The sequence below is a fragment of the Poecilia reticulata genome, chromosome 17 (genome assembly GCF_904066995.2).
Source record: "Poecilia reticulata chromosome 17, P_reticulata-male-v2, whole genome shotgun sequence".
Lineage (NCBI taxonomy): Eukaryota > Metazoa > Chordata > Actinopteri > Cyprinodontiformes > Poeciliidae > Poecilia > Poecilia reticulata.
Genome location: NC_088846.1, coordinates 12,882,410 through 13,002,988, shown reverse-complemented (window position 1 = coordinate 13,002,988; position 120,579 = coordinate 12,882,410). Strand labels below are relative to the sequence as shown.

Here is a 120,579-nt window from a genome sequence, read left to right as displayed (position 1 = left end):
TAATTTCCCTTTGGGATCAAAGTATTTAGTTTTTATTTTTTTAATTGAATTTAAGTGACTAAAGTGGAATGAAAATGACACACAAGTTCAAAGCAAATTAGTAAAAAGCACTCCACCAAGGATGGTTGGAGAACATTAGTGAACTGCTTGATGGAGACCATCTATTTGAAAATACATAATAGGCGCTCAGACTAAGGCTGAGAACTTAGGGTTGGATTAACATCCAGGCGGAGGATGAGTCACCAGATCAACCTGTGAGGAGTTTTGCGTTTTAAATTACCAGGTATAAGTAATTGCATTTTATTGCTGAAGCTTTCAAAGTGCAGCTAGACGAGGCGTTGGCACATTGTTCAGTGGCAAAAAGCTGTTTGGTTGGATTTGGTGACTTGTTTACACGGCCATGACAGAGAGAAGTATTGGGAAGTATTGAGTAGTTAAAGGGAAGTTCAGTGAGTTGTACAACTGCGATTTAAAAACTTTAATGTAGAAGTCTATTCCCTTCTTCTTCTTTGTTTTCGGGACATTTGTGTCACACCAACAAGGTCATCACTTCATCTTCCTTATTTAGGAGAACATACTTCACTATGATCAATGAATGAACCGTATTAGAATGTGTCTCCACCTGTGTACCAAAGCAACATGTTTCTAGGCCAGCAGCTCCACCTGTTTGCTTTATTCTGTCATCGGTCTTTGGCTATCTCTTTCAGTCATTTGTTGTTAACTATGAGAGTTAGTGTAACTTTAGGTAACTAGGCAATACAACAAATCCCAGTGCAGCAACATGCTATTGACTAATTAGGCAAAGAGAAGCAGGAGGTGGGCAAAAACAAATAAACAAACAAACAAAAAAATGAACGGAGATGAAGCTCATAACTTCCCAGCACAGATTAAAAAAATAAATTAAATTAAAAAACTGAAATATGAAGTAGAGAATGCACTTTTGCAAATCTGCTTACTGGCTTTGGCAGTATTTTTTCTTCACGAGTGTTATGTGCCGGTGTTTGTCACCACAACAGGTTTTCTAAAGTCTCTAGAACCAAATCTGGGTCCAAAATTAGAGTGGATCAAAACTAGATCAGAGAAAACAGGCTAAACGCTTTATCTCCACTCTGTGAGACCACTCGATTATCATGGCCTAGATGTGTAAGAACGGTGCACTGTGGTTCCTCATGGCTTTGGCTTTTGGCACACGTGCTTTCAAGATGTGGGAGAGGAGATCCTGCTCATGCTACTGTAAAACCATCTTGATACGTTTTTATAGTGAGGTAAGGAAAGGTTCACTCAACTACTGCTTTTCTAATTTATAACTCACCTGTCACAAGGTAAATCTGTTTTCAGGTAGATCATTTGTAATTGACAACGAGGAGATTCAACATTCGTATGTTTGGAAACTGCTCTGCTGAACTGAAAATGGAAATAAATGCATACAATATTCATTAAATAACTAGAATATTTGAGTTTGTCACAATAAACTCACCAGATGTAATTTATTGGGATTTTATGTGATTGGCCAGCTTTAAGTAGTTGATAACTGTGAAGTGAAAGGTGGCAGCATCAGAGCCAGTGACTAACAAAAAGCTGATAAAGAGAGTTGGGTCTGTTGTGAGGACTGCTGCTCTGCAACCTCTGCAGATCGATGAAGGACTCTTCATAAAATGAAGAACAAGACAGGGAACCCTGAACATCCTCTTCACAATGCTGTGATGCAACAACAGAGTGTCTTCAGTAAAAGGATGCTTACAGATCTGCAGCATTACAGACTCCAACGAATTAGCCCCAACCTCAACCATCACAATCTAAAACGACTCTTTGTAGTTTGACTTGCAGAATCATTTAACTCCCCTTTGGGATTAATAAATCATCATGTTTAGGAACATTCATGCCGTGTTATTGTTCTGTCATATAAAGCATTTTGCATGTAGGTGTTGCTCTGACCCAACATGTCATATGACAAACAGCGGTTTGGGTCTGTTGCGGTTGCTTTCTGCATCAGATTCCTTCTCATCACTCTTCCATAAGGTCAGATTCTGCAGTGTGTAAATAGTAGTTTTTGTCTTGATGATGCTGTCTGTTTGCCGATGTTCTCCAACAAACCTCTGAGACGTTGGCAGAACCGCTGGAGTCAAACAGATGAAATCAGATGGACTCTTATTTACGTGTCAGGTGGCTTTTTGCTTCGCTAGATTTTATTTTGAGGGGGAAAGAGTAAAGTGAGGATGACATGAATGCATACAATACTTTGCAGAATTTCTTTTGGGAAAAAAAAGGAATGTTTCTCCTTCCAATACTTCATGAAATTTTATTTAAAAATATTGGAGTTTGTTGCTGTAACAGGACAAAATGGGGGAAAGACTTTGCAAGGCTATGTAGTTGATAGGGACAAATCTTGTAAGCACCATTTTCAGTAGAGTGTGCCTTAATGCACATTCGGGTGCTCAGCAATTGCCACTGCGACATGTCCCAACTAAAAAAAAGAAAAACCTAATGTGGCTGACAAAAGCCCAGCATTAAGTTCAATGGCTTGATCCGTATCCTGAGTCAACGTCAGTAATGAACTGCAGGAATAATTTACAAATACAGATGCAAGTTTTGCTTTAATTGATCGGATTTCTGGTCAGGATAAACCCTAAATGATTTGACCTTCTCCTTACGCTTCCGCTTGTGACCATCTGCTTTGGGTCAGAATAGATTTTGTGTAGCCGATAGAGGGCGCTAAACACGTGCCTGGGGTACCATTGACCAAAGGAAATAGTCATTGTCAAAAAGGACTGTAAAAAAAAAAAACAACAAAAAAAACGAGTTAATGCGAACGTTTATTAACACGTGGTGATTCAGCGGGTTTTTTGTTAGCTGGTTATACGTTGGAATGTATTCAGGTGATTCTTTCAGGTTTGATCGCGCTCAACCTGAAAGTCGTGACAGGCGTGAGCTGAAAACCTCCTTTAAGTTCGGTGATCTGTGCATGATTTACCCATAGTTCTAATTAGTTTAGATTTCGGTAAACGCCTCGTTTAGAATGGTGCTTTGTGACAGGTGACTGAGGGGAGAAGTGCAATAGTTAAAAAAAAAAAGTCACGTCCACCCCTCCCTCTCTTTGTCCCTTCTTTCGCCCACTGTCCCTTTTCTTCTGCATCCCCCCCCCCCCCCCTCCCCACCCGTCGCTGGCTGGCCTTTCTCAAAGATAATTGGAGGCAAAACTCGATATGCTCAATGTCATGGACAGGAATGAGGTCTCACCGGCGTCCGCTGCCACCATGAAAAAGAAGGCGGTGGGCGGCAGCGGGTGCAGCCACATCAGCGCACCCCAGGCAGCCCCATCCAAATGCTCCAGAAGCCCCAGTGGGCAGAATTTCTTGAACCCCGGCGCAGCCAACGGTAGCCAGCCCGGATTGACCAGCGACGTCGTGATGGATGAGACGGAGGACGGAGAAGAGGAGTCCAGGTTTCAGCATCCGCGGCTGCGCCGAGCCGGGGGGAGCGGCAGCAGCGGAGGTGGAGGAGGAGGAGGAGGAGGCGGCGGCAGTATCAGGATGAAGAACTTTACGCCAGGAGGGGGAGCCGCGTCCTCGGCTTCCAGGAGAAACTCCAACAAGGAGCTCTGCCTTACGCACACAGAGGACGTTCCCTTCGCCTCACGGCCCACTGCTGCCTCCAGAGCGACCGAGACACCCTGTCCGGGCGATGCTGCCCAACGCGGCGAGACCTGCGGAGCGTCTGGGGCGGAGGCGTCGGAATCTGCGGTCGGGGTAGAGGTTTCCAACGCGACAGCGGGTGATGGTCGCAGCGGCGTCGCTCCAGCATCCAGCATGAAATGCAACAAAAACGGAGAATGCAGAAGGGACTCGGGTACCGGGAGCCTGCGCTCAATAATCCCCAAGCAGGAGAAGCAGACAGCGGGATCGGGGAGAGCCGAGGACGGAGGCGCTGCCAAGCGGGGAGCCTGTAACTCGACCACCGCCAGTATGGACGGCTCGATCACGCCGGGCGGGTCTCTAACCGGAGGGCAAGGAGGGGAGAGCGCCAACCCGGGCGCCACCCCCGTGTCCAGCGGTGTGCCTGAGAAAAAGGACTCCAAGGTGTCCTTCTCCAACGCGCCGAGCCGGAAAGCCTCCTCCTCGCTGCACAGCTCGACCCAGACTCAGACCCAGCAGCCGAGGAACTCTGTAACTTTCCAGAAACAGGAGGATGGACCGCCGATTGTGCCCGCCGAGGATGCGGAACCTCGGGGCAGCCAAGCCAGCTTCATGCAGCGGCAGTTCAGTAGCATGCTGCAGCCTGGAGTTAACAAATTCTCCCTGCGCATGTATGGCAGTCAGAAAGCAGTCGAGAAGGAGCAGGAGAGGGTAAAATCAGCTGGAAACTGGATTATCCACCCTTATAGCGATTTCAGGTAAGAGACGGGGCTGCCATTGGTTGAAGTGATTAGAGGCCCGCAAAGGTCCTCATCTCCAACTTACTTTACACCTGAGTGTAGTGGAAGCGCAGGAAACACAAGCATTGTTACCGTCCAGCGCTACCTGCGGCTGATGTGTCATTTCAAACGTATCTGCATACAATTTACCAAAGAGATGCCGTCGACACCCCATCCCCATCCCCATCCCCCCTACCCCGTTCCCCCCATCCCCACCCCACCAAACAACCTGTTGTCAGGCACTTTAACGAAGAGTGTCCTCTCAAGGTTGTAAACAAATCCTGTTGCAGTCGGAACAATAGCTCGTCTGGGGTGCTCTCGCAAGCCAGGCCTGCTATTACATCTCGACTTTTCACAACAGCACGACGCTCACATTCATCAAAGAAGGCAGCGCTCCGACGAGATTTATTGCTCATCACGCAAAAAAAAAAAAAAAAAAAAAAAAAAATGTCTTTATTACAACAAGAAGGCTAATGATCGCGGTAACATCGGCTCTGCGACAGGAGCCGTGCTGACAGGATGTAGGCTAGATGGGAGTGCATGCATGTGTGTACGCGATGCACCCCGTAACGGAATGTCACCTTGAGCCAAGTGTGCGAAAAAAAAAAAAAAAAAAAAAAAACCCAAGCGTGCTCGCTGGAGACAGATCCGCCCGAATGACTCCGGGATCCTGCCATTTATCGATGGATGCGCCCTGTTTGACATGCGGATAAGCCCGTCTAGAGAAACAGCGGCTATTTCGTTATTCAAATATTATTATTAAAAAAAAAAAAAAAAAGGGGTTGGGGGGGGGGGGGGGGGGGGAGATAGAGCGCTCTGTGTGATTAACGTCCTCCCGTGAAAGCGTTTTATTTGATGAAAGGTATTTGGGGGTTAGAAAAGCGGCGGGTTTTTATTAATAATGTGGGCTGAACCCGACTGAGGATCAGCACCACAGGGACTGGACAGCTCCCCTCCTTCTTTCTCTCGGCAACCATTCATGTTTGGCCCACTTGTATCACATAACGCCGAGTCAGATGAGCACTAAAAGCCAAACTTGAAGACAGCTGTCCGGATATAATTCGATGACGAGTCACTTAAGAGATCCCTCACACCCACACAATTAGACGCTTGGGCTGCCTCGCCCCCCACCCCCCCCCCACCCTCTCACTCCGTTTCTTATTCTCATTAAGGCTCAGCGGCAAAGTTGCATCAAATATTATCTTCGTGGCGTGTATTTATTTTGCAGGAAGCGGAGCTTGTTGCATAAGTCGCAGTGTAATGACTCAGCGCTGCACCTGTCCTGCAGAGCTTCCTCTGATGGGCTGAAACCTCACTCCGTTTTCTCCTCCATCCCCATCTCCAGACCCTTACATCACCACTTATTTACGTGATTTGCCTGATAAAATAAACTAAACTCACTCTGGCAACACTTGATTACCAGTTGTGGTTTTTTTTTATTATTAGTTGTGCTACTTTGTTCTAAATTTATGTTTAATTATGGTAAAATGTTGCAAATCACATGGCTCTGTTGACATCAGGCATTGGCATTAGTTTGTGCCTTTGTTATGACTCCAGAGATGCACCAATCAATTGGCTAATCATTGAATCGGGACAGTTTTCACTTAATTAACTCTGACTGTTCACTGGCAGGTCAAATCCAGACAATCACTCCATTAAACGCATCAAAATGGCAGACGGTACAGGATTCGGTCTTTAAACACATACAACTGTGCTTTGATGGACATTTTCTAACTTAGTGAACATCAGCTGAAGGTGTGAGTTGTGCCTTTGTTGCTTAAAATGGTGATAAACTTGCAATTTCTTCCTTTTCTGTTGGAATCAAAAGGACTATCTCTATCAAATGAGCCGAAGGACTTCTTTTTTTTCTCTTTATTTGTGTTATAGACTTTAGGGAAATGCAACTGGTCGAAATTGTAACCAGCAGGTCAGACCTTAGACAGAAAAACACTTAGAAATCCTTATTGACAAGGAAATCTCTCCATCCCTTTACAAACATAAAAATAAAATAAAACCTTGTGCAAGTTTCTGGCAGCAGAGATGGTGAACAATAACAATGTAAAAAGAAAACTATCAAGGTTAGGTGAAGCAGATTAAACTTTCTTTAAAATCATTGGAAATATCAGATTACTTAAAGACTGAAAAAAAATTCCCATTTAAAGTTATTTTATTGCTTAACTACTAAGTATAATGAAATGCATAGCTCAAGCATGGCTTTATGACCAATACAGGCACATTGACTGCAACACGATGTGTATTCCTTCTGTCAGAAGCAGGATTGACCTCCTGAGAATTATTAGCTACAGTAGCTCATCTGTAAAAGTCAGTCTTTGCTTCCCAAGTGCATCAGTGAACCTGTCACTGGTTCACACCTCTTCCTTACTTTGGCCAAAGTTAGTTCGCATTGATAGCAGTAGATTGGGAACACTGTGCAGGAGCTGCAGTTTTGTGGGTGTTCTCACTGAGCTGTAAAGCCGTCACAGTTTGATCATTATGAATGGAACCTGCTCAAAATGATCATACTTTTCAACATCTTTGAGGATAACATGCCAAATAATTCACTAACAAGTGCAACGACAAGTGGAAAATCAATGGTATTTGATCCATTTTTTAAGTGGTCATAATGTTTTGCTTGGTGAGAGTGGCTACTGAGTTAACTTCACTGATCTTAAATATTTGCATTTCCAGACAGGGAACGATGAAACATTGCACTTTGTTCCCGGTTTTCCATCCAGAGTTTAAAGCGCTCGTCCAGCTTTCCTTTTCTTGCCTGATCTGACTCTGTGTTTGTCTCGCTCTTCTCCCCCCCTCGCTGCGGCACGCCTGGACTCAGGTTCTACTGGGATTTTACAATGTTGCTGTTCATGGTGGGCAACCTGATCATCATCCCCGTGGGCATCACTTTTTTCAAGGACGAAACCACGACGCCCTGGATCATCTTCAATGTGGTCTCCGACACCTTCTTCCTCATGGACCTGGTGCTCAACTTTCGCACTGGAATCATCATCGAGGACAACTCAGACATCATTTTGGACCCTGAAACTATCAAGAAGAAGTACCTAAAAACTTGGTTTATTGTAGACTTTATCTCCTCCATCCCGGTGGATTACATATTCCTCATAGTGGAGAAAGGGATCGACTCTGAGGTGTACAAGACGGCTCGGGCCCTGAGGATCGTCCGCTTTACCAAGATCCTAAGTCTTCTGAGGCTGCTGAGGCTCTCCAGATTGATACGCTACATTCACCAGTGGGAAGAGGTAAGGACACGTTTGTAGAGTTGCACTTATTGATTATAACGCCGACAGACACAGAGGACAGCGTGTCCCTTCCAGTTTAGGATAAGAGGTCTCTGATTCGTCTCCAATATGCTGGTTCTGGCTCACGACCAAGTGGACAATCTGCCTCTCAATCTGCTCCAAGTAGCCCGCGCTCCTTCACCTGAAGGCGGCTTTATCGACGCTGTCACTTGCCAACCTGAGAAAAACAAGGTTGGCATTTATGCAAGAATAAAAGGAATTTGGAGCACTGTCAAAAAAAAATACAGGGTCCATTGCACATCTGCCTCGGTGACCTTACAGTCCTGCCCGTGGCAACAGGCAGTCTAATAAGCAGCCTATTATCAGGGCAAACATAGTTAATCAATTAAGGCACCACAGGTGGAGCAGCAGAGGTGGAGGATAATGATAATATTCAGCACTGCAGGGGCCATTGGCTGTGATTAGACATGTCACAAATTAATTACAAACTGCACCGTCGCTCAACTGACCAGGCAATTTATAGACCCAAATATGAAAAACTACATTATGGGAACATGTGTAAATAAATAAATAAATAAATAAATAAATAAATAAATAAATGCTGTAAGGGAACGAATGTGACGTACACAGGGCTACTCTAGCTAGCAATTGTTTAGCAGAACAAATTCCTTGTTGGAGTTTTCCGTTAAAGATAAGCATATCAAGCAACACAACTAAAAATACGACTCATCTATACACTTTGAAAACTGTTTGGAAGATTTTACAGACTATGATTTAAAAATCAAAGAATAATTTCTGCTTCTAGAAAGACACAAAATGCACAAAAGTTTTTTCTACAAAAACTGTTTTGTTTTTGTCCTGACATGATTTCTCTATTACAAACTCTCATTGTGTATTTGTAATGGACCCTCACCTCCAAGAATCTTGAATGTTCAAATATAAAGAGACTCCACAGATTTATATTATTTATATTAATAGGTCCTAAACATGGATTATTGGGAGGCTGGATGGCTGCTTTGAGATCAGACATTCAGATCAAATATGAAAAATAACATTACATTTAAAATTAATATTTCAAATGTTAATTTTTTTAGCATCATAATGGAGTTATGGATTATCTTTATAAAAACACACACATTTAAAACACTTATACAACTTAAGAATCCAATATTCCAAAAATATTTATTTTTTGTATTCATTCAATAACTTCAGTCTAAATTCTTAACTTATTACTATATTACACTTTTTTAGAGAAAAAAAGGAAATTATTACTGTTGTTTAGAGATAAATCTGATTTATTAAACTTGCTAAGTTCATTAGTAGTTGAATCACAGATTTCATCGACCTCATAGACAACTGAGTCATCAGCGTACAGACGAGGGACAGGATCACGACACACACCTGGAGATTTATTAAAGTACAAACTAAAGAAGAAAACTATTACTTGTGAGATTTCTGTTTAATAGAGATATGCAATTATAAGTACAACACACTGTTAAGAATCGCTTAGTGAGACTTCTCTCACAGATTATATTTAGAGTTTTGAGACGAGGATATTGAGATTTCTGTAATATTTCCATTAGCAAACAAATATTCGATAGCTTCTAGTAGAAGACATGAGGGAAATTCTGCTGAGTGGCAATGATTAAAATCAGACTTTATAATATATAAATGGTTATGTGTTTCCACTGGTAAATGCTCTTAAACAACATTTTCCAGCACTGTCAGCAGGTCTGGTGAATGCAAACCAATTAAAATATCAATTCAATTCATTTCAATACAGTTCGGTTTATTTGTTTATTTTTTTAAAGAAGCAAATGTTATTTCAAGGCACAAGTTATTTCAATTTAGTCACACATCCATTCTAATTGATCTTACTCATCAAACAGTGCATAAAGCTCAGGTCTGTGGCGTATTCCCCCGGTTTTCAGATGAGATTTTTAAAAAGGCATTCTTCCATGTAGGAGATGTTTAACTGGTCGGTGACTGTATTTCCTCATGAATTCAGAATCTCAGGTTTACTGCAAGAACACAAACGGCAACTTCTAAAATTGTCAACACAGCTGGTTTATTTTCTTTCTGGGCCTTACATTAAGGAGATTGTCTTCACCAGGAAGCTCCACAGCCAGGTCTTTCATGAAAAGCCATTACATTTTAGGTTGTACTGTGAGTGACGGGCAGGATGGTGTTCTTCCTTGGAGTACGTCCTTCTTTGAAGGAGAGCCTCAGTCTGGGCCGCAAGCGGTCAGGTGGAGTCATGAGATCACTCCGCTCTTCGTCTGTGGCACGGTCGGCAGGCCGGCGTTGGCATTTTGCAGCAGTGAACGGCACAGTGGGGCTCGGCTGCTCTCTTGACCTTTGGATAATTGGATTTCTGAAGATACGATGTGATAGCACGCACACTGATACACACATGGCCTTGCATGACGGGAACCGAAACAAGGCATGCGTGGAAAATGAGGGACGATTAGACGTCGAGTGAGTTGCTGAGATGGTGCAGGAGGCGGTCAGTTCATGTTTCTGGTTTTTGAGCTCATCTTCTCTGTGCAACACGGAGGATTTGGGCAATTGGGCTTGAAGCAGTTTTTAGTCTTTCGAGCATTTTAGAGCTGTCCGTGGCGCTGAGCGTCTTCAGCTTCAGCTGCGTGCGCCACAGTGTCACCTCGCGCGTCCTGATGAAACGCGACCACGCGCTCCGTTTTTTCAGTTCCTGACTGATAGGAGCCGACAGTGAAAACCTCATAAAGGTTAAAGCTGCATTTAGAAAGATCAGTGCATGTGATTCACGTCCAGTTCCGCTCTCCTTCCCTCCTATCACCAAGTATCACTTCTCGGTGCGCCACTGAGTAAGAAGTGACCCACTTCCTTCGGAGTTGACTCCGTCAGACAGTCACACGTGTTTTCCTGCGAACCGGGGCTGTCAGCGTCACACGTTTACACCTCTCTCGCTAAATTATTTTTGCATCCGGGCGAACGAAGCGGCGTCACGCCGAGGTTTCTTCGGGTCATTTGGGGATGATTAGATGATTGACCTAACGGGGTTTCTCAGAGGGTGATTGATGCTTGAGGCGACCCAGACTATCAGTTCCTCGGGATCACGATGGTCCCTGTCCATCACTCTGCGGATGAGTGCAGGTCCATGTGCTGACATATCTGTCTCTGCCGTTAGTTGGATCGTTGTGCTGGCAGGCTTGCGTGAGTGCAACATGGCTGTGACTGGAGCCTGTGCGTGATGGAGAGTCTGACTGATGTAACGCGTCTCTGTGTGAAAGGTGTCTTGCCCGCTCCTGCTGCGTTTGAGCTATAGGACTGATGGTCCGCCACTTCATCTGGTCATTAATCAAACCTGACGTGACCCAGGATAGCTGAATGTGATGGCAGTTTGTTAAAACGGCGATCGAAGGCTCTCGGTTTTATTTACTCTGACTTTCTTTTCCTTACACTTCAAATATGCTTTCACTCCTATTCGCGTTTTATGGTCACACTCCAGATCTTCCATATGACCTACGACCTGGCCAGCGCGGTGATGCGGATCATCAACCTGATCGGCATGATGCTGCTGTTGTGCCACTGGGACGGCTGCCTGCAGTTCCTGGTCCCCATGCTGCAGGACTTCCCTTCAGACTGCTGGGTCTCCCTTAACAAGATGGAGGTATGTGTGTGTGTGTGTGTGTGTGTGTGTGAGAGAGAATCAGGTCTGTGCGAAAAGTGTCAAAGTTATTTTGCTGACAATAAGTGGAATAACTCATTTAAACTGCAAGAGGAGAAAACTGCACAAAACCAGGATGTCTGATTCTTCTACATCTGCTGAAGGGTGGAAAAAAAAACATGTTCTATTATGCAAAAGTGGTCACACCTCTTGAACTATTTCAAGGTTTTATTGAAGTTTCTTTTGTGACGAACCAACAAAAAGCAGTTTGTCATTGTGCAGTGAGAGATGGCTTTCAAAACCTTTTACAGGAAAAATTTAGAGGAAGTGGCTTGTTTTTACTTCAATGTGTGAGAGTCGCCCCCAAATAAAACCTTGATAACAAAAACCAATTACCTTTAGAAGTCAATATATTATCAAATACTTTACATTTATGCAACTTGTCATTTCATTATTCTTACTAAAAATGAGTGTACAAACAAAATATTTTTTCAGATGTTTAAAAAAGTGTCTCAGTCCTACAAAGGAGTGAGAGAGACATTATGTACATATTTAAGCCTACATGTACTTCTGAACTTGCACAGATGAGAGAAAACTCACAATAAATTCAGATTTAATTGAAGTACTTTGTTCTATTTGCACATCGTTGAGAAATATGGGTTCAAAAGCATCAATAAAAACCCAGAATTAATATGATATTCATGTCAATGGCAGTAAAAATTTAAAGGTAGAGCCTGGTCAATTTAAAAATCAGCTTTATGGACCTCCATGTAATAAAGACTGATATTCAGTTTCTTCAATTTGAGACAAAAAGCTCAGAACTGGATGTACAAGCTCAGATTACAGGTTAAACCGTGTCTGCTTGAAACTGGAAGTGGGAGTACTCTGCCTTTTTCAGTGCAAATTTCTTATACAGAGAGCATTACAATGCACGCAGCAGGACCCCTGAAGCACATTTAACCTGGTGTCACTGCCTGAAAATTCAGGATCTTAATTATTAAAAATGAATCGCATAATGAACACCGTTAAAAGGGACAGAAATCTCTGCCATATGCACCTGCTTAGCGTTACATTGCTTGGTAGCATACATTATCATATGCTCCCTCTTCTCAGACGGAGAAAATCCCTCATAACACCATGTTTTGCGGCGCCGTTAAGCCCGTGTGACAGAGAACAGTCAAAGTTTGCCAGTGAAGAAGCACAGAAAAGGAAGCTAGAGATTTAAGCGCACCTCTCGGTCCCCCCAGCGCCTCCACTTCAGCGCCGTGGGGTGATGACAGGAAAGATAAAAGGGGGAAACAGAGGGATGTGGGGAATATGGCCCGGCAGCTGGGCTCTTTGTTGCCATGTCTCTCTCTTGGAGATAAAAGCCGGTTGTTTATAGGCCTGTCTGTCATGGCTGCCTTTTACTGTGCAAGGGAAGACCACACCAACCCGGACGTGAGGCGGTTGTCCAAATTGTTTTGTAAACAGATTGAGTCCCGATCCAAGACCACTCTGAGTCGGGCACGACTCCTCGTAAATTTCCGTGTGGAAGTTTTTCTGGCTGAGGTTTCTGACTCTCAGTTTTAGGCTCTACAGATGTAACTCCTGGAGGAGACGTAATCTGATAGCAGATGCTGCATAACTGCTTGTAATGTATGCAGTATTGACATATAGATATTATATTTTCACTGAAATTGATTTAGTATGATGTTTTCATTCATGGGTTGTGTGATTAGTCTGTCAATCTGCACAAAAACTGCACCAGCAAAGGACTCAGAGGGTGGAAAGATGTCATGATTTGTAGTTTTTCTGAGATTATTTAGGAGAGTCGAAACGTCATTTTTGGCGAATAAGATTATAAATTGGGAGGTTACAACAAGGAGTTATTCAGTGCAAATCCCAGGTGGTGCCTTTTGCACACTTAATTTCTTCACATCCACAAACTTTGACATAATTGTCAAGTGGAAGTAAAAGATTACATATTTGTTTTCTTTTTTATTCGCAAAAATGTCTTAAACATGTGTCTCACATTTGAATTCAGCCTATACCTAGTTAATACTTTCAGGAATTGCCTTTGATTGTAATTAGAGCAATAAGCTCAGTTAGACTGGATAGATAGCACATCTAAACACAAATGATCAATGCTTACATTTCTCAAATGGAAATACATCTGGACTTTGATTGGTCCGTTCTGATACAGGCTTTGATTTAAAGCCTCCAGTTGTAGCTTTGACTGCATGTTCAGGGTTGTGGTCCTTTATCATACTGTTTGAAGTTTTTTTCCCAGCCTCTAACAGGCTTTCTTGTAGGATTGCCCCGTGTTTAGCTCCTTTCATCGTCTCATCTCATCTGCTGACAAACAACAAAAAAGCATTCCTGCAGCTCAAAGGCCTCTGTAGAACATCTGGATTTATGCTGAAATTAAATCATTTACTAAGTAAAGGATTTCTGAAGGCAAGCAGATGAACCTTGGATTTTTTTTGCCTGGGTATCAGTAATAAGGGATTCTAGATGAAAATGCACTGTTTATATTTTTCTTGTATACAGCTTTGGCAAAAATTAAGAGAGGACTTAAAATGATCAGTTTCTCCAATTTAACATTTTATAGGTACATGTTTGAGTAAAATGAAGATTGTTCTTTAAGTCTATGAACTACTGACAACATGTCTGAAATCTCAAGCAAAACTTTAGCATCTATTTGCAGAAAATGAGAAATGGTCAAAATAATGAACAAGATGCAGTGCGTTCAGGTCTCAAATAATGCAAAGAAAACAAGTTCATAATCATTTAGAAAAAACAAAACTAATGTTTTAACTCAGGAAGAGTTCAGAGATCAGTCTTTGGTGGAATAACCACGACGTTTTCAATGGAGTTTCAATGGAATGGTCTCTTAATTTTCTCCAAACTTGTATTATTTGGACATTTTTCTTTGCACACACTTTCTCTGAACATATTTTTTCACTTCTCACATATGAAAAAAAAAAAAAAAAATAGAACCTAACTGTAAACAATTAGTAATTTGAAAGAGAAAATGATCAGGTGAATAGCAGCTGTGTCACACCGTCATGGCATTTTTATTCTACTTCAATTATATATCATTGAAAGCTGTTTCTCATGCTTGACTTGCACATCTGTGTTGTCTCTTTGCCATCATTCTGGAAATGACCTTGTGCTGTGAGAGTTTAAAGAAGTGGATGCTGAAGTTTGCCGTGGACAGGTCACTGACTCCTTTAGCTCTCTCTTCGCTTTATAATCAGAGAGAGTCTCCAGAGAGCCATCGCTCTCAAACGAAAGAGACGCCGTGGCACGGTGCAGGCTGCATAGAGCCACCAGAGACCACCCTCCTATTGAGTGCCTGACAACTTGTGACATTAGCTATTGTGCTGGTTGCCGGCCCTCCATCCAGCCCCGTGGCGGCTCGGGAAGTGTCAAGCTGACACAACCAGGAGCCATGGAGGACTTTTAGACCAACCTGTCCTCAAGTGACGTCCACCAACCAGTTAATGAAATCTGTTAAGCTTCTCCTGGCCAAGGCAGCAAAGGTTGTTTCCAAGCTGCACCCTATAGGCAGCACCGTGAAAGAGTGGCTGCCTCGGCATGCAAAGATAACCTGAATAAATACAACATGCAATTTAAAAATTCTCATTTTGTTTATTAAGGAACGTTTTTCAAACTAGCTCGGTGCTATGTGAGAAAGTAATTGCCTCTAAACCTAATAATTTGTTTTGCAACTGTTGGCATTGTGCAAAACTTCAAGCATTCATGATAACTGGCAAGAAATCTTTTACACCAGGAACTTAGACTCACTCTTCTTTATTATTATGTATTTTCAAGGTTCCTGGTGGCATTTTATGCCATAAACAGATAACTATGGCTGCCTTCAGTTTTTTTAAAAATGTGGTGTATATCAAAAACAATTTAGACTTCACAGCATAGTTGTGTAACATGTTGAAATTGGCCCCTGTCTCTTTAGGAACATCCTACCCTTTCTGGTACTCCCCATTCAGCTCTGCATTACAGCAACGTCCATTGGTACCATTTAAAACTAGTAGGAGAGTTGTAGTTTCTTATTGTTGACTCATAAACGGTGATCTTGAGTGAGGAAAGTGCAACCTGCAGTACGTCAGATGTTGTTCTGGGTTCATCAATGCACCTTTGGGGTAAAACTGGTTGAAAAGCCACTCTTTGAACAGTTCACCAATATTCCATGTTTTCTCCTTTTTTAGTTAATGGCTCTCACTGTAATTTTCTGCAGTCCCAAAATCTTAAAAATGTCTTTAAAATCTTTAAAATTGAAAACATGTCAGTAACTATGTTCTTCTTCTGTTCTTGAATTGGTTTAAATTGTAGCCTGGTGTTGCTCTTTGAGGTTGTGAGGTACCTTTTTTTTTTTTTTTGTCAGATATGTTTAAATTATTCCTTCAGGGGTCATAGTTAATTCATGTAGCAAGCCGAGACAATACATTCTCACATAAGATCAAAGTAATTTGGATATATTTTACTAAAATGATCATTTGAGAATTACATTTTGCATTTACTCAGATTTTCTTCTTATGATATGAACATTTCTTTTATAGAGTAGAAACAAGAATAGTAGGTTAATTGGTCTCTCCAAGTTGCCTGTGGGGTTGCTGGTGTTTCTGTTGCCCAACCTGTTCAGTTTTCAATGGCAACTGGAAATAAGCAGCTCACCGTCAAGCCCTGCAAAAATAAGTGAGCATAGACAACCAAAGAATATATTTGAAACATTACAGGGTGATGGCAAAAACAGAAGAAATATATAAAATTTGAAATGCTTTTCCACCTTGTATCTAAAATTTTACCTTAAATATCATTGCCATGATAAAGTGAGGTAGTGAGTTTTACTTCCCCACAGAGACAACACAGAAATAATTTTGACAGCAGCGCTAACTGACAGACACTGACAGGGCGTCGAGTTTCAGCTGTGTAATTACAACTCTGTGCACCCATCCTCCGATGTATCTTCATCACAGAGACATCTCTTCCCTGTTACTCCCTTCAACACAACACAGGGTGGTCTGCAGATCAAGAAACAATCACTACGTGTGTCGGTAAATCACTTTATTTACGTGCAGCTATTATTTTGGACCAGACAGCAGCACTGCAGGTCTGCTGTGCATTGCAGATCTGATCTAACACTCACTGGTGTCGGTAACAACGTGTAGACAAGAGAAATGCAATTTGACGTTTGACCTAAACAAACAAATACGAGGTAAGGGAGCCTATTTGCTTCCTGGTTGGAGGGGAAAAAAACAAACAAACTCACAGCTAGGATTTTAATTGTCGAATCTTCACTGTTTGATTGTAGGAAAGCTGAAAAACAAGGAACCCTGGTTGCTTCACTCTGGAAGTTTAAAAAAATTATAACATTAGTTATTTTTCTGAAGAAGCTCCTCATGTCTAAAAGAAGCGTTGCCACGCCATCGTTTGCAGCGCAGGTCAGAAGTTAGCACAGAAATTAGCATAAATGCCATCAGTCAGGGGCTTTTAATGATGCACACGAACCATTCACGGTAAGTGAGTCAATGATTGTACCGAGCCCCACTTCGATTCACTTTAAAAACCAGAAATAGGTGCAGAAATTTGAATTTATTGTGGGTTTATTTCTAAAATTATAAATACAGGTCACAGTATTTAGACTTTTTTAAACAGCTTCTTCCTCAACCGTCAGCCGTCACGCTGCTTAACTGTCTGTGACTCTTTTTCTTGTGCTATTTTGTGCATTCGTACAGACTGTTTTGCTTCTAAAATATTTTCCCGTTTCAACACTTTTACATCCAGTGTTTTATATTTACTGCAGTGTTTCCAATTTTGTGAAGCCACTTAAACGAGTGTGCACTGTACCGTGTTAAAAATGAATGACGACAAGGTGTCTGTCCATAGCAAGTTAAACCTCAACCATGGTGTATTGTAGAGTAGAAGTCAACAAGCTCCTGGAAGGATTATCGATGGACATTTGACCGAACGTCTTATAAGAAATGGCAGATTTAATTCAGTTTGGTTTGCCTCTTGTCACAAATGTGCCTTTGAAAAAATGTCCAACCTTGTAATTGTGGACAATCTGAGTTTCATTCACCTGGCACGATTGTTTGTCTCAGGTGAGTGGGAAATTGTTCATGATACTTAGTAACAACCCAGCAGCCACAAAAGGATGAAGGTCAAAATAAACTGTGAGATACTGGGCACCAGTGCCTTCAAGCGTGGCTCAAAGTGGCTCCGGCTAGTCAGACTCATCTAATGCGTGCTATTGGAGTGCGTCGTGGTTGGAGGACACATGATTGAGCTGTCAAAAGCCTGGTGGTGGCTGCAATATGCTGAGGTTCTTCTATGCTTCTGCAAGCATTAAACAAAGATGGTTGAAACTGCAATGAAGGATAACTAGACGGCCAAAACCTGGACACTGTTGGGTCTCGTGGACCTTACTGAACTTTATAGACAATGTTTAAAGCTGGAAACCAGCCAGTTTAAGTGATCTCTACCATTTCTGCTAAGAAGAGTGGATAAATATTCAGTCTGAATTATGCAGGGACTACATCAGCTACAAGAAGTGTGCGGTCTAAGTTACGTCTGGTCAAACATTAGTGGGGGAGTTTCTTTCTTTCTCAGTCTTTTTGTGAAGTTTGTATGTAGTGTCTATGTTTGAACCTTTAAAAAAAGACAGTGACCTTTTTTGCTCTGAAACCATTCCACCCTGGGAAAAGAATGATTCTAGTAAATTATTAAAAGCTCCTGACAGTCATGCCCAAGATTACTGTTTGCCAACTTCTTACTGGAACAGTAGGTCAAGTGGCTTCTGACGGCTTTGCTGTCACTTCATATGAAGGCTGCAGGGCCATACTTTGTTTTCAATCCTTTTTATGAAGTTTGACATTTTCCCAAAATTTTTAGCACGGTGGTAGTGTTGGAATTTCTTATATAACATTAAATTATCCTGTTTTTTAAAACACATCAGGACCAGACGATTTAGTATGTGTTAAGTTTTAAAACAATGGGCATTACTATGGTGGCAACCTGCTGGTTCCCTTTACAGATAACATGGTCTGTCCTCTCTATCCTCTCCTGATGTGTCTGTGTTTCCCATAAATCACAGGAAAATACCTGTTTCAGAATAATCTGCTGCAGAGGATGCACAAACAGTGAACTTTCACCACAAGGATTCAGTATAAGAACATTTCTCCGCCCACACTGTAAAGATCCCACACACATTGAGACAGGCGAGTGAAAAAGAGTCTGGAGACAGTGCTGACTTTTCAATAAACTGAGATAAGCCTGAGTAAACTAAATTATTGGCTTATGGCCTCATGGCTGGGAGAGAGGCTTTGTTACATGTGTAGGTATCTGTTCAGCTAATCAGCCTCCGAGCTCAGACATAATTATACATAATTTCATCCGTTTTTTGCTTTTTTTTACATAGAAAAGAATATGAACCTTATAGTTTTATATTTTTATACCAATTGTTGCATTGTGGGCTTGCAGCAGTTTAGGATAAAGAGGATTTGTGGCAACGAGGTGAAAATAGTGGATGATAGAGGATTTGGTAGAAGCAGTATCCATCCAAGTTTGATTTGAAGAGGAAACAGAGAGGGTGAGTGTACAAATAAACGTGTTTTCTAATTTCAGTAGCATAATTTCACACAAAAAGTTTTAGAACTATTCAAGCCGTCTTTATCATAGCAGATGCTAAAAAGTCCACATCTCAAAAAGAAGCAGAAAAACTCCAGTAAAAAAAAAAAAAGGTGAGAAAAATCAAATTGTTTGAGATTTTTTTTTTGTTTGACATTCTTTTCCTTTCACGTTTAAAAACACCGTTAAAACATTAATGTGCAAAAGACTAAAGCTGCAAGCTGAAGTTGGACTCATCTGATGTTATTCTGAACCTGCAGAGAACAACAATTAACTCAATAAAGGTTTCTTAATCAGTAGATAACAGAGCAACATGCTGGAATTAAAAAAACAAACTTCATGTTGATTTCATCTTACGGTGGGATCTCAGGGTTCAAACCCTTCACTGGAACAAACTGAGACAAGCTCAGAAGAAATCCTCAGAGATGTTGTATCGATGACCTTGATAAAAGTAACTAACTCCTCTTTGAATTTATGCAGATCAGAACAAAGTTTTAGCACGACAAGCATCTTTTCCAGAGATGTCTATTGATTTTCGACCAGACAATGGGCGCTGTCTCCTGCATACATTACAGACTCTGACCTGTCACGAGCAGGTAATGCTTGGACAATTTTAAGCAAAAACCCCGTATTCAATTTATAAGAAAAGGGAAACAAAATAGCTTCAGAATGTTTCATTTCCTCACATCTTTAAAAACAAAAGACATTTTTTGTTTTTTGCACAGAGAACAACATTGTCGAGACGTGAAAGCTTCCCTGCTGGGAAGCCATAGAAAAGATGACAGTGCCTTTTTTTTCCTAATGGAAATGTGAGGAGATGTACATTGAAAAGCAAATAATTGTTCGGTCTGAGCAAATAGGCCAACCAACCATGACTTTTGTGGAAAAAAGCTTAAATACTTTTTCCTGCACTGAATAAAGCCATGAATAGACAACTTTATTGGCCGACATCTTTGCTTGCTTTTCTATAAATCCTGAGATTAGATCAGATTAGATTAATACTGTTTCTGTGGTGTGATTAATTGTGAAAATTATTGACTGCAATAAAAATCCTCTGCAGACATTTACTGTTAAAATACAACTTTTTAAAAATAATTTATGGATGTGTAAAACCAGACTGTCCACTTTGAAACTTTAAAGTTTCCCTGTTGCTCCAGTTTCTTTCTGATTTATCTTGCATCCATGTCCACCAACAGTCTACGCTTAGAGCGAGAGCTGATGACTGTTTACCGCATCAGTCTATTTTACTGATCGTCCCTAAATGCCTAGGAGGCTAAAAGCTTTTAAATTTGTTGATTTGTGAAATTTTGCTTCCTCTGCTGTTGCTATCATGCTGCTGGACATTCCTAAACATCCAAAACAAAATCAAATCTGTCAGCATTGGCAGCATGTCGTATAAAATCCTGTTATTATCTGATTTGACGGGATATGGATAAGTTTTACAATATCACAGTGATAATGAAGATGAGCAGCTCGTGCAGAGTCTGAGGTAAATGTGCACATTAACTGAGTCACGCATATAATATTTAAAGGCAACAGATTCCAGCAAGGTTAAAACTTGATGAAAATACAAACTGAAATCCACAAAACAATATTTTATTAGCAATAGATAAACTATTAGGAGTCGAATCCAAGTCCTTCCCCTCTATACTTCTTTAATATTCAGTATATCGAGTCCAAAACAAACACCGATGTCGCATAAGAAGCCCGAAAAATGAAAGCATTTTTTGCGCCACAGTGATGCTGCAGCCCACACAAAGGCGCTCTTTAGAGCTCGGCGAGATGAATGCAGGGACCCCTCTGTTATCTGGTGGGTTCAAACAGCCTCTGTGCCGCTAATGGAGATGTTGATTACCGGCAAAGCAAAGGATAGCTCCCAAACTGAGATCCCAGAGGAGAACTGTTGAGACTTAGGTGGATATGGAGTCTCTCCTGCTCTCAATGCTGTGCTATTTCAGAATCAAAGTGCTCACCATTCATATATTATTCAACACGGTTCACTCCACTGTTTCTCTTACTGTTTCTCAAACTCACCGTTTACTCCCAGCCCACTTGGTGGAGCTGTATGTATTGTTGGAGTTCCCAGTCTCCTTTACTGGTATGTAGTGGCCCCTTTATCGCTCGGTGGGACTTTTGGCGTTGCTTTGGCTCAAACCTTTATGTTCAACATCATCCTCACTTGAAACTTGTGCGTTTTTCTTTTTTTGTTGTTTTCTTTCACTGATCTCTGGGAAAATCTGTAATTTTTAATTCATCTATTATTGGTTGACTGGGAAAAGTTAGGGAGAAAATTAATTAATACCTGTCACAGGAGCACCATGACTGACACACACAGCTGGCTTTTTATTTCAGGTTTTACTTCTTCAAAATTCACGAAAATGTAAATATTGATGATAAATCTCCCCTTTGTAATTATTTAGCCACCAGAAGCCTAATTACAGCCAGACCTCTTGAATTAAAAAGAATCCCCTAAAGGAAACATGTCTGACACAAACAAACAAACTTCATGACTCCAGTGAAAATGGTCAGCCTATAGGGAACCGACTAAAATGTCTTTCAAGTGCATATTGATGAGGTCAAAGGTCAGTTTCTGTGTATTTCTTAAAACTGCTGATCAGAAACAACATAAAGCCAAATGAAAGCTTTCTCTCAGCTTTGTACTTGGTTTGGTTTTCATGTGTGCCAGTATTTGTGACATAAACTGTTATTTTGTGAAGACAAGTGAACAAAACAACAACAACAACAACGAAGAAACCATAAATAAATAAAATGTAATTCGATTTGCGTCGAATGGGTTCAAGCAACAGTGTCGTGGGGGGGGGAACAAAGCTGGAGAAGTTTTATTTGCGTTGTATTAGATGTTGCGTTCACCGCTTGTTCTCGTCGAACAACCTCGTTAACGCCTCTTTGTAAATCACAATCGGAAGTTTGTTTTCCGAGCCCTGACTCTCGGCGCGGCGCGGCCCGGTGGCCGCCGCTCGCCCGTCTCTGCCTCCAGCAGATTCCTTCTCACAAAGCTATGAAAGGGCATATTTAATGACCTCTCATTATCATCTCTCTGAGGAAATCATTTCCAAACCGCCTCTACTTCGCTGATTAGGCCTCGAAGGATTTTGCTGATGTTGTTTCCACTTCCTCCGTCTTCCCTTCTAATGCAACAGAGTCCCGCAAGTTCTCATTTGTGCGGACGCTCTTCCACGACCCGACTGTCCCCAGAGAGTGACTTAAGCTGTCCTCTCTCCACAGTCGCTCCCTCTTCAAACATGTCATTTCGCTTTATTGAGCTGCTTGTTTGTCCTGTTTCTCTTCTCTTTCCACAGAACGACACTTGGTCAGAACTCTACTCCTTTGCAGTTTTCAAGGCAATGAGCCACATGCTGTGCATCGGCTACGGCCGGCAGGCCCCGGAGAGCCTGTCGGATATCTGGCTGACGATGCTGAGTATGATTGTGGGAGCGACCTGCTATGCTGTCTTTATTGGCCATGCAACAGCTCTGATCCAGTCCCTGGACTCGTCCAGACGACAGTATCAAGAAAAGGTGAGGGAGCGACCGCGCCCCATGTCCTCAACACTACGTCTGCTGTTTTTTTTTTTTTTATGTATAGGAAGAAACACTTCAAAACCTGTTTACACTTTGACTTGCATCAATTTATGGAGCTGATTAAATATGATGCATATCAGGCTACCTGAAAACCTCTCATCTTTCTACAGAATAACAGAAAATAAGTTGTTTTATTTTGCTTTTTGTCAAATGCACAGCAGTCATCCGTGTTACTCAGACTTTTCATGGATTTATTGCCTTTGGCTTAGTAAGTTATTAGTTTTCGGATGAGAGAAACTCTGGAAAGAGAGAGAAGTGAACACATAACCACCAGATATCTTTTTTTTTTTTTGCTTGATGTGCACAGAAAATTAAGTACAATAACAATAATTTCTCAGGAAGAAAACACTGTGGCCTGGTAATGTTTGATTTTTATGCTTCATTGTCAGGTTTTATGTTTTTGTGTGGCAGAGAGAAAATTTTGGATATTTCACAACTTAAAATGTCGCTAAATTTAACGTCAATAATAGAAATTGAATATTTATCTGAAACACAGTCCAATCGCTGCTTTACCGGTGTAGCACGTAACTTTTCTTCTCCTAACGATAGAGAAGGAATGAAACTACAAGTTTTAATTGAATGTTATTTACTTTCATTTTTTTTAATTCTCTTCTCTCTGATTGGTGATCTAAGTATTTTATTATTATTATTATTATTATTATTATTATTATTATTATTATTATTATTATTATTATTATTATTATTATTATTTTTTTTTTTACAAATGAGTGATTAGTAACACTAATACAAGCCAAACCCACCATAGTTATTCCAGACTTTAAATTCAACAGAAAAAAATGCAACGCCGACTAACCAGAGCAATTTGTTAGGCTGTGACCCCAGACCCACGTTTATCTCATTCTCGCTGTGAGGTAGCGTTTATCATGCACAGCTGTTTCTGTCTTTGGAAACCCAGCCATGCTGCTGGGTGTTGCAGCAGTGGCCTGTGGTGCTCGCAGCTCAGCCTCTCTGTTTCCAAGCAGAGTCTGGTTCGCTGGTGAGCAGGGGCCGCGCTGCTGGCTGTCAGCAGCCAATCAGAGGCTGCGGGTGTGTTTGGCCAGGTAGAGCCATGCTGCCAGGGGCTGAGCGTATAAAAGCTGTGTGAGTGTGAGTGCGCGTGCGTGCGTGTGTGTTTGTGTGTGCGCGCTTGCGCCCACGCTATGATGTCCCCTTGGGCAGCAGTAGAACTGATGAGGCAGCAGACCCTCGTGTCCTGCCAATGTCATCCTGAAGGTGACGTAAGCAAGCATGGCTGCCTTCCTTTCAGTCTCTTCCTGATAACTCCCAACCCACGCCACACACCGACTTTAGCTTTTCTACTTCACGGGATATATCATCCACCTCGATGTCTCCACCTGGTTTCCTGCTTTCCTCCATCGCGCTCCCTTCTCACCTCCTGATCTGAATTTCTCTCTGTTTCCTCGTCGTCTGCATCTTCTGTCCTCTCTGCCGGTGGTGTCCTTGAAAGGTGCGGAGCTGCTGCTGTAGGGCTGCTACAGGGAGCGAAGCAAGGGGGAGGGGAAACCTGTAGGAGAAGGAGTCCTGGATATTTGAGGGCTGTGTCTTTTACATTTTAGTCGAGGGGTTGTTTTATATCCAGCTACTGTTGTTAGAGACAACTCTGGTACAATAAATCGGTCAATAAATTAGTTTGTAGAGAGAAATTATGAAATAAACCAACTCAGGATGGTGAATAATTGTGAAGTGGAAGGAAAATAAAATGTTATTTTAATTTTTTTGTGATCACAAATCTGTAAAATGTAGTTCCTGTAGCTCGTCTGAGTCAATACTTTTGAAAACCAAGTGTTGTTGCAATTGCAGCTGCAACTCTTGCATGTCTCCACCAGGTTTGGGAAGGTTTGGCTTCTACTTTGCCCAAAATCTCAAGCTGGATGTAAAATGTCTGCTAGCAGCAGCTTTCAGGTTGACAGATTCTCAATCGTATCTCCCTCTGGACTTGGACTAGGCCACTCCAACACAACAATATTAAGCATTTTTCTAAAAGCGATTTCATCGTTTAGCACCAGTGCCCTGCTGGAAGATAAGCCTCCATCTTGCAGCCTGCACCAGGTTTCCTTCCAGTGCTGCTGTCCGTCCCTCTTTGAGTCATCTCGGTCAGATCAGGTGGACGGTTTCTTCTTGGTGGGTTTTGCACTTGTGCTACACTCCCTGAATTTTAGGTGATGGATGGAAAAACGCTTCCTGAGATGTTTAAAGCTTGAGATTTTCTTTTATTATTTGACCTGCTTCTAAAGTCCCTCCAGCTACTTTGACATTTTTAAGTTTTTAGTAAAAATATTTGAGAGATTTTAAAGTCTGATCAGGGACATAACATAGAGGACCAGCTTTGTATCATGAATTTGTATCAATTTTTAAAGGATAAGCTGCTGAATCAGTCCTCATTTCTTCCAATTTTGCTTTTAAACCACTAAACCTTTGTCCAATTTATTCTGCAATGACCTTGTTTATGACTTCTTTTCTTCCTTTTTGGCTGCTATAAGTTAATTCCCACAGATACAACCTATTAGTCATTCAACCATAAAAAGACTCTTGAATTTCAGTTTAGCAAAGATACAGGTTTGAACTGCATTTTCAGGCATTTCGTTAAGAACAACCTAAAGCCATGAAGACAGTTTATCTTTATTTTTATACTGATTCTACAAAAATACAAAAGATAAAGAAACAGAACGTAATTGGTAGCACCAACATTATAACCACAGAGCTTTTCCCCTCATGATTCTATATATAATTAAGAATACGGTTCTCAGATTTCATTTCAGGTCTCTGCTGTATTTTCTTCTTGTTTTTAAGACACTACTCTCAGAAACTGTTTATCTGTTGACACCTCTTCTTTCCCTTCTGCTTTAGAGAGCCTGAACAATATGCCGTCATGGTCAGGGACGAAGACCGAACTGAAAATGCCAAAGAAAATCTTTCAGACACCTTTGAAACAGCTGATGAAGACCTTTTCTAAAAGGCCATGAAACTCTTAATTCTTTGGAAAAGTTATATTTTAAAGACACAAAAGGTGGTTTGAAACTTTCACATTGTTCTACACATGCAATTAAGTCGGAGTTGGGCTCAGGGAGGTGCTTTTTACGTGTATCTACATGCTTTTAAACATTTTCTTGTATAACTTCCTCCCATCACAGCTCTGGGGTTTTTTATTTTCTCCTTCCGAGGGCAAAAAAGTGCATTTCTTAGAGCTCTTTTTCCTGACCAGTTGTCAGATTTTCTTCTTTTGGGGAGGATTAGTATTTTAGCTGAAGATGTTTGTATTACAAAAAATATAAATAAATAAAAAAAATGCAGAGAAGTGCAGGCTGTGCCACTGCGGCTGATGCTGCCGGGTGGATTTGCCGTGCCGACAGACAGGACTAAAAGTGACATTATAATCATTTTGAGGGTGTTAGCAAAAATAAGACTGCTGGCAGTGTGTAACAGCCCATAGTGTGAAGGTTTCAGTTTCAACCCAGAGGTTATGTCAGGCTGTATTAATAGAGAATTTAGCTACAGTTGCTCTGGTGAAGATATTATGTCTTATTTGAAAGTTGCAGCGTAACAAAGTGGGGACAGCCCGAACGAGGCTGCACAATGTATTGAACATGTAGAATAATCATGATACCGCAGAAGTATTTTTATACTGAGGTAGATATCTCATAATATCTGAGAAAGATAAATCTGTGTCTTAATAAGCTGTTTAAGCATGAATGAATCTGAAACCTGAGAAGAAAGGCAAAGAGAGGTCTGTGGAAATTAATGACAAATTTTAGATCAGCAGATGAGTCGCTGGTGATGAGATTAGACATGTTGAGCGAAAAAAATGTATTTTTCTTTCCAATAAAGCACACATGCTTGCTAAAAACTCTTCCAGTTCTATAAAATGTTTATAAACAGGCTGGTGTAAGTTGGAGATAGTTTTTAAGGAAGACCGAATCGCATTGTCCACAGTGAGACGTTTATCTCATTTTTCAATTCAGTTTGATTAAGTGACGCTTGTTGTCTCAAGGCACTTCACAAAAAAGTAAACTGATTCCAATCAAACAGACTCAAAGTAAAGTAAACGCATTCCAGCTGATTGTGGTTAACAATCGAGTTTAGTTTATTATTCAAATTAGTTAAAAAAAAGCCATCTCTAAGGAAATCTGTCTGATTGCACCGAGTCTCTAACCTGCAGAGCTCACTTCTCCTGAGTGGAAACGTAGCATCAGAAGGAAATTGTTGACTTTGCAGTAAACCCTCATGCCGAGCAAGCATGAGGTGACAGTGGAAAGAAAAACTCTCCGTCGACAGGATGATTCCTCCAGCAGAGCCCGACTCAGTGTGAACAGATGAGCAGCCAAACTCTGAACCAGATTACAAGTCTGTAGGAGGAAAGAGCTCACGTCCAGTCAGTCGCAGCAAATGATCAGAAAGTGGCTCCACAGAGAGAGACGAGGTTTAAAGAAAGGATCATGTTCATTATCTGTGAGGAGAAAGCTCAGTTTTTTTTGGCAGCTGTGATTCATATCCCCTCCAGAAACAACCATGTGAAGCCTCTACAAAGAGCAAATGAATGAATGTTAATGAAAAAATGATTAAATATCTTTCAATAATTAATTAATTGCATAGTCATTTTAAAGTACCGGGTAATTAAGTATGAATAATTAATTATGACTTCAGTATTTTTCAGTTGTTGAGTCAAAATATACTATCAGAGAAGCCCACAAAAACTCAAAACTGAAAAAAAACAAAAAACAAACATTGCATCTGTGAAGACATGAAGTACTGCTTTTCTTCTGGGATATAATAATTTGATTTAGAAGGCTTTAAAAAATGCTGTGCTATTTGATTTAATCAACACACAAATTACACAAAAGGATTAAAACTGAATTCAGTCCTGAGGGAAAGTTCCCCACAAGTCGTCCACGTTGCATTTCCCTCTAAGACCTTCTGCTGCTGGTTGACTTGCACCTCGGATCATGTGTGTGTGCCAACCTGATTTTTCTCTTGCTCGTTTCTTTAAAGCAGTGTTAGGATTGGCTGCACCCCCGGCAGAAAAGTCCAGGGAGATCAGTGCTGATGTGAGAAAACAGATGGTAGAGTGACTTCAGACAGAAATGTCTCTTCTGGAGTCATTTCTAAGCAACCAAAAACTCAAAGATGACCAGTTTAAAAACAAACAAAAACAAAAAAAACTGCATGAAAACAACTTTTTACAAGTGTGGCCATTTTATCTGGGTCTGGAAAGAGACTGAAGCTCACCATCAGGTCAGAGGAAACTGGTTCACATGATTGGAAACAGGAGTCCAACAGCACTGGTTTCCTGCAAACTGGAGTGACTGGAGCACCGGTGTGGCTCAGCACCGAAACTCTGGCTGGTGACAAATCCTTTCTGAGAGACGTCCCAGCGTTTGCGCCAGTTTGATCTTTTCTTTCTCTGATGAAAACCGAGTCGCGTTGTAACTCCACAGGTCCATCTGTTGCACTGATAAGCCCCATCTAAAAGGTCTAACACTGAATCGGCTCTCTGTGGATGTTAAAGATCAGATGTTGGGAGGCCGAGCTCAGTCAGCAAAAACAGAGGAACAGACGGACGTCGGAGCGCTTCTGTAAGGATCTGCAGGATGTTTTTTGTTCCCTCGGCACCTTAAACAACAGCCTCTTCTTTTTTTCTCCTCCGTGTGCTCGTCATTGATCCCTCTAGTTACCCAGAAGCAGGCTGACGGTGCAGATAGCGGCCGACGAAAACCGCCTTTTCCGGTGCATTGGATCATATTCACATCACTGCTAAAAGGAAGAAGAAGAAAAATAAATAAATAAAAGCGGCTCATGAACCGACTCTTATCAGGCGGCATCTTCTGGTCCCTTTGAATGCACGTCGGGATTTTAAGCGTTTTCTAAGAAGCTCCATTTCATTTAATGAGACTTTTGTTCTGTGTGAGGCCTCACTCACAGTGTGCTGCCGCTGCTGCCTCTGTGCGCATCTCCGAATTAAAGGCAGACAAGACGAGCGCTGACTTGCGGCTTATCTGATCCTCCTGTCTTTCTTTCGGTGAATGTGCTTCATATTGTAATGAGCCGGTTACAATATGACTGTTCGGGGGTAAACCTAAATTAGAATAGTACGATTCGTGTAATGAAAGAGAGGAGAGTAAAAACAGATGGCCTAATTGGGTTAATGGGGATAATACTTGAGAGGAGGAAAATGCGCAATTCAGTAGGATTTGTCCATGAATGTTTCCTGTGAATGTCCCAAATAGTAAATCAGACTGAGAAAAACCGTGGCAAAAATGAAGCAGCAAATGCACATTGTGCTATTAACAATGCTGCTCGGAGCTTTGGGCTCAAAGAAAAGTCAAGTCACCAGTGTGTCACTATCTGCCGCAGTTCGTTTTTTTTAATCTGCCTCATTAGTCCAGAATTAGCTGAGTCAGCAGCTGCAGAATCAGCTGTGCGGTCGGTCGGTCGGTCTACCTGTTTTGATATTTCCCCACAATGACAGGCTCACCCAGAGACACACTTTTCCTTACAATCAGCGCTCGTATTTACTGCAGGGCTTCAGCGTTCGCGTCAGCATGTCGGGTAGTTGTGACACGGGGTCGTTTCTGCAGGCTGATATCCATCTGCAGATATCAGGATGCGGAGTCACTCATGCAGGTGAGAGTTTGTGTCGGGCAACTCAAACACGCTCTGCTGTGTGAAGAAGACGTTTTCCTCACACAGAGGCTTAGTTTAAGGCTGTGAACCACAGGGGGATGTTTAATGCTTGTTTTTAGGAGTCTCTCTTTGACGTCATCAGTAAAAAGGCTTTTTTTAATAACATGGTGATATATATTTTCCCCCTCATACCAAGCAAACCAATCTGCATAACGTGGTTTTCCGGTTTTATATGTGTGAAGTTGGTTTTATTATTGGTCTTTTTAATCCATCTGAATGGAAAAATAAGGACTATGAATTCATTTTTTCCCTCTATGCAAGTATAATCTGCTGCTTGATCAAATAGTAGCATTTTCTTTAATTACAGTAGCTTACAGTATTGATTTTTGTCATGTTTTTGTGTTACATCGACTTGTTGCATTTTATTAAGATTTTATGTGACAAAGAAAATGTAGTCTGCAATTGTGAACTGAAAAGAAAAGGAAATGTGGATTTTAATCATATTTACTCGCAAATATCTGAAAAGTGTGGCTCAGCCCACCACTACTCTGCCATTGTGAAGCACTGTGGAAATCATCAAGTAAATATTGAAATAGAGCAACTTGGATGGCTGTGTCTGCTCTATTGTGTTCCTGTCATGATCTGAGGGAATATGGAAGGTGAAGGTTTTCATTATCCTGAGCAGAGAGGAGCTGAAACGTTCAGTCTGTGTACACATATATTCAGCAGAGCACAGCTCAAATGTTTATTTGTCAATTGTTCTTTCTTTTAGAAGCGGAGAGGCAAGGCCGCCTGTTTCTGATAATAAACAGTTTCCTCTACAGGAGTTTAGACGTTGCTCTCAAGGACTCGGAGCTCCTTGTTTTGCTTGGGGCCTCTGGCAGGACATAATAGTCGTCTGCAGAAGAAACGAGCCTAAGACCTTGCATTTATAGGCGAACCTATCCAAGGTGACGTCAGAGGACGCTGAAACCTTCAGGTTGTGCGTTAGGAACTCCGCAATAGGCGGCGTATTAACAGTGTTTTCCTTTGTCCCTGAAAGTTGTGAGTGCTCCCAGTGTCTCCCAGGCTGTTAACTTCTCTAAATTTTTGGACAGCTTTATAGCTTCTGGGTTGAGCTGTGGTCTTGTGAGGCTTTACGTTTGAGCTGTGCTGAAGTGTACACAGTCTGACAGCAAAGTACAAGGAGAAATCTCCACCAGCAGCTAACTGTTCTGTCACTCTCCCCTCTGCAGTTTTGGCTCCTGGTTTATTTTATTTATTTTTTCTCATTTTGTCAGCCACTTCTCTTGGATTGTCATTAGCATAGTCCAACAATAGAAGCTGATTGTTTGTGCTTCTGCCATGCTGAACACCTTGTGTTGATCTAGCAGTGAAGCTGGCTCTTTTTAAAGGTTAGGAGTGTATTTTTCTTCACTGCGTACATTAATGCACTAGGAGTTTGTAAAGGACTTCAGCGGGAGTGAGGCACGTGTTCATATAAAAGCTGGATGCAGTGATTTGACTCACGAGGCGTCTCAGTGACGAGATTGCATGTTTCTGCAAAGTGTCCCTGTTATGATCAGATGTTGTAAGTCTCCAGGCAAGGATAGTCCTGAAAACACACATGACATACTTGTCCCTGAGAGTAATGTTTAGAGACAAACGTGCACTACCGGGACTGCGAAATGTATTGCACTGACAAAGTCTCCTAGTAACAATTAGGCCTGTTCTACCACTAGAGCACAAACACTAACAAGATCAGTTTCAGTAGCAGAGGAGGTTTTTATTTTGCCTTCCACCTAAAGCACCACCTGCAGTCTGCTGGGTTTGGCAGCAGTTTGCAGTGGCCTCTCAGTAAACAAGCAGGAAAGCCTCACACATTAATGTTCATACTGATGGCTCCCAACGCAGAGCAAAACCAAACAATGTTAAGCTTCTTCGGTTCCCGCAAATCTCATTTAAAAACGTTTAACAGTAAGACTCATTCAGATCTCATGAAATACACGATTAACACAATTTACAAGTGGAGAACAAGTCTTTTAAAAATAAATTATTTGACATTTGACATCTTATAAGGGATAAGGTTTTCACCACTATTTTTTATTTATTTAAAATAAATTATTAAAATTATTAAAATCATATATAAGGTGGCTTGAATTATTTTCTATTCAGTATTAGAGATCACTGAGTTTCTACCATATAAACAGGGAATGTGAAAGGTGAAGATTTCATTGCCCTGAGCAGCAAAGTTTTGAAGCCGTTATTCTGCGTCCACATCTTTTCAACAGAAATGTTTGTTTGCCAAATGTTCTTGGTTAGAAGCAAAGGTATAGGCTGTCTGTTTCTGACAATAAACAATTTGCCCTGGAGGAGTTTATGTGTTGCTCTTGAGGACTCTGAGCTTGTAAAACTGTCTGAGCAATCGGACTCGTTTTGCTTGGGGCATCTGGCAGGATGTACAGTGTATTCTGCTGCAGAAAGGAACTGTGCATGTTTGGTTTGTGCTGTTACAGTGAGATAAACTCATTGAAGCAGACGTCATAGGACGGTTCTTGATACATTTAGAGTGTGTTCATTGTTGTATTAATAATAACTTCAAAAGCTCTTGGCAGGCATGTCTGGGCCTTCTGCCTTCTTGTGACTGAGGGCATGATTAAATGAAAAACAAAAATAAGCAGATTATGTTTTTTCACTTTTTTATTCTGGGGGTCCAGTTGGACTCTGAATATCATGATGGCCAAAATGATTCATCGCTGATACATGCAGTTCTGTTTATTTTTTTTGTAAGCTTAATGTTTAAACTACCATCAGGTTTGAGGCTCAATAATAGTCAAATTTGCTCAACACCACATATATGTTGGACCCATTAGCTAGAAGTGCCAGTGTTTCTGTTTGCATTGTGTTTGCCTTTTTTTTTTGTATTTTGGTCCGCTCTGTAAGCCTCTGAACTAAGTTGAACTATCAAATACAATCTTGTTTTTCTGATTAACAATACTTGACTTTTCTTATTAAGACCTAGAGATTTAATTAAGGTGACTTCTCTTTGTTAGAATCTATTCATCTCTACATTATTCAGAGACAGAATCAACTTAATGTTTTTTTCTTACTTTGCTTCTCGCTGTCATGCCTGCATACCTTTACTTAGACCAGCTGCCTGTTTGGGGCCAGGCTCCCTGAGGATGGCAACAGAACTGGACTTCCAAACACAAGTCAGCACAATTACAAGATTAGAGCATAATCTCTCAGTTTACGTAGTTGGGTTTAAGGTGAGTCGGAAAGGCATTTGTCCAAGTTTGGGTTGTCCTTAAACCAAGGTTGTTCTTTGTGGGTGAATACTCTTTGCTTCTTTAACTGTGTGCAAATCAATTTGTCGCTTCCTTTGGTCTTTTTCTAGGACGGTATACTTTATCATTCCATTTACCCTTGGACAGAAATAAGTAAATTAAACCATGGCGCACTGAAAAACAATGCAAGAGAGGCCGTGTGCGTGCAACATCTCCGTCCTCGCTAATGTGCAGCCTCTATTGCGTATTATGTTCTTTAATACTGTGGCTGAAAGGGTAGCAATAAAAACTGTTCTTACGCAGTGCATTAACAGCACATCATGTCTGTGTTTCCCACTCTCTCTCTTAGTACAAACAAGTGGAGCAGTACATGTCCTTCCACAAGCTGCCTGCCGACTTCCGACAGAAAATCCATGACTATTATGAGCACAGGTACCAGGGCAAGATGTTTGACGAGGAAAGCATCCTGGGGGAACTCAGTGAACCTCTCAGAGAGGTAAGATCTATCAACTTGGCCTAATTTCCATAAATAAGCTCAGAGTTTTGATTTTTCATCTGTTAGTTAAACTGAAGTTGATGGTTTCATTCGTAGAGCAGACTTTGTTTTAGCTAAATGTGTGTTTGTCTAGCTTACAGCGCTCCTCCTGTGACAGGTTTTATGCAGAAAGACGACACACTCTGTATATATGTTTGTGCTTGATTGCGCCTTATTTCTCTTTAGGAAATAGTGAACTTCAACTGCCGAAAACTGGTGGCGTCCATGCCGCTGTTTGCCAACGCCGAGCCAAACTTTGTTACAGCAATGCTGACTAAGCTACGTTTTGAGGTGTTCCAACCTCAAGACTATATTATAAGAGAGGGCACCATTGGCAAAAAAATGTACTTCATCCAGCACGGCGTATGCAGTGTCATCACCAAAGGCACACTTGCTATGAAGCTGTCTGATGGCTCTTATTTTGGAGGTGGGATGTCGTCGTTGTCCTGGATTTGATGCTTTTCCTAGGTGCCGCTGCTCTTACATTTATTCTCAAGCTCTGCCTTGCTGTTTCAGAGATTTGCTTATTGACGAGGGGTCGACGAACAGCCAGCGTGCGAGCAGAGACGTACTGTCGGCTCTACTCATTGTCTGTTGACAACTTCAACGAGGTTTTAGAAGAGTATCCGATGATGAGAAGAGCCTTCGAAACCGTCGCCATTGATCGTCTAGATCGTATAGGTACAACAAATATCCAAAGATTTACATCAAAGCATCACTGGGATGATTATGCAAGGATCTGGTAAAGATTCATCTTGGCTAGGCTGAGGGTTAAACCAAGGCAGAAAATATGTTGTCCTAGCTCTAATGCTGTCACCATTAACAAATTATTGCATATAAACTTGATTTACAGAAATCTAATGTTTTCAGGCAGTAAATGTAGATGGGGCAGTAAAATTATATGCTTTGTTCTCTGAAAATGACACAGGACACTGTAACAATATATGAAGGTACAAAGTGACTCCATTACTTCCCCTAGGGCTTATTTGAACAGAGGATGTACCTGGTGTGAAGGACATCACATCCTGTATCAAGCTACTGTTTTCTCTTTGCAAATTCTAATTTGCTTGTTTTTATGCATTGTTCAGCTTTTTTATTCCTTCTGTACTGTCCTTGCTTTTTATATTCTCTAAAGTTTTTTTTTTTTTTTTTTGCTCCTTCCTGCAGGTAAAAAGAACTCTATCCTGATGCACAAGGTTCAGCATGATCTCAACTCTGGCGTTTTCAATAACAGGGAGAACGAAATGATCCAGGAAATCGTCAAATATGACCGTGAGATGGTGAAACTGGTGGATCTGCAGCGGCCAAGGGCCATGTCTATGACTCCCTCTATAGGTGGGATCTTTGCCCCACCGGGTCAGCCTCAGTCTGGCTCTGCAATTGCCACCCTCCAGCAAGCTGTGGCCATGAGCTTTTGCCCTCAAATGGCCAGCCCCTTGGTGGGCCCGGGGACTTTGCAGTCCCCGCGCATGGTGCGACGGTTCCAGGTGATGCAGAACTTGTCCAGTCCGATCTCAATGTCTCCTCTTCAGTCTCAACCTCCCCAAACACTCGGAGGGGCATTTGGATCTGCTATTTCTAGCCCCCCGGTCCAAAGCCCGCTCACAGCCACAGGACGGACTTTTCAGTACATGGCGAGTGTGGGACCGTCGGGGTCCCAGTTGTCCCTTGTCCAGCACCATGCACCCAGCCCCACACAGACCACCCAGCAGAGGCCCGCCTCACACAAAAGCACCCACTCTCTCCATATGGGTAGTTTGAGCCAGGACACCCGGGCCTTGTCTGCATCTCAGCCTTCACTCCCCCAGGAAGGAACACCACAGGCTTCCTCTGCAGCCCCCAGCCCCCCGCCCTCCACCCGCACTTCCAACTCCTCCATTGGCCCCCAACAACCTCCCCACCACAACTTACCCGGACCGTCGGGCGTGGGGAGACCGGCTGGAGCCCAGCAGAGGGTGGCCTTTGCCTCCACTCCTCCTCCAGGCGGACCTACTGGGATGGGGGCAGTAGCAGCAGCTGCTGGGCCGGGACCTCCAGACTCCGGAGTTCCCAAGAAAGATTCGATTGTCAGCCTTCCGGAGCTAGACTCTGCCAGATCCCGGCTGTCTTCCAACTTGTGACCCTAGTGGAGTTCAGTAGAGAGGCCTTTTTTTTTGTAGGAGAATCAGTGCGGTTAAGGTCAGTCCAGCTGATCATTCAGCTTGCTAAATGACCAATCAGCTACTGCCAGCGCCACCAGTCTTTCAGCCTGGGTGCACTGTGTGCTGGTGTCAGCAGGAAGAAAGGAGCTGCTCGAAGTATTGAAGTACTTTGACTACGGGGAGTCAAATACGATTATATTAGTATATAAAATTAAGGTTGAACTGGTCTGGTCCGCTGTGCCAGCACCTTTAGTCTTAGTATCACCCCTTTCACTCTGCTTCCAAACACCTACTGCATATCGCTGACTTTACTGTAAAGATATGACGAAAAGTATGATTAATGTACCAATTACATACTGTGTAGAATCCATGCAATGCAATCTAGCAGGAGCTGGACTTAAAAATGAAAATCAGGGACTTGAGGTCAAATGACAATGACATTTTAAACGTTCAAAAGTGTTTTAAATGTACTTTTTTTTTCTCTCTCTGTATAAGCTGTCGTAGCAAAAGAACACACATCTTCATATCGTTCAAACTAGTAGTGGAGTTAGTGTTTTAGACCGCTGGTCGATCTTACATCAACGTGTAAATAGTCGATGAAAAAAGTAAGGAAGGACATTATATTCATTGTATCTACCCAAAAACCAAAGTTGAGCTTGAACACCAAGTCTGGTTGTGTCTGTATCAACTAAAAAAGAAACATCGAAGAAAATGCCATTTATTTAACTGCCTTGATTCAACGTTAGAAGCCATATATTTGGTTTGTGTGTATGCATATATGTGAGCGTTGCTGTGCGCGCGCGCGCGCGTGTGTGTGTGTGTGTCAGAGAGTTTTTGTTGATACGTTTTGGTTCCATTTTCAGAGAAGGGACTCATGCACTCTACGACGCATCGTCAAGTATGACTGGTTGGAAATGCTGACGGTGGCACTGCCCTGTTTTCATGAATCATCCGGAAAGAGGTCAGCTGTTTGCTCAACATACTGATTGTAACCCTAAAGGCAAGGATGGTTTAATAATCTGAGCTTTACTGAAAGGAAACATTTGTGAACAACCCATACTGTATACTTGCTTGTTTCTGTCTAGGTTCATCGATTAACACATGCAATATAATTCTGCAATACTCTACCCCGCCTATATATATAAATATATATATAAATATGAATATCTATACTTATGCTGTACAGGAAAGTGGACTTGTTTCTTTATGTATTTTTTTGTTTGTTTTTTATTATGTGAAATTTTAAAGAATCCAGCAGCTATTGTGGCTTCACTTGAGGTATTGTAATCCAGTGACCATGTTGTTACCTTAACCAAAAATGTGTGAGGGAATGAAAGGGTATGTTGCTGTGTTATTTTTGTGCTAGAAGAAGAAGAAGAAGAAAAACACTAGACTAACTGCTTACAACTGGTTTAAAGACACAGGATGAATCCACGTTTGAGCTCAGCAAGTCAGATCCTCAAAAATGTCACCTGAAAGGCATTTTCAAGTGTTTAAATTGATAGTTTGGCCAACATGGGGTTCGGACGCCTCAGTTGGGAAAAAAAAAAAAAAATCACCTAAAACTTCGGTGAATGTCTCCACTTTTAGGTGCACATAAATCATTTGGTTCGAAGTGCGAGAGTGGGTCGAGGCTTTGGTTATTTTTATTTGAAACATTCTGATCCCGTTGAATCTAAAAACTCCTTCTCCTGCTGAATGTATGCCATATGAGGAGGACGACAGCTAATCAGTTTTAAACTGCCATGTAAATAAAGGGACAGAGGATTTTATGATGCAAGGGGGGACTGGGCATTGCTGTATGAGTTGCTGAGTGTCTGTGTGATCTTTTTTTATAGTCTATTGATGCTTATTTGGGTTGAAGATTGCTGTATTTACCATTTATACTACAACCCAATACCCCCGAATCTGAATATTACAGAAAAGTTAAAAAAAACAAAAAACAATGTACTGAAAAGCGACACGAATCAGAGCGTGCTGTAAACCACTTTGAACCTCTCTGTCCAAAGTGAGAAGTGAGGACGTCCACTCAAGCACCTTGTGTTGCACTACAACCTTGTAATCAAAAAGAAAAAAAAAGAAAAAAAAAAATTCAATGTTCTGTTTTCTCAAAACTGTCGTCGCACTTCTTCTGGACCCGATATGTGGTTAAACTGTAAAGACGAGTAAAAGGGAAGTCAACTGGGGCAGCTGGTTCATTGTGTTAAGCATGGTGGCCAAACTTTTTCAGCTCTGAACATCGATTTGGAGCCTCACTGTAAAATCACTGGACATTTCACTCAGGTTTGCTACCTTCTCACAGCGACGTATTGACTGCCACAATGTGGCTTTCCATTGATTTATGTAGACGTGTCTATTCCCATATTTTGAGCTCGTTTACTTAATCGTCTTGAGTAATTCGAATTGGCACAAAAAAAAATAAATAAATGAAGTAGAGCCTATGATTGTTGAGTGCTTGATCTCTCGTTGTGAGACCTTAAAAACTGGTGACTGTCTTTGTCCCAGGGCTTCGCTGTGTGGCTTGTGAACCTTTGGTCATTTTTATACAGCTGGAACTAAAATTCAAAGGTGATTAAAATGTTTATTTATTTTAGTGATTCAAATTAAAAACTGAAATATTTTAAGCACGTATGTATTTCTGTTTGTTTTGATGATTATGGCTGTCCATGTACTGCACTTTATGAGCACTCAATATTTGACTTTTGCATGAATTACTGCGTCAGTGCAACACAACAAGGAAGTGTTCGCCACGAGGTTCTGCTGAGATGTCAAGGAAGCCCAAGATTAGTTTAACTGCGGCCTTCAGGTTGTCTTCATTGTTGAGTCTTGAGTCTTTCACCTCCCTCTTGAAAACACTGACAGGTCAGATAAGCTTTTTGGTCTGTATAACTCAGTGACACCGTGGACGTTGTTAGTGTGGGTTTTCATGTTAGAAAGTTAAATCAGTATTTCTGTAAAGCTTGTCACGTGAAGTTTCCTGGTGTAAGGCTGCACTGATTTTTAGTCACAGTGGAAATTGTTCCCAAAATCACCACTTAACTGTGGAAACCTCAGCCTGGACTGTGGTTAGTTTGGATTATGTGTCTCTCCACTTATCCTCCATATCCTGGGATCTTTATTTTTATTTTCTCCCATCTTGAAAAACGTATTGTGGGCCACTTGGCAATCGTCCAGTCCTTTTTCTCCTTAGTCAGGATAAAACATCTTTGACATCTCTGGTTCAGGACTGGCTTTAAACAAATAATGCAACGTCTGTCCTAGATAGATGTGTGTGGTGGCTCTTAAAGCACTGAAATGGATGCATAAATGTCCCCATTGGGGATGAATGGAGCATCGATCATCATCATTATGATGATCACTGAGTCCAGACCCAGTCCACGACTTGTTGAAACTCCCCAGAATCTTGAATGAAGTATTTTTTTCTTCTGAATAATTTCATTCTCATCTCTGTTGCTGTGCACCTTTTATTTTTTTAACAACTGTCAGATGCTCATTAATATGAATTAATATGCTTGAATATTATGCTATAAACAGCCAGCTTCTTTTTTTGTGGTGTGTTCTCCTTGTGGAGGGTGTTAGAGCTTTCTGACTTATGGGTCTTGTGTCAAATAACTTTCTGAGTTGTAAGCCATAATCAACAAAATTAATGGAAACAAAAGTTTGAATCTATAATGCGAGTTTAACTTTTTTAAGCTGAATTACTGAAGTAAATCTACGTTTCAAAAAATTTCTAACTAGCTGAGGCACTCTTGCAATAAAACAAGCAAAATTCAATTTTCTGTTTCAGAAAAAAAGTAAATAAACTTCTTTTAGTCTTTCCTGAGTCACAGTTCCGCCTCCCCAACCTTTCAGTGATACATTGATTCATGAATTGTTTTCTCTTTTTTTTTGTTAATTTCCTGTGGGAAAAGTGAACACCAAAACACCAACACCATTCTGAATGAAATCTGTCTGAGTTGTGTTTTTCCTGTGCGCTTCAGTACTGTTCTGTCTTGATTAATTGGTCCTTCTCTTGAGTTCCTTTTTTTTTGCTAATACCAGAGTTTGCCCTGTTAAGCTGCTATCAAGACTGTGCAGATCTCTGAATGAGTCCACAGTCGGCGAGAGCAAGATGAATGGAGAATTAAAGAGCTAATGTTTCAGGCAATATCAGGCACCGTCTCTGTTTCATTGCATCTACATGTACCAGTGTGTAATTCCCTCCCACTCAAAGGAGACACTCTGATCGGCACCGCTCCGTTTGAACCGTCAGCCACAGGCCTGATACAGCCCCGGCCAAGCGCACACTGCCAGTTTATCTGTTTTTGTGTTTGTCTCACGGGTCGCTCAGTGTGTCGGCTTCAAGCTGCCATTGAGACGCGTTTGTGCTGCACTAGCCTGATGGCAGGCCGGTTCAAAGTGTGATTGTGTTTAGTAATTATTCTTCTGGACTTTGCTGTGAAGTGGGAACGAATTCCTTCAAGCGCGTTTGGCACTGACTGACAGTGATTGAGAATCTCAAAGTTTCAAGCCTCTCACTCTTGCTGTTCCAGATGTTGAGGGTACTGAATGCCTTGGTGTTGATTTGTTAGCAAATCAGGGTCTTATGTTTGTCTGCTCTCGCTGAGTTATCAGTCAGTTTTATTTGGTTGTAGATTTATGATTTATATTTGCAATGTGCCCTCTGCACTTGGACTGTATATACCTTGTGCCTAGTACATCTAGTTTCCACATAGTCTCCTTTGTGGTATGTATGTGCCTGTAAAAATGCAAATATGTGTTTTTTTTTTCCAACTTGCAATATATGTACAAACCATTAGATGACTAGTATTGCTAAATTACAATGACAATGTCAGTATATATAATTTTCCCTGATAGGGGAAACACAAAATTGCACATTTTACGTTGGGTTGAACCTTCCAACACCATGCGCGCTGTACTCGGTACGTTCATGTTCTGTACATATGGTATACGCAGAGATGTGGGGCGCCTTCTCGGGTTTTCGCCACAAACTGGTGTTTAAGCATCATTTTTACAAAGAGAGGGTGAGCTCTGGCTAGCTCCTGGTGGATATCAGCAGTCTAGACATTAACTTAGGAAAGCTGCTTGAGCCAAAAACAGCAGAAGTTAACTAGCAAAACTGTGGAAATGCTTGCACAAAATCAAAATACATAGTATACAAAATGATTTTTAAAAAAAACAAGGCTGTTCATATGCTGGATTATCGTCAGCCTGTGCTGGTGCACAGCTTTTCACACTGATGCTGGTTGTACACTGATCTGGTGTTTGGCCACTAAAGGGAAAAATAATTCTGTCCAAGACTGAATCCAAATCTTGAGAACACAGTAAGTCTTAAACATGACTCCCAGATGAGTTAGCTGACAGATAAAAGCAGAGTGCATGCTCGTATTTTTCTCATTTAAGCAGAGTTCTGTGTGTGATTGTTGTGGGACCTTCAAATCTAGAAACTGTTGTGTACCAACTACTGTACAATGATTTTATTTAGTCTTACGGTTTAACTTTTGTGTCGTAGCTACTGTAGCCTGCTTAACTTACCTAAGCCTTCTCTCTGCTTCAGGACTCTGTGTGCTTGAGTTTGTGTGTGTGTGTGTGTGTGTTCCTGTGCCTTTCCTTCTATAATGTTGGTCCCACTTGAGAATATGATGCCATTTAGGGGGCTGAAACCCACACAAAGCTGAGAGATGCCAGCACAAATAAAATAATAATAATGATAATAATAAAAAAAAAAACACCAATAAAAGGTCACAACCACAGTTGTTTTCAAACTACTAAACAATATTGAAATGCTTTCTAGAATTGACTCTAGCACATCCTAGACTTACTGTAGTAGCATTCCACAGCCTGCACGAACGGCTCAGTGTGGGCATCCAGACACACTTTACCAGCACCATGAAGATGACAGCACAGATCTCTGAATCACGCCTCCTCTCTCGATGAAAACCAGTCTGCAAACATCTCAGGCTGTGCTCGGCTTCTGCTCGTACAAAAACAGGCTTAGGTATTACTCAACTTCAACACTGTCTTAAGTTGATGTTTATATTCCAGTGACAACTCAGCTCCCACCCCCAGCCACAGTGCTTACCAAATTGGTCTAAAATGATGGTGGTGGTGGTGGTGGGGAAAATGGGGCTGGTTTGGGGGATCTTTGTCGTCGTCTTGTTTCTCCAGACTGGGATACGCAGCCGGTGGCTGGGGTGAGGGGCTGATTTGCTCCTGTGTCCAAAAGGCTGTCTTGTCCACCACCTTTGTTGGTCAACAACACAGAGCCACACCCTGGTTTATCTCAATAAGCTGGTCTGTCAGTCAGTGGCAATGTTGTTTCAGCATCCATAAACAGACATAAAATACCTTGTTGTGCAATAAAAAAAATTGAGCGCATTGGCATACTTATCCCTGTGTGTTGACCTTTTTTTGTCAGCCTGTATTTGTTGGTATTTTGAGTAATCAGTAGTTTTAGCATGTGAGTGTTGGACATTTAACTAATGCCTCGTTTTCATTGAGTGGGTATGGCATGGGTTAATGCAGTTTGGTATGCTGTTATGTCCGTTTCTTTTGTTGAAGCGGGAACAAAATCGCACCGCATCATTCCCGGATACCCTGGACGATGAGCCTGAACCGCACTGACCCGTGCCACTCAGTGGAAACAGGGTAATGGAGAGCCTTGCAAAAGTATTGATGCATCATTTCCACATTTTCTTGCAGCAGAACCACCAAATGCACTGTTTGTTTATTTCAATTTTATATGATGGCTCAACACCCTGGATAAAGCTGTGAAATGAAAGGAAAATGAAACCAATCAAAACCTGAAAGGTTTGGAATGCATTTTTACTCAGCCCATGATATATATATACTGCTCAAAAAAATAAAGGGAACACTTAAGTGTTCACTTAAGTGCTTAAGGGTTCCCTTTATTTTTTTGAGCAGCATCTATATATATATATATATATATATATATATATATATATATATATATATATATATATATATATCTCCATCCATCCATTTTCTTAACACCCTTGTCCCTTAGTGGGGTCGGGAGGGTTGCTGGGGTTGCTGGTGCCCATCTCCAGCTAACGTTCCAGGCGAGAGGCGGGGTACACCCTGGACAAGTCGTCAGTCTGTTGCAGGGCATATATATATATATATTTTTTTAAATTTATTTTATTTTTTTTATTATATATAAATAAAATGTGTGTGTGTAACCTTAAGAGGTCATCTAAATTCAGAGTCCACCTGTGTATAATTTAATCTGAATATAAATACAGTTGTTCTGTGAAGGTCTCAGAGGTTTCTTGGATAACCTTAGTCAGCAAATAGTAACATTAAGACAAAGGAAAACATCAGGCAAGTCAGGGATAAAGAGAAAGCAAAGAGAGAGTCTTAACTAGGGGAGCTGCCAAGAGTAGCATGGTACGGCTGGTAGAGCTGCAGAAATTCACAGGTGGTAGGTGGTAGAAACTGTGGAAAGTACATCTATTAGTTGTTTAGTCTCAAAACCAGGCCATTAAGGAGAATTAGCAAAATGAATGCCATTGTTTAAAGGAAGCCAGATGAAGTTGTGTCTGCAGTTTGCCACAAGCTATTTAGATAACACAGCAAAAAACTTTACTGTTTTGTCTCACACAGCGAGGAATTTCCAGTGCAACGGCAGCAAAGTGACTGTTAATCAAAGCATGAAGTTTCACACAAAGATAAAAATAGAAACTATACAAAAGCAGAACTGCAGCATGTACTGTACAGCAAGGGCATAATTACAACATAAAATACTGTTCAAACATTAAAAATGTAGCTCTGGTCAGATCTGGTCTCTTAAACCGAATTTCCCAGGCTGACTGCAGAATACTACGCGGCCCGGAAAACACTTCACATCATCTTGACGTACAGCCAGGTGCAACTGAACAGTTGGAGCATTGATGTGAGGTAATAAATGTCCACACCTAAATACAGCTGAGGATCCACGGTCCATTCGTCCACCCACCGTCTTTACCAGCTTGTTCTTGTTGGGTTGCGGACGGGCTGGGGTTTATTTCCGGGGGTCAACTTGCGACTTGTACGGAGTAAACCCCGGACCTGTCGACACTCCGTCACAAGGCATCACAGAGACATGCAGGACAAACAGCCACACACACTCTCATACCAAACCTAACAGTTTGTTTCTGGAGTGAGGGAGGAAGTTGGAGTACATGGAGAACCCATGCAGAAAGACCCAGGTCGGGATTTGAACCCAGGATCATCTTGCTGCCAGGCAACACTGCTGCTCAACTTGTCTGATGAAGCTTGACATGCAGCTTAAATGAGCTTGAGGTGTTTTACAACCCTTAAGAACTGGAGTGAGATGTTGTGCAAAGTATTAGCTAGTGGAGGAGCGAGTATGATGCAACACTTTTCACAAATTTATTTAGAAAGAACATGAATTATTTCCTCCCACTTCACAATGACCCTTTTTTTGTGTTGGTTTATACATCAAACATGTGAACACACACTCACTCCTCCTAGCTGGCCAGCCGCTACACCCTCCTTGTACCCCACATCAGATGAGATCTTTTTCTCTGTTGCTCTGCAGACAGGGGCTCTGCTGCATCCCTGATGAGATGTCTGAGCACAGACTAACAGCTTTCCGTTTTGTGCTCATGTGCACGTCAACTCACAGCACCGCCCAGGAGTACGCAAGCGACATTTCTTGTTTGTCCCTAAGTGGGGGTTTGCATGCACATGGAAAGTCCTAGTTCTGGTATTAGTCTGAAACGGAGAGGGTACGTGAACTGGTTGTGTTTGTGCACGCATCAGAGATGAGGGCAGCCCAAGGACAAAGTCCGGAGCAGCCTGGGAGCAACACCCGCCCATTTGCTCTCTGTCTGCATCCGTTCCTCTAAACGTGCACGCACACATGTGCACGCGTGCACACAAGGTGAGAAATACTAAAACACATATACACACAGCTGTCTGGATCCTCACTGATTAAGTATGGTGCACTGAGATAGAAAGATTAAAATTACATGCAAGGTGAGGTTTTGACACTGAGCTTTTACACCGTTTGTGTTGCCTCCTCAGATCTACACACAGCTTTGTACAAATGTGGGTGAGGCCATCCGCAGTGCGTGTCCGTAGTTTTACCTTGACGTGACATAATGTCCTCTTTCCACAGCTCTATTGCCACACACATGCACCCACACACACACACATTCTCTCTTTCATTGTAATTCAATGAGGAAGCGAGCAATGTACTGATAGTGGCTGCAGGCGGATACTACACTGGGTTGTGTTGTGTAGCTATACGAGTCTGAGCATATAGTTTCATCCTTTATATAAGGCCAAGGATTGTCCTCTACCTCGATTTCTCTGCAGTGCTGGTCCTCTACTTTGTCCCTGGCTGTCCTACTTCAATTAATCATATCAGCATCAAGTGCGCTACCTCCCAGTCTGTGTTCCTCCAGAGGGCAATTTGCTTATTTAGCTCCTTACCGGTATCCTCGTCCCTTTGCATCCATCTCCTTATGCTTTACCCGTGCTGTCCGACACACTTACTCCTCATCAGCTTCTCGGCCTTCTATTCTGGTCCCAAGTAACAAAATCTGCTGTTTCAGCTTTAGAGACTCTACCAGGTGCAGATTATTATCCATTTCCCAGCGTAAAACGTTTGAGTTTTTCACGTCTGTAATTCATGGATATGCAGGCTGACATATAAAGTCCAAAGGGAAGGTGGAGGGACAGCGATGTGGCTTAGTTGTTTGTACCAGCAAGAATATTGCAAATCTATGCTCTGCAGAGTCTTTCTTTGTTGAATAGGTATGGGCCAGTGTAAAATGATGATGTCCTTGAGCAAAAATGCTACAATTTTGTTGTATTACAGTGTTTGGAATATAAACATCGGTGATTACTTTGAAATATGACAATCAAATAAGAATTAAATGTTGCACCAACAAAATTGCAAGTAATGGATCAAGGATTCCTATCCAAAACTTTTCATGAAATTTGGTTTGAAACTCACTGACTAAACTTTTATGTCAGCCACAGCAGCAGAAAAAGTAAGGTGATTTGTGTTTGTTCAATGACACCATATTGTCGGAAAGCTACTTTATTTCTGTCTAATTGGGGCCACATCAGTAAGAAAAATTCACGTAGGAGTTGAGCAGCAGAGGTAAGTACTGTATGTGGGTTGTAGCCATAAAAATGTACCAAATCCTTAGAAAGAGAGATTGGAAATGCTGCAGTTTATTAATTTAAACAGAGCTTCAGTAGTTTGACTCGTCCATTTAGCAGTCGATTTGTTGAAGCAGGTGTGATGGTGTCTTCATCTTCAACTACAGTCCACAGAGGTCAAGATGTTTGCTTGTTCGCTCACTCACATGACAGTAGTCTTTCTTGAATCTTCAAAACATGACAGATCAGTCATTGAGGACAAGGTGGGATGTCTTCCACAGCACTGAAAACTGCTTCTTGATTAGGCTGAAGAGATGCTGCAGAACTCCTCAATCCTTCAAGGCTCTGGGGCACACGCCATCCGGACCAGCAGACCTTCTCAGGTCTCTCTAGCCATCTCTTCACCTGACTTCTGACAAACATGAGAGACAAGCTGAGCACCCACTTCTCCTGATTTGACTGAGGTCAGTGACCTGTGACTGAGGTGGATGATGAAGCAGCTGAGGAGTGACAAAGTTACCAATTGACAAAGGATTGGGGGGGAGAGAAGAAGATGTTGAGTTTGTTCCTTGACTTTATTCATACTCCTCAGATATTCCTGGTCTCTCTCTCTCTTCAAACTTTGTTTCTTGTTTCAGTGGTGATCCAGGGTTTGTTACTGGGGAGGTAACCCAACTTTTCTGGTTGGGATGTTGTTGTCCTGAATGTCTCATTGAGTGACTAAAGTGGGACTCAACCATGCAGTGCTAATAACACTGATAAAATGCAGTGCGTTATTTTACTTGCTGCTGAGCTTGGAAGCAAATAAGTGGGGTTGAAATTGATTTGTTTAATTTGGCATCAGTATCAGAACTGAAGTTCTTAAATGGCTTAAATCAGTGCTTGAGGCATTTTAAATAGGACACATAATAACTGTAATTTGGTTCTCATTTGCACACAATAACTCTTCATCAGGACATGTGAAAATGTGCTGAAAGCTAGCCGTTCAAAACTGAAAAGAATGCAGAAATTTTAACCTCGCACGCCCCATCGTTTCCGCTGCTCCGGCCACGTCTTTCTGCTCCAGGAATCATCTGGGGAACGCGGCTCAGTTCTGAATACCAGGATTAGCATTTGGTCCAAGCTCTGTCCATGAATGAGTCAGCGAGCGTGACGGCAAATAGATACAGAAAATCATCTTACAGCCGCAGGCAGCCTCTGTCACATCACAGTTTGCCGGACAGTGGGCCGGGGAGGAAGTGAGAAGTGCACCGATCTGAAATGATCAAGAGAAAGGCACACAGCCAAAGACAGGGGGCAAGGGTTGCACAGTCCCTTACAAGCTGTGTCAATTAGATTAAAAAAAAGATGATGAATTTATGCAAATAGTTGCTGAAGCAGTTACTAGTGTTCTTATTTGAACATCTTATGACAGACAGTAATGGATTAGTCAACTACTGTTTTCTGTAAAACATTTAAATCTAAACTGGATTCTCCTCATACATGTGACATGTTTAAGACTTTATTTTAGAATGAAAATGAACATTTTTCTTTAAGCTTATTCTGTCAGATAGCAAGTATTTCCCAGCAGCTCCTATCATGTGCTGCACATTTGCTTACAACATCAAATTATGCAACGGTCATATGCCTCTCGGCTACAAGAAGGAAGAGGAGGGCATTAACTAACAAGAGCTCAGCTGCTACATGTATACACTGTTTTATGTAAATTTTTTTTACATAACCTTTTATGTAAACAATCAAGCTACTTAAAAGTAGCTTTCGGAGAAAATAAATCTCTTTCATAATTGGTTTAAAAGTCAAGTCCTCCTTTAACGTTTAGATGCGTCTCTATTCAACTCACTTGGGTCAAATAAGCACCTCATTTCCAATTCCTGCATAGGCTTCATTTTATTTGCTTACGTTTAACTTAAACAAATAAACACAACATAAGTCAAACCAGACTATAGGAACCTTCTCTGCTCTTGTTCTTGAGATTTAATTTGGTCACCTATGTTAATTTATACCTACTTTATTTACTTCTTCTTGCAGTAACAACCTCCACACCGAATAGAGTTGTCACAAACAACAACATCAACAACAACAACAAAAAAAAAACTGCTTACTTTCCTATTTTTAGATAACCATGTCATAACTAGTCATACTAAAACTTGGCTGATTACCAATTACTTTCTCGGAGCGTGTCTAATAATGAACAAGGACACATCAGAAAAAGAATGAGGCGAAACGGCGTCTGTCAGCCGAGCCCTCTGGCTAAGTATCTGTGCTGAGCAGCGCTCGCTGTGACCTGCTAAACACCTGCCATTACAGGTGACCCAGAAAACATCCGCTTTGTCCAAAAGAGTGAGGAGATTTACCCAGGATGAGACAAAACCGTGGCAGCCTTTGAGATATTAGTGATATTCTAGAAACACTAGCAACAGGAAGTGCGATAGAGGGATCAAGGAGAAAACCTCGAGGCAGATAATATTACCCTTTTTCTCTCACCAAGCACTTTGTTTCGTTAACAAAACATTTAATCTCCTCAAGTCTGCAGTCTCTTTCAGCTGTGATTGTTTTGCAGCAGGAAGCAGAAGCCCCCACACTGTAATTTTTCTCCATCATCCACTTCCAGTGATAATATTTTCTCCGGGCTGCCAACTGGAGTGATGAGAGCCAGGACAATGCTTTGCTTCTGAATCATCTCATCTGTTCTGCTCTGTCAAGGTCTGCACTCAGTGACACTGTGGCTATTCATCCGAGCAGACACGCTCACACATTCGCACATTGTCATGCGCTCGCAGTGAAGGACAAAAATATCCACCATCCCGTCTCAAAGCTCTCATTAACTAATCAGCGTAAAGTTTCCACCCAATCTCTCCGTGGCAGCATGTCATTGCATACAATTTAGTTGTTCGAAGTGAAGGTACCCTGTGGTGTTTTACAAGATTTTTTTACAAGTTACTGTTTGGTTTTTATGTGAACTCTGGTTTCAGGTAAATTTTGACAACTTTTTAAGCACTTTGATTTTTGACGGATCTGTGGAAATGGCTTCCAGGTGGGTTTTGTGTGTGTGTGTGTGTGTGTGTGTGTGTGTGTGTGTGTGTGTGTGTGTGTGTGTGTGTGTGTGTGTGTGTGTGTGTGTGCGTGTGTGTGTGTGTGTGTGTGTGTGTGTGTGTGTGTGTGTGTGTGTGTGCGTGTGTGTGTGTGTGTTCATTTTTGGTTCCAGATCCTACCACCCATTTGAAAAAATAAAAAATAAAAAAATAATAATAATCTTTGGTGCTGATCTTAAGCAAAAATCTGTTGGTCAGCTAAACAAGTTGCAATTGAGTAAAAATAATTACTTAAACAAAAATGTTCCTCTTAAAAGATTCAAAGTCAATTGGTTTAATGTCATCGTTGAAGTTCGGATTATTTGGTGCAGCTTTCTCAAACAGTAGATTAAAATGGATTAAAACTTTTTTCACAGAAGTCAGAGGCAAAACAACCTTCTGTTTAAGTCTACAGCATAGATATTATGAGTCAGATTTGTGTCTTAATTTTGTTTAATCTTTTCTGCTGTTTTCTAGCCCAGACGTCCTCAGTCGCCCTCATCTTGTCTCTGGATTGCCATGTCACCTCCCGTTTCCTCTGTCTCATTTAATCCTCACTTCCACTTGGCCAGTTTCTCTCCTTCCAATTTTAAGGCTCCTTGATTTTAGCTGCTCAGCTCCAGATCCGTAGCCGATATACTGTTGTTTTCCCTCAACAGTCTTTTGTTTGTTTGGTGATTTGTTCTTGGATTTACTGCTTTGGCGGCGTCCTTTTGTTGGTGCATCTGCTCTCTCAAGTTCTGAGAGATTTTTATTTTTTTTTAAAGAATCCTGTTGATGTCTGTTTATGCTTTGTGAATTAATTGTGTTTGTAATATGGAGAAGGATTTGCATGTCATGGTTTTTCACTCTGTGTGAAGAACCAGCACAGATTTACTAAATTAGAGGAAAGCGACAGAAATAAAACAAAAAAAACAAAAAAAACATGACCGTTTCGTTTGCCATAAATCTTTAAGTGAAAATTGCAACTGTGGTTGTGTAGATGCTTCTGCTCTCGTTGCTGAGCATTAGCAAATGTAACTGGTTTGTTCTGCTCTGTCACTGTGATTATGTGACCATAATCACAATCGCATATCCTGCTGTGGGGTCTTGCATTTTGAATTCGGGACTCTTTGCTGAAACATAATTTCTGGTAGTGACTTTAAATGGCCTTAGACAAGATTGATGTCTGTGTGCTGAGGCATCTTAAGCAGGGCGCTGTTTCCGGGTGAGGGAGAGAACAGCAGTGACAGCCTAATTGTCAGGAGGATAGAGGAAGGCCTTTCAGCATCCATCATCTTCACACAGAGCACCCTTGGGTCCAACCAGCACCCTCGTCTCTCCATCTCCTCTCGGAGCAAACAGACCTTGTAAAAGTCCCGCTCAAACAAACAAATACAATAAACACACCCAAGGTTCTGCGCTCGGCTCCAGTGAGGCAGCGCTGCGCCCTCCGCCATGCGGTCGTTCACTCATGCGTATGTCTTCATTTATTTCAAGAAGGCCGAACAGATGTAGTCTCTCCATAAACAGCATCCCATACTCGTAGCTTTAAACGTGTGAGCCCGCTGCCACAGGTTACCACAGCTTTTAAGGATCTGGAACACTTTACTTAACCCAGCCTGTTTTATTTTCTGTAGATCCATAATCACACTACTTACATTCCCTTGCAAAAACATTCATTCTTAGAATAATTTTTAGTAGATTGGTGGTTGTGCTGCACTCTTTCCCTTTTCGGATGACAGAGTGAGATGTGGTTTGTGAGACATCCAGAACTTGGGAGTTTTGTATTTTTGCCTTAAACCTCTGCACAGCTTTATCTCAGAATGGACGGGAGTTCTGTTTTTCGGTTTGTAGTTGAGCTCCTGAAAATAAATCTCATCAGTTATTTTTACCATTCCTTTGAACTTCTGTTTGAATTGAAACAGATTGTATCTTAGAAACTGGATTGATAATTTTAAGCTATATTTTGATAATCATCAGACAGAAATTCAGATATTTTCAAATTCGTAGGGAACAGAAGTGTTATCATCGCAGTTAAAAGAAAAACAAAAAAACTGCATCTGCACACTGACGAGAGATGGATGGAAAGATACAAGGATAGCAGTAAGAAGCTAAATAAAAAATTTGCCCACAGGAAGTAAACAGCCAGCAGGGATCGTTCACTTGAAGCTCATATGATTAATGAACTCAAGACAGAGAGAGACAACGGAGCAGTCCAGTACAAAGCATTGCATTTGTGTTTTTGGGTTGTTTTTTTTTACCTCTCACCAGATTCGACAACTGAAAGGAAATTGCTCACTTGCCCAAACACAGGCATTAATTGCCTGAGGCAAGTAGGGGCTAGTAAATTCAGATCATGATCTTTTTTTGGTCCTCAGTAATAATCTTGGCAGTTTTAGAACAAAGGCTGTAAAATTGTTTTATTGTCTGAGCTCTGCAGGTTTTGTTCACTGCTTCCAGTGACCATGTGCATTTAGATCTCAGATGTGCTTATAGCGCCACAAAAGCACAACTACTGACCTGCTGTGTTGGGTATTCAACAGATCTAATACTCTTAAAACAAATGTCTCAAATCAACACATGATGTGTTACATTTTAGCACATTTTAGCTCAGGCACAACACATATGTTGTGTTTGTCATTTTAACAGAACAATTTTGTCTGTCAAATCAGCACAAATGTGTGCCAAAATGTGTTATTTTGACATAAACGTACATATAAAATGTGTTTTAATAGGTAAGATGAACTTAAAATTGACATTTCAGTTGAGGATATAAGAGACACTTTTATTAAAATTAAGCACTTGCATTCATAAATCTGGGGCAGCTACTTCATGGCTCAAATATTTTAAAAGAAATACGAATCACCAAGTCAAGCTTTTTAAGGATATTTAGTGTCACACCTTTTTAATAGTCCAATACCACCTTTGTAATAAAATATTTTTGTAACATTCAGGGAACATTTCTGAGAACCATGACAATAAATTTAATAAATAAGATCATCAACGCCCCTTCCAACATTTATCTGTGTTTCAATTGTACTCAAATGGCAGCGTGTGCATAAGTAATCAACCTGATCCATGAGGGAACAGATGTTTTATTTTACTTTATTTTATAAAGTGCAGAAAATATCCTTCATCTTAAAAGTGCTGTGTGCGAGGAATACTTTAACAATAATATGACTCAGCATCAAACGCACAAAGCATAAAGTGGCAATAAATAAGTAGTTATTTCAAACTCACAAGTTTGCTCTCTAAGAGACGTAGCAACGCATATTTTCCCTCTGGTGCATATTCATGTTGCGTCTGCTGGACTATGTGACTTGGCCACATCAGTTTATGTTATTCATCAATGCGATCTCTGCACAGAACAGTTTGATCTCGAGCATCGTGTCTCACCTTCGTCTGATAAGCTGCAGCATTAGAAATGAGGTGAGTAAGGAAGTGAGTGGGAGTTAAATCTGCGTGCGCTCGCTGAGCTTTTTGGGAAAAATAAAGAGCCGTCACGATGAACCTGGGATTCAGGGAGACGTGGCTGAATAAGACAGGGAGGAATACAAAGAAGTGTGGCTGCCGAAGAAAGTCCAAGTGAAGGTCATCAGGACTCTGAAGAATGTTGAACTGGGTTCTCATGATAAATAATTTACAAACTTTTTTAATATTCTGAAAGTTTTGTGATGGTATTCTGAATTCATACGTCGTCAGTAGTGGGAGTAATGACTTTAGCAGTGGCCAACCTGAAGCAGCTCCCCAGAATACCTAAATTAGCTCTTAAGTTTTTTAGGCATGGGCAGGTCTTGGGTTCAGATCCCAGCCTAATGTCTTTCTGCTTGTTCTCCCAGTGCATTGTGGGTTTTCCTCCAACGACCCAAAAACAAATCTCTCTAATTCATTTTTAAGTGTGTGGATGGTTGTTTGTCTTGTGTGGCTCTGTGATGGGCAGGGAGCCTGTCCAAGATGAATCCAGATGACTGCTGGAGATACGCACCCCCTTCTCCTGACCTGCAAGAATAAGGCGTACAGTTATCTACTGTTTATCCACCTACTTACTTAAATAATTTCTGGTTTTTGTCTTGTCATTTATTGGTTCGCGCTTATTCTCCAAGTTACTCTCTCAAAGTATGACTTCAATGTCTATATCTGGTGTTCATTGTCGTGTTAAAAATCAGAAATAAATCACAATTAGGAGAACAAGGTGTATAGATAATGGTTGGATGGGGGTTTAATACCCCTGGTCAGCTGATGGTATCCTGTTTTTGACACCATCAGCTGAAATAAGTGATTTCTTATTTTTTGATTTTCCCTTCACTCTTTTTTTGTCCAAGTTTTGATTATCCTCGTCATTAGTAAAGACTTTATTTTTCCACTTCCCTGCCTCATGTCTCCTCCCTGTATCTGACTTCATGACAGATCTGAACTCATCATTATAGTTCAACGATTAATTTCAGTAACTTTCTTTCAGCCAGCTGACTGGCAGGAAACAGCAATTAGGGTTAAGGATGCACCACTCTCCATGCTCTCAGAAACAACTGGTCACTTTCCCCATCCATTATGACGGCTAAGCTGCATGAATCCTATAAGATAAAGTCGTAGTGGATTTTAGACAATTGTTCAAAAATATGCTCTACTTTCTCTAAAGAGTAAAGTACTGAAGCACAGATCCACTACTATCGATTTATGGAAGTGTTTAACAAGATAACCTCCTTCCTTAACTACAAAACCATTCCGAACAACTGTAACTGGAAAAAAGATAAGGATGAAAATCTCTCTTCAAACTCTTCAAAATGTCCTGCAGCTCAGCTGAGAAACACGATCATGTATTTCACAGTCATGATGCTGTGGTTCTCTCACGTTACAGATGTTCTCCTCTGCTAGGAGGCTCCGTTTCTAAAGCAGTAAGGTTGACACAAAGGCTCCTTCATTCGCCGTGATCAACCTATGACTCAGACACACACACACACACACACACACACACCAGCATGACCGCAGCACATTCATGCTCGCCTCTGCTGGTGTTCATCCTCCACCCCAAACAGGCTGGAGAGTCTGTATTATCTAGGATGGCAGAATACCCAGGGCGTCTCCCTTCTCCTCCTCAGATATCCCAGTATGATCTATTTCTGTCCTTGCATCTCTGCTCTCAGCGAAGTGCCTCTGACGTCTCTGTCTGCTCTAAACAGATGAACGCTGTCAGATCGCAGCACACAGCAAAAGAATTCAATTAAATCCTCAACATTTTTAATTTTCTTCTTCTTTTTTTTAATTTTTTTTACTAGATTATGTTTACCATCGCAGTCGCTTTCCTGGAACAGGAGTGATAATAGGACCGCGGGTTTGTGTGATTTAAATCAGCTGTCCCTCTTTGCTATAACTGAGTCATTATCGCGATGAGTTGTTATTTTTGCACACAGAAGCAATTTAGTAATGAGACATGCAGGGTTATTGGAAGCAAGCAGGAAAAGAGGGGGAAATTGAGTGTGAAAAGGGCACAAAGGGAGTGAAGGGGGGTGGAGAGAGGAGAAATGAGAGGAGATTATTTACACATACAAAAAAAAAAGAAAGATTTGTGTTTTAAATTGCTGACTCATAGAAAGCTACGGACCCTCTTTCTTTCTTTCTTTCTTTCTTTTTTTCTCCTTCTGGTGTTTGTTTTCTCACCCAGAGGCCCCACAACAAGTCACACAGCTTGTCCTCCCTCCGCCCCTGAGAAAAAAAGGCGCGCTTACGCACAACACTGGCAGCCCGAGAGGAGAGGGGATGAAGAATGTTGTTCCTACAAAGCTGCGCTGTTGTATTGACTTTGCTGCCGTCATGTGGATTTATTCTGCCTAAAATAGAAAGCAAAAAAAAAAAAAATATATATATATATATATATATATATATATATATATATATATATATATATATACGTATGCAGAACTAAATCAACAGATCAAAGGCCTCTCGGATGTGGCTGGCTGGCTGGTAGGAAGTGTGCATGCTTGGGATGGATTCTGCTTACGTTGCTAATCCCGCTATCAGCACCACATTAAATCAATTCAGTTCAGTTTATTTGTATGGAGTCAATTTGCTGCACATCATCTCAGTTTTCTCAAATTCATATTGTAATCTAGAAATCCAATTAGAACCTAATTCAGCTCGCATCAGTCCAATTTAATCCTGATTAAAAACAATGATGTCAAAGTCAGTTTATCATTAAACTAGTAAACAAAATGGAAGAAAACTCGATTCAGCCTTGGCTTTTGTGGTTTAGTTTGTCTGTGTTTTAAATTATTCCTGTTTTTTCTCTGTTTTCTTGCATTGCCAATCGAGTTGTTTCCCAATTAGTGAGTTTCCTTTCTGTCATAAAGCCATTGGTCCTTCATTTATGTGCTTTATTTCCCCGTTTGCTTCTTTTTTACACCAGAAGCAGTTTAAGGACAACAAACATTAATGTTTCTAGTGAACATCATAAAATCTTGATCTCAGTTCCATGAAAAAGTTTTGTTAAAAAGGTGAGTTCAAGCAAGGCAGCCAACAAACCTGATCCAGTTACTTCTGTCAGGAGAAATCGTCCAGCTATTGTTACACAAACATGGAAAAATGCCCAAAACATTTGATCCTTTTAAAGAGCCAATACTAACCAAATACTAAATAAATGTTGGTAAAGTTGTGAATTGAAATGTTTTTTTTTCTAATTATTTTCCTCATTCAAAATGTTTGAAAATTACCAAAAATATTTGCTGGTAATTTGAATTGACCTAAAACAGAGTATCTGGTTTTGACAATATAGATGCTGATACTGAGATACTTTAGTCATTATGTTTCATTTTAAGTTAACGAAACATTTCTAAGAATTCATGAAATTTTGCCGTGACTCTATAGAGACTTTTGGGAACTGAGGAGACTGACTGATGTACTTTATAGAGAAAAATGTTTCAATGTTGTGACTGACAATGTATCTTTAGTGTTTCTTTTCCTCACGGTCTTGTAAATTATGCTTAGTGAACTTTTTGAATGGCCACCTAACCCAAATTTGCCCACACCGCTTCTTGGTTGACTAATGTCATCTTAAGCTACAGATTTTTTTATTAGAGGTTAGATAAATGTTGCAAACACACACACCTACACACCTGAGCACACACACAAGCGTCAGCAGAGCTCCCATGGCATCAGCAAGCAACATCAGAAAGCGACTGAAGGCGCAGCACCCTCTGCTGTCTGCGTAACGGGAAAAGAAACCATTCAGGAGAGAAGAGTTGGATGTGATACAGTATGACTCAGGGCTATGAAGTCAGAGCCGGGTTTATGTGGAGATTAAGGGATTGAGCCAGGGAGACAAAATGTGGGCAGGAAGACAGACAGCGAGTCTATAAGAGCCACAAAGGCCACTGGAGAGACTGCAAAAAGTAAAGCAAAGAGTTTTTCTTCCAAATTTATTCTAATCAGTTTCAAACAACGTCTGTGCAAAACACGATGTTTATTATCTCAGGGTAAAAGTGCAATTCTTCTGGGTCAAATCTCACAGATAACTGAGACAAGCTGCTGCATATTTTGACTTTTCCAATGCAAATTAAACGTTTTCGCTCAATCTCTTATTGTCATGAATGCCTTTTGGAGGGCTTTGGAAAGAAAGGGCCCGATTTTCTGTTCCGTTTTTCCTAATAAAAATACTTTCGTTGCAAAGTAATCTCCAAGTATCTGTGGTTTGCTTAAAGGACAAACAAGAACAGAGGAGGCGTCGTGTCTGTCCTAAAGCAGCAGGTACAACCAGTATTTTAAATTAAAACCTTAACGTAGCGCTCATCTTCAAAGGAAGTCTCTAATAGTGAGGAGTAAACAGATCATTATCTGCCCTCCGAGTTGAGCTCGGCCGGTTTTTGGAGCATCTTTTCTGTCGCTGGCTCACAGCTTCTCTCCTGCAGCTCTCATCAGGCTCATAAACTCCACAAGCTGTTTGAAGCACGATTAAGTTTAAAGAGTTACTACTACTATGCTCCACTTTTCCGTCGTCAAGCAGCCTCTGAAGGTAGCCCGATGTTTAACATTTAACCAACAACCTGAGGGAGCAATTTGAACGATGTTTAATTTGAGTTCAATAAAACGAGAAGAAAGACATTTCAGGAGCAGGATTTTAACAAAAATTAAACAGCGGGTGCAGGACAGTCATTTTCAATTGTTGTACCTTTTTTGGCAGGGTGGCATGAAATCCAGGACCTCCATTGACTTATTAACTGGAATCGTACGTTTTTTTTTCTCTCAAATGAATTTCTTAATGTAAAAATGATTATCTATATGGATCACAGTGTTGGTAAATACAGCAGCTCCAGCTCCTGCTAACCCTTACTCTAACTTTGCTTTGTAAGAAGCAATTTTGCTGTCTTTGCATTTGCCCTTTTTTTGTAGCGTTTTCTTTTGTTTTTGATGGAAACAAAATTGTGCTGCTCTGTGCATGTGTGTAGCCTCTAGTTGACCCCCCTCGCCTGCTGCTGGTGGTCAGAGGTAAATCCCACATTGTGTTATTTTTGTTCGTTTGGTGTGCTTGGCTTGATTGGGGTCAAAAGCCCCTATGTCACATGCTCAGACACAGAAGAGTGTGTTCATGTTGAAGAGGTGGTGTTAATTAGAGGTGTGTGCAAACGGAGCCAGATGTACCTCGACCCTTTCTTAGGGTCAATTCGCTCTGACAGTAAGAGCTTCACAATCCTAAGACCCAATTAATATGAGGATTTGCTTATTATCACACTGAGTGAATGTAATTAGACCGAATCCTTCAGTGCTACGGTTAAGTGCAGGATAGCAGATGCTACCCTTAGCTGCTGGAAAGAACAATTAGTAATCATGCAATTATTTCTGCAGCACTTAATTCATACTTTGCAAAAGCCGTCATTATTTAATTGCCCACTTCTGTCCTGGATATATCCCAGCATTTCAGTCTGAAACAGCAGAGACGCATCATGATCCGAGACTCGGACCGGAGCAGTTTCAGAGAGGCGTTTGTCCAGGGTGTATATGTATATATATGTTGTGGGCTCAAATTAACTGCGGATGACACCCCAGAGAGACCCAAACTGTCAAGCTGTCACATGTCCTAAGAAACTAAATTACACACTTGAAATGTAATAATAATTAACTCTCCCAATAGAGAAAGTAGCTCAATCTTCTGTTAATATTGAAATAAATGTTTGGCAGATGCTAGTCCTACCAATTCCCTGTTGCCGGTTGTGAGAAAACAGCTGGGCGTAAAAGGAAGGAACCAGCAAGGAGTGAGTGAAGGAGAGGAGGTTAAATATTGAGAGTGAATGCTGGAGCAATAGACCAGGCTGATTGGCTAGCAGGTTGCAGGTGTGAAAAGAGAGAGAGAGAGAGAGAGAGAGAGAGAGGTTGGCACAAGGGGGCGAACAAGAAACAGGAGAATAAGAAAAATGACTAACTGTAACAAAGACAAACTAGACACATAATCCCTTCCTCTCTTTCTTCCTTCCTCCCTTCCACCTTTCCTTCCTTCCTTCCTTTGCTGAGCAGCTCCCAGCATAATAAAACCTCCATGTCGTGACAGTATTGTGGAGATTACCACTTTTCCCACTCTTGGTTCCACGAGAGCTTCAATAAATATATGATTAATGCAATTACAGTGTGTGGTTTTGGGATAACAATCACACGACTTTATGCAACTACTATCCCAAAAAGTATATTTCAAAATTGGTGTGTTTTTTTTAAGAGTATTATTTGCGTGGTGTTACGTCCACCAGGCTCGTTTGATGGGGCAACATTAATGGAGACCACACAAGGATTTAATGTGTAAATGAAAGTAGAATTTATTAAGTTATATGAAAGAAATAACCCTGAAAAAAAGAAATGTCTGAAATAAGAAACCAAAATAGATTAGAGCAAAACCTATAAATAACCAGAAATGAGCAAATGCAAAACCTAACAAAACTCAACCAAAAGATACAAACCAAACCAAGTGGGGATCTGAGGAGAGGGAAGGGAAAAGCCTCCCCTCTGCTGTACGCCTAGCAGCTTTAAAGCTGCAGGACGCCAATCAGAGGAACACCCAACACCTGCAGGGCCTGACTGCAGAACCCTACAAGGAAAAAGAGGGCAGGGCCCACTGATGCCGTAACACCTTCCCCCTTATGTTACGGCATCAGTGGGCCCTGCCCTCTTTTTTCTTGTTCCTGTGCTAGCTGCTTTTCCTGTAAAGCTAGTTTTTTCTCAAGCTCATATGCTAGCCGCTTTTCCTGTAACTCTAATTTTCTCTCCTCAAGCTCATGTGCTAGTCGTAATTTTTCTAACTCCAACTGCATTTCCATCTCAGTTTTATTCGACTGAAACTTTAATTGAGAAGCTTGAGACACTGTTGAGCTCGACAATTCATTTGGAGCACCAGTTAAAGAAACTGAACCGAGGGAAGTTTCATCTGTCACATCAGCATCTGAAAGAGAGACAGGAAAGACATTCAGTTTTATAAGTTCGTCTTTTAAAAAACTTCTTAGCGGAGGTAACCTTAATCCTTTTACATCTTCAAGATCAACTTTAAAGTGTTCAGCTACTTGACGAATCTGCTCCTTTGTAAGCTTTTCCAAGAGTTCTAATGTTGGAGAAGACAAGAAAGAACTCACAACGTCCATCCTCAAACCAAACTAACCCAACAATCCCACTTTAAAAAAAACAACAACAATACAGGTCAAAATATACCCAATTGTTTAAACAACCACAAGGAAGTGCATGACTGGTACAAACAAATGGCAAACCTCCATTTTCCTACCACTAACTAAGTGCCAAAAACCCTGACTAACCTTAGCCTAGTCTTCAGGCCTTCCTCCAAGAGCCAAGTCACTTTAAGCACCAAGATACCGCTGGCAGCAAATCCCTCCAGGCCAAGACCTCTCAGGCAGCAAACCACGGCGGTGCCCTCAGCCCAGAGTCCAACCCAAAAATAACAAACCAAAACAACAAACAGGGTAATCTAAAATGAAGTTGCCACAAACAAATACCAGACAGCACTTACCTTTTTTCAAAACACAACCCTCTCTCCCCTACCAACAAAAATCCTCATGGACCTCCAGCAACAAACATGAAACATCAAAAATGTCCAAAATCTAGTAAGGTAAAATTCCTTAAACTAGCCAAATAACCTGCAGTACAGGAAAACCAAAGTCAGGGGCATGTAACTGCAACCTGAACTCACCAATGAGGCCAATCAAGCATAATTAGCTCCCACAATGGCAACCATGAAGGGACGAGCCCCCACAATGTTACGTCCACCAGGCTCGTTTGATGGGGCAACATTAATGGAGACCACACAAGGATTTAATGTGTAAATGAAAGTAGAATTTATTAAGTTATATGAAAGAAATAACCCTGAAGAAAAAAGAAATGCCTGAAATAAGAAACCAAAATAGATTAGAGCAAAACCTATAAATAACCAGAAATGAGCAAATGCAAAACCTAACAAAACTCAACCAAAAGATACAAACCAAACCAAGTGGGGATCTGAGGAGAGGGAAGGGAAAAGCCTCCCCTCTGCTGTACGCCTAGCAGCTTTAAAGCTGCAGGACGCCAATCAGAGGAACACCCAACACCTGCAGGGCCTGACTGCAGAACCCTACAAGGAAAAAGAGGGCAGGGCCCACTGATGCCGTAACAGTGGTGTGGGGATACACGGTTAGCTGAAAAATACTGAAAACGAGTTGTAATACTTGAATAATTACTTTCCCTGTTATTCCAATACGCACAACAAAATGTTGTGATTTATTTTAGGCTCAAATTGTCCCATATTTTAAATTATACATTCCCTGGAACAATAACCCACAGCTATTATGTTTAAAAATTGTGTATTCTGCTAACATTGCACCTGCTGTTTAATTGGTGATTGTTTCTTAGAAACAATCAGAAATCATCCTCACACACAGTTCCAGTTAAACTTGGAGCTAATTACATGCTTTGTTTAAAGTGTTTCCAATAGCTAAACCAACCTTCTCTAATGTTAGTCATTTAGTCTTTTGTTTTAATCGCACTGTAGTCTTTCAACATTGGCATTTTTTGACCAATTCTCACCACTATTTACAGCGTTTGGCAGCCAGACGCCTGTTCTTTCTGCTGAATGAAGAAGTTTCCAGTAGACGGGGAAACAGCCCGCTCTGTAAGAGAGAATCAACTTTGATCTGAAGAAAAACAAAGCACAAACAAGGCTTTTTCAGCTCATTACAAATATGAACACGGGTAGTTTAGCACACACAGATCTTGCAGTCTGTCATAATTCATTATCTATGGAGAATCGTGGTGATTTGGCTCAAGATGGTGTGTTTTTCTTTCTCTAAGAGGAAAGGCACATTTGCCACACACACAGGGAAAAAAAAAACAAAAACCCAAATACGGTACACAATCTGCAGCACCTCTCGTTCAACATCTGCAGGATTTCTTAAACATACAAATCGGCGTGATTGCAGTTCAGCTGTGGAGACATTTCAATACAGCATCCGCTTATAATTTTCCCTCTTTTGGAATAATTGCTAGCAATATTGGTTCCTAAGAGTCAATCTTAGTTTGTGCTCTTTAATCTCCCAGCAATACATGTTTAGTCTCAATGAATGAGTGGGCCGACGATCTCTGTGTCCTTCATCCCGTGAAGCAATGCATAGATATTGTACACACAAATGAACAGCGGCGACTGAAGGGAGAGGAAGAGGGTTCCTCTATTTTTGGAGTCAGTGTTCTCATGGGTTTCCAGGAGAGAGGCCCGCTGAGGGCTCCCCCCTCCTCTGATGGCAGAGCAACACAGAAACCTGCAAGCTCCAGAAAATGTCAGTCATCCCAACAGGTAAACACGGAGCTTCGCATTTTTTGGGGGAGGGGGGCTGCATGTAAAAGTAGAACATCCGTTATGACTTCAAGAAGTAAAAGGCAGAGCGCTACTGTGAGCAAATAAAATTTTGATAGCAGATGAATATCCTCTGTTTAAACAGATACTGTAATGAGGGGCAATAGAGCAAAAAAAAAAAAATTGAAAGAAGACGGCCCAATTTCCCAGCATCCAGGTTTTTCTGTTGCTGTGACAACAGGAAGGACAAGAGGAGGCAACCTTGGACAACCAGACAGCTTTGTGTCAATGCAACACTGGTTTCTTCACCAGTGTTGAGCTTTTCAGTGCTCCAACGCTGACGCGTCTCTGAAATGACTCTGAAACTGGTGCAGCCACCCAGTTCAAACCCAGATCTCTAATTTCATTACTCTAATGCAGGCCTGGTGCGTAACCTGCAGTGTCACAGATGATAAAAAGAAAGAAACAGGAGCTTGGAGTTCAAGTATTCAGAGTACTTTATTTGTTTATTTAAGGATCCCCATTAGTCTCTAGCAGAGTAGAAATTATACTTCCTGGGGTCCACACATAAAATAAAATTAAATCATTCTTTACAGGGTGTAAAGGTCCAGTGTCTGTAAATTAGTAAAGAGGTCCCAAAACTCAATGAACTCGTTTAGAGAAGCCATCTCCAGGTCAAATCATGGTCCAAAGAGGAAATTACATTAGTTCTGTTGACATCATGGCAAGAATAACTCCCATCCTTGCATCCTTGATTTACATCAGGAAAAATCTTTCTGACACTTACAAAATATGGCAAAAAACCCCACATCTATATCTTCAAGCATAATCATGTTTTTGATTGTTGGACTCAAATAAGTGATCAAGTATTTCTAATTTCCATGCTCCTCTTGTTTCTCATTATTGTTGTGAACCTTAATATTTAGAAACATGAACAGTTTTTCATTAGTCCAGATATTCAAAGTGAAACCAAATAAACTGACAGAAACAAGTTGCAAACGTATTAGTTAAATAAACTAATAAACAATAAACAATGCATAAGAAATAAGAAAGCAAACATAACCTGTGGATATTATATACTGAGTTGCAATAAGAGTAAAAAGAAAAGATTGATGGTCTGTTGGTGTTTCGCTGTTCGCATGACAGACCCCAAAACCTTTTATTCTAAAATAGCCTGTCAGGTGGATCCCAGGGTGTTTGATCATTTACTGTCTGCCTGCTCAGTTCATAATCAGTCTGTTAGCAGAGGCAGGGAAAGAGATTCTGTGTTTAGTGTGACATCTTGTGGATGAAGTCTATATTTCAGTAGCCAAAAGACCATTTACGACTCATGAAAGCAGCTCATCTGAAAAAAAAACATTGGTGTTCATTCATTCAAAATTCTGGTACAGCAGCTTTGATTAAATAATGTAATTTCTCAGTATGTATGAAAAAATATAATTACAATTGTTTTGCTTTTTTGGTCAAAAAAGGATGTAACACATAAATCATACAATACTTCTCATTTTTGGTCAATTTATAATTTAAAACAATAAAGAGAATTTTGTTTGGTTTTAGATTTTCAAAAAGTTTGTCTTCACTGAAGTTTATTTACTAAATAACCACATTACCACAAATAAAAAATTGGTTAAAGCTTGGATGATGATGATGATGATGATGATGATGATGATATTATGATATTTGTAAAGTTCTGAAAGGTTCATTTACACCACAGAGTTAATTAGATGTATTCCAAGACAACACCTCAAACACAATGCTGCATGACACTCAGACTGAAAACCACAGCATCTTGGTACAAGAATGATTTGCTACCAGATTTTTCGCAAACTGAAAAATCTGTTTCAAAGTAGAGTTGAAACATATTTCAGAGCAGCCATCATAAAGCCCTGATCTCAGTAGAAAATGTGAGGAGGATTGTGAGAAGGAATTCTGACTTTAATCTCAGAATTCTGACTTTTTTTTCTCAGAATTCGGACTTTTTTTCTCAGAATTCTGAGATTAATCTCAGAATTCTGAGATTAAAGTCAGAACTGTTTTATTTTTTTTCAGGTGGCCCCAATCCTCTTCCGTAATCAGCAGAGTTTGTGGCTATGATATGAACAAAAATGGCTATTTTTATGCAGCGTGCAAACAGAGAGGGTGCTGAAGATGAAGGCCGGACAAAAGAGGCTTAACCAGCCTGTAAAAAATGTGACCTTTGTAAAACATAAATTATTAAATATAAGTGGAGACTTAATATGGACGCTACAGATGATAAAAAGGATGTCTAATTTCGCCTAACTAGCATTCCCAGAGGGCTTTGCGAGCTGCGGGAGCCTCCTGGTAGTTGTAGTTCCTAAAACAGTGTCGCTTCCGTGTAGCCTACGTTAGGTGGAGGAATCCGCTCAGCAAACACAAATCACATGTGAAATTATTGATCGGGCAGGACAAACGACTTCTCCTGACGGCTCTTGAGCATTTGACCCGTCGTCCTGGTAAAGGCTGTCAGCTCATTTATTTTTGTCTGGTTCTTGTTTCCATGTTGTTGTGGTCGCTGTCGCAGTGGTGCAAAATCAGCGAGTACATGGCGATGCATTTCCTTTTGTTCGGCTAGCTTATGTGCAGAAATGTAGAAACCCACTTTCTGTGAAATATTTTGTATTTTACAGGAAGTGGCGACGTAAATGCTCTCTGGGCTTTAGTCGTCTGACTTGTTAAATGTTGAACATGCTGTGGGTTTATATTTTGAATGACCACGGCTGTGTTTGTTTAGCAGCTCTGTGCTAAGTTATTTATTAGCCATATGGTTAGCTGCATAAATATGTAACCTGTAGTTAGCTTCAAACCAAGGTAGTTAGCGCTGTGGTTCGCCACGGCTGGCTTGTTTACATCCGGTTCTCTGGTTCCTCTGATATTTTGCATATCTTCGGGTGATTAAGCTTGAACTGCTGGCCTAAACTTGATCACTTTAACTACTTTGAATGCGGTTTTCTCCTCAGTGACTTTACGAGATTTAATTATTTTCCGAACTTATTTTTGAACTAACCTAGTTATTGTTTTACAGGGCCGTGTGAATTTATGGAAACATGTCAAAGAAACGCGGCAGGTAGGCTAAACTCAAGCAATATAATACAAATATGTCTTTTCAAATGACTGACTATATTTGACAGCTTAGTTAGGATGTTATCCAAATGTGCAAGACTTGTCTGCCAAAACAAATGATTCATTTCCGTAAGGGCAATATGAGAAAATGTAAATAACCCAAGGTAAGGTGGGCTGCTGTGTGGAACAGTCGGTAGCATTGTGATTTTCGGCGAGCTGGTTTTAGGTTCAAATCTCAGCCAGAGGTCTTTCTGCATGGGGTTTTCATGTTGTCCTAATATCCATGGCGTCTCTCTGGGTACTCCCTCCCAAAGTCCAAAAGCATGACTGCCAGGATAATTGGTGTAATAAATTGGGCTTAGGTGTGTGCATGGTTGTTTGTCCTGTGTGGGTGGTAATTTCTGAATTACCACCCACTATAACTTGAATTTCAAGTTATAGTGGAAACTGTTAAGAAAACACAATAGCAGAAATCACAAAAAATACTATTGTAAAATGTTAAAAAAAAAAAAAAAAAAAAACCATCTTTGATTAATGTTTTCTCAGTAGTTTTTCAGTAGGGAGAAGAAATTTGAGTAAAAGGTAACAGTGTTTCAGCAAGAAAAGGTCACGTTCTTTAATTTATCTTTTCATTTTGTCATTAAAAATAGCTGCAGTTAATATTTTGCCTTAAAATAAAACTTTTTTTTCCATGAATAAATTCTATTATCAAAGCAAAAATGACAGTTAAATTTAAAATCAAAATTATTTCCAATTTTGTACAGAATCAGGATCGTGTGCTGGATGCTTTATACTCGATGCATGAAATCGATAAATTTTTAGCATATGTTGTTTTTCCTTCAGGAGCTGTATAGACAATTTATTTTCTTGAGTATATGTTTTCTACTAATCCATATAGATTATTTTGTGAAATGGACATGTTCAAGGACAAAAAAAAAAGAATAAATTGACCTTAGTCAAGAAAATTAAAATAAACTTGATCTGTATTACTCTTTAAAAAAAAAAAGACAAACCGTGAGCCCTTATTCCAAATTCAATGCGGATTCAATATGTGCCTTTAATGTGATTGGATGCATAAAAACATTGGATCTGCAATAACAGTCAATTAAAAGTCAGACTTTCTTTAAATTGGCCTCTTAAAACAAAGACATGTTCTGTTGCGATTAAAGGAAGCGTAGCAGTGGAGAGCTGAATGAAAGCTCGGCGTCGACCTCGAGCCCGGACCCGGATAACCTGTTGGGCCGCAGGATCCAGCACACTTGGAGGGAAAAGGGCAACGTGACCAAATGGAAAGGCACGGTCCTGGAGCGCCTCACCGTTAACAACTCCCTCTACATGGTCAAATACGACGGCTTTGACTGCGTTTACGGCATCGAGCTCTTCAAAGACAACCGGGTGTCCAACTTGCAGGTTTTGGCAGAGAAAGTCGGTGAGCATGTTGTAGTTCATTTATTTTTATACTGCAAGTGTTGATGTAACTGTAAACCTATCTACCTGTTTGTTTGTTGTTGGTTTTTTTACTTCTGTTTACAAAAATGTATAATTTGATGCTGACTGACGCAGAAAACCCCTGTCGTCTTTGTCAAACAAGTAAACTGTGTAGAGAATGTTAATTTAGCTTCTGACTTTTCTAAGATTGGAGGCAATTTCAACACGACTTTTTTTTACATTTTAAAATCTGATATTGGCTAATATGAAGCGATTTTCAATATATTAAACCAATGTTGGTGTTTTTATGCACCGATTATTTATTTTGGATCTGCAAAGCTTCCGGGCTCATTGAAGCGACTTCTCTCCGTCGCAGTAAACAATAAGATCAAGGTGCCTCCGGGGGCCGAGGAGCTCGTGGGTCGAGCGGTGGAGCATCTGTTCGAGAAGGAGGACGGGGAGAAAAACGAGTGGCGGGGCATGGTCCTGTCCCGAGCCCCCATCATGACCCACTGGTATTACATCACCTACGAGAAGGACCCAGTGCTGTACATGTACCAGCTGTGGGACGACTACAAGGACGGAGATCTCCGTGTCCTGCCGGAGTCAGGTACAGTAAGAAGCGCTCCGGTAGCGCACTGAACGTTTTAGGACATTTTGTAACAATTTAGAGTTCAGGGAGAAGGTTCTATTTAAATACTCTCAGTCCAAAAAATATGACTTTACTGTTTTGTTTTGTTTTCATCATGAATCATGGTTGGCACATTTTTTTGCTTAGAAGTTGTAGAACTTTTCCTTATTATGTTCTTTTTCATATTTTTTTTTCATTTTAGGATTTAATGTGTTACAGCAACACAAAGTTATAAGTATGTGATTTGGAAGGAAAATTGCTTTCTGCAGTTTTTTTCTTTTACAAAGCTAAGCAAGGAAAGTATTAAATTAAAAAAACAGCCAAGAGGTCTGTGGTAATTCTAGCTTGATTGGTGAATGACTGACTAGTATTAAGTGCTTTGGAGTCCTCTGGACTTGATATAAGCACTATACAAGAACAGGCCATTTACTAATAAAAAATATCTAAAAGAAAGAAAGTTTGCCTGAAACCAGGTAGAGATCAGGCGGTGACATGTAAGAAGGTGCTTCAGTCAGATGAGACTAAAATCAAACTTTAAACTCTCAATAAAAAATAATTTTGCGTTGACTGAAACGAACCCTGAACACAACATCCTCACAGTGAAACATGGTGGTGGCAGCATCATGCTGTGCTCTTCTTTAGCAGAGACGTGTTGAGAGTTGATAGGAAGACACACATTGGGCAATTCTGGAAGGAAACCAGTAAGGGGCAGCAAAAGATTTTTAAAAAATCAGGCTAAACACACAGATGGATAATAAAATGGTTTAGATCAAAGCATATTTATGTCAGAATTTCCAAGTCAAAGTCCAAAACTTAAGGAATTTAGGGCAAAAGTTAAACATTTGTTTGTGCAGATACTCATTCATTCAGCTGAGTTTGAGCTACTTTGCAAATAGCTGGGTGGAAAGTTTCAGTCTTGATATGCAAAGCTGGCTATGCAAAGGACGTGGAGTTATGTATGCAGCAAAATGTGTCTTTTTTTTTTCAAATACATTTTAGATCCAAATGCAAGTTAGAACTGTCAGGTTTTTATTTTATATTTAATAAAAACAATGTATCACTTTGCAATTTTATGCTATTTTGTATTGATCACATAAAATCCGACTGCTATAAACCGCGTATTTCAGTTGTAACCGGTCTGATGTTTTTTGTTTTGTTTTTTGTTTTTTTCCATCTGCTTATGTTTGGTCTTCCAGAGAACAAACACCTGCTGCCGGCAGACAGGAAGCCAGGTGAGGAGCCAGAGAGCCTTGTGGGTAAACAGGTGGAGTACGTGACAGACAACGGCCTGAAGAGGACGGGGCTGGTCATCTACCAGGTCCCGGCGAAGCCCACCGTTTATTACATCAAATACGACGACGACGTTCACATTCACGTCTACGACCTGGTGAAGACCACCTAAAAACTGTGCCCCCGTTTCGGCCTGCGCTCACGGCTTTCGCTCGCTCTCGCCCGTCGTTACCTGTTCAAGTGTTAAAGATGGACGTTTTATTTTTTTTTATTATTTTTTTTTTTCCTGCGTCGGGAGGAAAAATGTCCAACTTCAAAAGACCTGAGACTTTTCTTCTCCTTCGCCTACTTGCTTTACTCTTGCTTTACAACATTGCTTGCTTATTTTTTTAATTATTATTATTATTACTATTAATTTTCAAGTTTAACTTAATATATTACTTGCATATTTTTTCAATGTAAATAAGTCATGTCTGGGACTCGTGGAGTTAGACATGCGTTTTAGTTAAATCAAACTTCTTTGTTTCAACTCCAAAACTCCCGGTTTCAATCAGACGAAGAGAAGTTTTTTTTTTTTGTTTTTTTTCCTGCTTGTCCGTCTCTGGATTTCATTTCACTTATTTATTTTTCACTTGGTGCATCTTTGCCTTGCTGCTGGTACCAAAATGAGAACTCGGCCGTGCTTTACGTCGCTGAGTCAGCCTCAGTTTGTTCAATATTGGAGTAATATTCATTTAACTACTGTGCTTGTTTTTCTCCTTCCCGGTGAACTCCATTTTTCTTTTTTTTTTTTTTTTTTGTTGAAGTGTGACGGCACTCGTGAGACTGTGTCTCACATTGTGAATAGGAAACGGTGTGATCTTTAAAAAAGAAAAGTAAAAATTATGTATCATATTTCTGTTTAGTTTCATCATTATGTTGAAACTAGTGTTTTCTACACTATGATCTTGTATCAAAATGACTGGTGTTCGTGTGGGGCTGTTTCAAACTGTTTGTGCTGCACACTATCTAGTTGGATTTGGCTACTTTACATTGCTTAGTATTTTTAACTCGCGTCTTTATTATTTGCCAAAAAAAAAAAAAAAGAAGAAATACTACTCAATGTGATCCTGACTATGTTTTTGTTCTGTAAATATAATTAAACATTTTTAAGAACATAAACAAATCTATTGTGTTTATTGATAAATATTCCTGGTATGGTTGGATGTTTAGTTATTTCATGTGGGTGTTTAATTGTACAACAATGAGTGAATACCTGTAAAAGTACACTTAAAATATACAGTTAAAGTTAAAATACATATTTATTTTCTTGCTTTCTAACATTGAATCACACCTCATTTAGGTTAGCTAGGAGTACCTACTTTTTATTAAAGTTTTATAATTTCTTTCTGCAACTCTGGGCTTGCTGAGACTTTCACTCAGGTGACGATTACATGAAGTTCCTCAGACTGCAGAATAATCTGCACGATTGTTTTAATGACGTAAAATTCACCTGTGATGTCAAACACTAAGTAGAAATTTGTATTGGTAGGATGATGTTTTAAACAGACTTCATAGTGTGTGTTTGCATCCAATTCAGCTGTACGTCACTGTGTGCGCAAAGAGTCCACATAGCACACAATATTCATGTTTTGAATGAAATTACAGAAATAGGTACACTTTTTGACTAGGGGTGAGCATTTATAGGGCCACTTATTATTTATCGTTAAACATTTCTTATAAGAATTTAAATTTTTTTGTTATAAATTCCAGTAATTGATAGTAAATTTAAAAATAAACAGTATAATCAGAAATTTTGCTTTTGATCTTTTCTCAACAGTTTGTTTCATGAGAAACAGTTTAAGTAAATTCGATTGTGATTAAATGTGGCTGATGTGAGTAGTTTACTGAAAAAAAACAACTCAATTTTATGTAAAGTATCATCCCAAAGAAACCTATTTTAAATGGAATATTTCTCAACAATATTTGTGTTTGCGGTGCCATAAATTTTGTGTCATGCAGTCACAGCCATACGGTTACCTAAAATAAGCAATGAATAATATTTTGTCATAATCTTCATTGTTGTCACAATAATCCCACAACATTTTGCAATAAACTTTTAAGTCCATGCCGCTTACTCCTGTTTTTGGTATTGGATGCACCAATACCAATAAACTGTATTCTGAGATTTTCAAGTCCTCAAATGATTACTGTGTAAACTGTATTTCATAAATTGAAAATTTTTTTCCAAAACTAACGTCGAACCATTGTTTATGTTGTCCAACATAAAGTGATAAAGCTTCCTTTTATACAGAGATGAAGAGAAGTCTCTCCTTGGCCTTTGTATTTTATTTCGTTGCTGAAATTATGATAAATGAGTTCAGACTCTCAGCATTTTTCATCAGAAATGTTGCTTCAGTTCGTTTTTACCAAAACACTCAACTTTTGCCTCTGCTGGACTTGATACATTCCTTGTCTTATATTTTTATTTAAAAAAAAAAAAAAAAAGCATTTTAGGAGTTCATCAGATATTGACTCGAGTCTCCTGAAAATGATTATTTTTTTCAAGGCACTTGGAGCGGAGTTTCAATCAGCGATTCAACCTTACTGCAGCTCGCTCCGTCAGAGTAAAAAGAACATTGAAGGACGGATTTATTGGAGGTGACTGGGTTTAAAAATGCATTCATAATTTCTGAGGAACAGTTCAGCCTGAACTTTTAGTATAAATAGATCTCAACTGGTTGTTTAATAAAAAAAAAAAAGACTAGTGTTCAGTAAATGAGGAAACCGTTATGAGCTCTTCTCTCTCCCATCTCTGACTTTTAATTGTGTTTCACTGGTAAACTGGTCTGGCTCAATTGACTGATTGACTGACTGATTTAATTGATTGGCCTTTTTCTTTTGGTATTTAAGACACAGCTTGAGTAAACCACGAGGCAACAGCTCATGTTGTTCAATAACAGAAGATCATTTGGTCAGAAGTCGCACACGTCAATCATTACATCAAAATACTATAGAATCGGTGAGAAATAACGAGGCATCTTTTCAATAAAGGTGATAAAAATATGTAATAGTTACTTACCTCAAGAAAAACACCTTTAACGTGGAGTTTACGTTAAAGCCTCCCATTAATATTCTGCTTTTCTCTACGTTAGAGAATCAACAATACACGTAAATCTGACGCATGCATTTTATGAATGGAGGGCCTGCACAGGAGTAGTTTAATTTTCACCTATCGCCTTCTTGTTAAGAATGGAAATGATAACAAACAACCTCTTGTTCTTGCATACATTTCGAAGCTGTACACTTTCCTCAAAAATATCTCATTTTCCTCCACTGCACTTAGGGCACTTTAATTAGTTTTGAAGGTATTTTTCTCCTAAATCACAGTCTATGATTAAGTGACATTTAATCATGGCACTTGATGAAAAATTACAGGTCATTCTGATATCCTGACGTAAGATGTTAAATTATAGCCAACTCTTTGGTTGTCAGTAGTAGCAGATTCAGCTTAAGACCCGCATAATAACAGTGGAAGACCGTCAACTATCGTCGATTAAAGTAAACAATCGTCACTTTCGAACCGAGTAAGAAAGGACACCTTATACACGTAGTGAATGCTAATTTTGTCTGCTCAATCAAGCCTTTTGTTTTCTATAACACCTATAGATCAAATATAGAAAAAAGTTTTACCAGGTCCATCCTTATATCTCATATTTTTTGTTTTATATCCCCAATTTTTAAAAAATCTTTTCTTCTAGAAAACTAGCAGATGTTACCAACAGCTTGTGATCTGCACGCTTTAGACAAAGCAAAAATCAAAACCAATGTCTTGTCATGCCCACCTGAGCAAGAGAGAGAGAACAATTAACCCAGTTCCTGGGTGCAATTAGTGTTTGAAATTAATATTATTAGTATTGTGTTTTTATTATATTTTAAGTGTATAGCTAGCAAAACCTCTTAGCCGGGCTGCCAAACAATAAAATAAAATCCTGTCTGTGCTTTTAAAGTCTAGTATATACGAGTCAAAGTTATCCTGGCGTCTGCTACAAAACGCTTTTGATGCTCATTTTAATCAAATTCCTAATTAGCTTCAGCTTTTAAAGGCCAATGAAATTAACACAGAGAAACAGCCCTAAATCACACCGTAACACAGAATCAGCTCTTTTAGCAGGGCTTAATTACTCTACATTGATGCCTTGCACAGGGAACTCTGCTTTTTGAAATGCTTTTAGACCTGTTTGGTGTTGTGGATCTGCGACAGACTGGCGACCTGACCAGGGTGACCCCGCCTCTCGCCCGGTACGTTAGCTGGAGATAGGCACCAGCAACCCTCCCAACCCCACCAAGGGACAAGGGTGAATAGAAAATGGATGGATGGATGGATGGTGTAGTGGATCATTATAACCAGATTCACAATTGGTAAACCAGGTTGATGAAGCTTTGTTCCTTTTGTTCCACACTGGAACATCTGGTTGGAAACAAAAATGCTGATTCCCGACAGATCCAAGTTTATCTGTTCTCTACCTGTTCTGTGTCACAATCCTTTAGTGTTTGGGTTTTGATTTTTATTTGTGTTCTTTGTTATCTCTTAAAAGATCTTGCCACAGTTAGTTCATTATTATAAGGTTTTGCCTTATGGGTTCTTCTCTAGGTGTTCAGTTTCTCAGGCTATGCTTGTGTCCTGTTTCTTGTATATTTCTATTTATTTGTAGTCAGCCTTTGTCAGCCTTCTGGATCTGTTGAGTCCCTGTTCAGCTTCTTTTGGTTTATTTTTCATCTTCTCTCAGTCTACCTGTTTGTCTTCTCTCCCAGATGCCCCTTCTGTGATTAACCACCTGAACCTTGTCAGCAAACGCATTCGTCAGTATTTATACCTGTCTTTTTCAGTCGTTCCCTGATGGATTCTTTTGTCTTGTCTGTTTTCCTCCCTCGTTGCCTCTCATGGTTTATGAACTAATCTTAATGCATTTCTCCTAAATATTCTTTTGCTTTATTAAAGTACTCTGTTTTCAACCCATTCTCAACCCCTACTCTGTATTTTGGTCCTTTTTCAAAAGAAAAAAAAAGGAAATTCTGTTGCCGCTTTCAGTTTTGGGGTACCTCAGGGATCCCATTTGGGTCATTTGTTCTTTGTTCTGTATCTCCTCTTGTGATTATGTCTTTGAGAAGCTAATTTCTGTCCAATTGTTTTACTGTAAAACATTGAAACCAATAAATAAAATTAAGATATTCAAAAAGGTAAACTTTCTCAGTCTTAATGAACAAGACGGGGCCAATAATTTGACTTGAGAAATTATTGTAGTCTTTTTGTTGTCATTTGTTCTGCTGTTATGAATTTGGGTGTGACACCTGACATCTCTTGTAACTTGGATAAAAAGATAAAAGGCATGTTGTAAAATTAAGATATTTTTGCTTTCTCTGACCTTGACCAGATTTATTTGTGCTTTTATTGCCTCAGGTCTTTAGCTCTGTTGTGCTTTGTGTGTCGGCGCGGCTCGGTCGTCGATGCGGCACTTTGAAACTCTTCACAACGCAGCAGGTTATAAACTGATATAAATGTCCAGTTTTTGCCTGGACTTTCTTTTCTACATTGATTTTCAATGTTTCTTACTTAATTTCATGATTTATGGTTTATCCTACTTTTCTTTATGTGATCTTCTCTGTAGGACCGGGCGACTTCTCTTTTTCCGAGATCCATATTAGGTTGCAGGGCTGATCGAGTTTTTCCAGCAGCTGCTTCAACTCTATGGATAAATATTCCTCCCTCGTTTGCACTGCTTTGAGTATAAATCCATTTAAATCTCTGAGAAAGATTCTTCTCTTTTCTCTGGCCTTCAGCTTGAATACATTGTGGGACCTTGAAAAGATTTTATGTACTTGGAGTACATATAAATCCTCTTTGTCATTTCACTTCTGCACTTGATATATGTTATACTTTTTACTGTTTAAATGTCTTGCTTTGTTAAATTGTACACATTTTCTTTAGCTTTTATTGTTTTTATTTGTACTCAGAGTGGCGACATTAAGGTAGATTAAATCACATAAATGTTCATAGACCAGTCAGTTCTATTCAAAATCAGGGGGAGATATAAATGTTTTTCCATTTATCACATACAAAGAAGAATTTGGACATTTGCTGTATAATATAAACTAATAATAGTTATCCTTTCAGCAAAATCAAAAAGATAATTGGATACTGATCAATAAATTGCAGGAACAAAATGTAAGAATCAAACAAAAGAAACGTGCACAAGACAAATATACGACTGACTAATTTTTCCACAGACTACCTGTTAACCAAAAGTTTATTAATGAAGAAAGAAGCACTCGGAACAAAACCAAAAGTGATTAAATAATAAAAAAAAGTCACCTTTTTGTTTATTTTATTAGATTTTAATCCCTAGTTGTAAGTTCTTATTCGTACATGTTTATGCAAAACAAGGGTATGAAACCAAGGGAAATGACACAAAGTTTCAGAATCAGCGTAACTCTGTCCACTTTCAGCACCAGACAAGCTGCGATGGTGCTGAACAAAGAGCTTTATTGGATCAAATATGGGCTGTCTGCTCTCAGGGAGCCAGTTTGCATATTTACTGTTCCCACTCAATCTCTATTGGACTGGGAGATAGTGAGGTCTGTACTCCAAATGCAAAGGTTGTGGGTCGACAGTCATAAATGTTCAACCACGTCGATGTGAACCAAAATCTCAGAGGGATGTTATCCTGGTCCTGTTGAATTCATACCACAGAAGATACAGTTTGAAAGGGAAAAAGGGTCCAATCTGGTACTGGTGTACCATCTGTAGTAGATCAGAACCACTTCTGCATGGATCTGAGAGCCAAACGTAGGGAACTCCAAAGTCTTGGAGTAAAGGGTTCACTGACGTGGGTCAAAGCTGTAGTCGTCCAGAGATGTTGATCTCGAAATGCTCTCTGTTGCCCACCAGGAGCCAATGAAGTTGCTTTAGCAATGGAGTCACGTGAAAACATTTTTGAAAATCAGCAGCATTTTGTCCTGACTGCTGCTCATGTTTCGGTCAGGAAAGCTCGACCGTTATTAGTTTAAACTCCTGTGGCTAACGGAGCGTTACTGGAAATGACCTAACTCAGATATTTGTCCTGATTTAACATCGCACGCAATCTGCCATTTCAGAGGAGCTCCCCGTTTGATAACAGCGTTGTTCTGCCGATCAAATGTCAGCCCCGCTTTAATGTCGACATGTTCTCGCCTGATTCCTGATCTCCCTGATCTCACATGTAGCCACATGCTGACTGCCTCTTCCCACCCCCGGAGTTTCTACTGGGTGCCAGGGGCTTTGGCGACGGGCACCGGTGCAGACATCGGGGAACAGTTGGCATACCATCACACCAGGCTGTACGCCCAGCTAGTAATGAAAACAAGCAGGGAGCACATGGGTTGCCTAAGGTCCACGCTCTTGAGAATGCGCATGATGTAATTTTGTCACCTGTTGTGCACTTCCCTTTACACGTCCATCACTAGTTACTAGTGTTGCCTTTTCTCATGAAGCCATCTGCCAGAGCTCTTAGCAACAGCTTTTATTGTTTAGACATCATAATTACAAGCATATCTTCGACTGTGGCTCTGTCTTTTGTGTTTGAGTCTCACAACACTGGGTTGTATTTGAGACGAAACAAAACAGAAGAAGAAGAAGAATTTGTGCTGTACTGTGAAACAGTACTGTCTAACAGATTTCTTCTTTTCTTGGTTTTGGTCACGATGGACTGTGAAAATGCAAAATATGCCTTTGAAGCAATTTCATTTTTTACAGAGAGAAGGTATCCAAACTAAAAAGCCCCACTGTCAGCATATAATTGACCCCCATGGTAAATGAACTAAAATTATGTAGCACCTATTTCAGTCTTTACACTATAAATGCATTCATACTCACAAACATGAACACATTTATAGGCAGGCAGCATGCGGTTACGTGGCTTGTCCAGGGGAACATCAACATCTGACAGGAGGAAGCTGGAACTGAACCTACAACCTTCCAATTGTAAGACACTGACTCGACCACTGAGCTGCAGTCAATCTAGTTTGGACTAACTGTGATTACCCAAACTTTTAGGGGTCCAGTCTTACTAGCCACACAGGTTTGATTACTACGACATCTACGGAATAAAGAAATTGATTAAACAGGACCTGTCTGACAACATGAAGTAGGCTAAAAGATCTCAAAAGCCTACATATGATGCTGTGATATAAAGAAATTCGAGAACAGGAAAGAAACAAATGAATCTTTTTGGGATTCGTTTCCCAAAGAGATTCCAGTGAACCATTCTGAACTTATTATCCAAAACCTTCTCGTTGATGGCAGGTATACAAAAACTGTCCCGGCAGGAACACATTGAAGATTCATCCAGGAGGTCGTAAATGAACCCAGAACAACATGCAAGCACCGCAAGCCTCAAGAGAGATTGGGCAAAAAACGGGATTCCTGGAGCTTTTCAAGGTGGAAATCACATTTTAGTCACATTTACAAAAATATGTAAAAAAAAAAAAAAAAGAAATGTTGATCATCTCAGAGACATTCAGGGAAATATTGCGTAGACGTGTCAGAATAAAGTGGAACATTTTAGCCGGTGATGGAAGAGTGAACACACTATTTAAGAAAAAGTCCACTGTATTGACTGTCCAACATGGGGGTGGTACCGTGATGGTTTGTGGATAAATTGCTGTAGCCATAAAACTCTGGCAAATCCTACTGGGAAATCCTTAAGGAGAAAGTGAAGGTTTGGGAGTGGCCAAGTCAGAATTAGGACCGACCGACCGACCGACCGACCGACCGACCGACCGACCGACCGTCCGTCCGTCCGTCCATCCATCCATCCATCCATCCACCCACCCACCCACCCACACACGTACGTATGTACGTATGTATGTATGTATGAGCTGGTGCCTATCTCCAGCAAACGTTACGGGCGAGAGGTGAGGTTCACCCTGGACAGGTTGCCAGTCTGACGGAGGCATTACTGACCTTTCTCCCCTTTTCATTTTTCAATTCTTCAAAAACGTAGCAAATCTTATCAATCGTCAGAGGGACACATAAATATTAGAGGTAAATCTGCCTTTCTTAAATGACATCATGCAACAAATTTTGCTGCACATTTGCTACTTTGCAAAAGTCAATTCCTGCAATAAAAATAGCATATTTAAAAAGGATAGATGGTGTTAATGCATTATTCTTAGTGATACATATGTATATGTATGTACACGCACCTATACATTCCCAGGCTGGGTATGAAAGCTATCTATGGAACAGTCCTCCTCCTCTTTTTCATGTTATTATTACAGGGCCTTCCTCAAAAACCTTGAAACTATACTCGCGTTCTTATTGGCCGATAAACAAATGCACTTGACTCTTTTGTGTTGCTTAGCAACGGAAGCCAGTCCCTATTTTTTTATTTTATTTTTTTTAATATATGAAAAACCAGGATGCTGCCAATCTGGAGACTTACAGGGTGCAGTGTGCAGGAGACGCTGCTGAGATGCATTTTTAATTCTATCACTGCGAGCTTTTATTAGAGAAAAGAGCTGAAGGCGCTGACAGGGGTCGACCTCAGAGAGAGGCTGACTTTAGCCTTCAGTGTCACTGGAGATGATGCCCTTTCACTGCTCAAATGTTGCTTGTATTTGGCTCCTCTTAGCTTTAGATTTCAATAAATCAACCCCAGATTTTTAGGATTTGTTAGGTTGTAGTAGAAGAAGTGCACGTCTCCTGGTCAGCAAAGGCAGGTTTGGTATCGTGTTCATTAGGAGTAACAAAGACTGGGATACTGTCAGCTCAGTCATGCAGGTTTCCTGGTAACGAGCAAAGGTAAGTGTATGTGGTATGTTTTCAAATTAATCTCTATAGCCTCAAGCCCCAGCTCATACAGGAATGAGGATTTTGTGTATTTAGGCTGCCCTTTTGTTCCCTTTTCATCCCTGGTAGCTTTACGACAGACAAGTACACAATGTATTTTTGCAAAGTGGGATGAGACTTCTTTAAACATCCTTCTGCCACCTAATATATGTTTTTTTTCTGTTCACTGGGTGTCATTTCTTTACCATTTTTAACATTAAGTGAAGTTAAAAGGCGACTATGTTCAATAGAGTAGCTGTCGCAGCGTGTGTGCTCTGCTTCTTATCTTCAGCAGATATCTGATGTTTGCTCAAGTCTGTTTACAGATATTAATGTAGCCTTACTGCAGGCCTCATATGCAGACTGAATACTGGCTGCGTGGAACAAAAAAAGACAACAAAAATAAGACTTGTTCTGTATTTTCATCGCTTTTTACTTTCTCTGGCTAACATGTTACGTCCATGCCTTAGCTCATGTGTGTATATTCACACATTCTAGTGTCTTATTCTGCTGGTTGTACATCTTCTCACCAAATCTGTGAATTTTAGTTTTACAGCTTGATCATTTCCAGCTTTGAAGCACAGGAAAGGTTGTTTCCTCAGTTCACAGTGGGCCCTCCTATTGATCTATTGCATTACTATAAGTGATGCTTAAAGTGAACCCATGACTACAGCCCAGGTCTCCTTTAGATAAAATGCCTGATTGCGTGTTTAAATGCACATAAAACCTTCCTGTTGGGTTTCCTCTGATAATCCTGTCGCGACAGTGTTGGTGCTGAAGTGAAAAAAAAACACATCTGGAGCACACATAAAACTTTTAAGGGTTTATTTTACTTTATAACGAACTGAAAACACACGTTTCATCCAAGGTTGTTGAATAAATGATCTATAAACATTTTCAGGAACAATGTGCCATAAAGACAAACAGTCTGGAAATGGGAGTAATACAATAGAACAAAGCTGCTTCCCTGTATCTTTTTTTTTTTTTTTTTTTACAAGGCACTTTATGACATAATTACAGTTTTTCCCTGAGCAGCTTTCACCGCACGATTCAGTACCATGCCTAAATTATCCTTTTTGATTGCAATTTTGCCGGTAATTAACATTACTGAATGCTGGTTCGCGCAGGGACTGAATCAGAGCGTTTTAGGGGGGGATTTTAAAGGGCAGCTTGCTGGTGAAAAAAAAAAAAAAAACTGGAAATCTTGTCATTAACGTCAGCGCCGACTGTGCGTGCAGGGGTGCAAAGGTGGTGCATACTGAAGGGCACTTGCTTGTGCTGAGAGGTAGACTGGGACTTGTTGTTCTTTGATGAGCGTCACAACAAAATCACTAGTCTTCCACTCAGCATCACCAATACTTCATCCCAGGCTTGACTGCGTCCTCATCCTCGTGCTTCAGTCTGCGCTGAAAGAAAGAAGAAGAAGAAGAAGAAGAAGAAGAGGAGGGAAAAAACCCCCAAAAAACAAGGAGATTGGAAATTTGAGTCTCTCTCTCTCTCTCTCTCTCTCTCTCTCTCTCTCTCTCTCTCTCTCTCTCTCTCTCTCTCTCTCTCTCTGTCTCTCTCATTAAGGAACCGGTGCTTCATGTGTGCCACAGAGTGGATTCAAGAATTAGAGGCATTTGCCGCACACAGCGCGTGTCGGCGGTGCTGCGGAGCACGAGCTCCCAGCGTGTCAGGTTGTGAACTTTAGTCGCAGATGGAAACGGTACATGCAATCTCCATCTCTGCGCTTCCCTCAACCCATTTCTCTCTGAAGCCTGTTGACATTCCATCCTTCCTTTGTTGTTTTAATGCCAACCTTTCAGCTCCTCTCAAAAAGAGCGAGACAGGCGGGGTGCTGGGGGTTGCGAGGAGGGGTGGTGGGACACGGAAACAGAGAAAGCGGATCACAGCACAGAAATCTTAACACGGTGCACAGCTGAAAGCTCGTGGAAGGGGCTTTTTTGTGTGTGTGTGTGTGTGTGTGTGTGTGTGTGTGTGTGTGTGTGTGTGTGTGTGTGTGTGTGTGTGTGTGTGTGTGTGTGTGTGTGTGTGTGTGTGTGTGTGTGCGTGTGTGTGTGCTCCTCTGTCTACCAGGACACATTTGGACCGAAAGAGAGAGAACAGACGTGGAGAACGTCCTGCATCCCCAGTATGTGTTTGAGCCGGTAGCTATGCAACAAGACTGGGAGTGAGTGGGAGTGGGGGGATGGGAAGATAGGGGCCAGTTTAGAAAGAGGAAGGAAGTGAGGCAAGAGGGTAAAGGGGGAGAGGAGGAGGGGGGTCCTTGAGTGCAAACTAGGGGAAAAAAAGAGACAATTTGTACAAAAAGGAAAAACCTGCTTAGAGATAATCTATAAGACTAACCAACTTATTTTATTTTTTGGTGTCGATTTAAAGTAAATTAGGCAACTTCCCTGGAAGAAGAAAAACATCTGCTCAAAAAAAAAAAAATCAATTTGATTTTTAAGCTATAGGTCATGAAATCAATGGACGCGCTACGGTGACCAGCAATAAGTCCGAACATTGCGGGAAAATAACTCCCAGATGAAGCTGTTGTTCCCACCGGATCGGCAGCTTGGAGGGAGGGGAACGATCGGCCACAGACGTGGGAGCTGTCCAGTGTCTCGGTGCTGAATGACGCCCTACTATTCCTCCATCTCCTCAGCTCCTCGCCTCGGCCCGGGAAGAAAAGAGACAACATGCCACCTGTTGCTGCACCCAACTTTTCTCTCAGGAGGCTCAAAAAACGGGCCAACACATCTCTCCTGTCTGGGATTATAAAATGTGCCGCGGTTTGGAAGTGTTTATATGTTTGTTTGCCTATTTTTTTCCTCTTTTTTCCCCCCTCCTCCGTCTCAAATCACACATGACGACATGATAAACACTTTTTTCTTCACGCGAGGCAGGAAGGAGAGGAAATACGAGCTGTCATGTATCGATATAAGACGCTTTCAGCGTTTTCACTCTCCCTCCCTCCCTTTTTTTTTTTTTTGGTAAATTGATTTTAATCGCGTTTGGTCGAAAATACATATATATGTACATTTAAAAAGACGACAGTTGTAGCGGCTAAAAGAAGCAAACCGGACTGTTTCAGTGGAATAAATCACAATAAAAACAATCATATGCTCACCGTTCAATTATTCCGACGAACCTCTGAGCATCCGAGGCCTGAGCTGTTTTACTGTTTGCGCTTTTTTTCTCTCTCTCTTTCTCTCTCTCCCCGAGCTTCTCTTTCTTACAGAAATCAGCCACAATCTGAGCCCTCCCATCTGAGCTCCACGTAATGGTTATCGTGATGTTACTGGGTAAGCTGGAGGAAGATGGATCAGCCGTGTTTATATACGTCTGCTGCCCGGAGGAGACAAGAAGGAGGTGGGACGATGCGGAGTGACGACGGCGCGAGGAGACCAATTGACGTGATTTTTAGTTTTTTTTTTATTTATTTTTTTATTTATTTATTTTTCAGACAGCGTTAAGGGTGTGGCCCGAACCGGTAGCCAAATTACATTATATGAAGGTTAAAACTATGAATAAAACATATGGTGAGTGAGGCTGGATCTCTCTGTAGGATGTTGATATTGCCAATATACTGTTTCTATTTCAAGATGTATTTTTTTCTCTCCCCTGTATGGCTGAGGTATTATTATTATTATTATTATTATTATTATTATTATTATTATTATTATTATTATTATTATTATTACTAAAATTTTGGTCTGTAATTGAATTTGGTGAAGAAATAAACAATAATTAAAAAAAATAATAATACAGTAATATGAAGTGAATTATGCCCAACTCAGTGCAGAATAAACAGTTTGGGAACATAAATGAACAAACAGCATAATGGAGACCAAGGAAGACAGAAGGGATGAACAGTAAAGGATGAAGTTGTGTAGAAGACGAAAGCCGAGCTAAGTGACGAACAAATATTGAACATCTCAGAGTACAATCCTAAAAATGTGAAAAAGCACGCCAAAACCACAAGCCAACAAAGATGTGGCTTGTCATTTAGCAGGCAGGCCACATAAGGAGACAAGCAGCCAAGAGGAGAGCCACGGTCCGCTGGAGGATCCGTCAGCAGGTCAACTATTGGTTGTTTGCTTCACCGTTTGACCTTTCAGGGAGATTAGAACTGATGCAATTGCTTAAAATCACAAGAGGACAGATCCAAAGTTTGCCACAGAATCTGCAGGTGACACTGGAAAGGTGCTCTGGCCAGATGAGACTATAGTTAGAAACGTTTTGCTCAGACGTTGAATGCTTTGTGTTCTTAAAAGGCTACAACTGCCCACAAAACAATGCTGAAACATGGAGGTGGCAGCATAAGTGGTGGGAGGACGATTATCTTCAGTGTGAACGGAGAATGGTAAGTGTTTATGAGGAAAAAGTGGCTAAAAACAGGACAAATTCTGGTAGAGAAGCCTGCTTGTGCCTCAAACGATTTGAAACTGAAATATGTGTTCATTTTACAGCAAGAAAGCAACACTAAAAACACAGTCGTAGTTCCTTTTTTGAACTATCATTATTATTTTCTATAATCTTCATGTATTAAAATGGTCAAGTTAAAGTCCAGAGCCAAGCCAAGCCAAAAATATGTGGCAACACTTGACAGATGTATGTTTTCAGTATTTAACTGAGCAGTCTGACTGAACTGGAGCAAATCTGCAAGACGAATCAGCAAAAAATGTAATTCTTTAAATGCGCCATCCCCCCAAAAATATAGAAGTGCACCGCTACTTGTGAAATATTTAGAAGACCACGCATCATTTCCTTCCCCTGATGCTTAATAGCGCACTGTTTTGGGGTCAGTCTTTCACAGTAAGATCAAAATAAAACACAACTAATTTTGTGGTTTTAACGTGACAAAATGTGAAAACGCCAAAGAGGCATTAATAGCTGAGGTACACCGAATCTAATTTAATAAAAGTTTGACTCTGAGATCAAGATTGCAGTTTAAATTTATTTTTAATTAAAAGAAAAGCCTACCTGTTGCCTGAAGAAGCTGAACAGACGCAACGGCAACACACTGTAATCTGGTTAGGATAGCATCAGAGCTCAATATCATTTTAATTTGCTGCATAGCAGATAAAGATGTTGCCTTTGGATCAAGTCAAACAAAAACAGCAACTACTCTGTGCTATCATGAAGGCAGTAAAAGATACAACTAGTGAGTAATAGAACCAACATGCAATAAGCAGAGTTGTTCAATGAAATAATCAAATCAAAAATTTGTTAACACTGTCAATCATTTAAAACAAACAAAAAATGTCGATTGCAATAATTTACGTTACTATTTATAGGGGGAATATTTGAGAGAAACTCGGATGCAAAATTGAAAGTAAAATGAAAAGAAAAAACAAAAAGACACAAGTTGTTTCATGTTTATTTTAAAATTCTGCATGTTATTCTGAGAAGATACGGGGAAAGCAGCCATGTCCACACACACACACAAAAAAAAAAAAAACTGTAAAAACCATCAGGAAGCCTGAAGAAATATTTATAATTAACACTTTTTAAGGACTATATGAAAGTTGAGGTTTCTGAAATCTCACTGCGATGGAGTGGAAGATGTTCTTCTGCGACGCAAACAGGTCCAATTTTCTCAGTGAGAAAGTTCAAACTGGAGAAGTTTCTCTGGGAAGTAATGACATTAAATTCGTCCTCACAAGTGCTGGACTCCTGAGAGCTGCTGCTCACAAACAGCCTCTCGTCTCTCAGAACGTCTCAGCCTGAAGCTGCTGGACCAGAAAACCTCCTCCTCTAGTTTTGTCCATATAATCTTTACACCTCCATTTGAGTTGTTCATTTCTCATCGGATCACTCAGGCTACATTCTTCGAGTCCTCATCATGTCTTTCTTGGCACGAGCTTGGCATTTTCTAACTAGTTTTCCAACTAATGGGCAGACAGACCGGGGCCAAGGCGAACGCAGAACCTCTGCCATCTTGCAGCTTCAAAAACAGCACAGCGGTTCATCTGGACAAACATTTTTTTTTCAAGCTATAGCTAAAAAAGAAAAAGAAAAAGTTGTCATGGCTGAACACAAACATGCTTGTTAAACCTTTTACACATTAAGCACTTTTGGACCAGCAGTTATTTACTTGCTGTTTTCAATTTGCTTCCTTTCAATGTGATTAATAAATCAGTTAAAAAATGGGACGAATAATGGGCTAGAGTAAATGGAAAGCTGTGTGTTCAATTCCAGATCCTCTTGTCACTTGTTGATTGTTCCTGGACTCAACAGTGAACCTTGTGGTGTGCACATGATTGGCTGCTAGAAAAGATCAAATTATGTTAACTTACCATCCATACAGTTTAATATTGAGGGCTGGTAGGTCACCTGACTGTCAGAGGTCAACACAGAGAATGCACACGCTCACACTAAGAGAAATTTAAACAGGTGGCATATCTGTGGAAAGAGAAAACACTGAGAACTCACACATGAAGGGGCAGAGCAGAAGGAACTTAGTCAGAGATTTGAACCCCTAAAAGTTATTTATTTTTGCAAAACAGCAGCGCTCCAACACCTGCACCACAATGCAACACTCAGTTCTGAAGAAGAAAAAGAAGAATCTAAAAAATTACAGTGAAGTCCAAAACTAGCCGTACCCTTGGCAGGTTTAGGTTTGTAATTCAGTTAAACAAAGAAAAGAAAAAAGAATAAAAAATGATGTCGTCACTTGGTTATATTTATAAATAGAAATGATTTGATGTTCATTAAGATAAGGGTGAGTAGAAATTTCTGTACGTAACAGTTAAGGTAGATAATGCACTATTATAATCACTTCATCCACACACACATTTAAAAACTAACACACGCAACACATTTTACCGCGTTCCCCATTGCAACACGTCAAGCTCAGAGGTAATCATTCCTCCAAAGTACCTTTTTTCACTTTGTCTGGGATGTCTTAAATAGAAATCAATTCTTCTCTGTTTCTCTTTCACATCCTGCATGAGCGTGGCTCAGTTTCCTTTTTTCCCCACCTAATGAACATGTTGACGCATCATTAGAATACCGAGCTATTTAAATCAGAGCAGCAGAAGTCACTTGACAGCTCATTGCAGTTTCCAGGGTGTGGAAAAACACCCAACCCCCCCCCCCCCCGTTTTAATAGAAGGTAAAAAAAAAAAAGGCAGAACAGAGGTGAGCGACTTTTCTCTACGTGTAAACAGGGCATTCACTGGCAAAATGGGCAAAAGGCAAAAAAAATAAAGAAATAAAGAAGAAGGAGTCTGGTTGTTGTAGCTAACAGTGATCACAGAAGCTTTGTTCCTTTGATATCACTCTCGCCTAGTTATCAAGAACACACAAGAGTCGGGCTTAGGGAGGAACCTGGGGAAAGATCCTGTTCTCCGTGTCGAAGGGCTTTGGTGGAATAATGTGCATCACACTCTGAGTCTCTTGATGGGAACATCAGGAGGTAGGATTATGCATATTAGAGTTCCCCTTTCCCCACTGCTTTCAGGGGGCTTAATGTTAACATCTGCCCACCGTGATGAGCAGGAAGACTGTGCTGAAAGTCCTCCATTCTGATGATTTATCTGATCACTATAATGGAGCAGGCATGTTATTCCGATGACATTATAATGGAGTCCGAAAGGGAAGAAAGGCTCGGGCTCTTTGGTGTTGATAGAAGCTGAGTCACCTGGGCCCACAGAACCTGGCACAAAAAAAAAGAACACCTTTTTTTTTTGTTATTTCAGAGTAACTCAGTTAGTTGTGATTGTGCTTTTTCTTATTAAATCCAACTTTTTCTGCTTAAATGCTGAAATCTATTTGTGATGTGTAAATTAAAACAAGAGCCAAAAAAAAAAAAAAGAGTGTAATTATTCACCCATCATTTCTGCATGTATTTGGGCCCTTCAGCTGTTGTTCATAACATCCATTTGCTGCTTTAATGGGTGACAGTGAATTTGGATAAGCTGCGGGGCACCTGCAGAGGTGTGGGAGCGTTTTAAGGCTGAGAACATTTATTATGCTCCATCCTCTGGGTCAAAACTAAGCTTCTGTGTGTGGGCTGCTCCAGGAATATGATGGAAATTTACAGAGTCCCAGGAAACAAGGTGATGGAGAAAATGCTTTTCACGGCTAGAAACTCTCATACTAACAAATGCGGGTTTTAATCTGAACTCTCGCTAAAAATTAAACTGGATGTTCTGCGAGAGTCAAAGATCACGGTTCCTGACAGTTTTTTTTTTTTTAAAACCAAGTCTGAATCACAGGGAGTAGCTGAACTTTACCTTCAATGTAATTTGTTTAAGGTTGAATGCAGGGGTGTGGAAGCAGATGTGGATTTGAGTGGCTCCCTCTGGTGTTTGGATTTAGCGCAGAAAAGGAAACGGCAGCTAGAAAGTGTTCAGATTGGTGATGGATGATGGGAAATAAATGATAAATGAATGAAACTCAAAAACAGCACAACATCCTCATCAGTATGTCAATCACTGAATATCGGAGTTGAGGGCCTAGACCAGAGTCAAGACATTTCATTTTTGCCACAGGGGGCCAAAATAGTCAAGCAGAGTGAGCTTGAAAATAAAAAGTATATATATATATATATATATATATATAATTTTATGAAGTTACAATATTTTAATGAATTTAAAAAAATCTGAGAAAAGGACTCTGTAAATCAAAAAGCACAACATTAAAAGAAACGCATACAGGAACGTTATACGGACGTTTAAGACTGCAGCTGGCTGAATCTGACTAGAAAGTTTCTATAAAAGTTCAGTCCATTCACCGAAAACTGGGGTTTGAAACAAAACAGCCGTGGCCGACTTGACAAGATATGGGCATTTATTTGCTGATCAGATCTTGGTACAGAAAGTTTTCCCACTTAAACAATCTTTCCATAATTTAAATTGGCAGGATAAGTTTGAAGTGGCATCAAATGAGATGTTTGCAGCAAATCTGCTAATCTTTTCCTCAAACATGCTTCACTGTATAGAAAAATGAAAGTCGCTCATTTAAACCTGGCACCTCGGCTCGACATTCCAGGGAGAAAATGAAAGCAGGTGATATGATACGGTAAAATATGTTTATCCAAAAAGCACGGCTGAAGTGCGTTGGGCTCGAGCGTCTCAGCAGACAACGCAAAAGTTCTGCAAACATAATTTGTTTTCGGATTATTCGTTTTCTTTTCTTTTTTAAACTGTAAAGTTCAGTCGTGGTTACAAAGTACACCGATGAATCGAAATGACTTCTTTTTTTTTTTTTTAAATGTTCCTTGTTCAATAATCCACAAATGAACTAAAGGATAAGATTAAAAAAAAAAAAGAATCCCATACAAGTCAGACTAAAAACAATATAGCTTCACAGGAATTACTCCTGTAACATTGTCCTTATGTACAGTTTTCCATTAGTCCTTTTCTTCTTTAACTTGATATTGAGAAATAATGCCTGAACATTTATTATTCTAAAATGAGCTGTGTTAAAAAAAAGAAAAAGGCATTTTTTTTTATGAAATTGACTTGTCTTGAGATTTCAAAGCAAAACCGGATGATGTTATTTGTAGTCTTTATCCGTGACGCATCAGAACCTCTTCAAAAACCGAACAACCCCCTGCCCCCCCCAAAAAAAAAAACAATTTCCTTTTAACAAATCTGAACAAATCCAGACATTAGACTGAAAGCTACGGACATAAATCCACCAGAATTATAAGGATATACCTTAAAAAAAAAAAAAAGTGTTAAAAATAAATAAACAATCAAAAGGACAAACGTAATATATTTTGGCAGGTATGCACAGAGTCAGTTTGTAAACAAAACAATCGCACAGACGGCTCCGGAACGTTCCCCGTGGTCGGGGACCACAGGTCTGTTTGCAGAGGCAGTGGTTCACTCTGTGTGCGCTGTGCTCCTCCCCTCGGCTCTCCACAACCTGACTGTGCATCTCTGCAGCACCTCCCAACCTCGGCTACAACACGGCTAAATTATTCAAGAGAAGCGGAGGGGAAGGGAGCCCCCGCCCGCCGCCTCCCCTCCTGAAGATGGTCCGTTCACAACGTGATGCGTGCAGAGATGACTCCCCCCCTTCCCGCCGCTGCTCCCTTGCAGAACAGACTACCGGATCCTGGTGAAGAGGTTCAGCACCGACACAGATTCCTGAGGGGGACGAATCACAAAAATACTGTTTTCAAACAGGAGAGAAACATACCACCAACATGCCACATTGTGTGTCTTAGGGGAATGGAGAGAAAAAAATAAAATAAAATAAGGAGTTGGGTCGCTACCTTAGTGGATCTCATTTTACTGAAGACGTTCCAGAACCGAAGCGTTTCGTCTCCCGCCCCGGTCACGATGGCTTCTCCATCGGGTGACATGGCCTGCACAGAGCGCCTCATTACACATCCGGTGCACAGCATGAACATCGGGGTTATACTGTCATTATTCTAGCTACATTTCAGAAAAGCTGACTGTCAGTTATTTTCCAGCAAAGCAGCTCCATCGCCCAACCAGGCGCTGGAATGAGAACCAGATTTTAACGGGTTCTGTAAAAGAAACGGCTCGGCTTCCCACAGCAACATGGTGCCATCACATTACATCACTGCAAATGTCTCCACCAGTAAAATGTTTGACCCTCTCTCTCGGCTCTGTTCTGGATTTTTTGTTTTTTTGTAGAGGACCGTAGATGGTTTGACTTCACAGGTAATATTTATTAAAGCGGCTCTGAAGCCAGAAAACCACCAGAGCAGTTTATCTAGGATCAAAACCACGATCAGCTGTTCTCTGCCTGGAGCCAGAATACTGCAAAGAGCATCAACGATCATGTGGGGAAAAAAACATTAGGACACCCTAATTTGGATACTTTAATGAATTTTAACAACATTAAAAATTTAAATATAAAATTAAAACAAGAAAATTAATTTTGAGGGTGAATTTGATAGAAAGATTAAGCTGCTTGAACCCTCCGCAAAGGATACCGTAGCAGATTTTGGGTCTAGTGACAAATTTAAAGAGGCCAAAAGAACTTAAAATTAGCTAATTTACTGTCCTCTCAAATTTAAAATATGTACACATTAGAGAATATTAAAGCAAAGAGTCCCCTATACTTGTTAGGATCCTTCACTAACTTCTTATAATAATTTTCTTCTATGGTTCTAATCAGACACTTTTCTTGTTTATGGTGGTTAAATCTAAATAAATTGCTTACCAGGTAGAGTACTCTGTAGGAATGCCCGGTGAGTTTTGCCACTTGGGTTAAAGAGGGATACTTCCAAACCAGGATCTGGTTTTGGGAATAACCGTGTGTGCTAACCTGGAGAGAACAAACAAAAGAAAAGCAAACAAATGAGGAGGGAATGTGGCTCAGAAGCAGACAGGAGCGTACAGTACGTATTGAATAAAAGTAGTAAAAAACAAACAAACAAAAAAGCTAAAGGCAGGGTCACAACGTTCAAAGAAACACCTTTTACCCTGGCAAAAGTCAAATACTTAACGAATAGCAACAATTCCTACTGTTTTAGTGAAAAGTGAAAGATTCACAAAAAAAAAGAAGCCTGATTTAAAATCCTTTATTCATTTCCAAGCTGAGCTTTGAGTCACCAACACATCTGGAACCAACTTTACCTTTTTCCCCCTCCCCTTTTACAACTATTTCTTTTCACATCAACGGCCTCAGAAGCGTCAGAGGACTCACCAGTTCATTGGTGTGCTTGGACCAGGCCAGGTTGCAGACCTGAGAGCCGGTGTCGGTGCACTGCAGCGGCTGGCCGGTCAGAGTGTTCCAGAAGCGGATGCAGCGGTCAGCCGTGCCGCCACCCGAGGCCAGCAGGCCGTGCTGGTGGGGCGACCAGGCGATGGCCTTCACTGCAGCCAAGTGCTCTGTGTATTGCTGCACGGGCAGCACGCTCGAGTGGTTCCACACGAGTAGCTATGGAAACGGGGGAAATGCAGGATATCAGGTTGCTCTCCAGATGTGCGGCCGTCGGAGGAACAGATAAGATCCCCTTCTTCTTGCCTACCTTGTTATCGTTTCCGCCTGAAGCCAGCAGCTGGTGGTCCGTGCTCCACTTGAGCCCGCAGACTTCCTGCCTGTGGCCCTGGAGACGGCGCTCCGACTGCAGAGGTGGCGCTCTGATGTCCCGCTGCAGGATCACACGATCGCGGCTTCCAGACGACAGCTGGTCGGCGTTCCACGCCAAAGCACCTGGCAGCAAAAAAAGAAAAGAAGAAGAAAAAAATCGAAAGGCAGGTCGAAGGGGAGATGATTCACTGGGTGAGAACGAGAGACACTGATAACAACTGCTAGGAAATATTCAAAGATTCTAATAAATTCGTCTTCGCACCGTCTCCTCCTCCATCTGTCTGACTGTCAACTCACCCACTCTGGCCGTGTGTCCCTCCAACACAGAGAGCTTCTTCCCTGCTGCCGCGTCCCAAATCTGGACGTAGCCCTTGTGCGTGCCCACCGCTACCAGGTTACCCTAAAAACAACACAGTCAAAACACAGATATGTGATCGTGGAGTCAGATGACGCATTTAAACGTTAAATGTTTCATTTAATTGTTGAAAAAAGAGGAATAGAAATTTTGTGCTCGGCTCAACAATGTATAATGGATCCGTTTCTATTTCAGCAACCTTTTTCTGTAAATCCTGGGTAGCTTTAATACGACTCCCATCGACCAGAATAGAAACTTGATTTTTAAATAGTGAGCTATTTAGACCACGACTTTTTAATCACGGCCTACATTTAGACCCAATGTAGAGTGGAGTTTACATTGGGTCTAAAAAAAAAATAAAAAATCCAACTACTGATTAACTTTAATTATAGACCAGAGCCAGAAGAAACCCGACATATTTTAATTAAGATTTTACTGCTTTTTTTTTTTTTAGGCCATCATTTAAGTAAGAAGTAAACCTTCTCCTGTTTTTAGCTTTTGTTCAATGTCTTCCGGCTCCATATCCTGCCGCTTTGGTTAGGTAAAATAAGTCTGTGACTTATTTTAGAGCTCCGTCTTTTTGTGTTAAGAAAGGTTCATTAAATTTTTTTGAAAAAAGGATAGAGACCTACCCTCTCTGACCAGCCGACTGACGTAACCGAATCTCCTTCTACAGAGAGGTCGCAAAGACGCGTCACCTAGGAAACAGAAAAAAAAGAGGAAAAAAATAAATTCTCGATTCACGCAACACAAGGATCGGAAAACTTTCAAAGCCAGACTCAAAAGAGGCGTCGCACACCTGGCTGGTGCAGGCGCTCCACAGGTAGACACAGGTACCCAGCCCCACGCTGAGCACGTTCAGAGACGACCAGTCCACCAGGTTGAGGTAGAAGTCATCCTGAAGCTCTGGAGCATCTAAAACTTTAAAGGGAATTTTGGAAATCTTGCGTGTAGGCTTTCTTGGTGACCGTAGCAATTTTTGGCTGCAGAGTGAAGAAAAAAAATTAAAAATCATAGCAACAACAGCAACAAAAAGAAAAAAAACAAAACAAACAAAAAAAAGAAACTCCTTGATTCTGGAATAAAAATGTTTACCTGTTGCTGCTGACAGGTGATAGAGAATACGGGGAAACAGTGTTGCCGTCTTCTTCCGGTAGAGCCCTCTTCGTACTTACAGAATACTACGAAACACAAACGGCAAATAACTTGGAGGAAGTCCCCCACTTCAAATGAACAAATACGAGTTACAGCCGTTTTCTTTGCTTACGCTAAAAAGGCTCCTCTTGGCAGGAGTAGACGGCTGCAATCGACGGTCTTCAGACTGAGGGTCTTGAACCTTCTCAATTCCCGCTCCCAGCAGCTCGTTCTTCAGCAGAGCGGAGTAAGCCAGACCGTCCACTGACGACAGAGACGAGAGGTGAAAAATCTAACCGGGCTGTCAAAATTAAACATGAATTCACCGCGCTCCCTCTGCAATTTCACTGCTTTAGCGAGGATATTTGCCTGAGCTGTGTTTAATACCGGTTTCCTTATTCTATATTCCTTCTCACGCTTTGTAAATAAAAAGAGAGGTCAAGTCATCAAAACTGGCTTAAGAAGGAGAAGCTTGAGGAAACAGTCCAAAAATATTAGATGATAAAAAATATATATACACATCTCAGCTCTAAATGCACATCTAAAACCAATTAATAAAATCTGTTATGGTGCAAAGACTCGCTGTCTTCTCTGATGCATGTTGTTTAATATAAACAATTAATAATTTGTCATTAATTAAACTTCACTATATGATATTTAAACTCGACTGGGGGAAAAAAAATAAATACTGATTTTATTCTTCAGAAAAACACGACTAAAGGCTTCATAGCGACACCTTTGTTGCCAAGCACGGCTCAGAGATTTTGTTCGGCTGGTCATCGGGTTGGCAAACCTCTCAGGAAGGATTTTGGTTCCCTCCTCTGTTCAGAAATACTCTAAATCATTTAGGTTTAGTGGCTGCTGCTAAGCAACACAAAGCTATGGCTCACTCAGTACATTTTTGGAGGACTGAGGTGCGGAGACCCACTAGGAGCCTCAACGGCATTAACGTGGATCTCCCTTAGCCTCCTCCTTGTTGCCCTGGCGATGCGTCCTGGGTCACCACTGACCAATCAGTGCCTCCGCTATGGGAGGAATGTTCACACATGACATTTTATGACTCATGTGCCCCATCTATTAGTCCGTAAATGCATTGAAATCATGTCGTAACAGGAAAGACTCCCTGATTTTTCATCATTATATGCTTTCCCAACATTTCTGAATAAAAACAAAAACACACAGGTAGTTGCAAGCTTTACACCCCACTCAGATCTCCCATCTTACACCTTTGACAACTCCTGTCTTTCCACGGTGATAGCCGATATGAAAGGATTTGCTCTGCGTTTGACCTCTGTGCCAAACAGACGCATGAAACCTGGCAGGGTCGCAGGGGATCGACACCTCATTTCACTAAAACCCTTCCTTTCTTTCCAGGTGAGCAAGCTCACAAAACTCCTGCGATCAGATAAATATTTCCTCCACTTCGTGTTCATTCAACAGAAAATGGCCAAACAGAAAAGTTACCGTTTCACGAGAGCTTTCAGTAAGGATGTTTTAGTACAAGCTCTAACACGCTCCAGTCAGGTCAGGCGCCTCAAATTCATACGCAGAGGCTGTAATGTTCATATTCCAGGAGTTCCCGTTCAGGCAGAGCTGAACCGGAGAGGCTCCCCAGCCAAACCGAGCCCCCTTTCATAACGCATGATGCTTTTAAAATGATTTTTATTTTGAATTTAACACTTTTGGTAGAGTGAAGGTGCAGGATCTCTTTACAAACAAATCTTTTCTACACTTGCATGCAAGCAGCAGATCAGCAATGTGAAAAAGTGTTTGCCTCCACTTTTTTGTATGCTTCTCACACTTCAGTGTTTAAAAATATCAAACCAATTGAAATGTTGGTCAAAGTCAACACAAGTGAACACGAAATGTAATTTTTAATTGGTGTTCATTATTAAAGGATAAAAACAAAAAAAAAAACTGGCCATTAGGTCTCCAAACCCAGAAGAACAATACTTTGTAGTTAAACAGTAAATAGTTAATAAAGTTCAACATCAATGTTTAGCTAAATAATCATTTTTGCTTGAAGAGGAAAAAAAGAAAAAAAAAAGTTACATTTATCAAACTACAACTTAAGATGATTATGTGACAGATGAAATGCTGACATAATAAAACAGCTCTAACTGACCGATTATGATAAACATAGGTTTTTAAGATTAGAAGAGCATAGCTCACGTTTTACAAAAAGTAAACAAGGGTAGAATGATGAAATTTATGCAAGAGTTGCATCTTCATTTACAGCGTTTTCTGCCTTGACTGACTCAGAGTCCTTTAAGAGAAAAATTAGTGACTGATATCCATCTCTGATATTGCCTGCTTTGAGATGTCAGGAGAAATGGATGCCGCTATGGATTTGTGCCAAAAATATCCCAGGTTGAGAGAAAACAATAAAAAAAATCAAGACATATAGTACCTTTATTGCTGTCGGTTGTCCCATCTTTGGTTTTTCTATTTTGACTGTGCGACTTTTCAATTTCCTGGATCAGAAAATGGAAAGAAAAAAAAAAAAAAACACAAACAAGACAAAGTTGGACATTAAACAGAAGATCGAACAAAACGAGTAGCGTGAAATATGTTTCCCCAAGCGCACAAACTGAACACTTTGCTTCTGGAAGCGCTGTGCGTTTGCTAGGACAGACAGCGAAGCCGCTGGTGCCGAGCGGCAGACTCACATTAATGCGGTGGAAGTTGACACTCCAGTTGGCTCCCGCCCGGGAGGGAATGAAGCGATCGCCGTGCTTGCTGGGCGAGGACAGGGGGGAGCTGGTGGGTGTCAGAGATCGCACCGCTCCCACAGCTTTCTACACGAGGGAAGAGAGAGAACGGCATTTTCTGACTGGAGGCCAAACAGAAACGGCTCTTGGACACAGACTTGAAATCTTAATAACAAAACAGGAGGATAATTTATGTGGCAGATGGTGCATTCATTTGAGGTGTTAACAACAGGAGGCAACATTTACAAAGGCCAATCATTTGGCCAATGAGGTCCTGTTTTAGCTCAACCCCGGAGCCACGGTCAAATAACTCGTCTGACTATTTTACTTTTACACAGATGGACAGTAACAAGCTCTTCCATTCTTAGTCTCGCGCCAGTTTACAACTACTCTTTTGTGAGAATTGTCAATATTGTTCAATGATAATGAATTAAACATACAAGTTAAGACAGATGGCACAACTTTCTGCGCCCAGTGCTGCTGTCTTCTTGACTGTCGCCTGAAGCCCTTTACATTCTCAGAGCTGAGGATTGGACCAAAAAAAAACCCTGCCGATTTGATGCAATCGGTTGGCTTCTTTTCATCAAACAGGCACTTTATAGATGCTAATATATTGAATATGAGTCGATAATCTGGTTATCTTTACAATAAAGGATTACAAAATTTTGAGGTTTTTGCTGAAGATGCTTTATTTGAACAAGCAACTCTAAAAACTGAATGCACACTTACGTTGTATACAGGCAACAGACCAACAAACTTCAGAACAAAAAGCTTCTATATTGCATTTGCTAACATGAAGCTAAAGAGTAAAGTCTGGCTCAATCAACATTGAGCCGTTTTATCTTGCAAACCAATTAAACATAAATTACAATTGCATGTTGTTACCTTTATACCATAATTGCCTAGATTGCATTTTGGCCAAATTATGGTAAGATATCTGCATAATATTAATCTCCTTAAACTCCTACATCACCCTATTTGCCTTTCAACTCAGTCTATCAGAACCCAAAATCCATACATTGTGAACATTTTGTTCTCTTGTTTTAGAAAAACGTTAAAATATGACTTGGGCAGTTATACTACGAGGCTAACGATGTTACACTCAGCAGCCACTTTAGATGCTGACTCCACAAATAGGGAATCAGCCAATCACATGACAGCATCTAGACGTGTTGGATATCTTGCTGAAGATCAAAACAAGCATCAGGATGAAGTACAAAGTGAATTTGAGTTGCTTTGAAAGAGGAATGGTGGCCGGTGCCAGACAGGCTTGACCGAGCGTTTCAGAAACTGATGTCCAAAATTTTCTCAAGTTTATAAAGAAGGGTATGAAAAACAAAATCTCCAGTGAGAGGTAGTTGTGCAGACGAAAGTGCTTTGTTGATACCAAAAGAGAAAGCTCAACTGTTCATTGAAACCCTTAAACGCAGAGCACAGTCTGTGAATGCACAATATGCTGACACCGAGTAGTGGAAGACTGCACTGGGTGTCACTCCTGTCAGCTGACAACAGGAAACTGAGGCTTCAGTTATTACAGGCTCACCAAGACGGAACAATAACAGCCTGGAAAACTGTTGCCTGGTCTGATGAGTCTTGATTTCAGCTGTTGCATTCAGATGGCAGTGTCAGACTCTGGTGAAAAACAACGTGAAACCACAGATCCGAACAGCTTTATATCACTCTTTCAGGCTGGCGGTGATGTAATGGCAGAGAGGATACTTTTTTTTGCACACTTTGAGCCCATTAGTGCCATTTGTTGTTCAAATTTAAATAAAAACAGGAAGAAATCATTTTTTTTAACCCTATTACCTTGTGTGAGATATTGGTTTTGTTTCCTGTCAGAAACAAGACTTTTGGTTTAATGAAAATAAATTCAATCCAAATCGTTCCAACTATTATTGTTGACCAATCTCAATATCTTCATTTACAGTTTACAAATCTTCAGATGGCTATTTCCAGCAGAATTATGCACCGTGTCTCAAAGCTCACTACATCGCAAACTGGTTTCTTGAACATAACGAGAGAAATTTACTCTAATGGCTCCCAATGTCCCCAGATCTCAATCCAGTAAAGTACATTTGGGAGGTGGTGAAACAAATCCACAATCGTGTAATGCCATTATATATTTATGGAACAAAATCGCTCCGCATAAAAACTAAGTCTCATAGGAAGGTCATTTTGTGTAATATTAAAAACACAAAAGATTGTCTTTGGGTGGAGTTTCTCTTCAGTATGTTGTGCATCAGATGCCAAATGTCACCGAGGGAGTTGGAAACACAATGACAGATCAGACAAAGAGCAACACAGAAAATCTGGGACCATCGCAAATGGTCTCCTTATTACAACTTTTAGCAGTGATATGGTTCAAAACTATGCAGTAAAAGTGTTTTGAAATATTCAGAAAGTTAAATACTTATGTAAAAATACTATAACTTTAATAAAGGAATAGTACAGAGAATAGAATGTATTACCATACATTGGAATTCTTGTGCATTTATTCAACTCAAGAATAGTAGACTTTTTAAAAAACAGAATAAAATGGACACATAAAAACGACAGAGCATGTAAATATCATAAAGTGAATGTTTGCCTTCACATTTTTATGACAGATCAATGAACAAGCAGAGTCCTGAATCTTGCATTTTGTGGGGAAAGAAAATGAGCAAAGAAGGAAATGTAAGTTTCTTGCATACTTACTACGGGGCTTGCATTCTCGTTTTGGATATTTATTTGTCTGAGCAGCCGGCATTCATAGTCCTGATCCATCATTCCTTAACAAAACAAGCAAAGACAACACAATAAGTTGCAGCAAAGATTAGAAATGTAAATAACTGATTAATTGTAATTTTTATCATTCAGAAGACCCTTTAGTCCACATGTGTCAAAGCACAGTCCTCAAGGGCCGCTGTCCTGATGTTCTTAGCTGTGCCACAGGAACAAAACACTGGAATGAAATGGCTTAATTACCTCCTCATTGTGTAGATAAGTTCTCCAGAGCTTTGCTAACGGTCCAATTATTTTATTCAGGTGTGGCGCAGCAGAGGCACGTCTAAAAGTCGCAGGACACCGGCCCTTGAGGACTGGAGTCCGACACCCCTGCTTTAGTCTAACAGTACTTAAATTAACGTTATAATGACGCTGCACAAAATTATAGGTTACATGTTCTGTCTTTAGATCGCATGTCATTTTGTTGATTGCCATAAAAGGTTAATTTGTTACTATTCATCAAGAGGCAGAAAATAATCCAGTGCGGTCATAAATTGGTCAAATCAAGTGAAATCCGCCCCTGACCCCCCAAAAAAACGAGTGAGGAAATGACAACTCATAAAAGGTTTACTTCGTCCCGAATCCAACTCATGTTAAGTTTGGATTTAAAGTGACATTATTCATTTATTTTATGTGGGATTGAGTTCATTCTAAATAGATGCTAATAAGAGCACCACTATAATCTACTTGCCACTACAAAACTATTTACTTAGATCTGAAATTGCATCTTAACCACACGGATTTACTTGTATTTAGCATTACATGTTAATTATCATCAACAGATAGTCACAGTACTAAAAAAAAACTAAACAAAAACAATCCAATCACCTAGCGCACAGAGTTAAGCTAAGCTAACGATAGCTGTCAAGCTAATGCTTTGTCAACACTATTTGTGAACAATCTCCACTCGCGATAAGTCCTACCTTTATCCGATGCACTCTCCACTTTGGGTGCTGGTGAGCTCCTTCTGACCAGGCGTGTCAAACTCAGATCTATTCTTATGCCTTTAAAACGGGAATTAACAGAATACAAATGTATTCCTTAACCGAGCATTCAATTTGGGTTTGCAAAGCACCACGGGAAGGGCGTGACGTCACTGATTTTAAATCGCACACTTCCCGTTGCTAAGGAAACGTGTGCCACTCGTCGGCTCTGGTCTTTGCCATGCATATAATAAATTCATGTTTGCTTTTATAGCAGCCTGTTGAGCTTTCATTAAGATAAGACATTTTAAAACAAAACAAGGAGGCTTAGTCTGAAAGGAACTGGGCTGCTGTCACAGAAAGTATAATTAATAAAAATTACGTTTTCTTTTTTATTTTTAACCACTGACTTTGTGAGAGAAAATTAAATGGAAAACGTGTGCACCTTGTTCAAATCAGGACAGCGACTAACATTTCTTAGCGGCTGCGACATTACTGTATTTTTCGGACTATAAGCCGCTACTTTTTCTCCACGCTTTGAACCTTGCGGTTTGTAGCCCGTTGCGGTTTTTCTGTGGATTTTTCTTCAACCGCCAGGGGGCTCTTTAGCAGGAAGCGAATCATTAGCTGTGTCCGAATTCAGAGTCTGCATCCTTCGAAGGACGGATTTGTAAGCCGATTACGTCAAAGCGTGGCGACAAGGCCTGTCCGAATTCAAAGACTCCTTCAAATGCGTCCTTCAAATGAGTCCTTCTTTTCCCCAGATTTGAAGGATGGATGCGGCGTATCCTTTACGGCCCACGATATTCCATAATTCATTGCGGGTTCCAACTGGGCGTTCAGGCAGAGCGTCAATGGCGGTGAATAGCACAAATTATTTAGCTTTAAAACACTTTAAATGACACAACGTGATTTGGTACAACGTTTTGTAAGTGTGTAAATCTCAAATATCTGCTCTGTTTATCAATACATCACCTAATTGCAATATTGCTCTGACATTTTTGGACCTGTCTGCTACTGCTGCGTTATAATAATATTTACAAAAAAAAAAAAATATATATATATATATATATATAAAATTCCCTTCTCACCCTCCGCGGGTGGACTCTTTCATCCTCTGAGCTCGGGTCCTCTACCAGAGGCCTGGGAGCTTCAGGGTTCTGCGCAGTATCTTGGCTTTGCCTAGAACTGCACATTTCTGGACTGAGATGTCTGATGTTGTTCCTGGGATCTGTTTTAGCCACTGCTCCAGAGGCCCTGGTATTTCTCCAGTTTCTCCTGCTCCTTTTTCCTGATGTTGTAATCACTTGGTATTGCTACATCCACCACAACGGCTTTCCTCTGTTGTTTATCCACCACCACAATGTCCGGTTGGTTCGCCATTACCATTTTGTATTTCTGGATCTGGAAGTCCCACAGGATCTTAGCTCGGTCATTCTCCACCACCTTCGGGGGTGTTCCCCACTTTGATCTCGGGGCTTCCAGTCCATATTCTGCACAAATGTTTCTGTACACTATGCCCGCCACTTGGTTATGTCGTTCCATGTACGCTTTCCCTGCCAGCATCTTGCACCCTGCTGTTATGTGCTGGACTGTCTCAGGGGCCTCCTTGCTCCTGAGATAGTTATATATATGGCTTCTACAGAATACAAAGAAGAGTAGGTCATCATACTCATGAATACAGTCAAATTTATTAACAATAACAATCTTTATTGTCATTATAGAACCATGCAATAAGTTACATGGATTATAACGAAATTGGGTGAAAATAGTATTCCAGGGTATTTAATGCCCTGATGGCAACTGGGTATAAACTGTTCTTCAGTCTGTTTGTCTTTGCTTTAATGCTTCTGTATCTGCAGCCAAATGGCAGCAGTTGGAACAAATTGTGACCGGGGTGTGAGGAGTCTTTTAAAATATTCTTGGCTTTCCTCAGGCAGCGGGACCTGTGGAGATCTTCGAGAGATGGTCTTCTGAGCAGATTTTATGATTCTCTGGAGAGTCTTCCTCTGTGCTGCTGTGCAGCTGGGGAACCACACATAGAGACAATAGCAGATGATGGTTTCAATAGAACATTGATAGAAGGACACCAACACCTGGAAGATTTAGGTGCTTAGTTGCACTTTGAGTCGAGACAGTTCCCATTGGAGGCTCCGAGTTGAAATGTGCGAAGATGTGGTTCAACTTCTCCGCTAGTGAGATGTCACCTTTGGCTGCTCCATGGTTGGTTCTGTAGTTGGTGATGTGCTGGATTCCCAACCAAACCTGCCTGTTGTTGTCGTCGTCCAAATGCTCTTCAATCCTCTCCTTGTAGCTTTTCTGATTCCTCTTTTAAGGTTGCTCTGTGCCAAGCTGTAGAGGTCTTTGTCCCAAGACTTGAAAGCAGCGTTCCTTTCTTTAAGCAGCCGCTGGACTTCTCTGGTCATCCAGTTTAAGAGTTTAACCATGTCTCCACTTGCAGTAAGTAGGTTGACTGATGGCACAAAAATGATATCCATGCTTAATCATTCAGTTTGAGAATATTTTCTTTTAAAGAAGACTGCATGAATCTCTTTCAAACTGCTTTATTGGTATAAAAAGAAATGCCAGTGAAACAAGTGTACTGAAAATAAGTACTAAAAGAAACAATATGTGCAAAAGATTAAAAATAACATACATTCAATGACAAGTCCTGGAACTCTTGACAAACAGCATTATAATTTGTGTGATACTGCAAAACCCAGTGGAAAATTATAACCAGACAGCAAAATTCCCAACTATAATTTGCTCTGACTTTGTAAATTGTGACATTATATTTCAGGATTAATGTCAAGAGTGCTGTTTTCTAAATAGTCCAATAGCTTAGCTAAATTAATCTGATTCACAGTTGTGGAAAAACCTAGATTAGGTTAAACCTAAACTAGGTTTAACCTAGATTAGGTTTAAACCTAAATGAAATACAGTCATTTAGTAGAAATGACTGTATTTCTACTAAAAAAAAAACAAAAAAAAAAAACATTTCCAGTGATATGTGCAAAAACAAATTTTAAATGTGATATAAACTGAAGAAACACTCAAAACAGCTAAAATGAAAAATGGGGGTGGTGTTTAGCTCTGTAGATTGAGAGCCTAAAGAAAGTCAAGCCAGAACAGTTATCTAGCAAAGTTTTTACAATTATAATGAGAGTTAATTGTGGGCTACTTCTAAATTTGGTTGGGTTTATATCACATGTTAAGGTATCCTGAATTAGGCTCTATTTGAAATGATTGCACACAAAATGAATGCAGGAATCCCATCTCAGAAACAGTCCTTCTCTTAGCATCACATTCTCTGAAAAGTACAATATTTCATAAAATATATATATATATATACAGAAAAATGATTAAAAACAAGGAGTCTGACAATCCAACAGAACAGACCAATGCAGATTGAGAAAACTGGAGGACAGAATCTCTGTTTTGAAGAAAAGCGAATGATGGAATGGCAAACTAAACAAAATAATCCGAGCACAGCCTCCTGGTCTACAGGGAGGAGGTATCTCTGGCCATGAAATGCGAGCCACTGTTGACCTGGAAGCGGGTTTCATCAGATATACCGTACTGCTCCAATGGATCCTGCGCAGAAAGCAGACAGTGAATATAGAATTATTAAATGAAACAACATGAGGCGAGAATACCTTAAAGGCAAAGTGTTGTCCCACTATTCTTCGCTGTAGTTTGTTTTTACAGTAAGCACTTCTAGCGGTTTGTAGTCAAACTAGTGGCTGTTAAAATCTCTATGTGTGAATATGTTCCTTATGTCTCTGAATCCATAAAAGAATGAAGAAAAACAGTGCACTGCTTGGCATTTATTGCTAATAGCAGTCATCACCAAACAAATGGTAAATATCCATGTTTTTCAACTAGCAATCAGAATGCTCTAAAGGTAGGGCTAAGTTACCCCATGCTTCAACTTCAGAGACAAATCAAACACAAGTAAATGAGAAGGACTTTAGCTACAGCATGTACTGCTCTAAAGAGGTTTGTCATCACTGCCTTTAAAGTTTCAAGGAACTTTTCTTTTTTAAAAAAAGTCTGTAAAGGCCTGTGGATTATTCTACTATAACAGGAAATGTATGGGTTCGTAGTGCCAACATAACAAAGCAGAACAAGAAGAAAAGATCAAGAAAAAAAGAACAAAAAGACAAATGAGGGTAAAGGGAAGAATGAGGAGAAGAATGGAGAAAGAGAATGTGATTAAGAAAAAAAAGAAGGAAAGGAAGCAAAAAGTACAAGATCAGCTCAAAAGAACGGAAAAATGAAAGGAAAGGAAAAATAAAAGGAAGAAAAATACAAGCTGACAGTAGAAAACTGAGCAGAATCAATTTCCTTGTTATTTCAGTACCGATACTTATGTTTAAAATACTTCAGTGACAGTATTTTACAGTGTTCAAAGTCATTGGCACTTTCAACAGCGCCAATCACTGTTCAAAGGTCGCCACCAGGAAAGAGGCTTAATCCGTGTTGCTGCAAATCTCACCTTTCCAGTGAGCCTGTGGATTTCCATTCGATAGAATATAAGATTCTTCCTCATGAATTCGTAGCTGCAAGAAATGACAAAAAATTAATTGAGCATTTTAGGCCTGTAGTTAATTTTATAACAGTCAACTAGTCATGGGATTGTCGCTGGTAAAAACTTTATAGCTTTAAACGGAAATCTCATAGGGTCACGGTATTTTTTACACTGCAGTTGGAAAGCTACAAGAATCACATCTCTTAAGTAGGAGACTATATTCTTTCTAGTTAAGCAGGTAACAACTAATAAACCAGGTAATGTTGGGAAATTAACCTTTTATGAAGTCTATAAAAAATGTTTCGGAAAGTCCAGGATAAACAAAACATAAAAAAAGTGTAAATAATAATTAAAGCCACGCAGCATGGGATGCAAACTAAGCAAACAAGACTATCCTTTTCCCTCTGCAGAAATATTTCTCGTGTAATTACAAAATTGTAGCACTCTAAAACAGCAACGCATGGCTGACCAAGCAGGGATATACCTCAGTAACTATAACATATTTTAAAATCACAAAAGTAAACAAGACAAAGAAACTGACAAAGTAAGATTAAAACAACTACTTTTCCCACTGAACAAATGGAACACTGCCTTCAAGCAGTTGCAAAAGGAGACGCACTTCCAAAGAGATGCCATTAAAAATAATATGGCTGACATTAATGCCACCGTTTCTCACAGCGATAAGAAATTAAAAATATGCAAGACGGTGATGCACAAATCAATTTGTCATTGATTTTGTGATTACTGTAGAGGTTAATTGAGGTTATGGTAAGATCACCCCATATTTATGTAAAGCACCGTTTGTGTTAAAAGAAAGAAAGCCGGGCGGTCTTACCTGGCTTTGATAATAGAGTCTATCCACTCCTTACATTGCTCCTCAGAGTCGCACTCAAACAGATATTTCCTCTCCGCTTCATCTAGAAATGCTGGGAGAGAAACATACATCAAGTTAGTAAAACACTCGAAACTGTAAAACAGTCACGATCGTTGGCACTTTGCTCCTACATGGATGCACAGTTTAGCAGAAATAGGAATGAGACTGTTACTGGTATCAAAACACCAAAGCTTTTCTCACTAGGAAGAAAGTTGATGAAAGAAAAAAAGGCTCTGTCCAATTCAATGGCAGGCGGTGAGAATAAAAATGCGATTTATTTGAATGTGGTGTACATAAATAGCTGTTACTGAGGGTCAGTGCAGTGGCTCACCAATAGAGAAAGTCTGACTGTCCTCTCTCTCTACACGACACTGCTCCAACAGCAGAGCCCCGATTGGCTGTAAAGTAAAACATTTACATGGAAATGAGCCAACTCATCTACTAAAACAGATGTAATCATTGTTGTGTATAGCAAAAGAGGAAGCAGATACTCAAACCGACCTCCTCTTCATCAGTCCGGAAGTAAAACAGAAAGTTAACTACCAGTTTCACCAGCCTCCTCTTGACAACTGTACGTGAAAGATACACAGATAACACCCTTCTGAACTGTACACTCACGGATGTTAGCACAGTCAATAAATAAATGACGTAAACATTAGTTGCTGTAACAGAATACTCTATAGAGTTGAACGAATATTGTAGTCAGAAGGAAATGGGTCGTATTTTACCGTCTCCTTTCTTGGGACCTCGCATTCCCAGCTCTGCTGCCATCTCTGAGGGTTGGCGGCTCAAACATACCAGCTCCTTCTCGTTGAAACGCATCTCGGTCACTGAAGAAGGCGGAGGGGTTTTCTTTGGCTACGAGTGGCTCGCTTTACGCAATAAAAACATTTCAAAGAAGTTCTCAAACGATAAATATGCCGGAGCGATGTTGGTGTTTCTCAAGTCGAGTTCGCTTCTTCTTTATCTGATGTCCTCGCACTGTGACCGAGGCAGTCCACTCATCTCTGCGGTGAGGTTGTTGAACATCCGTGTCCACACTTCTCCTTCTGCTACACACCGGATAAACTCACTACTCTGTGCCTCTATGATAAGATTTGCGAAGGTTGTCAAGCATCCAGAACGGCCGTTACCGCCATCTAGTGGGCTGGAATGTCAGGTGACGTGCCCGTCTATCCAGAGCCGCATGTGGCACTTTTCCCTCTCCACGGTGGCTCTAAAAAAATCTAATTACACAATAAAGAGGTTTTAAAAGTAATTTAATGTTGTTGTTTTTTCTTAGCTTCAAACTATGACATATTTTGAAATTAACTATATCTATTTTTCTCCAGTTCCCATATTTAGGGAAAGAATTCACTCAACTAGTATAATTCCACTAAAAATACTTTTTTTCAGTTGTAAAAATTTAATAATTTTTTTCTATTTTCTGAAAATAGAACAAAAGAGTTAAATGTTATTAGTTTTCAAGATAAAACATTGTATTTTTGTTTATAAAATTTAAAATTTTTGAGGCTCTAGACAAATTGTATTTTATAGCAGTCAGGGGGAAAGCAGCTCTTTCTATTGAAAAGTTTGCTGACCCCAGATCTATCGAATATCAAAATGTTATCAATAAATAAGCTTTCAAATACGTTGTTTTGCCAAAGTTAAAGTAAATTGGAAGTAAAAATGAATGAAAATGAATGAATTAATCATTTAAATGTAACAAAGCACATATTCATAACTAAAACAAAAAAACATGTGAAAACAATTAGAAAATTAACTCATTGAATTTCGTATTCAATGTGTTAATTGACTAAAGACAAATGCAAAACAGCAGATACAGTTTTTATGTGTTTATGTAAAACTTACCCCAACAAAGAGTAACTAGCTAAAGACACTCATAGATGGATAAAATAAAATCATTTTGAGGAAATTGAATTGACATGGACCACAGAACACCAGCATTATTTTCAGAAATGTGCTGCAAGCTTAAATAGATTTAGAGAATAGAAGAGAAGAGATACGTTCACTTTAGGCCTGGACTCCCAGTCAGTAGGTGGCAGTATTCAGTTCACAAATTGCTAAAAAAAAAAAAAAAACTGTAGAGAGAACGCTAACTACTTCTGCGTTCTTCTTTCGTTTGAGTCGGTAAGTGCTTTGGAAAACGTAGTTTCATTGTTACATATCGACAATATTTTACTCTGTGCGTATCTGTAAATAATTATCTATAAATGTATGCTTTGTTTTATGATTAGTGAGGGAAACTGGGAGAAATCTGCTTCTATATGCTAACATCGCTAGCTTGTATTAGCATGCTTACAATGTAATCTAAGCTAACATAGAGCTAAGGGCGTTTTAAATGGATTGTTTGATTTAGAAACTTTTGGTCCTTTGTGGAGTAGCAAATTATGAACCATGTGTTATAAATTATGTTGGTCAAATTGGATAAAAGAAAATATTGTTTATGAAGCACGTGAACGGGAACCCTGTCACATTAATACATTAGTTTGTAGCGAACCTACTTAAAGTATTTATTTTATTTGTTGTGTTTTACTTAAGATGATTTTTAGCAGAAAGGTGATTAAAACAAATAGATTGGTTAAATTAAAAAAAGGGAAAATGCATACTTGCAAGGTAAATCAAGCACAGTTCTGTTGGGTCAAAACTTCAACAATAATCTCTGGTTAAAGTGAGCTGCAGACTCGCTGGTAGTATAACACACCTTCTTCGCTTGTATATTGGAAATGTTACAGATTCAACAATAACATACACTTTGTGAAATAAAATTATAATTCCTCAAAAACAGCGAAATGTTTCAGGGTAAATAATTTTCAGTGATACTGGTGTTTCACTGAAAAGCTACAAATGCAATAAAATTCGTTTTATGAATGTGACAGAGGTATTTTTTTTCTTAATTTACCCACGCTAAAAGAATTACAACACTTCTGATTTTCTCTCCAGGTAGAGTAATGGTCCCAAACCAAAATGTAATGTGCACCTTAAAACAAGATTATTTTTTTTTCTCCTAAAATATTGTTTTAAAAAATCTGAAAAAAGCTCTGATTTGTTTTTAGTTGTTAGATGCTTTCATTTAGACTCTTTTGATGGATAAAACAGTTAATCACAGTAAAAAATGACCAGATTCTGGTTTCCAGATAATAGTTTTTTTCTGCATTTCTATTGATTGTTCTATAAGTAAAATGGTCTGTCATACGCTTTTTATTATCACGCTTTCAAACAGGAATTTGCTCTAAGTCTAGTTTTAACTGGACGGATTCTGCTGAAGTGGTTGAGTCCGTCCACTCGGAAACATGGATTTCCAGCATCGAGCCGGAGGGAAAACCGGCAGCGGCGGGGTGGCCTCTGCCTCCGAGAGTAACCGTGACAGACGCGAGCGCTTACGCCAGCTGGCTCTGGAGACCATCGACATCAACAAAGACCCCTACTTTATGAAGAATCATTTAGGCTCATACGAGTGCAAACTTTGTCTGACGCTTCACAACAATGAGGTGAGAATGCAAGTGATCAACTGGCTTTAGATTTACGGTTATGCTTCCATATGCTTGTGCACTTTTTTATTTATTTATTTATTTTTAAGACAACTTAAAAGTTTCTCCGGTGTGTTACAGGGCAGCTACTTGGCTCACACACAAGGAAAGAAGCATCAGACTAACTTGTAAGTGCATCTCACTCATCATTATTTTTCTTGTTTAGAAATATATATGTTTATATTTCACATTTACTTGTTTATAACTGTAACTATGTTTATAATTATGTTTGTGCTGCGGTGGCACCTGCTTTATTATTTCTGTGGCTCAAGGCAGCAGTACGCTGCTGTGTCACATGTTGCCCTCACCCTTCTGACGGTTTGATACTTTGTGTCTCAGAGCACGGAGAGCAGCCAAAGAGGCAAAAGAAGCTCCTGCTCAACCAGCTCCAGCCAAAGTAAAGGTTGAGGTCAAGAAGTTTGTCAAAATTGGTCGACCAGGATACAAGGGTAGGCTGGCTGTGCATTAATCAAATCAGGTTTATTGTGGTTCTCTCATATTTTTGCTAATGTAGTGGTTTCTAAGTGTCTAAGTGTTCTTGTGTCTTTATTCTTCTTCTTAGTGACCAAGCAGAGGGATCCAGAGACCGGTCAGCAGTCGTTATTGTTCCAGGTTAGAACCTGATATGAAAACCAAAATCAGTTTGTTTTGTGGAAAACTCCTCCAGGAAGATATAGGATTTAAATATTTTTGGTTTCACAATAATAATAATAATAATAATAATACAAGTGTTCTTCTAATAAGATGCCAGAGGAAGTATTAGATTATTTCCTACTACCGTATTTCCCGCACTATAAGGCGCACCTAAAAACCTTAAATTTCCTCAAAAGCCGACAGTGCGCCTTATAATCTGGTGCGCCTTATATATGGACCAATATTGAGCCACAACAGGTCTAGCAACTACGGTAAGCAGCCACCCCGACTTCATTAATAAAGTTTGATAATACATTTAAAGCCTGGGGGGGGCAGAGCATAGACATAATATAAGAGTAGACACCGCATTGGCTGCTCCGGCGCAGGAAATTGTTGTTCGGATCTATGGATTATTGATGTGAGGGCTCCACAAACAACATTTCACAAGTAAGATGGACATTTTATTGTGTATATATTGTGATTGAAATATTACTTTACTGTATTTATGTCCACTGGCGAGATACCAGCTAATGTTAGCTACAGTGCTTGGTATAATACGGGTTCAGCCCCGCTATGAAGGCTAACTGAGATTCCGTAAATCTAAAAAGATTAATTATTCTCTAACATTGACTTAGATTATCTGACACAAGAGCCTACATTAGAAATGAAACAATGTACACCAGCAAAGTTTACACAGATGGTAAAGACTATTATTTATATGTAATTCTTTCACTAGTAAGATACATCCTAAATCTTCCGTTTTTGTTTGGAAAGTTTCATAAAGACACGATGTGAGGAAGAAGAGGGAGATATCTATAGAGAGATGGATTCACTGCAGCACGGATGAATCTCGCATCGGATTTTGGATTCGATCTCAGCTGCTGAATCTCTGAAGCTAGAACTCGTTGGCTGAAAAACATATACATATAAACATAAACATGTATCAATATATATTATTCAGTATTAATCATTATTTGTGCCATTATTAATCATTTTTTAAGTGTTTGTATAGTTATATAAATATGTATTGATATTACTAAATAATTAATTAAATGTGCTTTGTAATATGCTCATCATACATCAATATCAGAATATTCCATTCCTATTCTATTGTTATAGTCACTAAGCATATTTAAATATGCTGCACTATGTATTAAAAACATACTTAAATAATACAATTGTTTATAAATGTACCTTTGATAGATGTTTGAATATGGTTTCCAGTAACAAAAAAGCGTATTTTGATTGATTAAATGCGCTGATACGTCATTTTGCCTGCTATACACAACACTGAGTGGAGTGGTGGACCGCTCCAAGATGGCAGCCCTAAATCTCGTCAGCGACAATAGGCGAGAGCGGTCCATGAGGCATTTACTCTTATATTATGTCTATGGAGCGGAGGGGCGGGGGAAGAGAGACAGAGACTGCGGCGGTAGCGTGTCGGTTGGTCTGTGTTACCCAGAAAGCAGTTGGGCACAATATCGCAACACCAACACCGTGAGTGAAACAATGACTGGGGCAGCCTACTATATAAAGTACTTGGATCACTTCTTTACAAACGTGGATGTGTAATAATAGAGTACGGAACAAATTGTCAATCCAAACTGAAGCGTCTATTCTATGCGCCTTATAATCCGGTGCGGAAAATACTGTATATGGGGTATAAAATAATAAGGGATTTTCTTCTTCCCCACCTTGTTCTGTGCTCTGCCATTCAGCTGGCTGGAAGAAGGCTATTTACAGGTTTGACCTTTCTTTCAAAAAAGATAAGTTTGACTGGAGATATTTCCAGCCTTTAAAAGAAATCAGTCATGCAAAGCTAAAGCAGTGTCACTTATCACAATTGTTGTTTTTACATCTCTGTAAAATTAGCGCATTTTCTTAACAGAGAAAATGAAATGTTAAGTGTGTCTCTGTTATAGCTCCTTTTTTATGTGTATGTTTAAAAAAAAAAAAAAAAAACCTCTTCCCTTATTTTTATTTTTTATACAATTATTGGGACTCATCTGCTACTAATTAAATTTAAAAAGCTGCTTTCTGCTCCAGATGTCAGCTAATGTTTCGTATCCGTCTCGATCAGATCGACTATCCTGAGATTGCGGAAGGAATCGGACCAAGGCACCGTTTCATGTCTGCCTATGAGCAGCGCATCGAGCCCCCCGATCGCCGCTGGCAGTACCTGCTGTTCGCTGCCGAACCTTATGAAACCATCGCCTTCAAGGTGAGCTGCTCATTCACTTTGTGTAATCGTTGCAGTGTTTCTGCAAGTACGTAATTGGCTACACCTTCCTTCATTCAGCAGACAAGTTCTTCCTTCATTTATTCTGACATTCTGTATTAAAAGCTGCACCTCGACAGAAATGTTCCAGTTATGTTTATGGTGAAGTTTTGTATTTATACTTTGAGGAAATGTGCAAAAAGTGGAACGCAAACTGTGAAAAATTGGATTTTCAAAGTATGGAAGTCGGTTATGAATAGATGTGCAGGAATTATGTCAATGTGCTGAAGGCACCAACGTAACATGTTTGCTCTTTCAGGTTCCCAGCAGGGAAATAGATAAAGCAGAAAATCGCTTCTGGACCCACTGGAACAAAGAAACTAAACAGGTACTAATACGCATCCAAACATGGGACTATACATAAACCGAAGGAACTAAAAAATAAATTGGAATATTATTGAACATTATTTCAGGAACTTTATCACTAAGAAAAAACGCATTCTATAAATTAATTACACTCAGATGGACGTTCGAAAGCCTTTATTTCTGTTAATTATGATCATTTTCCACTTGCAGCAAATGAACACAGGGCATTTCAAAATACAACATCCAAGCAAACCAATAAAAAAAAAAAACCTGTTTTCAAAAACAAAAATTAAATGTTGACTTGGTGAAAAGTATGTTAAATGCCTGCTGTCAGGTTATTGTCAAAAGGTATTTTCAATCTGACAAACAAGACTCATTGGGACGTAAATTTTAATTTATTGAATATGACTGTATGTTTTGACACCATGTTTTTGTTTTTTTCGTGTGCAGTTTTTCCTGCAGTTCCACTTCAAAATGGAGAAAGCTATTTCCCAGCCCGGCGGTCCAGTTCCTCCTCCCGGCATGAAGCACCCACCTCCACTCATGAGCGGGCCAGGATCTCGGCTGCCCAGTGATTCGCTGCCCCCTCCTCCTCCAGGAGGGATGTCGATCCCTCCTCTCCCACCCGGGGCTCCTGGCGCCCCACACATGCCCCCACAGATGCCCATGCCCCCCATGCCCATGAGGCCGCCGCCTCCGGAAGGCCTCGGAATGAATTAATTTACAATAATTGGTTTCATCATTGTTGTTTTTTTTTTAATTATCATTCCTGGACTTATAATTTCCAGGATAAAATATGTTCGGTCACATCTCCAACATCGTTTTTTTTCCCCCCCTACCATAATCAGTACATAATGTGAGCTGAAAACCTTTTTTGACAAACAGTTTTTCTAAATAAATACCAAGAAAAAAATAATTTTGTCTGTGTCTGTTGTGACGGTGAAGATGTTACTGTTCTGACCTGTTTGAAGTCAAATTTATCTACAAGGATAAAGCTTCAGATTGAATCTTCACACATAATTTTCAGGTTTGCTTCAATACGTCAAACCTTAGGATTCCCCCGCCCCCTCGCTTCTTAAACTACTTTTAAATTCAAATCAAAAAGTAATTTATTTCACAGTGATACATTTTGACTGTTTATGTTCTGAACCTTAAAAATGACGCAAAACCATTAAGGTTTTTTTTTCCTACAGAACTGTTATTGAGAACTGTGTGCTCATATTGTATTTGCTGTCAGTTTTTGGTTTGGGTTCCTTTTGCTCGAGTTTCTGCATCAATGCAGTTTGACATGGAGGTCAGCCTGTGGTTCTGCAGAGGTGTTAAGGAAGCTCGCGTGTCTTTACGAGCGGCCTCTGTATGTTCCCTTTCCCCCTCTATATATACTCCATATATTCTCAGGAAAGCAGGTATTGTTTGTTTTGGACATGTGGACGGTTACTCTTGTCCTGTTGGCAAATGTAATCGGCTTTACTTTAAAACTTGACAGCAAACTCGAGCATGAAATGCTGTAAAATTTCATACTAGAAAGCTTCACTGACGTTTAACTTGATAAAAGGATAACGTCAGGTGTTACTTGGACATCTGTTCAAACCCACTTTTTTCTTCCACTAAACTATCCATGATCAGTCTTGTATGTGACCTGAACAGACTGCTTCTTCAAAAGTTCCCTTTCTTGACTTCTCAGTTACAGCTGGACGTCAGTTCCAGTAGTTATGCTTTTCATAAGGTGGGTTTAACATCTGGCGTAAAAAATCCCTTATTTTAATGGTCTTCTGTAATCAAATTTTCTGAGACTGAATTTTGGGTTTTCAGTAGCTGTGGATTGTCAACAGTAACGGATAAACTATTACATCACAAAGTCTGGTGTGTTTTATCTGCATGAGTTTCAGCTTGTTAAGGTAGTAAAATAAATGAACCTTTTGAAGTTTCACCTTAAATGTATAGATATCAACTAAGCAGTCGATTCAGAGCAGAATATTTTAAATGTTTTCCCCAATAAGGAAGCATGGAGCACATTGTGCTTTCATTTTTAGCTTGACACGTTAAAGCAACTTTCCATGGAAGCACCACTGAGCTTTAAAACCTTTCTGCCACTTGATTAGGCAAACATTTGAGACTCCATTTGATGTGTAGTAAGAGCAGAAAAAAAAATTCTGTTTTTTTTGTGTGTGTTTTATTTCCCATCTTGCAGCTTATTCTTTTTTGCATTTGTCTCCTCGTCTCTCTCATCCTCTTCATCTGCTGCCTCTTCAGGGTCCTCTTTCCTGGCTCTCCCTCTCTTGTCTTTGATTTCGTTAGCCTTGGCTTTCCTGGCCCTCCTGTCCTTTAATTTCCCGTCTCTTTGCTTTAAGAGTTTTTTCTCCGGCAGCGGCCTGTTCCTGAGACCTCTCGATGTTCGCCTCGTTACTCCCCTCTTTGATTTTCTTCTTTTGATCTCTTTGTCGTCCTCCTCGTCTTCGTCTTCATCGTCGAGGTCTGGCAGCCACCAAAACATGACTTCCCATAGAGACGTCTCTGGCTTTAAGGAAATGAAATGTGTCTCGCTTAGATGGGCTTATCGAAGTCATGGTGATGAAACAGTCGATGTTTAATTGTAAAACCTGCAACAGGAGACCAGCTTTACCTCCGGCAGACGGCCTCTGTGACGTAACAACTGTGATCGTCTCATTGTTAGTCCAGCTTCCTCTTCTTCCTCTATTGTTCCTTGGCCACGTAAAGTTTCTGTGGGATTTTGAAATACTTTATTTTACAACAACTCAGTCATCTCTGTACACTTCTGCTCAACGTCTCGAAACCAGGGATCATTTTCCATCCTGCTGCAACAGGCGGAGTCGGCAAATTACTGAAAACATTTAAGCTGCCCATCAGCTAATCAAAATTCAAGAACAAAAGATTAGAAAGTCCAAACCTGATTGCTCAATATGGCTTTCGTGTTATTTTCTGTCATGCATTCACACTCTCATGATGCCAAACGCCAAAAAAAAGTCTCTCTGTCTTTGAAAGTGCAATGATTGTTGAGCCATTTTAGATCAATTTCCACCTTGAAGCACAAAAAAAGTTCACATCTGTGGTGATGAGCTGCCTGTGATGACACCTGCAAATCCTTGATGCCGACTACAGCCAACAAGTCAAAAGACTCAATCTGTGTGAGAAGGGCAGCAAGAGAATATCTCTTAAGGCCTCGTCTCCGTCTTTCTTTTCTTTTTGGACACTGCAAAGCAGCACCAAAGGTGGGATGTTCAAAGGTGGAAGAAAATGTCATTTTCTGACCAGAAGATTTAAAAAAAAGAGTCATGACGAATTCCAATGTCACTGGAAACACCAGAAGATCCCACTGGACAGGCATCCTATAAGTGGACCTGGGTTCATCGTGATCTGGTAGCTTTTTCCTTTAGTTGAACAATTGAGCTTCAAGTCAACTATGAACATTTGCACAGTTCTAACTACTTTTTGAAGTGATGAACAAGAACATCAGGGTCACTCAATTCTGCACTTTGTGTTTCGTTTATTTATTTATTTTTTCGGCTTTGGTCTTAAAACTGATGAACAGTTTAGATGTGTTTTTCTGTAAATTGCCTGCTCAGTTTTGTTCATCTCATGTCCCTGAACCTCAACTTAAAACCAGGTTAAAGTCCAACAGCATGAAAAGCAGATAGTCTGAACTGTTTTCTTTCCCCCAGACTTCATATTTTGATCAGAAGCGTACTTTTATGTATTTATAGTTTAGTCTACTTGCCGTGAAGCTTCTGGAAGCCTGAGGTGAGCACCAGGATGCCGATGGCTACAAAAAGACAACGGTTGAGGGTGACGTTTTCCCAGGGAGTCTCTGGCTGGGTCGGGTTCTGGATCAACAGGGTTTTATGCGAGGATGCTGGAAGAAGTTAAGAAAACGCTTTTGAATATTGAACTTAAAAGATTAAGGAGTTTAAGAGGAAGTATGTAGATTACTCACTAGGTTTGGTGAAGCTGGGTTCTCTGGGTAAGATCTTAGGTTCTGATCTTGGTTGCAGAGACACAGGAGGCACTTCCTGTCGGGGAACAACTTAGCAATAAAGGATCTCAGTATCAACCACTTTTGTAAATGTCGGTCGTTTCCAAACTCACCTCTCTGACTTTTCTTGCAGTGTACAATTCTGAAATAAAAAATAATAAATCCACTGAAGTATTATACAATAAAATAACTAAAAAAAGGCAACCGATGATGAAGGGAACCCACCAGAGAAAGCCCTTAATGCTATATTTGCAGGGTTTCATTATGCAAAAATGTGACTGGTAAAGGCATGTGTCATTTCTGTACAGTTCTTCTTTTCAATGATGTGTGAAACTGAGGTTGCAGCCTTTGTCGTCTTTGGTAAACCTTTTTACCAAAAAGGACAAGTTCTTCTTCTTCTTTTCGTTTTCTCTTATTCTATAATATTATTCAACGGAATATAAGGGTAATTTGAAATGGTGCTTGATCTCAGTGACAATGGATTGCCGTTATTTTGAACCCAGCTGAACATGCAGGCATCAGTGAGTCGGTGTGTGTGCTTTTTGTACGTGCCGCCACTCGCTCTGCGGATCTGCCGAACAGGTCTCTGTGGAGGAGCGTCTGCCCTCGGTGGCCATAACTCCTCCTCGAATGTCTCATAGCTTTCCTCCATTCGTCCTCTGAAAAAAGATCGAGACAGAGGAAGATAGAAGCAGCAGAAATTATTATTCTTTTATTTAAACTACGTCTGAAACTTCAGGCATGCATGTTACATAAGGTTGTAATCAGACACCAGTTTAGCACATGATTTTTTTTTCTTCTTAGCGCTTCTGATTTGAGAACTGCTTAAAACAACATTTGAATATTCCAAGTGTTAAGGTTATTTATTTCACTATATTTACTTTTACCCACACATAAAAAAGTCAGAATAAATCAGTATTCAGCATGGCTGCACACACCGTCAAAAGAAAAAGGTTAATTTCTCCCCTTTATGGACAAAACCGATTCCTTTTTCTTGACCTTCACATTTAAAGATGAATGCTGTTAGGCCCTGCTGTCTTACATGACATTTCTACACGAACACCGAGCTAATGTCCTTGTAGGCCTATAAATAGATGGAGCAGGGCCACCCGGAAAGGCAGATGGATTGACAATATAAAAATACATGAAAAGAATATGTTGGATGTAACAATTGAATGCTATTAAATCCATTTGGTGAAAATCCCCAGGCAGAAATAAGGACCTACCTGCCTTGACATGCGGTGTTCCTTGTCCGGAGTCAGGAAACCTTTTGTCACGGGGCTGTTGTTCCTCCACAGAGTCTTTGGGCTGTCTGACAGCCAAGCACAGGTGCAGGAGGATGAAAAAAACAAAACGTGTTGACTGAGACAAGCTTGAAATTACCATGCCTCTTTCAGCTGTTAGATATTATGCTGTAAAGTAAGAATAAAGACAAATATTGCCTGCCAAGAGAAGGTTTGAAGAGACAATTTTACTTAGCAGCCAGACCTTTGCTCGCATAAGTAGTTATTATTGACGTTTTAGCTTTTATTCTAAGGATTTTTGTAATCTCACAATGTTGTTAGGACAGGAATTACTAACCCTTATAATTCCAAATTTGATCTTTGATCTACATGCAATGTAGTTCAAGTGCCTTTAGACCTACTTGACCCTATTAAAAAAAGACAACCTATACAGCAATGTTAAAATATATACTCAAAAGACATCAAGTGATTATCGTTCTTAACAATCCCAATTTATATCAGAATTTCATGCGGTTCTGGACTGAAATAATCTGATTATGCAGCACAGTGAAGTTAGAAATATGATAGTAAATTATGTCAGATTTTTTTTATTGTGGACAGCCTTTATGAATAAAACCTGAAAACAGCAACAGCAACAACAAACAAACTATTAGTAAGATGAGGGAAGAAGGAAGGAAGGCAAAGCGAACAGAATGAAGAACAGAAGGATGAAAATGTACAAAACAGAGTTTTCAAAATTATTTTGTTTATTTTTGTTTCATACTCAACCAAAACTATAAAATACATTAATAACCTTCCACACTTTCTCCATCATTTTCCCAACCATGCTGAAACATTTTTATGGACGATTAAAAAAAAAGCACATTGTTTTCAGTTAGGTGATATAAAATCACTGAACAAAATAGGCATCCGTTGCATCATTAGTGTTATTATGTTGTGATTATTCTAATCAGATATTACATAAAAACACAACTTGAAACTTGAAAAAAAAACTTATAAACTCCTGCCTTTACGTTTAAAGACATATGAGCCACCAAGTGCTCGGAAACGATCCACATGCAGACTTCTCCACTTCCCTGGTCTAGGAAATTGTCTGGCTGTCATGTGGAGTATTCACCAGCAGAGAGCGCCACCGCTCTTGGAAGCTCTCGGAAGGTCACTTTGCTTTTATAAGTTGGGTTACAGCTGAAGAAAATAAAAAAGTCAAACAAATTAACTCAAGTCTTCTGAAAAACCGCAACAGTTTCTACAGTTTATCTTGAGACCGCCGTGATTCATTGAATTATGTTTCTATTGCAGGTTTGGTTCATCTCCCTATTTCTTTCATAAAAAAAAAAAAAAAATAAAATTATGACAGATGTTTCCAAGCTGCGTGTTTTGTAATTGTTTGAGGGAAAAGGATAGCAGGCAGCTAGCACCAAGCTCTATGACCAGATGTAGCAATGGCCGGGTTTTATCAGGGTTAGGTGGTTTCGGGCCACCTGTACGTGGGAGTGCAGTGGAAGTGTTGGTAAACAGGCTTGTGGCGATATATGTTAGTGACTCATGCATCTGCTGGTGTCCAGTTCCAGATGAATCACACTTTGCTTTATCCGTCTGTAATCCCAATTGGACACTAGCTTTGCAACCTTTGATATGTGTAAACTGGTCAAAAGATGGCAGAGAAATGCCCAAATCGGGGACATATGGCTGAACAGCTGGCCTGCGGTACTCTGTCTTCTGTAGTGTGATGTCTGGCTTTTTATTCAGCAGAAGGTCAGTGGTGGTTGTACTCTACCAGCCTGTGGCTTGCTTTGATATACATCCCTCTTCTAAACGTTAATTCAAGTTAATTACAAAACTAAAGCAGCCTATATTGAAGAGTTTCTACCCCAAACTCCTCAGTAATACCAGTTATGTTTCATGTTGTTTTTCTGTCTTCCGTCCGCACTCAACCCTCTGTTCTTATTAGACCTAAAAGGTTTGGGAGGATCGACTGATTGCGAGAGTGGATCATCTGTGGAATCAGTAGTTTCACTTAACACTGGTGGAGAAGGCAACACTTTGGTAGAGACCTGTAGTCAGCTGAATAAGCCTTTTGAATGAAATGTCTTTGAAAAACAAAATAAATCGATATTCTTCTATTTACACAGTTAGGATTGGTTGAAAAAGCCATGACAGGCTTGTGAACAATAATTCATGACTTTGCTTCTTATTATCAACTCATTTTAACTTTGTGCTCGTGTTCCAAGCACTTTTTGAGATGAAAAGTAAGAAGGTTAAAGTGACTCTTTGGGGTTTTAAAGAACGGTTTGAGGTGAATAACAACCCCTTGTGCAAACACCTCAGCACATAAAGTGAGCAAACATCGCTCACGGCAAAAACCTAAGTTCCAGATTGAGGCACCAGAGAGACCCGATGAAGCTTTCTGTTCCATTTTGTGTCCTTTTTTTGTCCTTCCACAAAAGAGGACAGCCTGATTGTCCAGCAAGCAGCTCAATCCCTCCCCTCCCCATAAAATATTAGACTAGACGTAAATAGTTCTTATCAAAATGAACTGTTTGGTTTTGTGTTTGGATTACTATTTGATTGTAAAAGACAATCCTAGTCAATGAAATGATCTTTTTTTTTTTGCTTATCTGTTTGGAGAGTTGGTGTGACTAAAGCAATCTCTTGTTTTGGCTTACCTGGTTACAAACATTCAGAATCATTCAGATGTCATGGCAGCACCATAATCTCACTTTTAAAGAAGCTATACCTAAAAAAAACTAATTTAAATAAATGTGTTATAGGTGGAAAAGAAATCCCACATTAGGAATATATTCTAGAGTACTACTCTGTAAATCTGGTCACTAACTTTCACTCCAGCCCAGTTTCTGCCCAGTTTCCAGTCATTTGTCAGATCTTCGTATTAACCTATTCCCAGCTCGATGTCTTGCCAGTTGCTCTTTGGTCCCTTTTAGGCTTCTGATAATTTTGTATAAGTTGTTTTTATATTAAATAGCCACAGCATGAAAAAAAAGTAGCAATTTATTTTTTCATGTTTTCTCCATTTTTGAACGTTGACCATCACTGTGGTTTCTATAAACTACTTTGTGATCAGTTTAAGACTGACAGAAGTAATTGATATTGTTTCATATCTGTTCTTAAATGTATTAAGGTTGGGGCATGAAGTGCTGCTCTTTGAGATCCTTTGGTTTATTTCTTGTTGTCACATAAGTTATGTGGGGGAAGTAATCTCCGAAGCAGCAGTTTGATTAATAGTTGTGTTTACTTCACACAGTAAAGAGATTTCCCTGGAGAGCAAGTAGTTCTGCCCAAACATTGTCCTTATCTCAACTAATTTCTGAATCCTGAGCAAAATGTCAGGTTGAACAGAAATGAGGTCATAAGATATGAAGTGCATTTGGTAAGCAGAATAAACAGCCAATCTATGCGAATACTGCTGGTCGGGTCTGTTGGAAGAAACGTCAACATTATCTTAAAGAGTCTGCCAGGGGGTAAATTCAGTTTCACAGCAGAGTAGCAGCTTTTCTCCCCTCGCACATCTGACCTTTATCAAATAGTGGCAACATAAAAAATATTTTTTTTAAAATGGATGAAAAACGTTGTATGCCATTTGCTAGAAGGGACCCAAAAATGTGGAAGATAAAGATTGAAATGTTCTTGTCTTCCCAACGTGGTCAATGCTATGTGGACATTTTCCATGGTAAGACTGTGGTGGCAGTCTTATGTTGTGGAGATGATATTCTTCAGCAGGGAAGCTGCTTAGACTTGGTGGAAAATGGCTGGAGGTGAAGATGGGGTGATACTGGAAGGAAACCAGTGGCAGTGGCTGGAAAAGACTTGAAGCTGGGTTGGAGTTTCACCTTCCAGCAGCACGTTGATCCTGATCAGACAAAAATATCAAGGAAGTAGAGACATATTTAAAAAACTTCAAAGTATTGACACAGTGATATTAATATAAAAGTCTCTCATATTTTTCTGACATTTATTTGCAGCATTTCTATGACCTAAAAGCTCAATAAAATACATTGAAGTTGAGCACTACTAAAAGACATTGTAGCCATTGGTTTCTAAATGCATCAGTCCTTTCTTTTTCTGGACCACACACAGTTATCCATTTTGAGTGGACAACAATTGGATAAACATATATTCAAAACAAGAAAGATTTAAGCACTAATGTTTACTCAAACCCATGAAATGTCCATTTTGCAAAAATTTTGAGAACTTTCAGAAAACCTACAGATCTATTGACTCAAGATTACTGGAAAAGATCACCAGAAAGCCGACTCTTTAGAAGCACGCAGTACAGATATGAAGGACGACTCGAGACTACCGCTTCCTGAAACCAGCAGTTATCAACCATTGTGAGTCAACAGGACCCAACCAGCAGCAGCTCTCATCTGCCAGGCAGGACAACCTTCCCCTCCTTCCTTCCAACATCAGTATCAGCCTGTGTGTGTTTAGCATCCTCCTTCACCGTTGTGCTGACAGCGTAAAACTAGCATCTGAGGAGAAGTGACACCAGATCCACCAGGGCTCATATAGTCATTGTCTCTTTGCTGCTTGCCTTTCTCTTCGCATCTTCAGACCAAAGGCTTCACGTTCTTCTGGAGCTGCTGTGGGACTCGTTTGTTTCCCACATACTCGGTATGTCTTCAGGCGGCTCGTTGAAACTTTGATCTCCAAGAGACCACGACATGTAAGCGCGTGGGGTCCTGGTGGCGGAGAGGGATGGACCCTTCTGCTGCTCAAGCCGCGGCCCCAGGCAGATATATGTTCAAATGTCTAAACAATGTGATACTCTGCTTGTCACATTTTTATCACAGGAGAGGAAAGGTAAAACATCCCGAGAGATAATCTGGGAAAAGAGCCAGAGGAAGGCCGGGCCGTGCGTTGTAGTGGATGGATGATTTCAGAGAACAAGATGAAAGATTTCCCCTCGTGCGGGGCATGTGCCTCCACTCATTGATCTTTTCCTTCCAACATATCTCCCGAGCCTTTTTCATCGTCGCTAAATAAAAAGCACACACAAGACATTGAGGGATGACGTGTGAACTGAGAAATGAAGAAAGAACAGTAATTTTTTTTTGTCATTGCAGGGACTAAAATCCAGTCCATATTGTTCGATCATAAACGCTCAGGTCTGAAACATCGTCTCTTTGTTCCGGAGTCTGTTATCCACAGTTATGTGTGGCTTTTATTCTGGGCTGTTAACGTAAAAAATCTTTTGTTTTAGCTGTTCTTCACTTCCTTCATAAATATTCTCCCATAGTGGACTTTTCAAGGCTGCTTTAGGACACTTCCTCCATTAAAAGTGTTTGTCCAGGGACTCATGACTGAGTTACGGGCTCCTTTGGCAGCCCAGTGCACATCTCCTCCTCTCTCTCTCTCATTGTGTCTTTGGGCCATTTTATTGACAGAGTAATTTGCTCTGTTCTTGTGCTCGAGTCTCATGGGTGCGATGTGTATTAATTACCATCTATTCATCTGAGGCCATGCGTCCTTTCAGCGCGTCACAAAGCAGCACTTTCAGCCTAGCTGTTCACAGCTTCTGTCACGACCCTAATGCTCCGACAGAATCCTGTGTGCCTGTGGGAGGCGAGCAGCGTGAATCCTCGTGCACTAATGAATGAGAGATATATTGCTGGAACATTGTGATTGGTCTAGAGCTGTAAGATTTCGGATGTTTGATGAAACACAGTGAAATATATCAGATGTGACAAAGTTTTCCCATTTCCTTTTCTGGAGTGGATCACATAAAGCTTGAATGATTTCTGAAAGTGTTTAAGTGCTGCTCTTCAACTCATTGGAGTCATTTTGTCAGCTGTGTATTTGTATGTGTTACAGTTTCCCTCTTGGAAACGAGAGTAAGAGCCTCAGCTTTTATAAATAAAGGTAAAATAAATGAGTAAATAAGAAAACCGATGCTCAATCTCAGTTTTCCCATCTAATTAAATACATTACA

At 40.2% G+C, this 120,579-nt stretch overlaps 6 protein-coding genes and 2 long non-coding RNA genes across 11 annotated transcripts; 4 read left to right on the top strand and 4 right to left on the bottom strand.

Annotated features, from left to right (window-relative positions):
* The first annotated feature begins 3,130 nt into the window (after positions 1-3,130).
* Positions 3,131-41,519, top strand: LOC103479442 (potassium/sodium hyperpolarization-activated cyclic nucleotide-gated channel 2). Its single transcript, XM_008433859.3, has 8 exons — positions 3,131-4,390; positions 7,245-7,668; positions 11,159-11,320; positions 22,267-22,485; positions 32,803-32,949; positions 33,175-33,415; positions 33,505-33,669; positions 34,156-41,519. The coding sequence occupies exons 1-8, from the start codon at positions 3,204-3,206 to the stop codon at positions 35,106-35,108; spliced, it is 3,498 nt and encodes a 1,165-aa protein (XP_008432081.1). The 5' UTR covers positions 3,131-3,203; the 3' UTR covers positions 35,109-41,519.
* On the bottom strand, positions 26,624-27,881 carry LOC103479441 (uncharacterized). The gene is made up of 2 exons (XR_535949.2): positions 27,793-27,881; positions 26,624-27,606 (listed from the first exon to the last, which is right to left on the bottom strand). It is a non-coding gene; the product is annotated as an uncharacterized LOC103479441 (long non-coding RNA).
* On the top strand, positions 27,613-28,364 carry LOC145547980 (uncharacterized). The gene is made up of 2 exons (XR_014084248.1): positions 27,613-28,139; positions 28,235-28,364. It is a non-coding gene; the product is annotated as an uncharacterized LOC145547980 (long non-coding RNA).
* Positions 41,520-63,450: 21,931 nt separating the features above from the next.
* On the top strand, positions 63,451-68,586 carry LOC103479461 (spindlin-W-like). Of its 2 annotated transcripts, XM_081598395.1 has the most exons (5): positions 63,451-63,598; positions 64,168-64,209; positions 65,375-65,634; positions 66,010-66,243; positions 67,461-68,586. In XM_081598395.1, the coding sequence occupies exons 2-5, from the start codon at positions 64,190-64,192 to the stop codon at positions 67,664-67,666; spliced, it is 720 nt and encodes a 239-aa protein (XP_081454521.1). In that variant the 5' UTR covers positions 63,451-63,598; positions 64,168-64,189; the 3' UTR covers positions 67,667-68,586. The 2 variants fall into 2 exon arrangements, with proteins under 2 accessions (XP_081454521.1, XP_081454522.1); XM_081598396.1 differs by lacking the exon at positions 64,168-64,209 and having other exon boundaries at positions 63,455-63,598.
* Positions 68,587-78,151: 9,565 nt separating this feature from the next.
* Positions 78,152-97,434, bottom strand: fzr1a (fizzy/cell division cycle 20 related 1a). Of its 3 annotated transcripts, none has more exons than XR_014084291.1 (15): positions 97,243-97,433; positions 96,251-96,324; positions 93,512-93,640; positions 93,253-93,316; positions 90,976-91,106; positions 90,804-90,889; positions 90,508-90,691; positions 90,341-90,406; positions 89,651-89,753; positions 89,292-89,476; positions 88,967-89,200; positions 88,481-88,585; positions 87,561-87,653; positions 80,457-87,432; positions 78,152-78,747 (listed from the first exon to the last, which is right to left on the bottom strand). XR_014084291.1 is itself a non-coding variant. In XM_081598379.1 (15 exons), exons 3-15 carry the CDS (start codon positions 96,320-96,322, stop codon positions 87,391-87,393), a joined length of 1,494 nt encoding a protein of 497 aa, XP_081454505.1. In that variant the 5' UTR covers positions 96,323-96,324; positions 96,418-96,497; positions 97,243-97,434; the 3' UTR covers positions 86,108-87,390. The 3 variants fall into 3 exon arrangements, 1 of the variants encoding a protein (XP_081454505.1); XR_014084292.1 differs by having other exon boundaries at positions 78,152-78,742; XM_081598379.1 differs by lacking the exon at positions 78,152-78,747 and adding an exon at positions 96,418-96,497 and having other exon boundaries at positions 86,108-87,432; positions 97,243-97,434.
* Positions 97,435-99,790: 2,356 nt separating this feature from the next.
* On the bottom strand, positions 99,791-103,794 carry plekhj1 (pleckstrin homology domain containing, family J member 1). Its single transcript, XM_008433861.3, has 6 exons — positions 103,376-103,794; positions 103,149-103,216; positions 102,979-103,045; positions 102,609-102,699; positions 101,741-101,804; positions 99,791-100,836 (listed from the first exon to the last, which is right to left on the bottom strand). Exons 1-6 carry the CDS (start codon positions 103,467-103,469, stop codon positions 100,744-100,746), a joined length of 477 nt encoding a protein of 158 aa, XP_008432083.1. The 5' UTR covers positions 103,470-103,794; the 3' UTR covers positions 99,791-100,743.
* Positions 103,795-104,631: 837 nt separating this feature from the next.
* On the top strand, positions 104,632-110,310 carry sf3a2 (splicing factor 3a, subunit 2). The gene is made up of 8 exons (XM_008433863.2): positions 104,632-104,777; positions 105,871-106,138; positions 106,259-106,305; positions 106,517-106,626; positions 106,740-106,789; positions 108,891-109,031; positions 109,348-109,416; positions 109,845-110,310. The coding sequence occupies exons 2-8, from the start codon at positions 105,941-105,943 to the stop codon at positions 110,112-110,114; spliced, it is 885 nt and encodes a 294-aa protein (XP_008432085.1). The 5' UTR covers positions 104,632-104,777; positions 105,871-105,940; the 3' UTR covers positions 110,115-110,310.
* Positions 110,311-111,545: 1,235 nt separating this feature from the next.
* Positions 111,546-114,733, bottom strand: LOC103479445 (uncharacterized). Its single transcript, XM_081598324.1, has 7 exons — positions 114,616-114,733; positions 113,938-114,044; positions 113,499-113,527; positions 113,347-113,422; positions 113,131-113,265; positions 112,018-112,115; positions 111,546-111,912 (listed from the first exon to the last, which is right to left on the bottom strand). The coding sequence occupies exons 1-7, from the start codon at positions 114,621-114,623 to the stop codon at positions 111,568-111,570; spliced, it is 798 nt and encodes a 265-aa protein (XP_081454450.1). The 5' UTR covers positions 114,624-114,733; the 3' UTR covers positions 111,546-111,567.
* Positions 114,734-120,579: the final 5,846 nt, after the last annotated feature.

What these genes read in the sequence shown, in the direction of transcription:
- LOC103479442 (XM_008433859.3), top strand. Translation starts at nt 3,204, where the DNA reads ATGCTCAATGTCATGGACAGGAATGAGGTCTCACCGGCGTCCGCTGCC. An exon ending in TCTCCCTTAACAAGATGGAG is followed by an intron (nt 11,321 to 22,266) that starts GTATGTGTGTGT and finishes CTCTTTCCACAG; the next exon opens with AACGACACTTGGTCAGAACT. An exon ending in TCAGTGAACCTCTCAGAGAG is followed by an intron (nt 32,950 to 33,174) that starts GTAAGATCTATC and finishes ATTTCTCTTTAG; the next exon opens with GAAATAGTGAACTTCAACTG.
- LOC103479461 (XM_081598395.1), top strand. Translation starts at nt 64,190, where the DNA reads ATGTCAAAGAAACGCGGCAG. An exon ending in ATGTCAAAGAAACGCGGCAG is followed by an intron (nt 64,210 to 65,374) that starts GTAGGCTAAACT and finishes TTGCGATTAAAG; the next exon opens with GAAGCGTAGCAGTGGAGAGC. An exon ending in GGTTTTGGCAGAGAAAGTCG is followed by an intron (nt 65,635 to 66,009) that starts GTGAGCATGTTG and finishes TCTCCGTCGCAG; the next exon opens with TAAACAATAAGATCAAGGTG.
- fzr1a (XM_081598379.1), bottom strand. Translation starts at nt 96,322, where the DNA reads ATGATGGATCAGGACTATGAATGCCGGCTGCTCAGACAAATAAATATC. An exon ending in GGGACACACGGCCAGAGTGG is followed by an intron (nt 89,477 to 89,650) that starts GTGAGTTGACAG and finishes TTTTGCTGCCAG; the next exon opens with GTGCTTTGGCGTGGAACGCC. An exon ending in CAGGCGGAAACGATAACAAG is followed by an intron (nt 89,201 to 89,291) that starts GTAGGCAAGAAG and finishes CCGTTTCCATAG; the next exon opens with CTACTCGTGTGGAACCACTC.
- plekhj1 (XM_008433861.3), bottom strand. Translation starts at nt 103,469, where the DNA reads ATGCGTTTCAACGAGAAGGAGCTGGTATGTTTGAGCCGCCAACCCTCA. An exon ending in AGGTCCCAAGAAAGGAGACG is followed by an intron (nt 103,217 to 103,375) that starts GTAAAATACGAC and finishes TTTCACGTACAG; the next exon opens with TTGTCAAGAGGAGGCTGGTG. An exon ending in TCCGGACTGATGAAGAGGAG is followed by an intron (nt 103,046 to 103,148) that starts GTCGGTTTGAGT and finishes TTTACTTTACAG; the next exon opens with CCAATCGGGGCTCTGCTGTT.
- sf3a2 (XM_008433863.2), top strand. Translation starts at nt 105,941, where the DNA reads ATGGATTTCCAGCATCGAGCCGGAGGGAAAACCGGCAGCGGCGGGGTG. An exon ending in AAGAAGCATCAGACTAACTT is followed by an intron (nt 106,306 to 106,516) that starts GTAAGTGCATCT and finishes TTTGTGTCTCAG; the next exon opens with AGCACGGAGAGCAGCCAAAG. An exon ending in GGAACAAAGAAACTAAACAG is followed by an intron (nt 109,417 to 109,844) that starts GTACTAATACGC and finishes TTTCGTGTGCAG; the next exon opens with TTTTTCCTGCAGTTCCACTT.
- LOC103479445 (XM_081598324.1), bottom strand. An exon ending in CTGCAAGAAAAGTCAGAGAG is followed by an intron (nt 113,423 to 113,498) that starts GTGAGTTTGGAA and finishes GTTCCCCGACAG; the next exon opens with GAAGTGCCTCCTGTGTCTCT. An exon ending in ACAGAGGCCGTCTGCCGGAG is followed by an intron (nt 111,913 to 112,017) that starts GTAAAGCTGGTC and finishes ATTTCCTTAAAG; the next exon opens with CCAGAGACGTCTCTATGGGA.